The 116,262-nt window shown below is 44.0% G+C and overlaps 3 protein-coding genes across 7 annotated transcripts; 1 reads left to right on the top strand and 2 right to left on the bottom strand.

Annotated features, from left to right (window-relative positions):
• Nucleotides 1–5,911: 5,911 nt before the first annotated feature.
• EVA1B (eva-1 homolog B) lies at nucleotides 5,912–7,537 on the top strand. 2 transcript variants are annotated; one of them, XM_079923637.1, is made up of 3 exons: nucleotides 5,912–6,081; nucleotides 6,498–6,587; nucleotides 6,870–7,537. In XM_079923637.1, the coding sequence occupies exons 2-3, from the start codon at nucleotides 6,521–6,523 to the stop codon at nucleotides 7,280–7,282; spliced, it is 480 nt and encodes a 159-aa protein (XP_079779763.1). In that variant the 5' UTR covers nucleotides 5,912–6,081; nucleotides 6,498–6,520; the 3' UTR covers nucleotides 7,283–7,537. The 2 variants fall into 2 exon arrangements, with proteins under 2 accessions (XP_079779763.1, XP_079779762.1); XM_079923636.1 differs by having other exon boundaries at nucleotides 6,490–6,587.
• A 680-nt stretch (nucleotides 7,538–8,217) lies between these two features.
• On the bottom strand, nucleotides 8,218–27,052 carry SH3D21 (SH3 domain containing 21). The gene is given in 16 exon segments (XM_079922642.1): nucleotides 8,218–8,517; nucleotides 8,602–8,665; nucleotides 8,747–9,610; nucleotides 9,613–9,877; nucleotides 9,996–10,048; nucleotides 10,143–10,236; nucleotides 24,453–24,495; nucleotides 24,660–24,746; nucleotides 24,865–24,965; nucleotides 25,115–25,160; nucleotides 25,262–25,317; nucleotides 25,494–25,584; nucleotides 25,834–25,953; nucleotides 26,042–26,269; nucleotides 26,365–26,522; nucleotides 26,700–27,052. Coding segments are annotated over 16 exon segments (2,346 nt in total). The 5' UTR covers nucleotides 26,704–27,052; the 3' UTR covers nucleotides 8,218–8,445.
• A 924-nt stretch (nucleotides 27,053–27,976) lies between these two features.
• THRAP3 (thyroid hormone receptor associated protein 3) lies at nucleotides 27,977–105,054 on the bottom strand. Of its 4 annotated transcripts, none has more exons than XM_079899114.1 (12): nucleotides 104,963–105,054; nucleotides 74,329–74,388; nucleotides 48,017–48,184; nucleotides 42,802–43,707; nucleotides 40,553–41,266; nucleotides 39,439–39,611; nucleotides 38,594–38,705; nucleotides 36,906–36,990; nucleotides 34,583–34,770; nucleotides 31,963–32,158; nucleotides 31,349–31,492; nucleotides 27,977–29,560 (listed from the first exon to the last, which is right to left on the bottom strand). In XM_079899114.1, the coding sequence occupies exons 3-12, from the start codon at nucleotides 48,151–48,153 to the stop codon at nucleotides 29,339–29,341; spliced, it is 2,877 nt and encodes a 958-aa protein (XP_079755240.1). In that variant the 5' UTR covers nucleotides 48,154–48,184; nucleotides 74,329–74,388; nucleotides 104,963–105,054; the 3' UTR covers nucleotides 27,977–29,338. The 4 variants fall into 4 exon arrangements, with proteins under 4 accessions (XP_079755240.1, XP_079755238.1, XP_079755239.1 ...); XM_079899112.1 differs by having other exon boundaries at nucleotides 74,280–74,388; nucleotides 104,963–105,053; XM_079899113.1 differs by lacking the exon at nucleotides 104,963–105,054 and adding an exon at nucleotides 104,343–104,910 and having other exon boundaries at nucleotides 74,280–74,388.
• Between the last annotated feature and the right edge of the window lie 11,208 nt (nucleotides 105,055–116,262).

The raw sequence follows: 116,262 nt of genomic DNA, 5'->3' as shown, positions 1-116,262 counted from the left end.
CAAATTCTTCAGGGCGGGCCCCGGGGCCACCATCCCTCCCTGTTCCCACAGCTACCCCAGCAGCCAGGTGGCCCCTATCTTCCTGGCCACTCCCGAGCCTGTACAAATGTTGCCTGTTACCTTATCTGTGGCACTGCCCCACTCCCAGCCCACCCGGGCCACACTCTGCTCCACCAGCCACGCCCCCTGGGCCTCATCTCCATCTCGGCCTCCCTCTTGTGCCCCCGACCCGATCAGCCTCTGTTCTGCACACAGGTATCACCTGGGCACCTACGTGTCGGGCTTAACTTGAGCAACACCCAAGACAGCAAGTCGCATGCGGCCAGGGACTTTGTTTTGCTCATTGTGTCCTCAGCACCTAGAACTGGCTGGATGCGCAGCTGTCGCGCCAGAACTGTTGCTTCATTGATCTAAACTTCTCAGATTGCCCTTTATCAGTTTTTCTTGTGAGCCCTGGAAGCAAAGCAAGGGGAAAGTACCAGAAAGGCGGGTGTGATCAACAGCCTCCTTTGGTCCTGAGGAGTCAAACAAGAACCGAGATGTTTCCACCAGTGTTAGCCACCGCCTTGTCCCCAGTGTCCTCAGGCAGAACAGCTTCAGAGAGAAGCCAGCCTGGAGCTGTGGCGCTGTCTCACGTGGGAAAGGAAATGAGGAGACAGAGGCTCGGAGGCTGAGCTGTGCAACCTCCAAAGCCAGGTTAGCCTTGACTTCTTGCCTCTTTCCCTCTCGTACCCCATGTCCAACCCTCTGTTGAGCCTGCTGGCCAGCCAGGCAAAACCTGACCACTCCTCACAGCTCCTGCGACCACCCTGTCTGAGCCCCCTCTTCTCCCTGCTCCCACTCTTCCCCTGCAGCAGCCCAGGGGCCACAGGTCAGCCAGAGCGAGCCTTTTAAAAGTCCAATGTTGTCCCTCTCCTGCTTAACACCCCCCGCCGCATGGCTTCTGTACACACAGTGTAACAGCCAGAGGCCTGTGTGTGGCTTAGAAGGCACTCTCCACCAGGCCCCGTCTGACTTCCCAGCCCTCCCCTCCCTCACTGTCCCCAGCCACGCAGCCTCCTTGCTGACCCCAAAGGAGCCAAGCAGCTTCTACCTCAAAGCCTTTGCATTAGCTTTTCCTTCTGGGAGGCTCTTCCCCCAGATATGTGCATGGCTCACTTCCCTCGGCTCAAAATCTCACCTCCTCGGAGAGGCTGTCCCTGGCCACGTCCACTGGGTCTTCCCTAGCCCCTTCCCCTGCTTTATTTCCCTTCATCGTGCTGATCACAGCCTGACACTACAAGGCATGTGTGATTATCGATTATATCCGTCTCCCCTACTCGCATGTTGAGCTCCACGAGGGCAGGAGGATTTTCTGTGTGTCCATGGTGGGGTGGGGTGGGGGGGAATTGGGGGCTGGTCGTCACAATGACAGAGGTCGGGGGGTGCTGCTGGCATTTGGGGGCGCGGGCCAAGGCTCCAGACAACCCCAGAAGGAGGACAGATTCTACATCCTGCTCGACATGAGTGAAAAATGTGTTTATAATTACCAGAGCCAAGACTCTAACTCCATCTTATACATAAACACAGAGGACTTGTGTATACACTTGTGTATACACATAACGTACACTGAATTTTCTGGGAAGGCAACTACTGTGTAAAGCGAAGGAAATTTGTACTTTGTTTTGTTCAGAACTTTACCAAGAGTTCAGTTTCAGACGCTGACATAATATATCCCAGCATCGGTCTGCACTTGTAGCTGTCACCTTCCTGACAATTAATGACTTCACAAACACACAGCATTGCCCTGTATTTCTTTTATATTACAGGACAGAAAGATATGTACATTTTTAAATTATATTATCTATATTCAATTATATAATTGTTCGATTTAATTATATATTAATTTTAATTAGAGGTGGGTCTATTGGCCATAAATTTCATTTCAGGAGCATACAAGAAGCAATTAGAAAATATCATGAAGGGAATTCCCTGGCAGTCCAGTGGTTAGGACTCCGTGCTTCCACTTCCGGGGGGCACAGGTTCAATCCCTGGTCAGGGAACTAAGATACCGCATGCCTCACGGCGCAGCCACAAATAAAAAAGGAAAGAAAGAAAATATCGTGAAAAGGCAGCTTTGGGTCTGACAGGATGGAGAACCATGGCCTAGAGCTGCCCAGTGGAAGACTGTTAGGGAACGTGGCTCTGAAGTTCAAATCCAGGCCCTCCCATTTACATCCATGTGACTGCACACAGGCTACTTGACCTCTCTGAGCCTCACTTTCCTCCTCTGTAAAATGGGAGTCATGCCACAAACTACACAGGGTTCGTGGGAGGATCTGAAGTGTTGAGACGAGCACGGCGTTTAGCCAAGTGCCAGGTACCTAGAGGATACTCTGTATCCGTAACCGTCATTTACTCGTTCCGCAGACTTTCACAGCGCCTCTTCCCAGCAGCTGTCCCAGGTGCTGAGGGGGCATTCAGAGGACTTCGCAGGTCTTAGGAGGCCTTGAGTGAGTCCCCTTCCTCCTCCACCCAAGACCTAGGCAGCCCCTGACCTCCAGGTGGGGTGAGGCCCCAGTGTCAGGAGCAGAGCAGGCAGGGCCAGCCCCAACCTGGGCCACTGGGGAAGGGGGCAGAGTGAGGCTTGAATGTGCCAGGCCTCCCGAGGGCCCTCCCAGAGACTCTGGATCTCTCAGCCTTCTGACCACCCATTAATACCTGTCTTTCCTGTATGTCATCTTAGGAACACTCTGCACCTCCCAAGGTGACAAATCTTTAGTCACACAGGCAGACAGGAAGAGAGAAAGGCAACCAACAAATGGGCAGGTGGGCAGGCAGCAGGTCAGCCACAGGCCGACAGACAAGGAGGAAATCAGCAGGTGGACAGGTGGGACGCAAGCCAGGCAGGCAGGTGACATATATGCAGAGAGATCCCAGCCAGCATGACCAGAAAGCAGGTGGCTGGGCAGACCTACAGACAGGCTGGTGGGCAGGCAGAGGCAGACAGAAAAGCAGATAGGCTGGTGGCCAGGAGGGCATGGGGATGGGGGTTGATGAGGGGGGATGGCCCACATGGACCAAAGGCTTCAGGCCCTCTCCCAGGGCCTCGAGGAGCAGCCCCCAGCTTCTTTGAACCCTCCAGGGCAAGGCTGCCACTTCTCCCACCTGGCCTGGCCTGGCTTGGCCACGTGCATCCCCCTGGAGAAGGCAGCCCTCTGGGTAGCTCTCTCTGAGGGACCAGCAACCATCTCAAGCCCCACCCTGCTCCAACACAGCCATCTGCTTCACCAGGGCTGAGTCACATCTGACCCACTCCAAACACACGAGTCACATGCCAACCCAAACACAGGCACACCCTTGTCCATAAGTAGCGATACCCAGAGATCTGCATAGCACAGATGCGCGGAAACAGCTTAACACAAACACATCCAATATCTTAGAGCCCCTACTCAGAGAGGCATGCACGTGGACCCGCACGGAGACACAGGTATCTGCCATACAAACCGACGCACAGCATCCTCACACTCAGGGTCAGTTATCCACGCGCGGCCGCCGCACACACTATATCCATGTGGACGGGCAGGCATCCAACATGTCAGTGCAACCCATGGAAACCCACAGCCAGTGGTCAGATTCCAGCCTCAGCTTCCCCTTGCAGTCCTGGCCAGGTCTTCCTCTCACCTCCCCGGTCTCTCCCGGCTGACGCCTCCTGCAGGAGACCTGCAGTACAGCATCCAGAACTCTCTTCTCTCCTGTCCCCTGGGTGACCTCAGCCACTCCCCGGTGTTCAGTCCACCTTGTGTTGAGGACTCGCAAACACACTCCCAAGGCCAGACTCCTCCGGACTGCGCCTGCGTGTCTGACGGCTCCACCCAGATACTTATGGACCTCTCAAATCTAACCACCTGAAGTGAAACTTGGATCCCTAAATCCTGCGCCCCACCTGACTTTTCCTCAGGTGCTCAGGCCCAATACCAAGCAGCTGTCCTACATTCCTGCTTCCCTCACATCCTCATGCAATCAAGGGAGTCCTGCTGCCACTCCCTTCAGAATCTCAGCCTGGCTCACCTCCTCCACTGGCCATCCTGGTCTAAGCCCTCGGCCACTGCTGGCCTGGATGGCTGCCAGCCTGCTCACTGTTCTCCCCGCTTCCATTCTTCCCCTGAGGCCCCATCCTACCCTGAGCCCCCAGGGGGACTTCTCCGAAGTGCATCACAGAACCATGACGCTGTCCTGATGGAAACTCTCCAGGGGCCCCAAGCACACTTGCGATAACATCCAAGCTCCTCCGCAGGCGCACCGGCCCCTTCACAGTCACCCCATCACCCGTCCCCGTGCCTCGCTGCCCCTGGGAGAGGTGCCCCCAGACGCTCCTACCTCAGGGCCCTCGGCCTCTTTCCTGCCCTGACGCTCTCCTCCGGATCCTGGCACAGCTGCCCGCTCTTCTGGATTCAAGCCTCTGCCCCGTGTCACCTGTGAGAGCTGCCCCAGGTGTTCCTCATCACCCTTCCCCACTCCATCGCCCTCTGAGCACTTAGGAGCACCCAAGACCATCTTCTTCCCGTACTGTCTCTCCGCCTTAGCGTCAGTTCCAAGAGGGCAAACATTTGTGTCTGTTCTGTTTACTGCTGAACCCCATTACCAGGAAGTGCTAAGCAGACCAGTTAGCATTTGTTGACTAGTGGCCGAATGGATTTATACACAGACATACCCACCCCACAAAAATGCTCAAGCAGATACAACACGAAGATAGACACACAAATATACGAATATGGGTAGAAACACCTCCACACATGCTCACAAAACAGACTAAACAGTCACAGAGACATCAAGAGTCCCTTCCGCTCCCCGTGGGAGTCATCCTAGTTGCTTCCCTAACCAGATCTGCCCTCTGCTTGAACCCAGTCTCAGGACTGGGAGTGGGGGGTCTCCAGCCTGGACAGAGAAGGGGGTCACTGGCCCACAGGCCTCAGGCTGTGCCTTCAGCTATGTCTGCAATTTCCTCTCCCCCTTCCTTCCCTCCTCCTCTCTAAGGCTCCTGCCAAGAAGGCCTCCCCCTCACCCCATCCCAGCGCAGGAAGGGGGGCCCAAAAGCGGGGGCCTGGGAGTCTGGGCAGGAAGAAGACCCGGCTGCATGCTGATCACACACACACTGCAGGCACAAGCCCTGAGCCTGCGTGGAGATGCGTGCACGTGCACCAGCAGGTTTAGCCCAGAACCAAACACACCTCTGCCCCGGTGCAGAAGAGCACAGGGGCCAGCGGAGGCCCCAGGCTCGGTTCTGCAAGGCTGGCCTGGGCCTGGCTTGAAGCCAGAGTCCAACATTCATTAACCCTGCGTGACCAGAGCTGGGCCAGCTGGCCACACTCACTGCCTGGGCCCTGGGAGGAGGGGATGAGAGCCCCGGCCCTAGATTGTGGCTGAGGGTCTGGGGGAGGGTTGGAATCTGAGCTAGGGAAAGGGGCAGTCTTCCCTGGGTGAGGGGGCCTCCTGGGAGGAAGAGCAAGGTTTAGGGAAGGGGTTAAGAGCCCATGGTCAGAGAACAGTGGATTCAAATCCTGACCGTCTGGGTTAAGTTATTCAATCCCTCTGTGACTCAGTTGACTCATCTGTCAAGTGGGGATAATGGTCCCCACGTTATAGGGTTGTTAGGATTAAATGAAAAAATATTGTAAAGGATCTAACACTGCCTGGCACCTAGGGAGAACTCCATCCTCATTATTATTGTTGTTATTAGCAGCCTGGGGGCGGGTTCCTGCAACCGGCCTCCCCAGCGGTTTCCTGTCGGGGAGCAGACGGCCCCTCAGGCCTCGGCCCCACCCCACCCCTCCTCCCTGCAGCCCTCCTCTCCCCTTCCTCTCCCGGCCCTTTTCCTCCCCGCCTCCCCCGCCCCGCCCCGCCCAGTCCCTCCTCTTTCCTCGGAGGAAACTTTCCGCCGGCTGGTCCATCGGCCCTTGTCCGGCCCGCGCTGCCGCGGCCTGGGATCCGAGCCGGGCGGGCAGGTGACCGGGACCGGACGGGGCGGGAGCGGCCGGGCCCCGGGTGTCTGCGGCCGCCGGACGCGCCGGGGCCGGGCAGCGGGGAAGCGGGGCGCTGACGGTGAGTGAGCCCGGGCCTCCGGGCCCGGGGGTCCCCGCCGGGCGGGCGGGATGGGAGCGGGAGGCGGCTTCCCTTCCCGGAGCCCGCCCAGGGAGTAAGGAAGGCGCCCGCGTCTCTCTCCTCCATCCCGATTCCCGGACGGCGAAAGCGGGCCTCGTTTGGGGAACCCACCAGGGGACGGAGCCTCCTGCGGCTCACTCCCCCGACCCTCAGGTGTTGGGGCGTCTGCGCCCAGAGGAAGGGTCCCCCAGCCAGGGCCCAGGTCGGCAACGAAGTTAGGAAGCCGCTCTCTCCAGGGTGGAGCCTGGCTGGGGCTGCCCTTCCAGGGAGCAGAGCTGCCCCGAGGAGAAAGCGGGGTCAGGGTCGGCTCCAGAGGGGGAGAAGGGTCTGACCTTGCTGACCTCGCAGGCTGACAGGGGAGCTGCTCCCCCAGAGAAGCATGGATGCCCCCCGAAGGGACATGGAGTTGCTCAGCAACAGCCTGGCGGCCTACGCACACATCCGCGGTGAGGGCAGACCCCGGGACCTGGACCCCTCCCTGCCTCCTCAGGCCCCACTCCACCCCTTCCCTCCCCTCCTCCACGCCCCTGCCACTGTAACCACCCTCAACCAGTCACTTACTCCCAAACCGCCCCCCACTCCCCCGACTTCCCGATGGCGGCTACCTAAGGTCCCTCAAATAGAGGGTACTGTCCTTGCCCCCCAAACTTAGAACCTGGAGTCTTTTAGAGATGGGATGACTCCCACGCGCCAGGCCCCCTCCGTGACTTCTGCCCTCTGACCCCCAGCTAACCCCGAGAGCTTCGGCCTCTACTTCGTGCTGGGTGTCTGCTTTGGCCTGCTGCTCACCCTGTGCCTACTAGTCATCAGCATCTCCTGTGCACCCCGCCCGCGGCCCCGAGGGCCCACTCCGCGCCGGGACCCCCGCAGCAGCACCCTGGAGGCCGAGGACGACGACGACGACGACGATGAGGATACGGTGACTCGGCCGGGCCCCGAGGTGTCCACGGAGCCCGACGGGCCCCTGAGCGTCAACGTCTTCACTTCGGCGGAGGAGCTGGAGCGGGCGCAGCGGCTAGAGGAGCGGGAACGGATCCTGCGGGAGATCTGGCGCACTGGACAGCCAGACCTGCTGGGCACCGGCACGCTGGGGCCCAGCCCCACGGGCACGGGCACCCTGGGCCGCATGCACTATTACTGACCGGCCCCCAGAGCGTACTGGATATGCACAGGGGCTTCGAGCTGCCCCAGGACCTTTGGACTGCCCCTGCCCACGGTGCTATGGAGGCCCCGCCCCCACGGCTCCCCTGGTGCTGTTGGGCCTGGATTCCCGTCCCCTGGGAGACACCCTTCTCCCGTCCAGCCAGAAGGCCCTGGGGGTAGGGCAGGACGCAGGGTCCCCATCCCCTCTCTGGGGGACGGTTAAGAGGTGACGTGACCAATGAAAGCTGCATTCTCAGTGACTCAGTCTCCCTCTGTTATCCTTCCCCCAATGACTCCCAAGCTCTTGCCATGCAGGGGGCCCCAGGGCTGAGACCCCTTTACCAGGCTGACCACCTCCTTCCACCCACCCGACGCCTCAGCACACATGCTTGCGTTCAGTTCACACATGGCAAAAACACACTCCTGCACCCACACTCCACCGCCTCACCACAGGCGCACACACAAAAATCAACCGCATTCCTTACAACTGCATTCCTTACCGTCAAACGCCCGGGTACACGTTGCCCCTGTCCCTACAAATGCCCTCGTTTTCTGCATCATTGCAATCACACACACACACGCGCGCGCGCACGCACACAAGGCCTCGGAACCCTAACCTTGACGCTCAGGCGCTATTAGGCCCAATGTAACCTGGGGTGCCTGAGCTGGCCTGTGGAGTTCGTGTGTCACTGCGTTCCAGAGCGGACAGTGAAGGCAACTGGGAGGGTTCCGGGCTGGAGAGCCCTCCCCTGGCGCACAGCTGGATTCTGGAATCCGGCCCCCGGGCAGAGGCCCGACCCCTCCTGGGCCCCTCCTGCCGGCCATTTCTCCAGCGCGGGGACTAGCGTCCGAAGGAGACACCCTCCCCCCTCGCCATCCGGTGGATAAAAATAGCCATGCGCAGGCCTTGGGAACGGTAATGGAAGCCACATGTTGGCCAGATGTGCCCAGGAGCGGCTGCCAGGAAAGCGGAGGGACGGGAGCGCAGAACGCCAGCCCCGCCCCGCCGCGCAGACCCCGCCCCGCAGGGACCAGGGAGGCGTGGCGCGCGTACACGGCAGAGTTTACTTTCTTGCGTTTCCCAAAATCGTGTGCAAGGACGTGGGTGGCCGGAGCCCGACTTCGCTCCAGGTCCCGCCGTAGTCCCTCCCGGGCCCACCCTCAGTGCGTCTGCGTCTGCGCGTGGATGGAGCCCAGGTTCCGGGACTCCTGGGTCCTCCGTGTCATCTGAACCTAGTGGAGAGAGGGCGTCTGGGGAGTGCCAGCCACCCACCCCCACCCCACCCCCGCCCCGCAGGGGACCCGCACCCCGCCCACCTCCAGCAACACGCGCTTCTCTCTCTCGCTCTTCAGCTCCTCCCAGATGTCAGTCAGCTTCTTTCTGCGGACGCGAGACCGAGGGGAAGGGGTGGGCCGGGCAGGCCTAGAGCCCGCACCCCTCTCCTCACCCCTCCCCACTTACTCCAGCTGCACCCCCATCAGCTCCAGCGACCTCCTTAAAGCCTCCACCTCGTCCTTTATCCTCATCATGTCGTCTCTGTCACTTTTGCTATCTGTGAGATTTTGCGGGGCCGAGGGGTGGAGGGTGGGAGTCATTTGGGGCTCTGGAGTCAGCACGATAGGATGTGGATTCTTCTGAGCAGGGGATACCTCTTCGGGGGACACCTCCTCTTTGGGGGTAGCCTCATCCTTCGCTGGTGCCTCCTCCAGGAGAGTGGTAGCCTCTTCCTGGAGGTGGGCCTTCTCAAGGGCAGGCGTAGACCCTGACTTGGACTCGGACTCGGACTGGAGAGGGGAGCTGTCCCTCTTATCCAGGGGACGTTTCACCGTGCAGAGGGGATGCTCCTCTGGCATGTGAACCTCCTCTTGGGATTGAGCCCCACTGGCCCCAAGAGACCTGGCGTTTAGCAGGGCTTCCTCCGGAGAGAAGTGATGGAACTGAGTGTTGTCTCGGGTGGAGGCCTCTTCAGAGAGCACCTGTTTGGTGGTCAAGACCTTTCCTAGGGTGTGGGCCTCGTCCCCAGGAGGGGCCATCTTTGGACCAGGTGGGACTTCTGGGACCGGGACCTCATGCACAGAAAAGACCCTGTCTGGTCTGGGGGCTTTGTCCTCCAGCGTTGAGGTCTCCTCTAGGATAGGGACCTTATCTGAAGTTAGGCATTCCTCTGGAGTGGGGGCCTTATCTGGAGACAAGGTCTTCTCCGGGCTGCGGGCATTGTCCAGAGATGAGGTCTTCTCTGGGCTGCCGGCCTTATCCGGAGATGGGGTCTTCTCTAGGCTGGGGGTCTTGTCCAGAGTTGGGGTTTTATTCACACGAGGGGCCTTTGTAAGGCTGCTCTGCTCTTCGCCCTGTGGGGATGGGGGTGAGGTCGCAGCCGAGGGCTGGGTACCTGGACAGTTTGAGTCTGGTTCCCCTTGGCCTGGGATCCTTCACACCACACCCCTGAGAACCAGACTCTGCCCAAGATCCCCACTCTCCCATGTCTTAGGCCTCTCACCTGACCGGCTGCAGAGTGCTGCTGTGAAGCCTGGGTTTGGGCTCGCTTTCTGCCACTCTGGCCTGGACACCCACTGAGGAAACTGCTGCTGGAGCCTGTGAGAGCAGACCCTCAGGGGCCCGGGCCTACTTGGACCCCAAGCCTCTCCCCATCTCTGTCCCTCAGCACAACACCCCAGGCCTCACCCCACTGCAGGGAGGCATCGACACTTACTGCAGTTTCGGGAAGGGCGCTTCTGACTGTCTCCACTGGGTGTCCAAGATGGCCTGAAACATTTCTCCATCAGAACCGGGGATGGGGGCAGGGAGCAGCATTTCTTCTGTACCCTCCTCTTTCCCCCTCCGCCACCCTGCTCCTTACTTGGCTTCGCTTGGCCCAGTCGGGGCTGTCACCAGCTTCTGGACCGTAGGGAGGGCTGTTCTGGGCATCATCTTCTTGGGTTCCTTAATAGGAGCTGGGAGGGGAGAGGGGAGTGGGGCATTTGTTCACTCATCCATTCACCTAAGAGTCACTGTGCTGTGCACAGGGGACTAGTGACAGGAGATGAATTATATTGGACCCTGCCTCCTGGGAGCTCTGGGGACATTGACCATGGGAGCACCCCAAAGAGTCCTCAGGGAAGGCTTCGTGGGGAGATGGCTCCGAATCCTGCCGGTTTTTAATCCGTGCTTTTCAAAGACCTGTACTCGGCTCAGTGCCCATGGCTGGTTCAGACGCTTCTCCTTCCTGGACCAAGGCAACATCCTTCCCCCTTCCAGTCCACACTCCCTTCTGTCTTCTCTATCACATCTACTCCCTAAGAGATCTCACCCAGTCTTACGGGTTTTATTATCATCAATAAGCCAACAACTCCTAAATGTTCATCTCTAGCCCCTTCCTCTTCTCTGAACTCCAGACTCATACCCGACAGCCCTCTCAATATTTCCACTTAACTTAGCATCACACACTTACCATAGCCAGAACTAAACTCTTGCTTCCCAACCTCCTTGCCCTCAGAATCTGCCCCTCTCCCACTGCTCCCCATCTCGCCCACTCACTCAGACGACAAAGTGAGGAGTCCTCCCTGACGCCTTTATTTCCGTATGCTGCACATGCAAACCATCAGTAAGTCCTGTCTGCTCTAAACACATCCTGAATCCAGCCACTCATCCCCACCTCCACCACTAAGCACTCCAGATTGAGTCACACCGTCTTCACTAGGACTGTCGCAGCAGCCTCCCACCTGGGCTTGGGCTGCACCCACCCTGCTTACGGTGTGCTCTCCCCACAGCAGCCAGAATGAGCTCATGTTCTACTGGGGAAGCAGACGTAAACAAAAGGAGTAAACTGTGTAGTGTGTTCGGGATTTATTAGTAGTACAGAGGACGAATAAGCAGGGGAATGTATGATTTTAAATGAGACGGTCCTGAGAAGGCGACATCAGAGTGAGCATCTGAAGGCAGTCACGCAAGTGCCATTCCTATCCACGGACACAGGAACAGCTACTCTGGCACACGCACACATGCTGAAATTGACTTGCACACACACTATCACACACAGATACAAACAAAATCCCCTGACTGTGGGTCGCAGTGGGCGAGAGCATGGATCCTATAGCCAGACAGCAGACTTGGAATTCCTGCTCTATTACTCACCGGTTGTGTGAGAACTTGGTTGGTAATTTAACCTTTCTGTGCCCTCATGTCCTCATCCATTAAACATGGATAACAAGAATACACACAGGGCTGTTGTGAGGTTTGAGTGACTTAATCCACGTGAGGTGCTTAGCGTCTGCCATATAGTCAAAGCTCAGCAAATGTTAACTTTGACTCCTGCTTCTTGTAGTGTGGCTGGTCAGGTGCTCTGTGGGGGCCTCCCGCTAGAGAGCAATTATATCCTGCTTAGAATACAATTTTAAGGCACTGTTGGACATAAAAGAGGTAGGAGAAGCCTACAAAAAAGGGAGGAACTGGGGCCAGAAAGGAAGTGAGAGGGCAGCACGACTTTGCGGCTACAGAGCCTGGGGCCAGTGATGAGGAGCAGGTGCCCCATGTTCTGCTCCTTTGGCTCATCACAGGCCCAGAGCTCGGTAGCCAGACAGCAGCGAGAGCCTTGCACCACCTTCTTCCAGACGGCGGAAGTGGTCTCCGGTGGTTGGTGCCCTCTGGCTACTAGCAGAAGTAAAAGCAAGTCCTCGCCGGAAGAAGTTTTCCCCTACAGAGGTGTACAGAACTCCCCCACACTGAGATCATACACAAAGATCCTAAAACACACGAGAGGGCAGGCCACTGAGAGCAGGAGTCAGCAGACGCAACACACAGCAGATACTGGAAGTGTCAGGAAAAGAACACAGCATAGCTACATAGAGTATATTTGAAGAAATAAAGGATGAGCATGCAACAAAAGGACCGTTAGGAATAAACAGGAAGATTTTGCAGGGAAAAAAAAAAAGAATTCTGTACTACTAGAGATGATAAATAGCATATATGAAATAAAATGCAATGTGTAGGTTAAACGGCAGATTAAACCTAGATAAAAATCTAGAGAGAGAATTAGTAAACTAGAAGTAGAATGAGACAAGGAGTGAAAATTTGAAAGCAATGTTCAAAGGAAGAGGTAATAGAAGCAGGGTTTGACTATGGCCGAGTGAGGTAGGTGGTGGTTAAATACTCTGTCCACACAGCAACTATAAAGCTGGATAAAAATGGCAGAACAACCATTTCAGTGCTTGGATACTGACCAAAGACATAAAATAATTGGAGAAGCACTTGTGCTTGACAGTGTTCTTGCTTGCTCCCATCCCTCCCCCACCCCCTACTGCCTTGGTCCATGTGGATGTTCTCCAGGGTGGGATAGGTGGAGGATGAACAGCTTTACTGCCATGGTTGAAGAGAACTCAATCAATATGGGGTGCAGGGCTTCCCTGGTGGCGCAGTGGTTGAGAGTCTGCCTGCCAGTGTAGGGGACACGGGTTCAGGCCCTGGTCTGGGAGGATCCCACATGCCGCGGAGCAACTGGGCCCGTGAGCCATGGCCGCTGAGCCTGCGCGTCTGGAGCTTGTGTTCTGCAACACGAGAGGCCGCGACAAGGAGAGGCGAACGCACCGCGATGAAGAGTGGCCCCCACTCGCCACAACTAGAGAAAGCCCCCACACAGAAATGAAGACCCAGCACAGCCTAAATAAATAAATAAATTTATAAAAAAGAAAGGCTTCCTCGTCAGTCCTTTACACGTGTGTATGAATAAGCATCAAATCAACAGTTTAATCTCTCAGGACCATTTGCATTAAAAATATATATATATGGGGTGCAACCTTGGATTTGGCATTGGTTTCATTGATATGACACCAAAAGCACAAGCAACCAAAGAAAAAATAGGGCAGTGGGACTTCATCAAAATTTTAAACTTTTGTGCACAAAGGACAGCATCAAGAAAGTGAAAAGACAACCCAAAGAATGGGGGAAAATATTAGCAAATCATACATATGATAAGGGCCTTTTATCTAGAAAATATAAAGAACTCCAACAACTCAACAGTAAAAAGTCAACCCAATTAAAAAATGGGCAAAGGACTCAGATAGATTTTTTCAACATCATTAGCTATCAAAGAAATGCAAAGCAAAACCACAATGAGGTAGCATTTCATACCCACTAGGATGGTTACAATCAAAAGACAGATAATAACAAGTACTGGTGTGAATGTGGAGAAACTGGAGCCCTCATACACTGTTGGTGGGAATATAAAATGGTGCAACCACTTTGGAAAACAGTCTGCCAGTTCTTCCCAAAGTTAAACCAGAGTTATCATATCACCTAGCAATTCCTTTCATAGGTATATACCCAAGAGAAATGGAAACACGTCCACATAAAATCTTGTACACTAATAAAGTTCATAGCCAAAAAGTAGAAACAATCCAAATATCCATCAACAAATGAATGGAAAAAGTGATACAATAGAATATTACTGGGCAATAAAAAGGAATGAAGTACAACACATACTACAAAATGGTTAAACCCTGAAAACATTATTTGACGTGAAGGAAGCCCATTAAGAAGACCATATATTGTATTATATCATGTATATGAAATGTAGGCAGATCTATCAAGACAAAGTAGATTAGTGGTTGTCTTGGGATGAGGAGGGGAGAATGGGGAGACTGGTGGGGTAATGGCTAAAGAGTACAGTGGGTGATGAAAACATTCTAAAATTGATTGTGGTGGTGTTGCACAACTATGACTCTACTAAACACCACCGGATTGTACATTTAAATGAGTGAATTGTATGGTATGTCAATATATCTCAATAAAGCTGTTCACCCCCATTCCCCAAAAAAGATGGCAGGCCAGATTTGGCCCACAGACCATAATTTGCTAACTCTTAACCTAAACACCCCAATAAAAGGCAGACATTGTCAAATTGAATTTAAAAAGCAAGATCCAGCTATATACTGTGGACAACGGATTCAAAGACACAAATAGGTTGACAGTAAAAGACTGGAGAAAGATATATCACATAAATAGTAACTATAATAATAACCATCTATTAATATCAGACAAAACAAACTTCAAGATGAGAAAAATTACTGAAGACAAAGAGGGAGAGGTTATAATGATAAACAGGTAAGTACATCAGGAAGGGATAACAATGACAAATATACATGCGCCTAACAACAAAGCCTCAAAATATATAAAGCAAACACTGACAGGATTGAAAGGAGAAATAATTCAAAAATAATAGTTGGAGATTTTGTTCAGGAGAAAGGTTAAGACTTTGAATTTAGACTTGTTAAGTTAAATATACATGGCAAATTTCAAGAGCAACCACTAAAATAATAACAATAAAGTGTACTAATTCTAAATTAATGAAAAAAGTGAAATAAGAAAAAAAGGAGAAAATAAACATTTAAAAATAGTAAAATAATTATGATTAATATAGTCTAAACTCATCAATTTATCACCAAAGAAAAAGACTGACAAACTAGAGTAAAAAAACAAAGGTGAGAGGGCAGACAGCAGAAGCAAGAAGAACTACAATCCTGCAGCCTGTGGAACAAAAACCACATTCACAGAAAGATAGACAAGATGAAAAGGCAGAGGGCTATGTACCAGATGAAGGAACAAGATAAAACCCCAGAAAAACAACTAAATGAAGTGGAGATAGGCAACCTTCCAGAAAAAGAATTCAGAATAGTGATAGTGAAGATGATCCAGGACCTCAGAAAAAGAATGGAGGCAAAGATCGAGAAGATGCAAGAAACGTTTAACAAAGACCTAGAAGAATAAAAGAACAAACAAACAGAGATGAACAATACAATAACTGAAATGAAAACCACACTAGAAGGAATCAATAGCAGAATAACTGAGGCAGAAGAATGGATAAGTGACCTGGAAGAAAGAATGGTGGAATTCACTGCTGTGGAACAGAATAAAGAAAAAAGAATGAAAAGAAATGAAGACAGCCTAAGAGACCTCTAGGACAACATTAAATGCAACAACATTCACATTATAGGGGTCCCAGAAGAAGAGACAGAGAAAGGACCCAAGAAAATATTTGAAGAGATTACAGTTGAAAACTTCCTTAACGTGGGAAAGGAAATAGCCACCCAAGTCCAGGAAGCACAGCGAGTCCCATACAGGAGAAACCCAAGGAGAAACATGCCAAGACACATAGTAATCAAATTGGCAAAAATTAAAGACAAAGAAAAATTATTGAAAGCAGCAAGGGAAAAATGACAAATAACATACAAGGGAACTCCCATAAGGTTAACAGCTGATTTCTCAGCAGAAACTCTACAAGCCAGAAGGGAGTGGCATGATATACTTAAAGTGATGAAAGGAAAGAACCTACAACCAAGATTACTCTACCCGGCAAGGATTTCATTCAGATTCGATGGAGAAATCAAAAGCTTTACAGACAAGCAAAAGCTAAGAGAATTCAGCACCACCAAACCAGCTCTACAACAAATGCTAAAGGAACTTCTCTAAGTGGGAAACACGAGAGAAGAAAAGGACCTACAAAAACAAACCCAAAACAATTAAGAAAATGGTCATAGGAACATACATATCGATAATTACCTTAAACGTGAATGGATTAAATGCTCCAACCAAAAGACAAAGGCTCACTGAATGGATACAAAAACAAGACCCATATATATGCTGTCTACAAGAGACCCACTTCAGACCTAGGGACACATACAGAATGAAAGTGAGGGGATGTAAAAAGATATTCCATGCAAATGGAAAACAAAAGAAAGCTGGAGTAGCAATACTCATATCAGATAAAATAGACTTTAAAATAAAGAATGTTACAAGAGACAAGGAAGGACACTACATAATGATCAAGGGATCAATCCAAGAAGAAGACATAACAATTATAAATATATATGCACCCAACATAGGAGCACCTCAATACATAAGGCAACTGCTAACAGCTATAAAAGAGGAAATCGACAGTACACAATAATAGTGGGGGACTTTAACACCTCACTTACACCAATGGACAGATCATCCAAAATGAAAATAAATAAGGAAACAGAAGCTTTAAATGACACAATAGACCAGATAGATTTAAGTGATATTTATAGGACATTCCATCCAAAAACAGCAGATTACACTTTCTTCTCAAGTGCACATGGAACATTCTCCAGGATAGATCACATCTTGGGTCACAAAGCAAGCCTCTGTAAATTTAAGAAAATTGAAATCATGTCAAGCATCTTTCCTGACCACAACGCTATGAGATTAGAAATGGATTACAGGAAAAAAAACATAGGGCTTCCCTGGTGGCTCAGTGGTTGAGAATCCACCCGCCAATGCAGGGGACACGGGTTCGAGCCCCGCTCAGGGAAGATCCCACATGCCGCAGAGCAACTAAGCCCAAGCACCACAACTACTCAGCCCGCACACCACAACTAGTGAAGACTGTGCACCTAGAGCCTGTGCTCCACAACAAGAGAAGCCACCACAATGGGAAACCCGTTCGCCGCAACTAGAGAAAGCCTGTGTGCAGCAATAAAGACCCGACGCAGCCATAAATAAAATAAATAAATTTTAAAAAAACACACAAAAGACACAAACACATGGAGGCTAAACAATACATGACTAAATAACCAAGAGATCACTGAAGAAATCAAAGAGGAAATAAAAAAATACCTAGAGACAAATGACAATGAAAACATGACAATCCAAAACCTATGGGATGCAGCAAAAGCAGTTCTAAGAGGGAAGTTTATAGCTATACAAGCCTACCTCAAGAAACAAGAAAAATCTCAAATAAACAATCTAACCTTACACCTAAAGTAACTAGAGGAAGAAGAACAAACAAAATCCAAAGTTAGCAGAGGGAAAGAAATCATAAAGATCAAGCAGAAATAAATGAAATAGAAACAAAGAAAACAATAGCAAAGATGAATAAAACTAAAAGCTGGTTCTCTGAGAAGGTAAACAAAATTGATAAACCATTAGTCAGACTCATCAAGAAAAAGAGGGAGACGACTCAAATCAATAAAATTAGAAATGAAAAAGGAGAAGTTACAACAGACACCGCAGAAATACAAAGCCTCCTAAGAGACTACTACAAGCAACTCTAGGCCAATAAAATGGACAACCTGGAAGAAATGGACAAATACTTAGAAATGTATAACCTTCCAAGACTGAACCAGGAAGAAATAGAAAATATGAACAGACCAATCACAAGTAATGAAATTGAAACTGTGAATAAAAATCTTCCAACAAACAAAAGTCCAGGACTAGATGGCTTCACAGGCGAATTCTATCTAATATTTAGAGAAGAGCTAACACCCAGCCTTCTCAAACTCTTCCAAAAAATTGCAGAGGAAGGAACACTCCCAAACTCATTCTACGAGGCCACCACCACCCTGATACCAAAACCAGACAAAGATACTACAAAAAAAGAAAATTACAGGGCTTCCCTGGTGGCGCAGTGGTTGAGAGTCCGCCTGCCGATGCAGGGGACACGGGTTCGTGTCCCGGTCCGGGAAGAACCCACATGCCGCGGAGCTGCTGGGCCCGTGAGCCATGGCCGCTAAGCCTGCGCGTCCAGAGCCTGTGCTCCGCAATGGGAGAGGCCACAGCAGTGAGAGCCCCGCGTACCACAAAAAAAAAAAAAAAAAGGAAAAGAAAATTACAGACCAATATCACTGATGAATATAGATTCAAAAATCCTCAACAAAATACTAGCAAACAGAATCCAACAACACATTAAAAGGATCATACACCATGATCAAGTGGGATTTATCCCAGGGATGCAAGAATTCTTCAACGTACACAAATCAATGTGATACACCATATTAACAAATTGAAGAATAAAAACCATATGATCATCTGAATAGATGCAGAAAAAGCTTTTGACAAAATTCAACACCCATTTATGATAAAAACTCTCCAGAAAGTGGGCATAGAGGGAACCTACCTCAACATAATAAAGGCCATATATGACAAACCCACAGCAAACATTTCTCAATGGTGAAAAACTGAAAGCATTTCCTCTAAGACCAGGAAGAAGACAAGGATGTCCATTCTCACCACTATTATTCAACACAGTTTTGGAAGTCCTAGCCACGGCAATCAGAGAAGAAAAAGAAATAAAAGGAATACAAATTGGAAAAGAAGAAAACTGTCACTGTTTGCAGATGACATGATACTATACATAGAGAATTCTAAAAATGCCACCAGAAAACTACTAGAGCTAATCAATGAATTTGGTAAAGTTGCAGGATACAAAATTAATGCACAGAAATCTCTGGCATTCCTATACACTAATGATGAAAAATCTGAACGAGAAATTAAGGAAACACTCCCATTTACCATTGCAACAAAAAGAATAAAATACCTAGGAATAAACCTACCTAGGGAGACAAAAGACCTGTATGCAGAAAACTATAAGACACTGATGAAAGAAATTAAAGATGATACCAACAGATGAAGAAATATACCATGTTCTTGGATTGGAAGAATCAATATTGTGAAAATGCCTATACTACCCAAAGCAATCCACAGATTCAATGCAATCCCTATCAAATTACCAATGGCATTTTTTATGGAACTAGAACAAAAAGTCTTAAAATTTGTATGGAGACACAAAAGACCCCGAATAGCCAAAGCAGTCTTGAGGGGGAAAAATGGAGCTGGAGGAATCAGACTCCCTGACTTCAGACTGTACTACAGAGCTACAGTAATCAAGACAATATGGTACTGGCACAAAAACAGAAATATAGATCAGTGGAACAGGATAGAAAGCCCAGAGATAAACCCACGAACCTATGGTCAAGTAATCTACGACAAAGGAGGCAAGGATATACAATGGAGAAAAGACAGTCTCTTCAATAAGTGGTGCTGGGAAAACTGGACAGCTACATGTAAAAGAAGGAAATTAGAACACTCCCTAACACCGTACACAAAAATAAACTCAAAATGGATTAGAGACCTAAATGTAAGACCGGACACTATAAAACTCTTAGAGGAAAACATAGGAACAACATTCTTTGACAGAAATCGCAGCAAGATCTTTTTTGATCCACTTCCTAGAGTAATGGAAATAAAAACAAAAATAAACAAATGGGGCCTAATGAAACTTCAAAGCTTTGCACAGGAAAGGAAATGAAAAACAAGACGAAAAGACAACCCTCAGAATGGGAGAAAATATTTGCAAATGGATCAACGGACAAAGGATTATCTCCAAAATATATAAACAGCTCATGCAGCTCAATATTAAAGAAACAAACAACCCAATCCAAAAATGGGCAGAAGACCTAAATAGACATTTCTCCAAAGAAGACATACAGATGGCCGAGAAGCACATGAAAAGCTGCTTAACATCACTAATTATTAGAGAAATGCAAATCAAAACTACAATGAGGTAACACCTCACACCAGTTACAAGGGGAATCATCAGAAAATCCACAAACAACAAATGCTAGAGAGGGTGTGGAGTAAAGGGAACCCTCTTGCACTGTTGGTGGGAATGTAAGTTGATACAGCCACTATGGGGAACAGTATGGAGGTTCCTTAAAAAAACTAAAAATAGAATTACCATATGATCCAGCAATCCCACTACTGGGCATATACCCAGAGAAAACCATAATTCAAAAAGACACATGCACCCCAATGTTCACTGCAGCACTATTTACAATAGCCAGGTCATGGAAGCAACTTAAATGCCCATCAACAGATGAATGGATAAAGATGTGACACATATATACAATGGCTTATTACTCAGCCATAAAAAGGAGCGAAATTGGGTCATTTGTAGAGACATGGATGCATCTAGAGACTGTCATACAGAGTGAAGTAAGTCAGAAAGAGAAATACAAATGTATATTAACGCATATTTGTGGAATCTAGAAAAATGGTACAGATGAACCGGTTTGCAAAGCAGAGAAAGAGACACAGATGTAGAAAACAAACGTATGGACACCAAGGGGGGAAAGGAGGGGGTGGGATGAATTGGGAGAATGGGATTAACATATATACACTAATATGTATAAAATAGAGAACTAATGAGAACCTGCTGTATAGCACAGGGAACTCTAGTTCACTTTGCTGTACAGTAGAAACTAACACAACATTGTAAAACAACTATACCCCAATTAAAAATATATATATATATATATTAAAAACACTATGCACTTTAAAAAAAAAAGAGAGAAAGAGAGAGAGAGAAAGAGAGAGGAAAAGAGAGAGGGAGAGAGGGAGGGAAGGGAGGGAGGGAGGGAGGGAGGAAGAATTTTAGCCAGAAGCCAGACTTGCTTATAACTATAAAGAAATTGAAGTAGTTTAAAATCTTCCCATAATGGAAGAAAAGAGGACCAGATGAATGTACAAGTAAGTTTTACCAGCTTTCAAGGAAAGATGATCCCCATCTTATGTAAGATCTAAAAGATATTTTAAAAACAAAAAAACATATTCCTTAACTCATTCATGGGGCCAGTATAATACTGATAATCAGATGAGGACAGTAAAAACAAATGCAAAAATCTGAAGGAAAAGAAAAAAAACTGGGAAGGTATCCCAACAGTATATGAAAAAATAATAAACCATGACCAATTTGAATTTATCCCAGGAATACAAGGGTGGCTTAATATTAGAAAATTCTACAAATATCTTTATTACATTGACAGATTAAAGAAGAAAACCTATATAATAATTTCAAAAGATTCATATAAACAATTTGAGAAAATTCGACACCCATTCTTTTTTTTTGCGGTACGCGGCCCTCTCACTGTTGTGGCCTCTCCCATTGCAGAACACAGGCTCTGGACGCGCAGGCTCAGTGGCCATGGCTCATGGCCCAGCCGCTCCGCAGCATGTGGGATTTTCCCGGACCGGGGCATGAACCTGTGTCCCCTGCATTGACAGGCGGACTCTCAACCACTGCGCCACCAGGGAAGCCCTTGACACCCATTCTTGATAAAATTTCTAAGCAAAAGAAACAGAAAGACCTTCCTTAACCAGACAAAAATATACCTACAAAAGATCTAAGCAAACATCATTGTTAAAGGGAAAAAGTTTGAAGCATTCCATTTAAAATCAGGAGCATGGTAATGATGTTCAGCATCACTATTTCTATTCAATATTGTATTGCGATCCTAGCCACTAGAGTAAAACAAGAAAATGAAATTAAAAGATATAAGATGTGGAAAGGAGAGAGCCAAACTGTCATTACTCACAGATTAAATGACTGTCTTCATAGAAAACCTATTAAGGATTTACAGATAAATTACTGAAATTATCAGCACCATGGGTGGCTATAAAATCAATATACAAAAATCAGTGCATTTCTATAGTCCTGTAAAAATAATAAAAAGGATATCTAATTTTTAAAATGACACAATAAAACTACATGCAGAAATAATAAATGGTGCTAGAACAAGTGACTGTCCATATGGAAAAAAGTATAATTAGATCACTCATTAAAATCAATGCTGCATAGATAAAAGCATTTAAAAATGAAAAGCAACACTTTAAAAGTTTTAAAGAAAATATAAATCGACTGTTTTTCTGAATTTGGGGCAGGAAGGATTACTTAAACAAGAAAAAACCTGCTAACTATTAAAGATAAGATTGATATGTTTGCATTAAAATTAACTCCTAGATAAATATTGTATGTTATCACTTATATGTGCTTATCACTTATATGTAGGATCTAAAAAACAAAACAAACAAATGAATATAACAAAATAGAAACAGACTCATAGACATAGAGAACAAACTAGTGGTTACCTGTGGGGAGAGGGAAGCGGGTGGGGCAAGATAGGGGTAGGGGATTAAAAGGTGCAAACTACTCTGTGTAAAATAATTAATGGGAATTCCCTGGCAGTCCAGTGGTTAGGACTTGGTGCTTTCACTGCCATGGTCCTGGGTTCAATCCCTGGTCAGGGATCCCACATAAAAATAAATTTTAAAAAATAAACAAACAAATAAATAAGCTACATGGTGGGAATATAAGTTGGTACAACCACTATGGAGGACAGTATGGAGGTTCCTTAAAAAACTAAAAATAGAACTACCATATATTCCACCAATCCCACTCCTGGGCATATATCTGGATAAAACCATAATTCAAAAAGACACCTGCACCCCAATGTTCACTGCAGCACTATTTACAATAGCCAGGACATGGAGACAACCTAAATGTCCATCGACAGAGGAACAGATAGAGAAGATGTGGTACATATATACAATGGAATATTACTCAGCCATAAAAAAGAATGAAATAATGCCATTTGCAGCAACATGGGTGGACCTAGAGATTATCACACTAAATGAAGTCAAACAGAGAAAGACAAATATCATATGGTATCACTCATATGTGGAATCTAATTTTTTAAAATGATATATAAATAAATAAATAAGCTACAAGGATTTATTGTACAGCACAGAGAATATAGCCAATATTCTGCAATAACTTTAAATGGAGTATAAGCTGTAAAAATTTTGAATCACTATGTTGTACACCTGAAACTAATATAATATTGTAAATCAACTATACTTCAAAAATTTTTTTTTAATTTAGAACTCCTATTCATCAAAAACCTCATTAAAAAAAAGAAGAAAAGCCACAAACTGAAAGTATCTATAACATGTATAACACGTAATTCAGAATATATAAAGAACTTCAACAATTATTACTAACCAGGGAAATACAAATGAAGTCCACAATGAGATGCTATTTTGTGCTAGATTCACGAAAATAATGAAATCTGGTAATACCAAGTGTTGAAGAGGATTTGGATCAGTTTGATCTCTTATATACCAATGGTGTAGTGGTAAAAGTGTACAATCCCTTTGGAAACCAATGTGACTTGACCTCATAAAAGCTGAACATTTACATACCCTACACTCTAGCAGTGCCACTCCTGGGACTACATCCTAGAGGAACATTATAACTGCACACTGGAAGACAGGCACGTGATAGTGTCTATGGCAGCACTATTTGTAATAGTAAATACTAGAGCCCTGCTGCTTCTGGTTCCAGCCTTGCAACCTCATCACAGCCCTCCTAGCCCCTCTTGTCTTTACTACTCAGCTCCTGCAACAGGAGTCCTGCTGCCAGAGGCTGGGCAAGTCCCTGAAAACACACACCATATCCAGAGAGCAGCTCCCAGGGGACTGAAGGCTTGAGGCAGACCTGGGGCCAGCAGTGGCTACTGGTTTATATTGGAAAGATAAAGGAGATTTTCTGTTTCCTGTTTTATAAATGTACATTTTTCACTTGGTATCTTCTCAAATGTTTGTGTTTAAAACATATTAAACATCTAGTATTGCCGTTTTCTACTTGGCTTTAGCAAACAACAATAAATGAATTAAAAAATAAAATAAAAATAAAAACTAGAAACAACGAAAATGTCCAATATCAGGAATAGACCAGATACATAATTTGCGTTCAGTCTCACAAGGAATAGTATACAGCAGAGAAAAAGAAATGAACTGCATCTACACACAACATGGATGAATCTTAGAAACATAATGTTGATTGGAAACAGCAAGTCCCAGAAGACCATAAACATATGATGCCATTTTTATAGACCTCGAAAACAAACAAAAATAAATTAGGCACATACCAAATTGAGTACCTTTAAAAACTCAAGGGAATTATTCAAAATTCAGGGTAGTGGTTAGGGTTACCTTTGATGTGGGGGAAGTAGCAGAAGGGAAAGAGAGGAGCACACAAACCACTAGCAATTTCTAGTTCTTGGGTTTGGGTGACAGACCATGGGCACTCATTATTAAGTTTGAAAACACATATATTATGTATAGTTTTTGATTACATGAAATATTACATTAAAACATAAATTAAAGACACATCCCACGAATACAGTGATGCATAAACAGAACTATTCACTGACACACTTAATAGATACATGAACACACAGTCTCAAAGACCCAGATACACTGATCCATACATTTCCTTACAAAATGAAACAAACCTAAACACATTCATTCATGAGAATGACAACCACATTCTCTGGAGAGAAGAACAGGAACATACTAACACACACAAAGTGACACATTCCTAACACTGACCACATACACTCCTACCAGTCCCATGGGGAGGTACCTCCTAAGAGGGTGTACTGGACCACTGGGAAACTATGGGTGTTTATGAGCAACTGGACTGGTGGATCGTCTCCCAGAGATCACCCCCCCAATCCCAGGCTTCCCGGGCACCCACCTGATTCCCGGGATACCACTTTCCGTGGGACCAGCTTCTTGATCTATGCAGAAAAGAAGTGTCAGAATCTGAAGAGGAGCCCTCACATTTCTAGGTCCACCCTCATTTGTGGGTGGCCCTCCAGCTGTGTCCCGTGAGAGCCACAACCCCCAACTTTGTCCAGCGTAGCCTGCCCCTTGCCACCTGAGTGCCTGGCTTCATACTCACCGGGGGTGGTGGGAGCACAAAGTTATCTGGGAAAAGTCCTCTTCTGCCTTGAGACTCTCCTTCCCACCAGCCCTTATCCTCTGTGGTCTGGGAGAGCAAGATGCCGTGGGGAGGTGAGCCAGATCCCCACGCTCCTTCCTTCCCCAAGCCCACCCTTCTCAACACCCCCGTCCCTGTGCCCTCCCCTGCCCTGTGCCTTTCACACCTTCCTCAGTACTTTCACCTCGTCCCCCCTCCGCAGCGCCAACTCATCTGGAGCCTCGGGATGGTAGTCAAACAGGACCCTGTAGGTCTCAGGGTGGGAGACTGAAGGGAGGTCAGTTCACTGAAGCCAAACCCCCTCCCCAAACCATTCATCGGCTCCCTCCTCCATCAGTCTAGCTGGGTTCCCCCTCCCCCCAAGTCAGAGTGGCTTGGGGAGGAGGATTTGAAGGACCCTTTGGCTGGGTGCTCACCTGTCCGCAGGTAGTCTGGAGGGCTGTCATAGGTCAGGCTGCTCAGCTAGTGGGGGAAGGGCGAGGAACAAGCTGAGCCCCCCAACACCCCCGCCCCTCCCAGCCAAGAGGAACTCACCACCTCTTTGCCCACTCCACCCAATTTACCTTGGGAGCCCGCTGGGGACCAAGGCTGATTGAAGGCATGTCTGGGTTACCAAGGCCTGGTGGGGGATAGTGAGGTTAGGGGCGGGTGCTAATTCAGTTTAGGTCATGAGAGAGGTCAAAAGGGTGATGGGGCAAGATGTGTGGATCACACGTTCAGGCCACTGGGGAGGGTCACTGAAGATTGTAGAGTCTGGTCACAGGGGTTCACGGGGTCACAGGGTCCAGGTCTCACTTGGGGGCCCACTGTCCAGCAACTCCACAAAGTTGGATGGGAGGGCTCCCAGCTGCCCATTCTTCTTCCCCAGCCACCAGCCGTCCTCAATCTGGGGAGAGGGGAGGACGAAGGGTTATCTGGGTCTGCCCCAAGGGGCTCCCTAGGCATCTTAAACCCTGGTTCACCCCCCTCTCCCGATTCTGCCCGATGACCCCTCTCCTCCCTTGCTCCCCCACTTTCCCATTTCTGTGCCCCTCATCAGTCCCATCATCCACACCCTCACTGCACCCATGTTCCCTCATCCGGAGACATACTCCATCATCTCCCCCCAAACCCTCTCATCATCTCATCCCCTCACCTCCTTTATCACTTCCACAATCTCTCCAGCTTGCAGCTTCAGCTCGTCAGCCTGCTCCGGGCTGTAGCTGAAGTTCACTTTGCACCATCTTTGGCGGCCCGGAGATTCGACCTGGGTGACCTGGGGTCGGACGAGAGGGAGGTCGCTGGAGCCTCGAGCCCCAGTCCTCTGAGGGGGGCAGGGGCGGGCCGCGAGCGCCCCTTTGTACCTCCAGGCCCCGCCCCAGGGCGGAGCATTGTACTCGAGAACCAATCACGGGACGCACAGAGGCCACGCAGTCCCGCCCAGAGCCGCGCCCGTCTCGGCGAGCTGGAAAGACCTGGTGTGGGGGTGGGGGGGCTGCGCGCACTCGCCCACCGCCCTGGCTCTCACCTCGGCGGCGCGCACAACGCGGTTTCGGCGCCTCCCCCGAGCCGCGGAGAGTCTCAGGGATCTCCTACGAATGAGCGCACGGGCAGGGGGGCTCTCAGCTCCCGGGGGCGCGCGCTGAGAGCCACCCCACCCCCCGCCCGACCTCCGGCCCGGCCTCACCTGCACCAGGCACTCGGGGAAGAGGCCACAACGGCCCCCCAGCTCTCCACGCAGCCAGCCCCGTGCGGGCCCATTGCACACCTGCCGGACCACGTCCCCGTGCGCCAGGCTCAGCTCGTCCTTTTTCTGCGCGCTGTATCCGGCCAGGACCAGCACCTCTGCGGGCGGAGGATGGCGCTGGCACGCGGCTCAGAAGACCCCATTCAGGGCCGACTGGCCATGGCGCGAGTCCCAGGCCCCGTGTGGACAGCGGGAGAGCGGGGTGGTGGTGTAGGCTTTTATCGCTATTTCCACGCAGTTGCATAGAAGAGCTACCCCAAACCCTCTGCACATACCCATGGCTTCCGGGGCGCCTTCCGGAGCCGAGCAAGAAGGATGGTGCAGTCGCGTTCGCAGCCAATACTGGGTCCAGGTAGGGTGGGACAAGCAGCGAGATTGTGAAGCCAAGGAGGCGGAGACGCGAGCCGATAGGTCGGGCTCCAGGTGCAACGAGTGCGTATGGGAGAGGGGGCGGCCCAGTTCGGCAGGTTCGGTCCCCAGACCAGGAGTGAGGACTCCGGGATCTCTGGCCAGTGCTGGGGTCACAGCTCCCCGACATGATCTTGTCTGCCTAGCCACCTAAGTTTCAGTCTAGCCACCTTCCCTCCTTCTCCCAGCCTTGGCCCTGAGGCTCCCACCCACCATTACTGGCCTACCCTCTACGGGCTGACAAGCTTTTGGCTGCAGGGGAGGTGGGAAGAGGCACATACCAGCAGGCAGCAAACGCTCTCGGGCGGGTCCTGGGTGGACGGGGTGGTTGCTCTGTGCGCACAAACCTATTGCTGCTTTCCCTGGGAGGCATATTCCTCCCTGGACCCCCCTCAAGGGAAGAGGAAGCGCACAGAAACCCTTTCTTCAGGCCAAGGGGGCCTCATTTGGTTTCAGAAAACATGCCCGGATTTTCCCAGGGAGAAGACAGGAGGAAGGGAACTTCAGGAGCTTGCAAGGCTCCTGCTCTCCTGCAACCAAGGCCAACGCTGGCAAAGGCTGAAGGTTACTGCCAGTCCCACGTGGGCTAGGTTAACTTTCAGGTCATCTTCCTGCTTAGTGGCGAACGTAGAAAGCCGAACCTGAGCCCTGCAACCACTTCATCTGTTGCTACCCCGGGTTAATGGAGACTCTTCACTGCAACATGGAGCCCACTTTTGTGCTGCATTGAACAGCAGCTGGAGTGACTTAAGTAGCTTTATGAAAAGATATTTTTCAAAAAATCTGTGAGCCTCAAGAAAAAAAGAAAGCCAAGCCTGTTATCCACACCCCTTGACCCCTGCCCCACCACTTTGGAAGCCAAAGTCCTTGCTTACGACACCAGAGTGAAAAAATCTCGTTCTCCTAGGGTGTCCAAGGTACAGGATATGAAGCAAAATCACTGGAAAGGGAAAGAGGAGCTATTACCCAACGCAGGATTGGCTGAGGTCCTCCTAGAACAACCAAATGTGGGGCTGGAGAGGATGGAGCTGAGCAACAGTCTGGGCCCAGCCCCCCCAGACACCTGGTTTTTCAGGTTCCCTGAAGCTGCTATGGGAGACACCCCCCCAACACACACACTCAGGGTGACAATGACCAGAGCCCATTTACATCTGCCACTTCATTTATTTTTTTATTTGCAGGAGGAGTTGAAACAAATTTTAAGGGTATTTTCATTTTTTTTTTCCCTAAACATGAATCATTCAAGTAAAACCAACTTAACTATAGAAATGTAGCAAAGTAAGGGGAAAGTAGCATAACAACCCAAGAGGCAAAGGTTGGAGGGGGGGAAGAGGTGGGTGCAGTCCGCATATAACATATGCATAAATGCCATATGATTCACCTGCTCAGGACCGCCTCCCCAGAAGGCAAGCACAAGGACCCATTTTAAGAGGATGTTTTCCCCCCAAATATCTGAGAATGTTTCAACTTAAAGCTTAAGGTTAAAAAAAGAAAAAGGAAAAGAAAAAAACAAAACAAAAAACCCCCACAAACCACCCAGCCATAACCACCTTCCTTAATCGATCATAGGAGTTTCTTTTCATTTTATAAAAAGATTAATAAAAAATATTGAAAAAATTATTTTCTCATCTTATATTTGTAAAGATAATAGAAGTCAGAAGTTTCTTAGAAAACAGACCAGAAACTGCCACATCCAGTTTCCACCCCTGTTGCTGAGAGGATCAGCACGACTAGAAAGTTTGGGATACTGGAGCTGCTGGTGGAGAAGGGGAAGCCCAGCCCAGAAGAAATCAGAAAATATTGGGGGGGAGGGGAGGTGCGCACATGGGGTGTGGTTAGGAACAACACCATGTGATACATGGCTGCGCAGAAAAGGGGAACACAAGGTGGTCAGAAAGGCCTTGAACTCCTCCTCGACATACAAAACCAACTTTTACAAAGATCCAAGCAGTTTGGTCCCAAACTGAGGTGAACACTTCAATGTTTATTCACATGCTTTGTTTTCTCTTTTAAGAATCAAAGTTGCCCAAATTAAATCTTTCCGCTAATGTTACTATATATGCCTAAAAAAAGGGGGGGGGCTTTTAAAATCAGGATAAGGGAGAAGAGATTGAAAATCATCAAATTAGTCCTCTTAGCTCCAAATGAAATGAAATGAAGAATAAAACTGTTGGTTTCTAATAGGGAACAAACCAAAATCCAAGTATCGCTCTGCCCTCCCTACCCCAGCCCCACCCCACACAGCAACAAATGAGAACCACACAGCTAAAGCCCAACAAGGTGTGTTCTGCTCAAGAGCTGGGCCTGACCCCAGGCCCCACAGCCGGCTGCCTCTGGCGGGACACAGCGCCAGGGATGCTTTCGGCTGTAGTAGGAGTTCTGCATGGCTGGTGGGGGGTAGGGGTGGGATTTTCAGAATCTTCTCGAGGCTCCTCTGTTTAGCTCCTCACCAGCCGTCTTCCCAGCGCCTCTCTCCCTTGGGCAGGGGCTCCCATCAACGTGGCCTCTATTCAGCTGTAGGCTGTAAATTGTCCTTCTCTTCTCGGTTCTCTGTCCCACTCTCATCGTCTTCGATCTCCCCTTCCTCCCCACTGAACTTGTCGTGGGCCCATTTGGGGCTGGTGCTGGATTTCCGGAACATGAACCGGCCCCGACCCCGAGGAAAGGCTCCTCGGCCCCGGCCCCGGCTCACCCACTTCTCACTGCCTTCACCTTCACGGTCATCATGCTGAAAGGAAAGAAGACTGCCATCAATGCCAGAGTGAACAAGAGTAGCCAGAACCCTCTCCTCTGAACCCACCCAAATATGACTTTCTCAAATGAACCTATGCCCTGTTCCCCACTCTAAAAATGCTACTGATTCAGATCTAAGAGAATATTCAGTTGGGTTCCTTGAATTCTAAGGCAGTAGTTTAGGCATTATAATAATGATGATGGTGATAAAATCTTCACTCAAAGACCTTTTCCTGCATTATCTCATTTAATCCTCACATCTACCCTACCCTATCATTATCACCCTCCACTACACAGATGAGAAAACACGCAGAGGAACTTTAAGTAACTCCATATTATTTAGAACACTGTCTCTCAAAGAGTGGGTTTGAGAAAGCAAATCACCCCTAAACGTGAAACTATGATCTGAGTTGTCAGGATGGTAAGAGATGCAGAAACACAGCACACACACATAGTTGGGACTCTAGCTCTCCCCAACCTCCCCCTCAGCCAAGAACAGGCCGTGAGACCGATGGAAAATGATCTGCTCATGGTCTCAGACCAGTTATTGGCAAAGGCAGGACCAGAACCCAGCCTCCCGTCTTGTATCCCTCCCCTCTTTAGTTTTATGCAAGGAGGCAGTGTGGCAGAGTAGAAAAAACAAAACCTACAACTCAAACAATCCCTGGTCTGATGATCACATGAGAAGAGAAGAAGGGATCCAATGAAAAAGAATGAAATGACAAAGCATTTTGAAAAGTCACTGTTACCTATCAGCCCCATGGCTTCAAAGAGTCTAAATCCTCCACCCACACAAGTAGTGCCTTAGGCCCCTGAGGGGTTAGCTCAGCTAAAGGGCCAGCTGCTTATTCACTAGCCTAAATGAATCAGGCTGGCAATGCTCCTTCAGGGGACAGATGGGGCAGGGAAAGGGGCTTTGTGTGGCCTTTGATCCTTCCCTTAAGCAGCCCCACTCCAGTACCTATCCTGGGCCCAGGCAACATTTCCCTAGATATAGGTTCAAGGGTCCTCTAGGAGTCCCAAAGTAGCTACCAGCAGCCCTAGAAAAGTGAAGTTGGCTATACACAGTGATTTACACAGCAACCTGTTTCCTAGCTTCCTGTTTCCATGCCAGTCCTCAGGGGTGATGAAGAGACTCAGCTGCAAGCTGACCTTGGTTACAACACTCCAGAGTCACGGCTGCTTGGATCTGAGCCTGCTGTTGAGCAAAGCCAAAAGAGCTCTCTCACTGGCCAGGTGATTCAGCTTAGAAGAGCCCTAATCTGAGAGGCAGAGAGGCTCAGATGGTGCCTGGTACCTGATAAAGACCAACAGCTTAGAAGAGAGAAGCCCCAGTGGCGTTTCATTTTGGAGGCAGGTCCCCTTCCTCAAAAAGAGATCCTGAGCTGTCTTTCCTGTCAATCTTGTACTGGGGAGCCACAGCGTGGAACTGCAGCCTCAGGGGAAGGTTATGGTTCTATCCCTTGCATAAAGGCTGGAGGGAGGCTTAGGTTAGGGTGGGTGAGCAGTAGAACAATTTCACAGACTAAAAAGGCAAGAGGAACCTTTCCCCGCTTACCCTGGGATCCATAAACGTCTTAGATAGCGCTCTCAAGGTCAGGACTACCTCTCTAGAGAACTCATCTTGCCAGCACTATGCCATCCCACAAGTACGCATGTACCCAGTGCAGCGCCTGCACACATATGTAATCACAGTTCTGGAAAGACCAATTAAGGCCTCTGTATCAGCTACTGTGTGTGCCAAAGGCCCCCTGGCCCTTCCTGGTTGTCCCCAGACACATACCAAGTAATACTTCTTGCTTTTGGGTGTGTACTCGGGGTCCCATTCCTCCTCACGGTTTCTCTTTTGAAAATCGTTGTTGCTGCTGCTGCTGTTGTTACCAGAGTAGTTGCCTCTGCCCCAGCCTCTTCCTCTGGCTCGAAATTGCTGTGGCAATAAGCAGGGGAAAGGAACAGAGGGACCATGTAAGGAATGGAGAAAAACAATTCCTTGCCTTCTATTCAAACACTTTTCTGGCACAAAACAGACAACGGTCCTCCAGTCAATATGCTGGTCAACTGGTTTCTAGTCATTCCCTTTCCATTCATCTCAAGTCTACAGCCTAGACAGAGGACAAAATGGCATAAGGGCCTCCCTACACACAACGGGAGTCAAGACAAGTGAGGAAGTTCGGAAGAGAAGCCCTAAGAGACTTTCTGACTAAGTGATTATGAACAGGAAAAAAACAAACAAAAACACTAAAAATGGAAAGCCTGGGGATTGGGAAACCACAGATTCTAGGGTCTTCAGACTGAATTACTTGTATCAAGGGCAACAAAATTAGTATTCTGATAAGAACATAATTAGAATTGGTGGGAGTAAGGGCTTAGAGAAAGGGAGAGCGGGCAGGGTCTTACAAAGGTCCCTCGAGCTCTGCCTCCTCTGTCACTTGGACCCACAAAGTCTTTGGTCCCCAGTCTTGATTTGTCAAAGCCCGTGGTACTCTCCTCTCTCTCCTCTGTCTCTTCAGTGTACTCTTCCGCTTTGTAGGAGTGGGATGACTGGGAGGAAGAGGATGATGACCTGGACCGGTCTCGTGCTCTCCGGTGCTTCCTTTGAAAATAGAAGAGGCAGGGAGATCAGTAAGCCTCTAGGGTACAGCCTTTGGCTGGGGGCTCATGGATAAGCAGCACAGGGCAATCAGGAGTGTGTCTGTGATGAAAACACTGAAGGCTAGTAACCTGAAAAACGAACTCACCCCCAACATACACACCCAGGGAACGTGGGGAGCTTCCTCCCAATTCTGTCAGTCATGCTGAGTGACATATCTATGTCCGAGCCTGTGATGAACATGGGACATACACAGAAGGAGCAACAAAACATAGTCTGTGGCCTCTGGCAGCTCAGTCTAATACATGTGCACGAATCAGAAAGGCAGAAGGAAACTAACACTGTGTTGAAAGTCACGGAGTATCTGGTACCAGGACAGGCTTTATATACTACCATCTGTCTCGGCTTTCCACTAGGTCTATTTCTCATAAGAAGAACACTACCTGTCTAGGGACAGTGCTCTAAAGACTGAAAAAAACAATGTGCTTAATTAAAAACTCTACACTGACACAGCAGGCATATAGTAAATGGCAATTATGATCATTCAGTATCATTTCCCTCATTTTATAGACAGGAAGTTCAGGTGACAGAGCTGAGTAGGCCTGGATTCAAACCTGGCTCCGACTAATTATACCACTACTCCACAAACCACCTCCCCACTTTCCAGTGAGCTCAAACAGCTTTTGTCATTAAGCACAGGATTTGTCGAAACTCTTCTCAGAGTTATTTCCCATCCTTCCCTTCATCTGGGGGAAATTACAGACTAGGGTAAATCAGACTCATATGACGAGTCACGGTCTGTGTACTAGAGGTCGGGGCCAGTCCGCCATGTGGTGCTGGAGAAGGGCACCAACCACGTCTAAGGTGGCAGAAAGGCTGGCTCCCAGGAGTAGAGGAGGACTTACAGGGAGAAGCCAGCCTGTGTCAGTAATTGATCACTGCCCTCCTCCACTACGGAGGAAAGTACCTTGCAACCCCCCAGCCCACCCCCAAACATTCGAGAAGATCAAAGACTTACATGTTTGAATCCTACTGGTGCCTTCTAGCATTTACTCTTAAAAAGGAGGAAATCTAAGTTATTGTCACAGGATTCTTATAACTCAAATGTTTGACTCCTAGAAATCAGTGTCATTTCAAGAGGTTTTCAAACCTAAGACTCCAGAAAGCCCCATATTTGAGTCCCAACACTGCCTTTTATTAGCTGTGTGATCTTGGGTGAGCCACTCTTCAGTCATATGAGAAAAAGTTCTTCTAAACTGAAGTGTGATATACAACGAAAAGTGACATAATTATCATTTTTCTTCTTGCCCCAGTCACAAAATACTACGGTTGCAAGAGACTTGGTCAAGGTTACACAACAAGTCAGAGGTAGAGGCATGTGTCCCAGGAAAAGAAATGAGGATCAATCATCCAAGTCCAACCCTGAAATGCTTGAGGGGTTCTGCTCCCTTTCCACCAGTGACAGTGTTGAAGGCTACTATACCCCCACCTCCATTCCCTGGTGAGGATTATCAGATTTTTATCTGTGGGCAGCCCTGAAAGCTGCTAAGGCTCATAATGTGTAAGTAACTGAGTGGAAGAGCAGACAAAGTGGAACAGAAGATCTGAGTTTTGATGTCAGTTGTTACTGTGTTATCTTAGACAAATCGTTCTGAGCTTACTTCTTTATCTTTCAAATGCGCAAAACAGGTAGCTACTAACTATCCAACTTATCTCAAAGGACTGTTATCAGAAAATGGATATGAAAGTGCTTGCTAGATAAAGTTCAGAAACACAGAAGTGGTGTAGCTTCTTACAGGAAGGTGTGGGGTTTCAATTGTGCTACCTTTAATGAGACATGATTGAAAAGTCATGGAACATTCAAAAATGTAAATAGAGATAAGACCTTGGCATAAATACTGCCTTATGAAATTCAACAATGCTACCTTTGTTTAAAGAATATTTGTAACACCTCTCCTGGAAGTGTCTGTGAAACCAGTTTAAAAGGCGATCAACAATCTTGTCCTATCTAGTTCCACCCTGTTTCTCTGACCAAACAGTATTATTACCTGACAACAACTTTGAGCCATTTCTAAAACATAACCTTCCCAAGAAGATTTGTGATGAGAAAGGACATGTCAAAGAACATGGCCAAAACAAATGCAAAAGGAATTCCCCTATGATTTTCCACACTGTCCCTAGAGCCAAATTAACTGCCCATCTCCCAGGAGGCCTCCTTTAGACAAGGATCATGCCTACTTTCATGCTAAAGTTCTATTTTCAATCTAGGGACCTTAACTGACAGTTAAAAAAAAGACACTGTACAAGTGGCCATCTTTCCTAACCCCAAGTTCTCTGGCTTGGAGGGTCTGCCATATGCCTAATGGTGGGCAGTCAAAGAAATCCACTCAGGAGTCTGAATGAGGTGACAGACAGGGGCTTACGTACTTCTGCTTCTTTGATCCTTTATGAGTTTTCTCTGTTTTCTCAGCTGATCTTTCCCTCGAGTGGCTTGAGTCTCGGGAATCCACTGATTCTCTTGATTTACCTCGTTTAAGATCTCTCTCTTTATGTTTTTTACGACGTTCGATATCAAGGCGGAGATCAACAGGATCATCTTTGTATTTTCCCTCAGCCTGCCAAAAGAGAAATCAAAATTTAGGTTTTGGGGATTCAGGGCTACCAACTCAACCACCCCACGAACTGTGGCTTCTACTCCACTGGAGTGGTGCAGAGGAAGCACTGGGAATGTGAGGCACCTCGCCCAAGCTCAGGAGGGATACAGGATGGTCCACAGAAGTCGCTTCATGAGGATCCTACAGAGCCCAAACCAGTTCTCTAAAATAATGATGAAGACCTTCTGCATATGCTACACACACGTACACGCACCTCACTTTGCCGTTTCTCTCTGTGGCCCCGTAAAGACGGGCTAGCCGACAAGTTGAGAAGGCCAAAATCAACTCTGGAAGGTGTTGGTTAGGCTGGCTCAGGCTTAGCCACCACGAAGAATGGAAATGCTGTTATCTTCCCCTACCTACACTGTGGCAGCTGCCCTGGGCCTATCCTCTACTTGGAATTCTCTCTCAGTATTGAGTCCAATGACAGACAATGGGAGATTCAATCAGCCTTCCAAAATGTTTAATTGTATTAAATTTCTCTAGAAAAGGCATATCAAAAAGCATAACGAATTCATCATGTGGCAATACCAAGTCAAAGTTTATTTAAAAAAAAAAAGGAAGGGAGGGAGGGAGGAAGGAAGGAAGAAAAGAGAAAAAGAAAACCTTTCTTTGCTAACTTCCTAGGAAGTGTAACCTATCAGGGTACGTATGTTGCAGATACAGCATGAGCCCAGCAACAACAGCGGCCTTCTACCCCAAACTAGCATGCCAAGGGCTTTCGACAGCTCTTTAGAATCTCAGTGAGCAGAGGTGCAATGTGGTTTCAGGCACATTATACACTAAGATTTGCCTCATGGAAGTAAAACCTCCTTAGGGACTTCCCTGGAGGTCCAGTGGTTAAGACTCCATGCTTTCACTGCTGAGGGCCCAGGTTCAATCCGTGGGTCCAGGAACTAAGATTCCCCCAAGCTGCACAGTGCAGCCAAAAACAAAAAAACACAACAAAAAACTCCCTAAAAAGAGGAAGCGATGAGTAGTTCACTTAGCATTAACGTTTTACTTATACAAACAACTAAGCTTTTTGTTGAAATAATTTAATTAACAGGAGTGGTAGGTAGTAAGTTGGTTTATTTTATCACATGGTTTTTCTTTTGACAGAGGGAATGGGGCCTCTGTTCCCTCCAAAGACAAAAAAAGAGAGAAGAAAAACGCAGCTGCAGCTCCCTTAGGCAGTGCCCACAGCACCTCTAATGAGTAGGCTATGTGGGGCAGAGAGGACGGAATCTCTTCTGATGTTTCAAAACCTTGCATTTCACATGGTTAGTGCCAAGCCGGTGGGTACTTGGAGAAAAAGAAAAGGGGGATGGGAGAGAAGAGAGATTGTACAAGAGTGCCTCTCATTACATTCAACCAATAAGACAAATCTACTTGGAAAACTTAAAAATTACTATTTTTAGAAAAGGTTTCAGCAGCATCGGAAGAGCCATCTCTAATTTTAAATTACAACCCTATATGGGAATGGTGGTCAAGAAATACTAAGATTTTTCAGAACCCAAATCTAGTACCTCAGAGTAAAAGACTGCACACAAGCTTTAACCTCTTAAAAACAGTGTTTACGTGCACATCATTACAAATGTAGCTGGGCTATCAAAGCAATGTTTAGCTTTAAAGTAACAGTAATCGACAGATGATAGATATGGTACAATGTTAGAAAAAAATCTGGACTAGCTGCTTAAAACAGTCTACTAAGTTAAGATATGAATATTTCACTCTTCTCTGACATGCATGTCTTTTTGAAATCATGGTTGGAAATAGTGCATGTATATAGTTGATTTGATAATACTTACAAGCAGAAAAATATCACAAAAAGTTTCTTCTCTCATCATGGGCACTTGTTCCAAAACTCCTCTCTTTTTTTTCTCAAGCTCACCTCAATAGACTTTGGGGTCATTTACCATATTCTAACCACTTCACAAAGGTTGTTGATACATTTAATAAAAATTAACCCTTTGTAGTTCATTTTTAGAATTATGCCCATCCTTAAAAGAAAAACACAAACTTAAGTAGAGAGTAATTTAAACAAACACATTTCTGTCAAGTTCATGCCCAACGCACTCATTTTGTTGGAATTACTGATCAAAGCAACAGTTCACCTTGTAGCCAGGTTCCCGGGGACTTTTCATTTCGTCATGAGCCAAACCATGTTTTCTGAATGTACTGGGGGAAATGTCTATCCTCCTAAAATTGAAAACACAAAAATTGTTTAACATTCCATAGTGTGAATATAGCACCTCAGTTCATAAGTAGAGTGATGCAAATCACAGGCATTCCTTTTTATTACACTTATGTTGTTTGCTTATATACTTACAGTCTCCCATAGATGTCCATGCGCGTGTATGCATGCACAACACATATACACACACTCTCTCTCTCTCCCCCAACTTTCCAAACTCAAACAGAAAAAACATCTTATTCCACCCAGTACCATTACAGCCAGGAAAACAGACTCACCTACAGCCGTGCCTATAATTTCAAATTCACATCAAGATTATCTATGCCCTGCTAACTTCAAAAAGCAGTTTTCATCTTGGAAATTAAAATATAATGGTCCTTGGGATTTCCCTGGTGGTGCAGTGGATAAGAATCAACCTGCCAATGCAGGGGACACGGGTTCAATCCCTGGTCTGGGAAGATCCCACATGCCATGAAGCAACTAAGCCCATGCACCACAACTACTGAGCCTGCACTCTAGAGGCCATGAACCACAACGACTGAAGCCCGCGTGCTTAGAGCCCATGAGCTACAACTACTGAAGCCCGCGTGCTTAGAGCCCGTGTTCCGCAACAAGAGAAACCACTGCTCAAGGAGAAGCCTGTGCACTGAAGAGTAGCCCCTGCTCGCCACAAGTAGAGAAAGCCCGCCACATAGCAATGAAGACCCAACGCAGCCAAAAAAATAAAATTTAATATTTTTAAAAATACAATAAAAATAAAATAAAATATAATGGCCCATTATTCACCAATAAGATGAGGTCGAAGTGAGAAACAACTGCCTGGCATGACATAAATCCCCAAAGACCCTAATTCCAAGACTGTTGTGCAAACATGGTCCTCCTACCTCCTGCAAAGGTTCAAGAGCTGACTATTATATAATTAAAGACCAACTTTGTTTCTAGACAAAGTCCCTATTTGCTGAATGAATAGTCTCCAACAACCGAATGTTTAAACCTCTGGGCTTTTAAACCCTTTGACATAATCCTATAAGCACTCCCACCTCCAGCCCCCACCTGCTGCAAATTCTTCCAAAGGAAGGACTAATATATGAAATACATGGGTTGCTTAAAGAAACAACATCTAGGGCTTCCCTGGTGGCGCAGTGGTTGAGAGTCTGCCTGCCAATGCAGGGGACACACGTTCGTGCCCCAGTCTGGGAGGATCCCACACGCCGCGGAGTAGCTGGGCCCATGAGCCATGGCCACTGAGCCTGTGCTCCGCAACAGGAGAGGCCACAGCAGTGAGAGGCCTGCGTACCGCAAAAAAAAAAGAAACATCTACTCTATATAAAGAAAGCTCACAGTGATCTTGGGTTACTGTCTGCCAGCTCCCAAGAATACAAGGGTTCACTTATACCAAAAGGGCTGTTTTCCTCCAGCCCAAAGTGAGAAAGTTATAGTCATCAAAGCATACCCTTTCCACTACAAACAACCACTATCCTAGAGCCTGGAGGGCACTACCTTAAATTCTGCTGATAATGTAACTAACAAATTGCAAAAACAAGACGAGTTTATTATCTGATGAGCAGACTTTTATGACCACCTCTACTGTAAGGCTGAGGTCCTCACCTGTGAATCTCTGGGCTTTTCTTGTTTTTAGCTGCCTCCTGCTCGGTTCCTCTCTTTAGGTATTTAGTAAAGCGTTCATGTAATGTCATTCCCGAGGACCCGAAGTGATGCTCTGTGGGGAGTCAAAGAAAAACATATCAGGCTATCAAAGGCACACCCAACATTCAACTCGTGTGCATGGACCTACAACCACAGAGATGTGACTAAAGTAGTCAAGTCCATATAAAAAACATTAGGAAGAAGAAGGAAAAATGGCTGGTTCAGACAAAATCCAATGTCTGATTTCCACTGTAGGACATGGATACAAAGAGAGAAACGAGAGCTTACTATCCTTTGATTCAGAGCACCAGCTCCTGCTTGAGTTCCAATTTCAGATGGAACCTATAACTGGCCCAAACCCAGATTCTACATGACACTCCCCAGCCTGTCCACCTCCATTTGCCCAGGAGATGGCAAAATAATGTGGGGAAGATTATCCATACCCCAAGATCTTCAAGGAGCCTCTAGAGGATTCTAGCTACTAGACAGGAAAAGACAGAGGGGCTGAGAAAGCCACCTTCATACCTCCTTTTCAAGCAATTTAAACCTTCACATGAAGGATTTTACTTATTCTCATGATCACAGGTTACCACTAGCATTTCATAATGTTCATCTCTGTAATTAAAAAATGGAAACTTCTCCCTGGAAGAAATTTCCTTCAAGCTAGCCCGTAGCTTCAAAGGCCCCTATCAATGAGATAAAGATCCCTGATAGACTCCCTCATTCCCCCACTCATCCTTCTGCTTGTTAGAGAGGAAGCTAAGCACGTGGAAAGGGACCCTGAGCAGGCTGGGGTCTGGACTCACCTTTAACATGGTGAACGATAGTCACTATATGCTGGGCAAACAGTTCTGAAGGGCTCCGCTGAGACTGAGCTGACTGTATGTGCTGGAAAATGGATCGAAATTCCTGTTCCTTTTTGTTGCTATGAACTAGATCCCGACAAAGCTTTCGTTCCTGAGCCAATAAGCCACTGGGTCTGAAAAAGAAACACAGGGAGGCCCAATGTAACAAGATACACAGAAAGTCAGAACGTTTAAATCCTAAAAATGAAGAGCGTGCTTTAAAAGAGTTAAATTCATCTGTAAAGTTCCTTTTTTAATTCCTACCAAAGTAAAAAGTAACTTCAATGCACCATAACTATGGGAAAAGGCATCTAAGACCTCTCTCTCCCCTTTTCCCCGTTGGAATTTAATAGGAACAAATGGGTAGGATGAAGCATTAAACCTCAGTGATTCTGTTCTGGGGGTCTCTGCTGGTTTTAACAGATGACAAACAGGAAGGTGTTTTAAAAGACCAACTAGTTTGGCCATCCAGGGCCACTCAGTGAAGTGACACAATGCAGCAAGAGTGGGATGTGGCTACAATGCTGTTCAGGAGACTTCCAACTGGCTTTGCAGTTTTTACACCAGGTAAAAAGCAGCCTGGGCTTCATCACTCTTTCCTTAAGTTCTCCTGCCCCCAGCCCCAACTTTAAAACTGTTACATTATTTCATGAAGACCTGTAAAAATAGATATTGTGACTTAGCTAAGAATGGAAAAATGGACCCTGCATGGCTCCACAGGCAAAAGACATCTCAAGCACATTTAGGAAGGCAACAGGACGGGGGTGGAATGGGGCCGGCAGGGGAGCTTACAATGTGATGAATAGAGTGCAAGAGAGCAGCAGAGGGGACCCAGCATCAAAAAAGCCAGTCACTATAGTGTAAAAAGACGCTTCACCACTGCTATGATACTGCCCCCAACATATAACTGCTCAGTGATGCACACTTCTCCACTGAAAACAGAGACACGAGGGTATACACACTGAAAATGAGACAGCGGGGAAATACATGAGGGGCCTGTCCTCGTTCCAGAATGACCTCAGGGAGAGAGGTTAGGCTACTAAAACCCTGAGGGTCAAGATGGACTACAGCTCACCTGGCAAGGTCCTCATCAAAAGAGTCCATCCGGACATTGACCTGGGCCTCTCGAGTAATGGAAAAGGAAGACTTCCCCGTGGAAAAGTCTCCTTTGGCTCCTAGCTTCTCTCGGCTCTCAGAGGTCTTTCTCGGGGGAGGTGATGAGCTTTTCTCCTGGACTGCTTTGTAAGCAGTCACTCGGAAATTTTTTTCAGGCACAAATCCCCTGTGCCCACTTTCGGTTCTCTTGGGTCCTCCCCGATCCTCCTTTTTGGATCTCTCTGAGAAAGACTCTTCCTCCAACTCCTCCGTTTTTCTTTGCTTTTCCTTCCCTGGCGGTGCGTACATCAGGCCCTCCCATTTGCCTGACTTTTCCTCCTCCTGGTTTTTGTTTGCACCTGCTACAACTTTCGACATGAATTTGGGTTCATCATCAAACTCAGATTCCTTCCTTCCTTTACCCTTGTCTTTATCTTGATCATCCATCTCCTCCTTGTGGAAGTCAGCCATCTTCTTCTCAAAGTCATCTCGGAGCTTATACCTTTTAGGAGACTGGCTACCCCGGAAAGGCTTCTCAGTATCAGTTTTGGGAGCAAATGGATCAGATTTCATTTTTGTATCACCCAAGCCCGCATCAGAGAAGCTCCCTTTCTCTTTCATTTTCTCTTTATCAGTATTTGTTTGTTTCTGTTCCTTATCCTTTCCATTCTCTGTCTTCTGCTCATCTAGATACCTAGTTATGAAAACACAAGGGAGACACACACAAGAAGCTTCTTAAGCAACTTGATCTAAAATAAACTAGCACCATGTGCGTACGGTCTTAGGATTCTGCTTCTCTAATAAGCATGTCTTGTGGATTCCAGTGTTACGAAAGGAGTCTTGGTTACCTTCTATTAATTTCTAAAAAACTGCTCTTCACAGATCTATGAACTTGGCATTTAAGAGAAAACTATATGGTCTATGGAGTTGTGTATTAGAAAAACAAACAAAAAGAAAATAGCAAAGGCAATTTTTAGGATACTGAAAAACAAAAACCTACTTACCTGTAAGTGGTCTAGGAAAAAAAAAACTTAAGGTCTTATCCAACCTTCACTCAGTCACTTAAAATCTGCTTTCAGCAAAGTTAACATAGAATGTTCAACCTTGGACTGTTTTGCTTTTATACAACTCACATTTGGAAATACAAGTCTCAAAAGAGACTTCAAATTTGCTTCAAGTCACCTAGAAGATCTAAGTATGAAATATACTGCAAACACAAATAAAAACAGAATACATGTTAATTGGGGGAGGGGGCAAAAATCATCCTACTCATTCTTATGGAAAAGCAGAGCTCATGCCCAAGTGTTCTAATGAGATTCATAGTCCTGGCAAGGAACAAAACTTGTATTTCAAAGCAGACTTACTGAAAGCTGCAAAGTACAGATTCTGAACGTCTCATTTGTACCATGAATGGAAAAAGTCTGATCATGTTATAGTTGCATTAATATGACAAAAAAGAACCAAAGGACAGCAGGGCAGCAAAGAATATGCTAATAAAAGGAAAAGGTGGGGGCAGGAGGGGAACCACCTGCTCTGTAAAGCCCTCTTAACAACCTGGTCCCAGTACAAATTCCCTGTTATGTCTCTGCCACCCCAATCCATCCAACCACATAAAAAAGATTCAAGTTCCAACTCAGTGTGTCCCCCAGGGTAGAAAGACAGAGACACTGTTATGTCCTCTCCTAACACACAGCCTGGTTGGCTTCTACTGGGACATACACCCACTTTGTGATTTTAAAACAAGGTCTTCCTGGACTAAGCCTTGGACTTTCCCATTCTGCCCAGTCTCCTCAACTGGAGGGTGTGAGGGTGCAGCTCTTCACCATGATGGACTGATGCAGATCGATCACAGGAGATGGTACGTCCTAGAGGGTCTAACAGCTCCAACAGCCATTCATTTTGGTAAAGACCACATTTTTTGATGGCTGACCCACAAATCTCTACTGTTCTCTGGCTTATACTGGTAGAATCCAAGGTAAACTTTAAATGTGAAAACATCATTGCAGAGTAGTCTAAAGAAACTTTATGCTGCAATACAAATTCAGGAAGGTAGGAAAACTAGAGTTAAGCTAAAGGTTTCCTGGGGTGATGCTTTAAAGTTTGCTAAATGAAAAGTTGAGGAAACGGGATTACCTTATTACCATTAATCAGAGCTCTACAGATCACATTACAACTAAACTGCCGGCTGGTGAGATAAAAACAACCAGACAGGGGAAACAAGATACTTGCCTCTTTGTATAGGCTGCTCCGCCTGGAGCAGCAGCCTCCTCTTTCTGAGATGAGCCATATGTGGAGCCAGTGGCTGGTGGACTCTTACCCATGGGGCTCTTTTTGGATGGACTCAAGGACCCCGAGCCATGGTCAAACTGACCTTGGTGTGCCCCAGCCTGGTACCCAGCACCACTCTGCAGAGCTGAGCCCATCTGGGATGTGCTGGAAAGCGGAGGGCTAGGTTTGGGCACAGGGCTAGGACGAGGTGACCGCCTCCTCACCACCACAGACTGGAGGGGGCTTTTGAGAGCCGGGCTTCGCTCCCGAGGACTCAGCTCAGACACGGCTGAGGCCCGTGATGCAGAACCAGCACTGTATGTGGTGGCATCTGGCCATGGCTTTGAGCTCTCAGACGCTTTTGTGTCTTGGGAGGTGCCTCCAGAGAAGGGCTGCTCCTTGGCCTCATCTCCCTGGTTATCCCCGGCAGCCTGAGACGGCCGGCTATCCTTGGAAGAAGACTTTTTCTCCTTTGCAGACTTGCGCTTAGAAGATTCAACTCGGCTGTGGTTGGAGGAAGAACGAGAGGATGAGGAACGCCTTGACCTGTCAGAGGAAGACTTATCGGAGTTTCTAGAATGGCTCCTGGACCTTGGTGAAGGGGACCTTCTCTTTGGGGACCGGGATCGGGAACGGCCCCGACGAGGACTGTATGCCTGCCGGTAATTCTGCCAGTTTGAGCGGTAGTTTCCATAGCCTCCTCGGTTATACTGGCCCCATGGATAAAAGCCTCTGTTGCGCCCACGGAAATAATAGGGCCTTCTATAGCCTCTGTTGTGACCTCGGAAATCCCGATTCTGATATACTCTTGGGTGATTTCTCTCTCTGTTATGAGCTGGAGAATATGATCTGGAACGAGACCTAGAACTGAAAGAGGGGCAGGGGAGGGAAGAAATGTTTGAATTTTTGACACAAGCATTTTTACTCAAGAAAAACCTGCCAACAAAGAGGTAAATCCCTCTTCTTATGCATCATTTAACTTCAGTGTTTTCAAACGAAAGGTACAAACTTAAATAATTAATTCTACTCTTATGGCCACATTAAGTACAAAAATAAAGAAGCACTTTAACAAATGAGACACTGAGATGCTTCATTAATACTGTAGCACATTCTAAATGGAGATGTATTTCTATAGTGACTGAGAGAATATAAAAATGTTTCTAATGTGGTAAACTAAACAAACACCATTTTAATATAGTATACTACTTGCTAAGAGTTTCACAGGCACAGAGGATTGTACAGGTAGGTCCCTGGGTCATTGGAAGTGATCCCTGCATGCTGTGGTACCCAGACAGGTACTATTCAGATCCTCTGGCCCCACACTGCTTACTCCCCATCCTATCCACCTCTCTCTGTCTGTGCAGGGCTAATTTCTTAGCTTCCACTAAGACTTGGGGTTGTATAAAAAAAAGTTACAACAGTTCTAAACCAAAGAATGCTTAAATAGGGACTTAGAGAACTCATCTGTTCAAAGCTTAAAAGAATTTTAACTGAAATCAGATCAGCAGCAAAGCATACAAATACTGTTGTTGTTTTTTAAACTGGGAATCTGGAAATGGTCTCATTATCTAGAAGGTCAAGTTTCTGTGGCTGAACTACAAGGTCTTACCCAGGTGCCACAAGAGGGCACCATCTGACCATAAGACATCAAAACACACAAGAGGGTAGCAAAGAGGAACTACAAAAACAGCCCCACACTTGCACATCTTTAAGGTCAACCTAAAGCCTAGTGGTGTTCTTCTTCATTTAACAATACAGAACTCTAATTTAGCAAAGGTACATTTCCAGACCGGTGGGGATTCAACAGTAACCTAACTCTGTAAAAATTACATGTTCACAAATGCCAGGCTTGTCAATGACAGGGAGCTGTTTCCATCAAAAAGCCAAAAACTGTATTTGTTGGTGTGGAAAATCCAGTGGCGTTCTTTGATACCACTTGTCATGTCAACTATGATATAGAGCGTTAATTAGTCACTACTCCTAAGTAGTTAACTAGAAATATGTAAAATTACTAGAAAACTCCAAAAATATTTTCTTTACATATAGAATAAAAACCCTTCAGTTCATAAGCAGGACTTCTCATATCAGACCTAACTGGAAACAGATGCAAATGTGACAGGTTTTAACAACTAAACAGAATGTTATTTTTAGAAAGAAACTTACACTTAGAAGATAACGTGGGATTGGCTTCCCACTACTTACTACCCAGGTTCTTTATCTACTCCAAGAACAAAAGGAACTAGTGAAGATGAAGCATAGTGATGGTTGTTAATGGTTGCTATTTAAGTACAATTTAAAAAAACAAACTTACCTTTCACACTTTTCATTCGAAAATAGAACAATGTAAGAAAGAAGGGAGAGGCAGATGCAGCTATGAAACTGAATATGACCCAATTTAATGGCTGTACTTGAGGGAGGTGATGCACCACCAGCACTAAGGAGGGTTTTATTCATGTTCCCATCCTCAGAGGCTACTGCTGCTTCTGTCACCAATTACTAGTGAGGGCCCTGCGGCATACTGCATCCAAACCCCGCAGTCACTGCACGGATGCAGGAATATGAGTCTTTGCAGATTGCAAATTTATTTATGAGAAGTCATTTAAAAGGATACAACAGTCTGTGAAATACAAGGAAACAACCAATTTTCTCCAATTCTGTAGAACTCAGCAGTTAAGTTAATTTAAAGGTATGGTTTCTCAAACTCTCTGGACAGTATACTTTCCTTGTAGGAGAGGGAAAACAAAAGAAAAAATCATGAAACAGGTAAGCCAGAATTAAAAATTGAACATCCAGTGGCAAATTTATCTGTTTCTAAAAAGCAGAGAAGTCAGACTAGAATCAAATATAAAAACTTGTTTTCTAGTGGAGATATTCCTCCAAAATAATCTTACAGGTATTAGGACAGCACATGGAGTGGCTCTAGACCTACCCCGGCACATACTGCCTGCATAAGGTATCTTTCCCTCATTTGCCAAGTTGATGACCATGCCAAATGATCTGTAGAATAAGGAGAAGCAATCTGTCCAGAGAGATCCGCCCAGAACTCTAGCTATCACAATACTTCAGAGCTGGTAAACATTTTTCAATTTGGGTTATGTCAGTTCAATTTTCTCTCTCAGTTTTGGTTGTACAGCCTCTTCTTTTTGAACCAATTATTTAGTTTCCATTTACTAGATTAAGTTTTAAAGAACCAAATGAGCTGAAACTGAGATTTAAGCAAACCAGATCAAAAGACTCTGGGCGCAAGGTAGGAGTTTACTAAGAGTCTCTGCTCGGTCCTATGGCCTTGATAGCAAATTCCTGGGGTAGATCTATTTAGTGGGCTTTCCCTCATTTTTGGGGGGTGGGGGTGGGGATGGGGGTGGGGTTTGAGAAGATAAAAGAGAATTTTACTTACATACAGACTCTGACACAATTGGGCAACAGAGAGACTCTATCTAGCACAGGCCTCAAACAAAGCTTGGTATAAAAATGTGTGCCCAAGAAACATGGGAGAGAAAAATAAGGTTAGGATTGGTTACCCTCGAGGTGTAATGTTATCTTAAAAAAAAAAAAAAGGGTTTTTGAGTGAGAGACTCAAAGTTTATAACTTCCTGTTCTACACTATATGGAAGTCATTAACATTTATGCACACCTATTTTTTGTTCAATCTCTGCTCTGAAATTAATTTTCAGACAGGCTTCTCACAGATTCCATTTAAGAATTAACTTATTCTTGGGCTTCCCTGGTGGTGCAGTGGTTAAGAATCCACCTGCCAATGCAGGCGACACGGGTTCCAGCCCTGGTCCAGGAAGATCCCACATGTCGTGGAGCAACGAAGCCTGTGCGCCACAACTACTGAGCCTGTGCTCTAGAGCCCGCGAACCACAACTACTGAACCCCGCATGCCTAGAGCCTGGGGTCCGCAACAGGAGAAGCCACCACAATGAGAAGCCCACACACCGAAACGAAGAGTAGCCCCTGCTCCCTGCAACTAGAGAAAGCCCGCACACAGCAACGAAGACCCAACACAGCCAAAAATAATAAATAAATAGAAATAAATAAATGTATTTAAAAAAAAGAATTAACTTATTCTTGTTGGGAGGGTGGGGGGAGGGGAGCCTACCAACTATTTGTTTATAGACTCTTTTAGGAGTAGGACTATGGAAACCATCAATAAAGATTAATAACAACTATTCCTGAGTTTATTTTAAACTGCATAATTCATTTAAGAGAAGGGCTCTAGATACTCATCTAAAATAATGAGCAGGGGCGCCAAGTGGTAAAACTGAGAAATTGTCTCCTTGCCTACTGCAGCTCTGACAAGAAGAATGAAATTGTACAAAGATCCCCTTTTGGTATTTAAACATTTAGATACATCAATATTTCTCTAACACACATATAGAAACTTATATTTACTAACAGGTTCTTATCTACTCACAAAAGAAAGTTTTAAAGAATGAAAAACCGAACTCATAACACAACAAAAGACGAAAGATGCTGGAAGTTTGGCATTATATTCCAAGACAGCTGAAATAGGAAATAATCCAACTAAAGGTGTAGAAACTGACTAAATTAAAGAATACTGGCAATAAATTCAAAAGAATTATTTGCATATTTACTAAGGCAAAGTGATGTCTACAATAGTGATTTTTTTAGGCAGTTGCAAGATGTGTTTTACTAAATAGCTGCAGCTTGTTAGTAGTTGGCGTATCAGGTATATATATACAAAGGACTCCTGATTAAGTTCTTTAAGGTTTAATTATTTTAGTGAGTTAAGGTTTCCTTTCCTTGCAATGTTGATCATACTATTAATCCTCTTAGCTATCCTGTCTTTGCTGATGATGCAAATAAACCTTGGTCCAAGCCTCCAAAAATACTTCAGTGAAAAATAATCAGGTGTAGAGATTTGAAGCAAGTAGCTTAAATAAAAATAAAATGCTCTTTCTTCCACAGTGGATGAAAAACAGTATGTGCTGACAGGAAAGAAAAGGAATTAGGCCAACAGCATGGCAATCAAAGATGATTTGGATTTGTAACATTTGAAGAGACCTGGAATATCTTACCGCCCAACACGCCACCTCAAGCCAACCCCGCACCTCCATTTGACACTCACAGAAAGGGTCTAACAAAAGATCTTCAGAGACCTATACTGACTGATCAATGATCATCTCATTATACAATCACACCCCCTTACCTCAGCCTGCGTTTCCTTGAACGAGAGACAGACCGACTTCTGGACCGAGACTTCGAAAACGAACGAGAACGAGATCTTGATGCAGATCTTGATCGAGAAGAGCGAGATCCAGACTTAGATTTGTTTGTTTTTGACATCTCTAAAGAGAGGGTCGCTTTTCAATTACACCTAATGTAAAAAAACAGAATCAAACAAATGAGTGAGCCCCTTTGCAAATGAGTGAGTCCCTTGAACTTCTATGGACACTTAGAAACAAACAAAAAAGATGAAATGACTGCTAAAACCAAACCAAACCAAACATTCTTTGCCCTTTTACCAAGGGGGATTTCTAAGCAGTACAATTCCCAACGTACCAACCCACAGCAGCAAATGGAAAACCTGACCTGTAACTCTAACTGGGGGACACCATGAAACACAGACAAAAATGAGGAGAGCTATTGATAACCTGGGGCACACAGTCTTTTCTCAATAAGCAGACAAGTTTTGCAAACTAAGTTAACTGTTAATAAAAGTACTAAGATGACCTGAGACAGGCTTCCCAGTCCTCACAGAAGAAACTCTATGCAATGACATCTTGGTTATAGAGTTTGTGGCACATCTTACCATTTCCCTACTTCCTGGACCCTGAATCCATGAGGCATACCCTTAATATTTACTTCAAAGGAAAAGGTTTAAAGTGTGAGAGATTCTGTAATCTCCTTTACACCTAAAATTATGTATTACACCTATAATTATAACCATACATCTGCTCATTACATCTATAGTTATATCTTTCCATTTTGTATTTTTCTAACTTTTATCTTCTTTTTTATCAGTATTACCAAGTACCTATGTATATTATTTATCTTATCAAAGAATTAAAATCTGTTTATTTGTGCTCAAAAAAAAAAGTGTGACAGAATATTCTCAAATATTGTAATACCACAACAGGATGTACTACATCCTGTAAAATATAGGATTTTTTTTTTGGCTGCGTTGGGTCTTCGTTGCTGCGCACTGGCTTTCTCTAGTTGTGGCGAGCAGGGGCTACTCTTTGTTGCAGTGCGCGGGCTTCTCATTGCGGTGGCTTCTCTTGTTGCGGAGCACGGGCTCTAGGCGTGCGTGCTTCAGTACTTGTGGCTCGCGGGCTCTAGAGCGCAGGCTCAGTAGTTGTGGCGCACAGGCTTAGCAGCTCTGCGGCACGTGGTATCTTCCTGGACCAGGGCTCGAACCCACGTCCCCTTATTGGCAGGCAGATTGTTAACCACTGAGCCACCAGAGAAGTCCCAAAATACAGGATATTAATCCATAAACATAGGACTAAAGTAATGTATAAGGAGAAGAACCTCTACTTCCTTCTAGCCCATCACTAGCTTCAAGAGTCAACCTTCTTTCAGGGTCATTTTCCCATGAAAAAAACAAAATTGTTTTTTCCTTTTTTTTTCAAAGATCAGAAAGCTAGTTAATACCTAAACCAGACCAGAACTCCAGGACTTATCCTATCACACCTCGCTGCCTCACTGCTTAACAAAAGATTCTTTTATGTAATGTTGTGCCTGGCTTGTGAAGGGAAAACAATAATCAATGAACATTTCACCCTCCCCTACCTCTCAGATTTTCTTGTTATTCAGATCCCAACTCAAAAGCCATCTCCCCAGAGGTTTACCCTGGCCACCCAATCAAAAGCAGCCACGCAGTCATTCTCTAAGGTCTAGTCCAGTACCTTGTTTTCTTCTTCCCAGCACTAAATCCAGTACTTGAAACTTGTTTACTTTGTACTTGTTTACTTTGTTTTTCCTCCTCTACCCAAGTAGGATGTAAGCTCCCACCAGCAGAAATCTCATCTTTCTTATTTACTGTTGTATCCTCAATGCCCAGAACAGCAAACACTTAAACAGTATTTTTATTAACTTATCCTCAAGGAGGGTATTATTACATCCCTTTTTACAGATGCGGATACTGAGACATAAAGAAGGTAAACAACTTGCCCAAGGGCACGCTGCTTTAAGTGGCAGGGCTGGGATTTGAACCCAGGTGACCTGGCTCTAAACCAGTGCTCTTAACTACCATTATACAGCCTCACCAGAGCAGTGTCTGGCACACAGAAGGCATGCAGAGACTTGTGGGATGAATAAATGAATTCAAGTCTCCACTCCTATTGAGTTTAGGATCTGGTAAAGAGGGCAAGACAGAGACAAACTGAAAGGTGGTATCTGTTTATAATTACTATATTCAAGTTTTAGACTTGAATTTTAAGAACTTTTGGAAAGGCAAAGAAATCCAAGAAGCTGCTATAGCTCCAGCTCGTAAGGAAATAACCATAATCTCAGAGACATAAATTTAGAAGAAGACTGAGAAACTGCTAGGAAGCCAGAGACAAACAGTGATGAGTAAGAGATTGCTAAATGAGGATACCAAAGACCTACAGTCTAGATCCTGCCAAAAGGATCAAACTGTTACATGCTTTAGCAAGGTCAAAGATGTTTCAGTTTGGAACCGATTTTTGGAAGTAGTGTCATTATACAAAGCCAGGGTAGAGGAATAAGTTATTTGGAGATATGAGGTGGAGGTGTAAATAAGCAATTTACAGAAACTGAATATTGAAAATACATTGTTTTTCTGGTTGGCCTTCAGCATATTTGGGGATTCTCTAGGTTCATTCTTGCTAAATGGCTTTTTTCTATTACAAGTCTAGGGGTATCTTTGCCTAGCAACTTCTCTGTCCAGTCTTCAATTTAGCTTAGGCTAGAAATAAATACCCTTTTAGATCAGTTACACAATGGGTGGACAATATCAGACTTTAAAAGAAAAGGGGAGGGAATTCCCTGGCGGTCCCGTGGTTAGGAGTCCTCACTTTCACTCCTGGGGGCACAAGTTCAATCTCTGGTCGGGAAACTAAGATCCTGCAAGCCTGCGCTGCCCGGCAGGAAAAAGGGAAAAAAAAAAAAAGGAGAAGGGGGAACAAGTCAGTAGAAAAGGAAATACTCATTTCAACTCCAAGTCACTGGAAAATTAAGAACCTAATTTTCACGAAAAGGAAGAAAAGGTCGTCATCTAAATACAGATAGACTTCCCTGGTGGTCCAGTGGCTAAGACTCCGCACTCCCAATGCAGGAGGCCCGGGTTCAATCCCTGGTCAGGGAACTAGATCCCACATGCATGCCGCAACTAAGAGTTCGCATGCCACAACTAAGGAGTCTGCAAGCCACAACTAAGGAGCACATGTGCCACAACTAAGGAGCCCACTGGTAGCAACTAAGACCCGACACAACCAAATGAACAAATAGAAAGAAGGCAAAGTATTTTTTAAAAATACAGATAGTGGGCTTCCCTGGTGGTGCAGTGGTTGAGAGTCCGCCTGCCAATGCAGGGGACACGGGTTCGTGCCCTGGTCCGGGAAGATCCCACATGCCGCGAAGCGGCTAGGCCCGTGAGCCATGGCCGCTGAGCCTGAGCGTCCGGAGCCTGTGCTCCACAACGGGAGAGGCCCGCATACCGAAAAAAAAAAAAAAATACAGCCAAATGTAACACTTCTACCTATATTACATTTACTAGAATTGACAAATGTACTCAAGAGTCACAATACTGTGACACACCCTCACTCCTAGAATTTCTTTAATGTGAACTGAAACTAATTTTAAAACATCACTATTCCCTGAGAGTTAAGAGGAATAACTTTGGATGATACAAAACCAGAGCTGGAAATAAATCAATGAATATCTTAACTCATTCAAGAGAACTCTAGAGAGTGGACAAACAATGGTAAATTAAAGTAGACTTGGTCTTTGCCTCCATGGAGCTTACAATCTAGAATTACAGATAGATCATAACCAAGCAAGCAAGCAAAAATGTAATTTCAAATTCTGGTAAGTACGAGGAAGAAGGCAAATAGCGCATAATGTTGGCAAATTTATGAAGTGTGGTAGTGAGTTATTTAGATAGGATGGTCCAGAGGTGGCATTTAAGCTGTCACCTGAAGACTATGAAACAGCAAGTCACACAAGAAAGGAAAAGGTCCAAAAGACCAAGAAGTGTCTTCTCCTGATATACATAAATAGATTTCATGTATATAAACATTTTATACAAACATTTTAGTGTAAGGTAGGGACAACCATAACTAAAGCTATCTGATTAAATTACCAAAATTCATTCAAAACAATTCACAGTTCTACTTTGAAGACCTTTAAAACTTCATTGTGTTTACACATAGCTTTTCCCATTTCTAACATTTCTTCCATGTCCATGCTCTAAAAATAGTATGGAAAGTACGACAAATATCACCTTGAAAATCAACTTAGCACGTTTTACATGTTACAAGTATTGGGTTGGCCAAAAAGTTCGTTCTGGTTTTTCTTTAAGAAGTTTGGTTTCTGTTCAGATTAAAATTTCCCCCAAGGGAAGTTTTGTTTCTTCAGCAGTACTTCAGCCTACTCTTCCTGGACATGCTGTTTCATTCAGAATAAAACAGCGATGTTCCTACACCAGCAATATAAAAGAATCCACCTATTGAACAAGTAGTACTCAGCATGTTAGCAGGCAGAAATATAGGATCCAGTTCCTAAACTTCTAGTTAAGGGCTGGTATGATCCAAATACCCTCAACTTTCCAACATCCTTCAGATGACATGGTTTCATATCCACATTATCACCCTGTTTGCCACTGAATCAATTCCAGTTTGTCCTCCTTCACTGGGATACTCAGAACTAAATGTAATTCACCAAATTTGGCCTATTATAAAACTATTTAGACACTACTAATGCATCCTAAGATTTCTCTTTCTGGCAGCCACACCACATGTTGATTCAGAGTGAGATGAGTTACTAAGCCCTCAAATCCTTTCTCATAAACCCTTCTTCAGCTGCAAGATATCCTCCTCCTCCATCTTGTATTTATACTACTGTTGTTCTACCCTCCCCCCTTTTTATTTAAAACCCAAGTGTAGAATTTCAAACAGCCTTCTGAAATGGTTTCAGATATAATTCTGTCACTTGGAGGAAGGGTTCATTTTTAAACTCTTCTGCAGAGCCACGTGAGAGGGTAATTTCCAGACCCACCACCCTTTTTAAAGCCCAAGCCTTCTCCACCAAGCCACTCGTCCTTGCAAGAGCAGATACATTTTAACGTAAAACAAAACAAAGGCCTTAAGGTATATAATTACATGGCTTTTATGTCATTAAAAATACAGATCTTATTTTTCAACTCCAAGCAACAAGAATAATATTGGCAGCGAGGGCCAAAGCAAGCTTCTCTAAATCAAAGACTCTCAAAGATAAGAAAGAATTCAATTACTCCTCTCCCCTTCTCACTCCAGATTGTTAAGTTTCTTCTTAGTGTCCCTAGTGACTATGCCAGCATTGTGCTTGGCACATGGTAGGTGTCTTGCTGAATTCACCAGAAGAAACACTTCGGTAGTTAAATTTAATACTGTTTGCCCCATGTTTGGAACGCTGTGGATAGGTTACATTTGGCAGGAGACTGAGCTCCTAAAACTAAGTAGTGCCAAATACAGCTTCTCAATGGGCTGCCCTGGGGCTCCAACCTTGGCAGCCCTAAATGGTCAAGCTACTGGGTTGGCCAAAAAGTTCGTTCGGATCTTCCGTTAAGATGTGACTGTTGGGTCATATGGTAGTTTTATTTGTAGTTTTTTAAGGAACCTCCATACTGTTCTCCATAGTGGCTGAACCAATTCACATTCCCACCAGCAGTGCAAGAGTGTTCCCTTTTCTCCAGAGTGAAGTAAGTCAGAAAGAAAAAGACAAATACCGTACGCTAACACATATATATGGAATTTAAGAAGAAAAAAAAATGTCATGAAGAACCGAGGGGTAAGACAGGAATAAAGACACAGACCTACTGGAGAATGGACTTGAGGATATGGGGAGGGGGAAGGGTGAGCTGTGACAGGGCGAGAGAGAGTCATGGACATATACACACTAACAAACGTAAGGTAGATAGCTAGTGGGAAGCAGCCGCATGGCACAGGGATATCGGCTCTGTGCTCTGTGACCGCCTGGAGGGGTGGGATGGGGAGGGTGGGAGGGAGGGAGACGCAAGAGGGAAGAGATATGGGAACATATGTATTTGTATAACTGATTCACTTTGTTATAAAGCAGAAACTAACACACCATTGTAAAGCAATTATACCCCAATAAAGATGTTAAAAAAAAAAGTTAATAAAGAGAGAAATAAAAAAAAGATGTTACTGTTTATTTTCTTTCATAGAAAGAGGACTTACTACTAATCAAGCAAATAAAACTTTTAAGGCAAACATACTATAACCTGAAAACAAAACAACATAAAACACACCCACAAAACACACACACACACACACACACACACACACACACAAAACACATCCACAGCCTTCCTAATACATAAAACCAATTCAAAACTAAGTCCTTTAAAGCTCTCTGAACCCATGAAAGGACACAGGAATTGAGTTGGGCCAGGGAACTATTGCATATGGTGAACAGTCTGATCTCTGGATATCTACACCTAACTGTTTTGAATGACTCCACTGCTGTAACTTAGTATCTGTACAGGGTTTTGCTGAGTAAACCATTTTTTTTTTTCCTTTTCTCATTTCCATTAATATCAAACTTACTATCTCACAGGATATTCAAATTTCTCAAGAATCTTATGCACCTTAAAGAGCATAATCACAGCATTTCTCATGGTTTTAACTCTCACTTCAATATCCACATCATAACCAATTTAAAAACCAAACAAAGTACTAGGCATTCTTTTAAGCACCAACCTCTTTCTCTAGCACCACCTGTTTCCCTGCAGCAATGAAGCATACAGAGTTGCCTTTTTTTTAAAAAAAAAAAAGATCTTTATTGGAGTATAATTCCTTCACGATACTGTGTTAGTTTCTGTTGTACACCAAAATGAATCAGCCACATGCATACATATATCCCCATATCCCCTCTCCCCTGAGCCTCCCTCTGACCCTCCCTATCCCACCCCACTAGGTCATCACAAAGCACTGAGCTGATCTCCCTGTGCTATGCTGCTGCTTCCCACTAGCTAACTATTTTACATTCAGTAGTGTATATAAGAGTTGCCTCTATCTTATTTTCTTACATTATTAGAATATATTAACATCATGAAACTTTCATCACTAATTCTTACTCCAAGGACTCATGACTAATTCAAGGAAGAAGGAGTGTTACAAAGGACCAACAGTTATTTTAATCTGTTTAATTTGGGTTACAGGACCCAAATAAGATCTAAGCCTAGAGAATTTCAGGACAGGATCACTAAACACCACCCTCTAAAGGTTAACTAAATGGTGACCTAAATGGGAAGGAAATCTAAAAAAGAGTGTATATATGTATACGTATAACTGATTCAGTATGCTGCACAGCAGAAACTAACACAACAGTGTAAAGCACCTATACGCCAATAAAATTTAATTTAAAAAAATGAAAAATAAAAAAAAAAAACACTAATAGTCAAAACAATGGATAAGAACAATCAACTATGGAAATCTTCCCAAGAAATAGCCTTCCAAAAAAAAATGCAAAAATCTCACCATAAGACTTAGAATCCTTTTAGGCAAGTCCCTAATTTAAGATGTAAAATTCCATAAGATACACTGACATACTGAAATGTATAACATCTATGACATGATTTTATAAACACACAAATTTTAGTAATGAATGAAAACTGACGGGGAAAATGAAGCATGGGAATTTGCGTCTTCTTGTAGTTCAGAGGAAAAAAAGGCTATGATTTAATGACTATAACATACATACATACATATATTTATTTATTTAGGCCATACCTCGCAGCTCGTGGGACCTTAGTTCCCTGACCAGGGACTGAATCCGGGCCCTCGGCAGTGAAAGCATGGAGTCCTAACCACTGGACCACCAAAGAATTCCCTGAAACAATTACTTAAAGAAAAAATATCCACCTAGAAGTAGGGGGACCACAGAGTTCAAATCTAAAAGTTAACATAGGGCTTCCCTGGTGGCGCAGTGGTTGAGAGTCCGCCTGCCGATGCAGGGGACACGGGTTCGTGCCCCGGTCTGGGAGGATCCCACATGCCGCGGAGTGGCCGGGCCCGTGAGCCATGGCTGCTGAGCCTGCACGTCTGGAGCCTGTGCTCCGCAACGGGAGAGGCCACAACAGTGAGAGGCCCGCATAACGCAAAAAAAAATAATAATAATGAAAATAAAATAAAATAAAAGTTAACATACAGTGTATATAGTCCAGTAAAAGACTACTGCCCTGCTCTGGCTGAGACAGGCTAGGGGTGGGGGTGTGACATTTGTATCTAGCAATTTAAGGTTTCCAGGATATTTGGCTTGACAATGGGGAACAAGACTTTATCAATAAATTGGGACTATCCTGAAAAACCAGGACTCATCATTTCTTCAAGGAGGACAACTCAGCTACCCTGATTTGATGGACTTACTATTTAAGAATGTCTAGCCCGGGCTTCCCTGGTGGTGCAGTGGTTGAGAGTCCACCTGCAGGGGACACGGGTTTGTGCCCCGGTCCGGGAAGATCCCACATGCCACGGAGCGGCTAGGCCCGTGAGCCATGGCCGCTGAGCCTGCGCGTCCGGAGCCTGTGCTCCGCAACAGAGAGGCCACAACAGTGAGAGGCCCGCGTACCCCCCCCCAAAAAAAAGAAAAAAAAGAATGTCTAGCTTCTCTTGCTCTGTATTTTAGAATACGTTCATCAAAGATCCTTCTATTGGGTTAGCCAAAAAGTTCGTTCGTTTTTTTCCGAAAGATGGCTCTAGTAGCACGTAGTTGTCTTTTTTTTTTTTTTTTTTTGCGTTACGCGGGCCTCTCACTATTGCGGCCTCTCCTGTTGCGGAGCACAGGCTCCGGACGCGCAGGCCCAGTGGCCATGGCCCACGGGCCCAGCCGCTCCGCGGCATGTGGGATCCTTCCAGACCGGGGCACGAACCCGTGTCCCCTGCATCGGCAGGCAGACTCTCAACCACCGCGCCACCAGGAAAGCCCCACGTAGTTGTCTTTAACTTCATTCAGGACAATCCTGTTAGACTGCATGTGACAGCTGTCATATCAGTGTGCATTAAAAAAAAAAATTATCAAAATTGGTGAACTTTTGTGTAGCCATTTTAATATTGAAGATGGAAGAAAAAAAGCAATATTTTCAGCATCTTATGCTTTATTATTTCAAGAAAGGTAAAAACATAACTGAAACGCAAAAAAGATTTGCACAGTGTATGGAAAGGGTGCTGTGACTAATCGAACATGTCAAAAGTGGTTTGCGAAGTTTTGTGCTGGAGATTTCCTGCTGGACGATGCTCCAGTTGGGTAGACCAGTTGAAGTGGAAAGCAATCAAATCGAGACATTAACTGAGAACAATCAACGTTATACCACGAGGGAGATAGCCGACATACTCAAAATATCCAAATCAAGTGCTGAAAATCATCTGCACCGGCTTGGTTACGTTAATCGCTTTGATGTTTGGGTTCCACGTAAGTTAAGCGAAAAAAACCTTCTTAACCATATTTCCTCATGCAATTCTCTACTTAAACATAACGAAAAGATTCCATTTTTAAAACAAATTATGACGGGCGATGAAAAGTGGATACTGTACAATAATGTGGAATGGAAGAGACTGTGGGGCAAGCGAAATGAACTACCACCAACCACACCAAAGGCCAGTCTTCATCCAAAGAAGGTGATGTTGTGTATATGGTGGGATTGGAAGGGAATCCTCTATTATGAGCTCCTTCTGGAACACCAAACGATTTTTGTTTTAAACACTTTTTTGAGGACTTCCCTGGTGGTTCAGTGGTAAAGAATCTGCCTTCCAATGCAGGGTATATGGGTTCGATCCCTGGTCAGTGATCTAAGATCCCACATGCCGTGGGGCAAGTGAGCCCACATGCCACAACTACTTGAGCCCGCACCAGAACCAGAGAGAAGCCCGTGCACCACAACAAAAGACCCGATGCAGCCAAAAATTTAAAAATAAAATAAATACTTTTTTTGGCTGCACCTCATGGCACGTGGGATCTTAGTTCCCCGACCAGGAACTGAACCCGTGCCCCTTGCATTGGAAGGGTGGAGTCTTAACCACTGGACCGCCAGGGAAGTCCCAGAAAACTAAATGATTAATTCCAACAAGTACTGCTCCCAATTAGACCAACTGAAAGCAGCACTCAACAAAAAACATCCAGAATTAGTCAAAAGAAAACGCGTAATCTTCCACCAGGACAACGCAAGGCTGAATGTTTCTTTGAAAACTGTTACAGCTTGGCTGGGAAGTTCTTTTGTTTTCTTTTAAATAATAACAGTAGATCACCTTCTTCTTTTTAAAATAATATTTATTTACTTTATTTATTCTTATTTCTCTTGGGTACATACCTACGAGTGGTATTGCTCAGTCACATGGTAATTCTATGCTTAACTTTGTAGGGTACTGCCAGACTATATTCCAAAGCAGCTACACCATTTTACTTTCCCACCAGCAGTGTAAGAGGGTTCCAATTTCTCTACATCTCCAACACTTTATTATTGTCTTTTTTATTATAGCCATCCTAGTGTGTGTGAAGTGGTATCTCATTATGGTGTTTTTTTTGTTTTTTTGTGGTACGCGGGCCTCTCACTGTTGTGGCCTCTCCGGTTGCGGAGCACAGGCTCCTGACGCGCAGGCTCAGCGGCCATGGCTCACGGGCCCAGCCGCTCCGCGGCATGTGGGATCTTCCCGGACCGGGACAGGAACGTGTCCCCTGCATCGGCAGGCGGACTCTCCACCACTGCGCCACCAGGGAAGCCCTATGGTTTTTTGTTTAATATTTATTTGGCTGCGCCAGGTCTTAGTTGCGGCACAAGGGCTGTTAGTTGCAGCATGCAGGATCTAGCTCCCTGACCAGGGATGGAACCTGGGCCCCCTGCACTGGGAGCGCAGGGTCTTAACCACTGGACCACCAAGGAAGTCCCTCATTATGGTTTTGATTTGTAATTCCCTAATGACTAACCGTGTTGACAATCTTTTCATATGTTTATTGGCTATTTGTGTATCTTAGAGAAATATCAATTCAGATCCTTTGTCCATTTTTAAGTTGAATTATTTGTCTTTTTGAGTCGTAAGGCTTTCTAAATTATGGATATAGATCCCTTATTAGACATATACTTTGCAAGAAGTTTCTCCCAATTTGTAGGTTGTTCTTCCATTTTCTTGACTCTGACCTTTAAAGAAAAGGGATTTTGTTAGTTTTTTTTATAAAGTCTGATTTATCTTATTCTTTTGTTCCTTGTGCTTTTGCTGTCATATCTAAGAAGGGTTTGCCCACGGTCACGAAGATTTATTCCTAGGTTTTCTTCTAAGAATTTTATAGTTTTAGTTCTTGCATTTAGGTCCATGATCCATTTTGATTTAAATTTTATGTTATAGTGCGAGGTAAGGGTCCAACTCCATTCTTTTGCATGTGGATATCCAGATGTCCTAGTACCATCTGTTGAAAAGACTAGTCTTATCCTACTGAAATGTCTTGGCATCTTGGTCAAAAAAAAAAAAAATCAACTGACCATAAACGTGAGGGTTTATTTCTGTATTCTCAATTTTATTCCATTGATCTGTATGTCTATGCTTATGCCAAAACCACAGTTTGATTACTGTAGCCTTGTAGTACATTCTGAAATCAGAAAGTGTAGGTTTTTCAACTTCCTCCTGCTCAAAGACAATTTTGGCTATTCTGAGTCCCCTACATTTTCATATGAATTTTATTTTTTTTAATTAATTATTTATTTATGGTTGCACTGGGTCTTCGTTGCTGCACGCGGGCCTTCTCTAGTGGCGGTGAGCAGGGGCTACTCTTTGTTGCGGTGCGCGGGCTTCTCATTGTGGTGGCTTCTCTTGTTGCGCAGCACGGGCTCTAGGCGCACGGGCTTCAGTAGCTGTGGCACAAGGGCTCAGTAGCTGTGGCTTGCAGGCTCTAGAGCGCAGGCTCAGTAGTTGTGGCACACAGGCTTAGTTGCTCCGCGGCATGTGGGATCCTCCTGAACCAGGGCTCGAACCCATGTCCCCTGCATTGGCAGGAGGACTCGTATTAACCACTGCGCCACCAGGGAAGTCCCTCATATGAATTTTAGATTCAGCACATCAATTTCTGCAAAAAAGCCAGCTGGGATTTTGACAAAAATTGTGTTGAATCTGTAGATCAATTTGGAGAAAACTGCCATCTTAACATTAAGTCTTCCAACCCATGAACATGGGACGTCTTTCCACAGTGTTTTGTAGTTTTCAGAGTACAAATTTTGTGCTCATTTTGTTAAATTCATTCCTAAGTATTTTGCTCTTTTTGATGCTACTGGAAATGAACTGTTTTTCTATGTCATTTTGATTGCTCACTGCTGGTGTATAGAAATACAGTTCATTCTTTCTTTAAAATAATTTTATTTATTTTTGGCTGCGTCGGGTCTCTGTTGCTGCACGCAGGCTTTCTCTAGTTGCGGCAAGCAGGAGCTTCTCTTGTTGCAGAGCATGGGCCCTAGGCGCACAGGCTTCAGTAGGTGTAGCACTCGGGTTCAGTAGTTGTGGCACACAGGCTCCAGGGCACACAAGCTTCAGTAGTTGTGGCACATGGGCTCAGTAGTTGTGGTGCACGGGCTTAGTTGCTCCACAGCATGTGGGAATCTTCCCGGACCAGGGAGTGAGCCCGTGTCCCCTGCATTGGCACGCGATTCTTAACCACTGCACCACGAGGAAGTCCCAGAGAAATACAATTCATTCTTGTATATTCATCTTGTATCCTGTAACATTACTGAATTCATTTAATAGTTCTAATAGTTTTCAGTGGATTCCTTAAGATTTTCTACATAAGATCATATCACCTGCCAAAAAGATAGTTTTACTTCTTCCTTGCCAAGTTAGATGGCTTTTATTTCATTTTCTTGCCTAACTGCCCTGACTAGAACATCTGGTACAATGCTGAATAGAAATGACAGAAGTGGACATTCTTCTCTTGTCCCTGAACTTAGGGTGAAAACATTCAGTCTTCCTTCCACCTTTAAGTACAATGATACCTGTAGGTTTTTCACAGATGTTTAATATCAGACTGAAGAAGTTCCCTTCTATTCCTAGTTGGTTTAATATTTTTATTATGAAAATATGTTGGATTTTTTTTTACTGTATTTATTGAGATGATCAAGTAGCTTTGGTCCTTTATTCTACTGTATTACATTATTTGATTTTCAACAGCTACCATTTAACACCTGTTTTTAAAATAGGTCTTAAAATTGGTCTTTTCCCTGTTTATGGATCCCTAACATAACCTTAATAGAAGAGGAAGAGTCTCTGAGGACTGACCCCATGTAGGCCTGCACTCCCTGTCCCTTGCCCAGGCCCCAGGACTGTTGTCTCTGCTCTGCCAAGAGGACAGCATACTTTTCCAGATCAGATGGCACTATATTTGGTAACTGTTGGGTAACACAAGAGTGCTAACCAAATAAATTTAACAATTCAGGATACCAAACCCAGGAAGCGACAAAATTGCCTGGTAAGAGATCACGTCTGATTTTTCTCCATTTTATGCACAGTGCTTAGCCACAGAATGGACACTTGGTATGTGCTAATGAACAGGCTCTTTCACACTTTCTCTTCATCACACAAGCAGAAATAATAAAAGATTAGTTCACCAGATATTAACAATACAATCCAAGAATAAAATTAAGTACGTATCACAGTCCTAATCACTACAGCTAAACTAAAAGTTGAGCTCATTCGTATTCCTTGTACATTTTCCTCAAAGGCAGAGAAGGCCAAACTCATCTCAATGTTAGGGAGACACACTTCATTTAGCAGTGCCAGGTTAGAGTGAAACTCCACCGCCAGCAAGCCCAGTCAAGACAGCCCTGCTCTCAAGAGTCACTGAAGGCAAGAAGCAGAAAATTCTTGGTGAACAAAATGACTGAAATAAAGAAGAGACAGGGCTTCCCTGGTGGCGCAGTGGTTGAGAGTCCGCCTGCCGATGCAGGGGACATGGGTTCGTGCCCCGGTCCGGGAAGATCCCATATGCCGCAGAGCGGCTGGGCCTGTGAGCCATGGCCGCTGGGCCTGCATGTCCGGAGCCTGTGCTCCACAATGGGAGAGGCCACAGCAGTGACAGGCCCGTGTACCGCAAAAAAAAAAAAAAAAAAAAAAAAAGAAGAAGAGACAGATCCAAAAATCAGCCAAGAAAGAAATTCACCATTCATAAAGGGCTGCAGGCAAAGGAGGGGCCTGACTGTGTGCTCTGTGTGCCTCTAGATAGTTAGGGGCAGGAAAGCAGAACTCAGGTGAAATATTAAACACGTTTACTATTTTATGCTTTCCTCTGGAGATTATCCTCTCCTGAGCGAAAGAGGGAGGAAAAGGGAAACAGAATCAAGAGCAGCTGTAGGTATCTCTAGGGAAACACTTTTCGAAGACTTCACCCCCGCCCCTCAACATCCCTGAAGAAATCAAATCAGAGACCCCTTCCTGACAGTTACTCTATTAAGCAGCTCTCTTAAACTATTAAGTAAATCCATAAATATAACACTAATTGCTGAGGTCTTAAAATTCACAGAGGCAAATACCCACATGTGCGCTGAGCACCCTCCTTAAAGGAGAGGAAGGTCCTTTGGGGAGAATGGCAATTTTATTGCTTAAACAACTTAAGGATATAATAAAAGTTTTGCCCTTGCCTATGTTATAAAACCACAGCTATTCTGGAGTTTAGCACTAAAATTCTTAAACTTTGAACACTGTATTCTATGTAATTTGGTAGAACGTGTTTTTAAAATGAGTAATATGTAGGTACAGATGTACATATAAAACATATCTGGGCTTCCCTGGTGGCACAATGGTTGAGAGTCCGCCTGCCGTTGCAGGGGACACGGGTTCGTGCCCCAGTCCGGGAAGATCCCACATGCCATGGAGTGGCTGGGCCCGTGAGCCATGGCCGCTGAGCCTGCGCGTCCGGAGCTTGTGCTCCACAACGGGAGAGGCCACATCAGTGAGAGGTCCACATACCGCAAAAAAAAAAAAAAAAAAAAGACATATCTACATAAGCACATGCAGCAAACTATTAATAGTGGTTACCTCTGTGGAGCAGAAAGGAAGACATGAAGAGGAAGGGGGAAGGAGAAGGGAAAGACATGAAATGGGGCAGACAGGATAAGAGCATGTGCTTCTTACTTTACATATAAATATTTTCAGCTAGTGAGTTTACAGGTGACTTCCCCCTAACAGTCTTTTACAAAGTTGTTGACATTCATAGCATTAATGGTGTTAATTCTTTTAATGGGGAATCAAACATCTACCTACTTTCTTCTAAGATATTTTAAAAATCTAGCCTAGTAATTTCCACAAGACCCTAAATAAATAAAACTGTACTTTATTCAAAGTCCATTTCAGGAAAACTTTATTACAACGGAATTTTTCCCCTCTTTCATGACTTTAAAGAAGGTTAAGAAAGGCCAGCCTTATAGCCAGCTGGGCTCTATTTTTTTTTTTAGTGTTTTTATTATGGAGGCATTGATTCAAACATAGACAAAAGTAGAAAAGAACAGTGTAAGGAACCCAAGTACATCCGTCTTCCAGCTTAAAAAATTATCAGCTCTTTGCAGGTGGGCTCAATTCATGGTCAAAATCCTAATAAGTCTGGGTGGATATAGCCAGTCTCTGCAGCAATTTCCCCATACCTTTTCCATAAAAAAAAATTAGAGAATCCTTCCATTAAAAAATCCAGACGTGCAGGAGTTCCCTGGTGGTCTAGCAGTGAGGATTTGGCACTTTCACTGCGGAGGACTGGGTTCAATCCCTGGTCAGGGAACTGAGATGCCGCAAGCTGAGCGGTGGGAAAAAAAAAAAAAAAAAATCCAGACATGCAATGAGGGGACCCAAAAGGCTCACCTCTACATGCTTCTCCATGTGTGCTCTGCAAATAAGTCTAAAAGGAGAATCATTTATCAGCAAATAACAATGACTGATTTCAGTTCAAACACATTTAAAGTAAATTCCAAAGTGCAATCTTAAACTACCTCCTAATTACAGGACATGAGTAGTCCAAAATACCATTCCCACTGTGTGTTGTTTCAGCAACTTGTTTTTAGAAGTGTGACTACTTCATAACAACTGAGAAATTATTAAGAGAGGGAAGAAAATACACATTCATAAACTATATTCTGGGGTTAGCAAGCAAAAAAAGCTAAAGCTTCTACCTCTGTGGAGTCCGGAAGCCACTGTGAAAATTCAGAGCTCACTTCAACCGTTTACTTGGCATTTGGGGGATTATCTGACACTGGAATTTGTTTACCAGTGTGCTTTTATCCTAGCCTTACTATCAACTTCCCTGAAAATAACCTTTTTATTAATGACAGCATATATTTTAGTTAACTTACGCTAATAATGGACATGTTTACAAAACAAATTCTCAATTGTTCTTCCTATTGGTTGTTGTCAGGCTGGAAAGAATTCAGAGGAACCAGCTCCAAAAACTTCACAGAAACAATTCAGCACAGGGACCCCTGTGTTCAAAAACTGGAGAGTGAAGGGAAGCCAATAAAGCCCACACCCTCAGAGAAACAGTATTTGGCCTCGGTTCTTGTGTCAAGTAACTACAGCAACAAAAGGCCCAACTCTTGTGTACTGTTTTCACTACGTAAAAAAAACTAACTCATGTTAGTTATCCATTGACACAGATAATTTTTCTAAGTGTTTTCTAAGTGAGTATTAAGAAGCTTCCCTGAGGGTAACCTCTGAAGCATTTATTGGGTTGGCCAAAAAATTCGTTCAGTTAATGAATAAACTTCGATAAAGTTGGTGGTGAAAATGAAGAGTGTACTTAAAACCGAACGAACTTTTTGGCCAACCCAATAGTTTAAAAGTACATCAATTAAGGAATGGCAAGCCTCACATAAAAATACACATGGATAATTTATAATAATAAAAGAGCTTTTTCCCCCTAAGTCAAGAATACTGCCAGTGTGGGAAGTACTGGCCAGATGGATAAGCCAGCTCTTATCCACAAAGGTTCAATTCCAAGTCCTCCAAAAGTCAATCTCTGTCCTTCCTTTGCCAGCCCTGATTTCTCTGGACAGCAAACAGGAGCACTGTGTTATTTGTCTCTTAGAAAATTCGTAATAAACTGCACAGCAAAAACAGGAAAAAATGAGGACTCTTTGCCATCACTTCAAACTTGAGGAAAATAAGTAATTCCTTTCTAACAGTATTGCTACTTATGTTGGATGCTTTGGGCTCCCAAATGCGAAACAGACCTGTTCTGACAGAGTTCTTTTCCAAAAGCCACCAGATACCTGTATTCTGTGGGTGGGCGTGGGGACTGTGGGCTCCTGTCTAACCAGCAGGGTGCCCATCCTACCTCAGAGAGAGTCTTCTTGACTTCCCTCCTTTAGAGCCCAAGCACCAGTCATCAACTAATAAATAACAGATGTCATTCTAGCCTCCTGTTTGGCTGTTGCAAACTGCTTTCTTCCCTCTCCTATCAGGACCTCTGATCAGGGCAGAAGTGACCTTCATTGCCACTGGTGAGCAATGAAAAGCTAAAAATAAGTAAATAAATAATGGGCACCTTAAATGAGAGAAATTTACCAAAACTAAACTTATGCTCCTAATAAACGCAAAACCCCTTATTTGAAGGTGTTTTTAACCTCTCTGTGCCTATTTTTCGTCAATAAAATGAGGATTTGGAACAGCTCTACCAATGGCAAAAAAAACTTAAAGCGTTTACACAAACAGAAGGAGATTCCTCATCCTTACTTCAGCCATGTCCTAAAAATGGAATTAAGTGGTGAGGGTTAAACTTTTTTTTTTTTTTTTTTGCGGTACGTGGGCCTCTCCCATTACAGAGCACAGGCTCCGGACGCGCAGACTCAGCAGCCATGGCTCACGGGCCTAGCCGCTCCGCGGCATGTGGGATCTTCCCAGACCGGGGCACGAACCCATGTCCCCTGCATCGGCAGGCGGACTCTCAACCACTGCGCCACCAGGGAAGCCCGAGGGTTAAACTTTTTGCTTTTAGGGCTTCCCTGGTGGCGCAGTGGTTAACAATCTGCCTGCCAATGCAGGGGACACGGGTTCAAGCCCTGGTCTGGGGAAGATCCCACATGCCGGAGCAACTAAGTGCACCACAACTACTAAGCCTGCGCTCTAGAGCCCGCAAACCACAACTACTGAGCCTGCGTGCCACAACTGCCGGAGCCTGCGTGCCTAGAGCCCGTGCTCCACAACAAGAGAAGCCACAGCAATGAGAAGCCTGCGCACAATGAAGAGTAGCCTCTGCTCGCCACAACTAAAGAAAGCCCGTGCACAGCAATGAAGACCTGACACAGCCAAAAATAAATTTATTTTTAAAAAAAATTTTTTTGCTTTTAAAAAAGAATCATCCCTCCACTTCCATCCTATCAATTCTGAAATTTACTGTAGAAGAAATCATTTAAGATTCATAACATATTCTACCGCTTTATAAAAACCAGTGCATCTGCCTGAAAATAGCTGACCAGGGACTTGATTACTTACCTGCTGACTGTACTTAAACTATCACTTGCATGGGGGCAGTTCACCTACACCAAATTCAGGCAGCACCAACCTCACTTGGGAAAAAAGAGTTTCCAGAGCAAGTCAGGGCTCTGCAACAGACTCCGTCAGGCTGAGGGACACTGCCGCTAGCTTCTTTCCATCACACAGCCAGCAAGAGGTCACATTTCCTTCCGGCTCTTCAGAGACTGAATAGTTTCTCTGTCCCAAAGACATGGCAAACTCCACCCCTTCCATCTTTCATTTTTTAAAGGAACAGGACCACTACTTCTCAGTAACTTGGAAAGGCAGGAAAAATTCAGTGAGATAGCTATTTTCCATATGGCACAGAATACAGCATGCCACTAATTATTTCAGGCCTAATTTCCACAAAGGAACAAGAGTTTCATAAATGTTTCTCTTTGTGTTTTGTTTTTTGTAAAAAACACCAGAGAAAAGATTGAATAATTTAAGATCAAAATGACAAACCTTTGCTGGGAAACCCCTTTATTCATTCTTTCCATCAAACTGCTGTTTCTCCCCCAATCAGAAATAAAAACATATGAAAATCTTAAGATAGCTGGGATATTATGTAATAGTCACAGAAAGCAACATAATTTAATCAATCAATGCTGGAAAATTCTGAAAAATACACACAAGTAATAAACTTAGGTCTCAAGCCACCAGTCTGAAAAAAGCTAGTAAAAGAAAATATATGCAAGCAAATTTACACACCTATCTCTTCTATTATAAGTATACCTCCTAGAAGGTGGTAAACTCAACTTCATCTGCCTGCACCGTGTTTTAAATATATGGTTTATCTAATAGCAAAAGGAAGTGACTTGGAATAAGAAAGGCATTCTGGGGGACTTTAAGGAAGTAACAGTCTTTGTAGATTTCAGTTTATTCATTTGTTAAAGGTGGTTAATACCGAACATACAACTTAACTTCTAAAGTTTCAGGGGACTTCCCTGGTTGTCCAGTGGCTAAGACTCCACACTCCCAACGCAGGGGGCCTGGGTTCAATCCCTAGTTAGGGAACTAGATCCCACATGCCGCAACTAAAAGTTCACATGCCACAACTAAAAAAAGAAAGATCCCGTGTGCCGCAACGAAGACCTGGCACAGCCAAACAAACAAACAAACAAAGTTTCAGCTTAGTAGACTGGGCTTCATAAACATAAATAGGACTTCGCACCAAGCGCTGGTTACTGGAAAGGTAAATACACAATCATTTCACAATTTTTTAAATAGTTTTGCTTTCTCATTAAAGCAGGTTTCACAATCTCTGTACTTTACTTTGGTAAGATTATTGTTGAGTATACTCTCACAAAAAATATCATGGCCCAACAAGTACCGAGAGCATGTTTCTGTTCATTCTATCAGATTTTAATGAATACTTACTCCATGCTAAGTACTCTGCTGGATGCAGAAAACAAGAAAATCCTGTTGTAATTATAGGTAGAAAATATCTTTTCAGGCTCATAATGTGACTTGGGAAGTTTTCTTTTGCTTGTACTAAAGTCAGAAAGGAGGTCACTAATTTTGAAATCTTTTCCAAGTCATATTCCCCCCCTGAATTGAAGTTTTATGTGTTAAAAATAGGGCTTACAAAAAAAAAAAATAGGGCTTACACTTTAGTTAATAATAGTGTATCAATACTGGTTCATTAATTGTGACAAATGTACCATTCTAATGTAAGATGTTAATAATAGAAGAAATTGGGCATAGGGAATATAGGGACTGTTACAGGTTAAACTGTGTCTCCCTAACCCTAAAATGTATATACTGAAGTCCTAACACCAAGCACCTCAGAAAGTGACCTCATTTGGAGACAGGGTCTTTACAGATATGACTGGTATCCTTATAAAAGGGGAAATCTGGACACAGAGATATGTGGCGAGAAGACGATATGAAGAGAAATAGAAGACAGCCATCTAATACAAGCCGACGAGCGAGACCTTGGAAGAGACCCTTCCCTCACAGGTCTCAGAAGGAACCAATCCTGCCAACCTCTTTTTTTTTTATATATATAAATTTTTTGTTTTTGGTTGCATTGGGTCTTCGTTGCTGTGCGCGCGCTTCCTCTAGTTGTGGCGAGCGGGGGCTACTCTTAGTTGCAATGCACGGGTTTCTCACTGCAGTGGCTTCTCTTGTTGCAGAGCACGGGCTCTAGGCGCACGGGCTTCAGTAGTTGTGGCACATGGGCTCAGTAGTTGTGGCTCGCAAGCTCTACAGCACAGGCTTGGCAGTTGTGGCGCACGGACTTAGTTGCTCCGCGACAGGTGGGATCTTCCCAGACCAGGGCTCGAACCCGTGTCCCCTGCATTGGCAGGCAGATTCTTAACCACTGTGCCACCAGGGAAGCCCCTGCCAACCTCTTGATTTTTGTACTTCTAGCCTTCAGATCTGTGGGGTGATAAACTGCTGTTGCTTAAGCCGCCCAGTTTGTCATACTTTGTTATGGCAGCCCTAGCAAACTAATACAGGAATTCTGTACAATCCTTGCAATTTTCTGTAAATCTTATTCTCAAACAAAAAGTTTATTAAACAAAAAAAAAAAGACAAGGTAATGGTGCCCACATCTCACAATTATGAGAAGACCAAAGTAGATAGATAATTGGGAAATCCCTGCTCAGCGGAAAGAGAATCCATAATCCCAATACACAGTAAGCAAACAGCTAGGACTAGAATCCAGGTTTCATTTAGTGTTTTCCATAATATAATGTTATTTCAAGATGGGCATATAAAAGTGGGTGTGTAAGTGAGGGAATATGCTGAAGCAAATTATCATTCTGAAATGCCCTGTCCCAAAGGAAGAGAACCTTAGAGAGTCACTTTATAATACTGGGCTAGGTTCTGCAGTGAGTAGTGGCTTGGCACCAAAAAAATAACTGGGTTCAAATCTTGGCTCCTCCACCCATTAGCTGGACAAGATACTTACTCTCTCAATCTTCCAAACATGACCTACACCTCATAAGACCGCCACAGGAATTAAAAAGTGTACGTAAACTGCCTGCCATTCAACATGTGACTTCACACCTTAAGCTATGTTTAGCTACAACCCTAGAGTGGTGAGAGGGAGATATTTAGGAACTTCTCTGAGAGCAAACAGATTTCACCACTGATTCTATTTTCCTGCTATTAGTAAGCAATCAGATAGCTTCCTACACAGAACAATAATGTGTTTTATAACTTTATTAGCTAAACTGGCATGTGTTGCACTGAAGAGGTGCAGAAAAGCAAAAAAAGGTCAAATTCTAGGGTCCTGACCTTTGTAGAATAAATCCCTTTGCTGCTGGATGGTAGCAGGGAAAAATCAACAGCAAACTGAGGGGCCTTTCATTTAGAACTTACTCATCTAATATTCCCAATGTAGGCAACTTGTGGCATCTTCTCCTGAGAATTTGCTCAATGGGTGTCTATTAGGCTCAGGATCATCTATGCAATTAACCTTTCATCATTAGAGAAATAGAATGAACAGCACAGACAGCAACTTAAATAATCTTCGATTCACCCCAGAGGCTCCTCTCCTATATCCCTAGGGTAGGCTGACAGCAATTTTAGTTACTGTTTTAAATGTGTTACCATTGGGGAATATATCCTTCCCATTTTTTAGAGGAACTCTCAGCTTTCCTGACTTAATAAAGATACTACAGGCTATGTTAACTAATCACCTATGGCTTCCTTCCAGCTCTCATTATGATAAACCTTTTTAAAAACTAAGTTTAACAGCCAATCATCACACAACTATTTTAATTAAGTTATTATTACTAAGACCTTGGGCTGAACCAGTGGTATATATTGCAATCACCTACAGAGCTTTTTAAAAAGTCCATCTATCAAGATTCTTATTCAGGAAACCAGAACAGGAATTCCGATCCACTGGTTTACGGACATTCTTTACAGATTCCAAGGACTAGGACTGTGTTCTCTCTTCATCCCACCATCGATACACAGAAAGCCACTGCTTACACGGAGTTGTACATAAAGCTTGTTCTACATAAAGTCTGTTTACAACTCTCTTAGGAGATAAGTTGTTTGACATCTTTTATAGACGTTAGCCTTTTGGGGATAAAATGAGCTTCCCCAAACAAGTCTATCACACAGAGGTTTAGAAGAGGGAAAAATATATGTTTTTAAATTTATTTCCTTATTTGTTAAACTATCACTGCTTTGAATGATGTTCACAACATGGCAGGGTTTTCAATAACTTTCAATAACTAGATCATATCTATTTATCCATTCCTTCAGAAGTATGAACCCTAAGAGCTGCAGTGTCCCATACACATGTAGCTACCATGCACCTGAAATGTGGCTGGCCTGAACTGGGATGAGCTGTAGGTATAAAATACAGGATTTCAAAGACTTAGTACAAAACTCAGAATGTAAAATACTTCATTAAGGACTTTTAATATTAATTACATGTTGAAATAAGAATGTGTTGGATATATTAAATTACATTAAAATAAATTTCATCTGCTTCTTTTTATTTCTTAATGTGGATGCTAGGAAATTTGAAATTACATGTGACTCACACTGGACTTCTCTTGGATAGCACTGTCCTAAAGGACAACAATGATTATGTCTTTTCAAATGCTCAAGTTCTGAACCTTATCCAATATTAGTCACTTTTAAATTCATCATTTATTTTTGCAGTTTCTAGTCTTCATCCACTAAGACTTTCCTGTTGAGAAAACCACCTGATGTCTTTCCATTTATATCTACACTTTACCAGATAAGGGGAAAAAAAAGAGATGTCTTAAATATGCACACAACTCTACATAAGAAACCAAAAATAATTTCAGGATCTGCTATCATTCTGGACCTTACCAGTCACCTGAGTCTACAAAAGAAATCAAGAACCCAACCTTTTGCTTCTAAATCTAAAACGAATTCATTAAGGCACTATTCAAAGCTATCTAAATTTAGAGACCACTCAACTACCCCAAGCGCAGATAGATCCAGACACTGAACCAGAACTCAGTTCAGATACATATGATCAGTGCAACTCCCCTCTCTGGCTCATAAGGAACAGCAATATTAACTACATAGACAAATAGGTCTGATTCTTTTCTGTAACATCTTGTATTTGTTTGTTTGTTTGTTTTTAAAGGAACAAAACTGAATTCATCAGATTTATATATGAAAGCTCCAGCTTGCCATAACTTCAACATTCTAAATGATCTGAATCCTGCCTACTCTTCCAACATCATCTCAAACCACTCTCTCCCGAATCAATCACTCTACCGGAGTCACAAAGGCCTTCTTTCTGTTCCTTGAACACTTACAAGCATTTATAGTCTCAGCACCTTTATACCTGCAGTTCTCACTACATGAACAAACACCCTTCTGCAGTCTAAAGCATGGTTGGCTCCTTTCTCATCCTTCAGATCTCAGCTTGTCACCTAACTCGAAAAGGTATTATTCCTTGGCATTCTACCTAATGACACCTCACTGTTATCTTGTAGTCAAACTTCTTTCCTACACTTAGGAAATATGAAACTATCGTATTTGCCTTCCCAAACTAGAATGTAAGCTCCTCAAGAATGGGGGTCCTGGGGCTTCCCTGGTGGCGCAGTCGTTCAGAGTCCGCCTGCCGATGCAGGGGACACGGGTTCGTGCCCCGGTCCGGGAGGATCCCACATGCCGCGGAGCGGCTGGGCCTGTGAGCCATGGCCGCTGGGCCTGTGCGTCCAGAGCCTGTGCTCCGCAACGGGAGAGGCCACAACAGCGTACAGCAAAAAAAAAAAAAAAAAAAAAAAGAATGGGGGTCCTGTTTGTCTTGCTCATTGCCGGTTATCCCTAGCAACAGAGAACAGGCACAGTAACAAGCACTCAAGCGTCTACTGACTGAATTAATCAAAAAAATCAAAAGCAGCTTTAAAAGACAAAGGATCTTAGAGGGGAAAATCCAGTATACTTATTTTTTAAATTATGCAACTGGCTTCCTATGTACATGTCCTTCTAGTCTTTGTTTTCTAGTTTCCAATACTTAAGTCTCTTGAAGAACTGTCATAGTTCCACATGGTGAAAAATAAGAAGTATGGAAATATCAATTATATTTTGCTTGCTGAGTCTGGAGAGAGAAGAAACGCTTGTTATCACTAAGTATTTAAAGATGAAATAAGGCAACAATAATAAAAACACTATTAGTGAATAGTTGGGACAACTGATTAATGACTTAATACAAAATGTTAGATTCCTTCTTCTTACCATTAACAAAACCAAAAAAATGTAGGAAAAATCTTCAGGATGATGATGCTGTGATAACAACATCCCAGCTGCCTAGAGCACATGTTCAGAATGAAGCAGATTAGAAAATATCTCTAAGGGGACTTCCCTGGTGGTGCAGTGGTTAGGACCCTGCGCTCCCAATGCAAGGGGCCTGGGTTCAATCCCTAGTCGGGGAACTAGATCCCACATGCATGCCGCTACTAAGTGTTCGCATGCCACAACTAAGGAGCTGGTGAGCCACAACTAAAAGGAGCCCTCAAGCCGCAACTATGGAGCCCGCCTGCCACAAGACGAGGTGCAAATAAATAAATAAATATTTAAAAATATATATATATCTCTAAGATAAAATTTATAATATAACCAAAATGCTTAAAGTATTGAGGAAGAATTTACACTTCTGGGTAGAGTTTAGAAAGAAATTACTGATAAGAACATAGAAACTAAACAAAACAGACCAGAAAAAGATAATTATTAACAACAGAGAAAACAAAAAGTTGTACAGAAAAAAAAAAATTAACCATACCATACGACATTTGTCTGTGAACAAGCTATACATAACCTTAATACTGTTAACAGTGAATACTGCTCTAACCAAAATTCAATTACAACCAGAGTGACAATAAATATGGACATGTGAGGTGGTCAGAGAATTCTACCACTATCCAAAGTAGAAAGTTAATAGATAATACCCAAAACTGAAAAATCTATAAGTAGCAAAATAAGCTTATTATTTTAGAGGTAATACCAAAAGAAACAGTAAAGAGTTGGAAATGATTGCTTCTAGGGACTGAAAAAGGGGCGGGAGGGACTGTTTTTCATAAAAAGCCCTGTGGAGCTGATGGTCTGACATGACTACGTATAGGGTTTTTGTACATGTATTAATAAAAAGTAAAACAAAAAAGGTTTAAATAAATATATAGAATGTTTTTTAAAATTTGAGAAGAAACTGTACTATGGGGGGAAATCAACTGTATGCATAAATTTATTCATGTCCATCACACAGTTACCTAACACATGGAAAAATGAGAGAAAAGCCTAAATGTTTACCAAAAAGGAACTAGTTAGATAAATTATATGGTACATCCAATGATGAAATGCCATGAGTCATTTAAAAATGCAAACAGAGAAAACTTTTCTTGTTAACAAGAACCAAGTGACAAAAAACACAACTCCAATTTTGATTATATACACACATATCAGAGTAACATATGCATGACAAGGGACTGTTCACTGAACTATTAACAGTGACTGTATATGTGTCAAGTTTATGGCTGATCTTTTTCAGTATGTCCAAGTGAATAAACATGTGTTATTTAAAAACTCAAAAGTTAGTTAAAATAAGAAAGTAACTGCTGATTCTACAACTTGGGATGGAATCAGAGAGGAGAGCGGCTACTTTATCAGCCTATTTCAGTTTTTTAAACTGAAAGATAAATATTGCTTAATAAGAACCCAGAACTTCTATTAAGGAATTTTCTGGATAAACAACATAAGACTGGCTCTGTAAGCCAATGAAGTTATTATTAGTTCCTTTTACCACCATGCATTTACCTTATTTGAACAATGATTCGACTTGCACCAGACCCCAAACAGACACTACCTCAAAGAATACTGGCAGTGCCGCGCTGGCTTCTCCAATTTACAAAGTCAGGATACAACTCTGGAATGAGAAGAAATAAGCAGTGATAAAATAGCTACCCAAACCTTGCAGACTGCATCTTGAAATACAGATGCTTGGAATCTATAAGCAGAAACTCTCCTCTAGCCCTCAAATTAACTCCAAGTGGACACAGGATTCTCTCCCAAAGTATACTGGCCTGAGGGTCTCTCATACTCATTTTCATCCACCCAACCTCCTATAGTAAGGTTGGAAAGTATGGAAAGCTAAAACCTTCCTCTTGTAACCTGATACTTTCACTGGCAATATTTCAGGTGCTATGGTTTGCATTATACAAGTTTAGTTTGCAAACTCCATAATTCAACCTGGAGAATAACTTCAGAAGAATTAGATGCTTGAAACAAAAAACTTTCAAGTATGCTGAACTAAATTTAACAAATACATTTCAAGTTAAAGTAACTCCCCACACTCATCCCTCAAAGCACAAAAAAACCCTTCAGATCCAGTTGTTTAAATATTCCCAGATCCAAATACTACTAACATGGCCATATAGCAAAGCAATGTAGTATTATCCCAAACAAACAGGAAAACAAAGTTCCAAGATCAGCAAGCTCAGTATGTAATTAACGTCCTCACTCCTAGATTAAAGTTTTTTCGTTCATTCATAATACTATAAAGTAGGAAGGCACCTAAAAATTACATAATCTGAAGACGCGGTCTTGACATTAATCTTCTCTTTTTTCACTTATTCATTGACTCAGTCAAGGATACCCACCTTAGCTTTCTCTGAACCTGTGGTTTGCACATAGCTGAATCCTTGCCTATTTAGCCAGGAGAGAAGAGAATGCATTTCCTTAAGCTATAGTCTCTCAGTAGTGGGGAGCCCTCAACTCCCCTCTCAGCAAACTCCTACTCATTCTTACGAGGGTCTCCTTCCCCAGCAAGCTGTCCCTGGCTCACCCAGGCTGGGTTAGGTATTGCTTCTCTGTTACCCTAGACATGGTTCTCCTGACACGCATATCATTATGTCTGTTAATATGTCAACTTACCTCACAAGGCTGCAAACTCTATATACACTGATATGTGTCCACTGAATAAACTGAATACACAAGCAATAAACTCTTGACCTATACCAAAGGTTATCAGGTAATTAACATTACAAAGAGGCAACAAAAACCTACTGTTAAAACTAAGACTTATCCAGATGAAATTACTATTCAGTCAGACCATTTGGCAAATTAATGACAATGTTGGTATGTATTCGCTTAGTTGATAAATAGCAAAAATACAGCACTTACAAAAACTCATTCTTTCACAATACTTTTGCATATATTCTTGCAAGTCATTCTGGGAATTCATCAACCAAAACTTTCCCTGTTTCTAACTGCAGAGGCACAGGGGCTCATGACATCGGTCAGCTTGAGGGAACCCCCGATGACTGCTACAAAACTGGGAACCGCTTACTCTACAATGCACTGATTAAAGAACTATTCCAATACATCCACCTTTAAAATTCTAGCCAGTTAACACACACACACACACACACACAATCTTCCTTTTTCTACCCCATCATGTTTCTTCCCTATTAATTAACCTCTTCGACACTGGCAAGAATTTTCTCATCACAACAAATCTTCAATTTTCCATTGTTGCAATGGGTGGAGAAGCAAATCTGAGGCTCTGGCCCTTAGTTATTCTATGACAGCAAGGAGACACCTGAAGCCCTAAGTCGCCTGCCACCAATTTTTATGCACCCCCAAACTTGTCCTGCTTGAGTCATCGGGACAGTGATAGGCGTGCTTTTCAGCCTCATTCTCCCGACCTGCCTTTCGTCAGAGTATATTAGCAAGGACACCACAGCACTGCCGACAATATATCTTTTTCCCTTCTACACAATTTCCATTTTAACTGTCCACTTACTTCAACAAAAAATTTATTAAGTACCTACTACATTGCCAGGCACTATTTTAGGCAACAGAGATTCAGCAATTAAAAATCTCCTCAGGGACTTCCCTGGTGGCCCAGTGGTTAAGAATCTGCCTGCCAATGCAGGAGATATGGGTTTCATCCCTGGTCCGGGAAGATCCCACATGCCTTGGAACAACTAAGCCCGCAAGCCACACCTACTGAGCGTGCGTGCCACAACTACTGAAGCCCACACGCCCAGAGACTGTGCTCTACAACGAGAGAAGAGAAGCCACCTCAATGAGAAGCCAGCGCACCACAACGAAGAGCAGCCCCCGCTCACCGCAACTAGAGAAAGCTGGCGCACAGCAACGAAGACCCAACACAGGCAAAAATAAATAAATTTTTAAAATATCTCTTCATTCCTGGAGCTTACATTCTAAGGGGCAGATGGGAGCACATGAGGAATAAGAGTTACTCTTTTATGTACTGTGGTCAGAGAAGGCAAAGATTAACAGAAACAGTATGCTGTACTTTATCTGAAGGCAAAAGGGACCAAATAGAGGAAAGAGCAAGTGCAAAGGCCCTGCAGAGGGAACATGCCTGGTGTATCTAAGGAAGACAGAAAAACAGAGTGGCTGCAATGCCAACAGTTTCCAGGGAACAGCTGGAAGATCAGGTCAGAGACATGGGTGAATGGAAAGGGCCTTGCAAGCCATCGTAAGGGCTTTGGCTTTCCTACAGGTTATGTAGGCAGCCACAGCACTGTTTTGAGCAGAGGAGTAAGGACCAGAATCACGTTCTAAAAGGATCTTGGCTGCTGAGTGTAGAACAGACCTTAACAGGGCAAGAGCAGAAGAAATTGTTAGATATTGCCTACAACTATCCAGGAAAAGGACGGCAGTGGCTTAGACTAGAGTGCAGCTCAGAATGCCCCCACGTTCCATACACTATACCTTACGTAACAACATAGTTCCTAAATCCAAAGAGTGAGCACTAACATTCTAAGTTTTTACTTCCTACAGTTAAAGCATTTTTACTTTCTACAGTTAAAGATTTGAAATGTTTTTTATCTCACCTCAAGCACCCCTGATAATCTTGTATTGAGAAATACATAAGATAAGGAAGCACAAAGATGACCTTGTCTGCTCCTATGAACCTGAGGTTAAAGCTAATCCTTTAAACCACCATGCAGGGACTTCCCTGGAGGTCCAGCTGTTAAGAATCCGCCTTTCAATGCAGGGGACGCAGGTTCAATCCCTGGTCGGGGAACTAAGATCCCGCATGCCGCACTGCACAGCCAAAAAAAGAAAAAGACCACAAGGCACATGATGCTTCTACAATACTTAAGGACTAATGTGTCTACTTTCAAAATCAAGTTGAATAAAAGTGAACAAAAGGGCTTCCCTGGTGGCACAGTGGTTAGGAATCCGCCTTCCAATGCAGGGTACATGGGTTCGAGCCCTGGTCTGGAAGATCCCACATGCTGCGGAGCAACAAAGCCCACACGCCCCAACTACTGAGCCTGTGCTCTAGAGCCCGTGAGCCACAACTACTGAAGCCCGCATGCCTAGAGCCCGTGCTCCGCAACAAGAGAAGCCACCGCAATGAGAAGTCCTCGCACTGCAACAAGCCCCACAACTAGAGAAAAGCCCGCAGGCAGCAACAAAGACCCAACGCAGCCAAAAATGAATGAATAAATAAATAGGAACAAAAGAGGACTGTGTCTTCTATTCAAGTTAACCCAAAGTAGCCAATGACAAAATTTAATCTTATCCACTCCCCATTGAAAAAAATACTAGGAATTGATAAGATTATTACAGCTAGGCAAATAAACCTTTAGTGTTTTACCACAGAAAACTGTGCAATGTCTTGCTCCAAGCAGCTTCCCTAGTATGAACCAGGGACCAATACTGAATCTAAGACTGGTGAAATTACTATGAATGGTTTTGGAGAGAAAGACAGATACTTCCAAACGTGTCCAGTATACAGGGCCTTCTTCGCTTGGGGGGGTGAGCAAATGATGTCACACAGCCCAACCTGTTTTTGTACCACCTATGAGTTAAGAATAGTTTCTACTGTTCCTATCTTTTTTTTTTTTTTTTTGGCTGCCCGCTCAGTTTGCAGGATCTCAGTTCCCCGACCAGGGATCAAACCCAGGCGCCCCTGCAGTGGAAGTGCGGAGTCCTAACCACCGGACCATCAGGGAATTCCCAAATTTCTACATTTTTTTTTTAATGGTAGAAAAATATCAAAAGTATTTCATGGGCTTCCCTGGTGGCGCAGTGGTTGAGAGTCCGCCTGCCGATGCAGGGGACACGGGTTCGTGCCCCGGTCCGGGAGGATTCCACATGCCACCGAACGGCTGGGCCGGTGAGCCATGGCCACTGAGCCTGCGCGTCCGGAGCCTGTGCTCCGCAACAGGAGAGGCCACAGTAGTGAGAGGCCCACGTACCGCAAAAAAATAAAAAAAAAAAAAAGTATTTCATGACGTGTGAAAATTCTATGAAATTCCAATTTCAGTATCCATGAAGTTTTACTGGAACACAGCCAGGTTCATTTGTTTATAGATAACTGCTTTCACACTACAACAGCAGAGTAGTTGCAAAAGTGACTAAAAGCAGTGGTCTCACCACTTTGCGCTGCTACAAATTGTGGTGAAGCAATTGTAACTAAAAAGCATTTCAGGGACTTCCCTGGTGGCACAGTGGTTAAGAATCCGCCTGCCAATGCGGGGGAAACGGGTTTGAGCCCTGGTCCACGAAGATCTCACATGCCGCAGAGCAACTAAGCCTGTGTGCCACAACTACTGAGCCTGCGCTCTAGAGCCCGCGAGCCACAACTACTGAGCCCGTGAGCCACAACTACTGAAGCCCGTGCTCCACAACGAGAAGCCACTGCAATGAGAAGCCCACGCGCCGCAACAGAGTAGCCCCCGCCTGCTGCAACTAGAGAAAGCCCACGTGCAGCAACTAAGACCCAAAACAGCCACAAATAAATAAATAAATAAATTTAAAAAATAAATAAATAAATATAAATAAAAAGCATTTCAAGTACCATGTATTCTGTCATATCACACATGGAGCGTGGGTGCTTTTTTTTAATCCAATTAGATGGCAACACATTGTGTTTACTATGAAATGACACCATAGCTGTGCCAAGAACACAGTATGTGTCGACATTACCAAACTAAGCACTCACACAACATTCCCAACTCACAGGAAACCAACTGCTGGAAATTTTTTAAAAATTTAAAACAGAGTATCTTATCACAACAGAAAACCTTCATAAAAACAAAATAAACAAAAATAAGGCTACAACCAAAGTAAGTTTCTGAGTGTTGTATCTGTTAGCATAAGGAGAAAAGTCGTTTATCTATAGTGAGTTAATTAAATTATGTTTGACTGCAAGAGCCTAAAAAATGTGTCTCGAGAAAATGAACTTGTTTAAGACTATTAGCCTTTTGATTTGAAGGGTTGAGGACAATGGGAGCAATATAAGTAGTCAATTAAAAAATAGGGCAGGTGGAGAGGAAGGGTGCTAACCTAAGTTAACTATGGAAATAAGTGAAATGAGAAGATAAAAAGCAAAAGGAACTGCATATAACCACTGTGTTCTACTTGTTAAAGTTTTCTAGTTGTAAAGTTGTTAAAGGGTACAGGTTAACAATCCTGAAACCACTACACTACACGTATACTGGAACTAATGAGTAAATGGATGGCAAATGGTGAGAGCCAAGTTTCTCACTGTTGGGAGAGGGAGATTATAGATAAAAAAGGAAGAGACTAGAATGATCAATGAGGTACTGGATTAGAGTTGGAGATATCAGTAATTCATGTCCAGCTTAATACAGATACAAATGAAGATATGTAGAAATAAGAAATACTTAGATATTTCTGTAAGTATATGGAATATATGTTAGTATACAGATGTATTTCCTTGCTTTGTCAGCTGAGAAGATGTGGAAGGAATAACCCTCCAGTAGCAATGTGCACACCTAGCACCCAGATCTTGATTTCTAATACCATTCTCCAATAAAAGAAACCAGGGCCCCTTGGAGAAATGGCTGAATCTAGGGCTGGGGGAGGGGATTCACAGTATGAGCTTGGGAGTATCTTACAGTGCCAGAAAGCAAGGAAGTGCTAAACAACGACAAAAAACACCACCACACACAATAAAGGGGGTATGTCAGAAGGACACTCCCGTCCAACTGAAAGAGCTCTCAATAGTAAAAATCAAAAACTTAGAACCGGGCTTCCCTGGTGGCGCAGTGGTTGAGAGTCCGCCTGCCGATGCCGGGGACGCGGGTTCGTGCCCCGGTCCGGGAATATCCCACATGCCGCGGAGCGGCTGGGCCCGTGAGCCATGGCCGCTGAGCCTGCGCGTCCGGAGCCTGTGCTCCGCAACGGCAGAGGCCACAACAGTGAGAGGCCCGCGTACCGCAAAAAAAAAAAAAAAAAAAAATTAGAACAAAATAAAGTACTGGATTATAACAAAAATACCCATGAGTCCATATTGATATAAATAAGTGACTGAATAAATAAATAAATGGATGAGAAAAGACCAAACTCCCAGGCAGAAGAATTACAAATAATTTATGTATATACACCACCCTCAAGGAGGTGGACTATAACTCTCCACTCCTTAAGTGGACGTGGGTATGCCTAGCGATTTTCTTCCAAAGAGTACACACTGTGGCAGGGAGGGGAGGGAGTAATTTTTTGGAGAAACCTAGCCAGATAATCACAGCTAAACAAGAAGTCACACTGATAGCATGTATTCCTTGATACGACATGGCACTTTACCTCTGTGTTCTTTCTCCCCCAAATCCATAACACTAGTATAAATCATTAGAAAAATATTAGACAAATCCCAATTGAGGGACATTCTACATACAGCTAACAAGTACTCCTCAAAACTGTCAAGGTCCCCAAAAATAAGTGTGAGAAATTGTCACAGACAAGAGAAGCCTAAGGAGACACAACAACTTAATGTATATCCCAGATGAGATCCTGGAACAGAAAAAGGACATTAGGTAAAAACTAAGGAAATCTGGGGACTTCCCCTGGTGGTCCAGTGGTTAAGACTCTGTGCTTCCACTGCAGGGAGCATGGGTTCGATCCCCAGTCAGGGAACTAAAGATCCCACATGCCTCGCTGTACAGCCAAAAAATTTTTAAAAATTAAAAATTAAAAAAAAAAAAAAGGGGCTTCCCTGGTGGCACAGTGATTGAGAGTCCACCTGCCGATGCAGGGGACACCGGTTCATGCCCCGGTCCGGGGAATCCCACATGCAGCGGAGCGGCTGGGCCCATGAGCCATGGCCGCTGAGCCTGCGCGTCTGGAGCCTGTGCTCCGCAACGGGAGAGGCCACGACAGTGAGAGGCCTGCGTACCTCAAAAAAAAAAAAAAAAAACCCTAAGGAAATCTGAATAAAGTATGAATTTTAGTTAGTAAGAATATACCAAATAAAAGGAATCCAAATCGGAAAAGAAGAAGTAAAGCTGTCACTGTTTGCAGATGACATGATAGTATACATAGAGAATCCTAAAGATGCTACCAGAAAACTACTAGAGCTAATCAATGAATTTGGTAAAGTAGCAGGATACAAAATTAATGCACAGAAATCTCTGGCATTCCTATACACTAACGATAAAAAATCTGAAAGTGAAATCAAGAAAACACTCCCATTTACCACTGCAACAAAAAGAATAAAATATCTAGGAATAAACCTACCTAAGGAGACAAAAGACCTGTATGCAGAAAATTATAAGACACTGATGAAAGAAATTAAGGATGATACAAATAGATGGAGAGATATACCATGTTCTTGGACTGGAAGAATCAACATTGTGAAAATGACTCTACTACCCAAAGCAATCTACAGATTCAATGCAATCCCTATCAAACTACCACTGGCATTTTTCACAGAACTAGAACAAAAAATTTCACAATTTGTATGGAAACACAAAAGACCCCGAATAGCCAAAGCAATCTTGAGAACGAAAAACGGAGCTGGAGGAATCAGGCTCCCTGACTTCAGACTATACTACAAAGCTACAGTAATCAAGACAGTATGGTACTGGCACAAAAACAGAAAGATAGATCAATGGAACAGGATAGAAAGCCCAGAGATAAACCCACGCACATATGGTCACCTTATCTTTGATAAAGGAGGCAGGAATGTACAGTGGAGAAAGGACAGCCTCTTCAATAAGTGGTGCTGGGAAAACTGGACAGGTACATGTAAAAGTATGAGATTAGATCACTCCCTAACACCATACACAAAAATAAGCTCAAAATGGATTAAAGACCTAAATGTAAGGCCAGAAACTATCAAACTCTTAGAGGAAAACATAGGCAGAACACTCTATGACATAAATCACAGCAAGATCCTTTTTGACCCACCTCCTAGAGAAATGGAAATAAAAACAAAAATAAACAAATGGGACCTAATGAAACTTCAAAGCTTTTGCACAGCAAAGGAAACCATAAACAAGACCAAAAGACAACCCTCAGAATGGGAGAAAATATTTGCAAATGAAGCAACTGACAAAGGATTAATTTCCAAAATTTACAAGCAGCTCATGCAGCTCAATAACAAAAAAACAAACAACCCAATCCAAAAATGGGCAGAAGACCTAAATAGACATTTCTCCAAAGAAGATATACACACTGCCAACAAACACATGAAAGAATGCTCAACATCATTAATCATTAGAGAAATGCAAATCAAAACTACAATGAGATATCATCTCACACCAGTCAGAATGGCCATCATCAAAAAATCTAGAAACAATAAATGCTGGAGAGGGTGTGGAGAAAAGGGAACCCTCTTGCACTGCTGGTGGGAATGTGAATTGGTTCAGCCACTATGGAGAACAGTATGGAGGTTCCTTAAAAAACTACAAATAGAACTACCATATGACCCAGCAATCCCACTACTGGGCATATACCCTGAGAAAACCAAAATTCAACAAGAGTCATGTACCAAAATGTTCATTGCAGCTCTATTTACAATAGCCCGGAGATGGAAACAACCTAAGAGCCCATCATCGGATGAATGGATAAAGAAGATGTGGCACATATATACAATGGAATATTACTCAGCCATAAAAAGAAATGAAATTGAGCTATTTGTAATGAGGTGGATAGACCTAGAGTCTGTCATACAGAGTGAAGTAAGTCAGAAAGAGAAAGACAAATACCGTATGCTAACACATATATATGGAATTTAAGAAAAAAAAATGTCATGAAGAACCGAGGGGTAAGACAGGAATAAAGACACAGACCTACTGGAGAACGGACTTGAGGATATGGGGAGGGGGAAGGGTGAGCTGTGACAAAGCGAGAGAGAGAGAGAGAGAGGCGTGGGCATATATACACTAACAAACGTAAGGTAGATAGCCAGTGGGAAGCAGCCGCATAGCACAGGGATATCAGCTCGATGTTTTGTGACCGCCTGGAGGGGTGGGATAGAGAGGGTGGGAGGGAGGGAGACGCAAGAGGGAAGAGATATGGGAACATATGTATATGTATATGTATAACTGATTCACTTTGGTATAAAGCAGAAACTAACACACCACTGTAAAGCAATTATACCCCAATAAAGATGTTAAATAAATAAATATATATATATATATATATACACACACACCAAAAAAAAAAGAATATACCAATGTACCAATATTGGTACATTAGTTGTGACCAATGTACTATACTAAGGCAAGGTGTTAACAGGTGAAATGGATATGGGGGTATATATAGGAACACCCTGTACTATTTTCTGAGACTGTCTGTAAATCAAACTGTTCAAAATAAATTTATTTTGAAAAAAAGGCAAATGATTGTGAGTGGTGTTCCATGGCTCTAGATGATTCAACAGATATTACTGAAACTGCTCAGTTGTTTAGTGACGTCAACGCTGAGTCTGAAGTGACTGAACACTATGAACAAAACAGTCTGTGTGGAACAACCACTGGCAAGAATCTTTTCACAAAGGTTGAGAGAACATTAATTCAATACAATCTGAACCTGAATCTGCTAAGATGTGCACAAATAATGGTGGTAAAAACGTGTGGAGAAAAAAGGGCTTAGATGGGCAAATTTACAAAGCCTGTGAAAATGTAAAGTATTTCAAGCAAATGGTTTATTCACTGTACTGTTCATCAGCAAGTATTCTGCAAAAAAAATGTATCACATGCTTATTGATCCAGTATTGTCAAGAGTGACCTTCATTTGCTCTCAATCCACTGCTGTAATGGATTCATCAGTTCTATGAATTTCTGTCAGAAACAGAAGGTGAATCCTGACTTGCCTACTAAACAGCAGTTAAATGGCTTAGCAGCCATAAAATTTTATTGTGTTTTTTTTTTTTTTTTAAGCTCAAGGCTGAATTTGAGGGACTTCCCTGGTGGTCCAGTGGTTAAGACTCCATTTTCCCAATGCAGGGGATCCGGGTTCAATCCCTGGTCGGGGAACTAGATCCCACATGCATGCTGCAACTAAGAGTATGCATGCCACAACTAAGAGTCCACATGCCACAACTAAAGATCCCACATGCCACAACAAAGACCCGGCGCAGCCTAAATAAATAAATACTCTAAAAAAAACCCAAAAGACTGAATTTGAAATTTTTCTGAAGACGAATCACCCTTAAACACTATTACTGAATACTTTATGGCTTTGGAAATTAGCTTTTGCTGCACACTTAATAACGTCTCTTAATAAATCCATTTGAAAATTAACAAGACAAAACAGCACTTCTATGGGAAACATACTACAGCAAATTAAAATGAACATACATTGTTTGAATCACAAGTAATGTTGGTTACTTTTTTCATTTCCTGTACTGTCGAACGTTAAAACAAGCAATGAGATCTCCAGTCCCACACAAATTTGAAGCAGACGTATTTTCTTAGCTCAAAGTACAGTTTTACTATATTTCCTCAATGCAAGTGCAAAGGAAATCTCCATATTTCAAAATCCATCTAAACACAACTAAGGAACTTCCATCTAATCATCAATTGGAAATGATTAATGTGCGGTGTAAGGGCAGGCTAAAAAGCAAATATCGAGAAAAGAATCTAACAGAATTCTATAAAGCCTTCCAAGTGATAAATATGCTCAATTAAAATCATATGCTCCGAAAAAAAATCATATGCTCATGGATTAAGATTAGTATTTGGCAGGACCTGTGTGAAAAAACGTTTTCAAAGATGACATATGGGGACTTCCCTGGTGGCACAGTGGTTAAGAATCCGCCTGCCAATGCCAGGGACAAGGGTTTGAGCCCCGGTCCGGAATAGATCCCACATGCCTCAGAGCAACTAAGCCCATCTGCCACAACTACTGAGCTCACACACCTCAACTACTGAAGCCCGCAAGCCTAGAGCCCATGTTCTGCAACAAGAGAAGCCACTGCAATGAGAAGAAGCCCGCGCACCGCAACGAAGAGTAGCCCCCACTTGCCACAACTAGAGGAAGTCTGCGCACAGCAACGAAGACCCAGCGCAGACAAAAATAAATTAATATTTTTAAAAAGATGACATTTGTAAAATCTCACTACAAATTTCATCATTAACAGATGACATTTGCCATCAATTGCTATGGACCCCAATTAAAAGAAGTGTTATCCCCCCCAAAAGAATCCCATTCTTCTCACTAATACACCTGTATTATAAAAACTGTATTCAATTTACATAACTTGCCTAACAAAGTCATGTAGTGCAAATGGCCAAACAAGAGTAAACCCTTAATGAACAGTAATTCTCAAAACTGTAGGGTCTCAAATAGTAGAAAATGTCATTTTTAAATACTTATGCCCAGCAATTTACAGTAAAGCAAATAAAATTAGTAATCCATCATCCCAAAGCAATCTGCAAAGCACTAACCAATAAATAATAAAAAAGAACACATGCTCTAAAACTAGACTGCCTAGATTTGATTGATTCCCACTCCACCAACTGACTTAGACCTGTGATAAATTTCTTAATTAAATCTCACTATCTCTGTTCCTTTACCTGTAAAACTGGTTCTTACTACAAAGGGTTATGAAAATTGAATAAATTAATATGCATAAAGTTACTGAAAGTGCTTAGCACACCATTAGTACTCAATAATAATAATTATGAATCAGGCCAATGTCAAAATGACAGAGTTAAAAGACAACAAGACTTCAACTAGCTGGTGTGGATAGTCACAAGTTCATTAAACAATTATGTTCTCTCTCTTGATAATTCAGAGTCTGGATTTATGGCAGACTTAGAATATAAGACACTACATCTTCCAAATCTCTTAAAGAAGCAGAACACTCTGGCAACAAACCCAAACCTATACTTCATTCCAGGCTGAATGAGCTTGACCCCTAAATGACACCATTATTCTGTGCCCCAGGTTCTCAATTTACAAGAGAGAGAGACGGATCAACATGCCATCTGTGTACCTGACAGTTCCTACCTAGACAGGTGATTTTTTAAATCCTGCTCTCAGGCTATGCAGAGGGGCCTCAGGGCAAAATTATAACCTTCTCATCTGAATCCTCTGGCCTATTCAGTATGTAAGACTGTCAGGAAATCCTAACAGCTACTTTTCCAGAATTTATTTTATCACATTACAACTTTTTATAAGCTATCACCATTTCCTTACAACTTAAGCATCTATTCCTTGAAAAATACTAATCATGCAATATTACTAGACTATTTTGCTCCTTGAGGGCAAGTACCAGATCAAACTCCTTTTTTTGGATTCCCCGGTGTTGAATAACAAAATGAGTAAATACTAGCTAAATAATATATATATATTTTACTATGGTAAAATATACATAACACAAGATATACCATTTTAACCATTTTTAGGCGTACAGTGCAGATCAGTGGCATTCAGCCCACTCCCACTGGTATGCAACCATCACCACCATCCATCTCCAGAACTCTTCCATCTCCCCAAGACAAACCACGCACCTGTTAAACAGTAACACCCCCACCACTGCAACCACCACTCTACTTTGTCTCCATGAAGTTGACTAATCTAGGTATCTCACGCAAGTGGAATCATACAGTGTTGTCCTTTTACGTCTAACTTACGTCACCTAGCATGTCTTCAAGGTTCAGCCATATTGTGGCACATGTACACAGTTTTTAAAATGGTAAAAACATGTACAGAATCATAGAACTTGAGATATTAACTTAAACTGTTTCATTTGCCTTAGCAAACTTAAAATGTTTAATTCTTTTTACCTAGTTTTTTCATTTTAGTAATACAAGCACAGTAAAAATTTCAAACTGTATAAGACTACATAATGAAAAGAGGTCTCCTTCCTAATTTCTACCCTCCCTATCCTCAACTTCCAGTCCCCCTCTCAGGTTTAATTTTTTACCTTGGAACACAACTGCCAACCACATGTTGCCTTGCCTTAAGGATGTCCTATTAGTAAGATATTTAGTTGGGGGACTTCCCTGGTGGTCCAGTGGTTAAGAATCCATCTTGCAATGCAGGGGATCCCTGGTCAGGGAACTGAGATCCCACATGCTGCAGGACAACTAAGCCCGCCCACTGCAACTACTGAGCCCGCAAGCCACAACTAGAGAGAAGCCCGCACGCCACAACAAAAGATCCGCATGCTGCAACTAAGACCCAACGCAGCCCTAAATAAATAAATAAATACTTTAAAAAAAAAAAAGACCCAAAACAATGAACATAAAACATTTCACAAGTATTTCACTGAGTTAACATTCATTGAGTGCACCCAATGGATAATGTCTTTGCTAGGCAGCATACTGAGACAATAAAGAGAACAGACGCTGGCGTCACATAAAAACTAGTTTAGGGCTTCCCTGGTAGCGCAGTGGCTGAGAGTCCACCTGACGATGCAGGGGACACGGGTTCGTGCCCCAGTCCAGGAAGATCCCACGTGCCGCGGAGCGGCTGGGCCCATGAGCCATGGCCGCTGAGCCTGCGTTGCTCCGCAACGGGAGAGGCCACAACAGTGAGAGGCCCACGTACCGCAAAAAAAAAAAAAAACTACTTTAAAGCATTTTGACTCCTTTAAGTCTCAGTTTCCTGACCTATAAAATAAGGGCAACACTATCTCATAAGCTACTGAAACGATTAAATGAGGAAAACACCTAAATCATAGTACAGTGCACAGTAATATAGCAAGGACTCAAGTAATAATATAAATGTTAATTTCCTTCACTGGGCACTATGGAAAGCACAAAGATGAATCAGAAAATCTGTGCCCTTTTAAGGTGCTTATAATACAACAGAGCAGTTTATCTCTGCTCAGTATTATCATTATCTGCCAAGACCCTGGTATTAATACAACTTCCAACCTACGTTTATAACTTTTATGCCTCTGTTTCTAAACCTCACTGAAATAGTTATTTGTAAATAGTTATTTGTTATTTCTCCTAGCACTAGGAGAATAAACAGAAAGTTCATTATCATCAGACCATGTACAGGGTGTGCAGCCCTGAGTCAGTCTACAGCTAGCTTTAATCAAAGAGCAGAGAGTCGTGTGATTAAGAGACCATGATCCACTCCAATCTGACCCAGAAGCATATAAGAGTTATGGACAAATCTCACTAGAATTAGAATCACAAAGCATTAAGAACTGGAAGCACTCTTAGAGATCATTATCTAAACTACAACTACTTTTCACAGAAGGAAACCTGAACCCAGATAAAGGAAGAGATTTGCCCAAGAAGATGAGGCAAAACTAGAGCTAAAGGCCCTTAGCTCTCAGTGTGTCCCGGTTCTTTCCACATCATCATGCTACCTTTCACCTGTTAAAGAACCTTAAACCACAAACTTCATCCACTCTGCTCTAATTTCTCACTTTTCTTCCCAATTAATTATCTAACAGGAAAAAAATTTTTAAATGTGCTTTATGAAATGTCTTCCCTAAATTATCTATTATTTGCCTTAAATTTACACTACTGGAAGCTACAGGGAGATGCTAACTAAAAGTAAATCTAAATAAATAAATAAATAAATCTAATTCACTAAAGGCCTATTTGAAACTAAATTTCAATCCACAAAAAAACTCTTAATTTTATTTATTTTTCGGCTGTGCTGTGTATTTTACGGATCTTAGTTCCCTGACCAGGGATTGAACCTAGGCCACAGCAGTGAAAGCACCAAGTCCTAACTACTGGACCACCAGGGAATTCCCAAAAAACTTAATTTCAGAGTTGGAAAAGTGGATGGTACATTCAGAGTATTATCTTCCACAACTGCTTACTTTCACTAAAAAAATTTATCCAAAATAGTAATTTGATTAACCCATTTAACCCAGAGCATCAGACCAGGATAACCAACTTCTAAATGAGTCACATTTCATCTCATCTGTAAACAAGCAACAGGAAAGAGACTAAATTTGATGCCGGAATAATCTGTTACAAATATTTGTGACATTATTCCAGCAACCAATTTGGATATGATCATGTCATGCTGGAGAACCTACTAAAGTACATTCACCTTCAGAGATTTTTTTTCTTTCGTATTTTTCCTTTTTAAATTACAAATTGGAAGAAGCTACTAGGTTTGACACAAAGATCAAAACTACTTCCCAGAGTACTGCCAAATAACTTATTTTCAAACAAATTAAGAAATAGTCTTATCAGCAATTTTGGAACTCTACCCAAAATGTCCACATATATTCTGGTTCTGCTAATTCTAGAAATAAATTTGCAACTGCTTTGTAAATTTGCTGATGTTAACCCAACATCAATTTACAAACACCTTTAGGGATGCAAACCTCTTCTTCCCACAAAATGCCAAAATCCCAAGGCCACCTAGCCACTCCTAAATACAGGGTTTCTCACAAAATGCATCTTATTTCCAAAACATTTATAAGCAATGTAACTGCTCACCAATGACCCCTACCTCACATCACACAAAATAAACTCCAAGTGGACTTAAAAAAAAAAAAAAAAAGCATATAAACAAACATTAAATGTGAAAAGCTTTAAAACATTTAGAAGGAAATATAGGAGAATATTTGTACAAATTCCGGGTAGAGGATTTGAAATAAGTTATAAGTATAAACCATAGACATAAAGATTGATAAATATGTCTATATGCTTTAGAAAATCAAAACAAAACCACATACTAGGAGAGTATATTTGCAATACACATAAACAAAGGATTAAAATCCAGACTCTATATAAAGAACTTCTACAAATCAATAAAAAAGGCAAAAAACTCAATTATTCAGATAAAAAAAGATTAACTTATTAAATACTTATTGAACACTTACGTATGCCAGGCACTGTCCTTGGCACTAGAGGTACAACACTGACAAAAGGAGAAAGTCTCTCATCTTGTGGTTGGTGGAGCAAGACATACACTCAAGTAACTATATACTGTATGCCAAGTGATGATAAACACTAAAAATAAAGTGGGCTAAGGGGATGATCAATTAAAAAAAGAAAAAACCTATATGGCTAATACACACATGCAAAGATTCATTTTCACTACTAATCAGAGAAATACAACTTAAAACTATAATAAAATATTTCATACTCACAAGAATGGCAAAAAATTTTAAAGTCTAACGACATCATGTGCCATGAAGATGTACAGCAACAGAAATGCATATATTGGGAGCATAAACTGGTATAATTCCTCTGGAGAATAATGTGACAGTTAAAGATGTGCACATCCCGTGAACCAGAAATTCCAGTTTTAGGTATAAACCCTAGAGAAATTATCTCAAGTCAGTAGAAAATATATACAAGAATATTCTTGGCAGCGCTCTCTGAGTACAAACAGGATACAGTACAAAATGGATAAATAAAAACTGGCACTTTCATACAATGAATACTATAAAACAGTGAAAATGAAGAACACACATACCATGAATGAATCCCACAAACAGAAGCCTGAGCAGAAAAAGAAGTTACAAAAAACAACTTCTTGGTTTCAAGAATCAAGAGCTAGGGACTTCCCTAGTAGTCCGGTGGTTAAGAATCTGCCTTCCAATGCAGGGGACAAGGGTTCAATCCCTGGTCAGGGAACTAGGATCCCACATGCTGTGGGAAACTAAGCCCCCGTGCCGCAGCTACAGAGCCCACACACTCAGGAGCCTGCACACCACAACTAAAGGGAAGCCCACAAGCCGCAATGAAAATCCGACGCAGCCAAAAATAAATAAATAAACATTAAAAAAAAAAAAAGCTACAAAAAAGCAACAACAAAAAAAGGAGAAAAACGCTAAAAAAAAAAAAAATAAACAAGAACTTCTTGGTATCAGCTGGTATAGAACAATTTACATGAAGTTTTAAAAACACAAAAATAGTGTATTTTGTTTACAAAAGCATACATTTTTAATAGAAGTCTAGAAAAATGCATAAACACTAAGTTAGAAGAGAGGTTGGGGGAGAAGGGAAGAACAATTCTAGAAGACTTAGCTGTGGTGGTAAAGCTTTATTTCTTAAATTTATTAAACCGATCTCTTAAATAGTCAATATATGGGCACCAGTTATACAGTATTATTCTTTGTACTTTCTACATGTCTTCAGATTGCATACTTTAAAACCATGAAAAAAATGCTGTACAATGCTGAACCTGTTGTTGTGCTCACTTTAGACTTCATTTCTCAGTCCCTCTCTAGAGGAAAAAAGGATTAATACAATTCTCTATAATAGTGACAGAAAAGTACAAGCATTCCCACGTACCTCATAAGCTTCTTGGCCACACACATTTAAACTTTTGCAAACAACTTCCAAAGATTGAAATAGAACTCATAAAGCAATGCTCTTAAGGTTAAATCAAAGAAACAACTCCACATTGAAGGACAAGCATATGAAAGTGTATGTGGAGGGGAATTCCCTGGCAGTCCGCTGGTTAGGACTCTGCGCTTCCACTGCAGGGGGCACGGGTTCCATCCCTGGCTGGGGAACTAAGATTCCGCAAGTTGTGCAGCACAGCCAAAAATAAAATAATTCTTTCTTAAAAAAAAAGAAAGAAAAAAAAAGTGTATGTTGAATACAGGCAGAGTGATTAAGAGCAAGAATTTTGCAAATGTGACCGACATGGATTAGAATCCTGACTCCACTACTGTGCAGGCTTGAACAAGGTGTATAATCTTACTACTACGTTTCTCATATCAAAAAACAGATACAGGGCTTCCCTGGTGGCGCAGTGGTTGAGAGTCCGCCTGCCAATGCAGGGGACACGGGTTCGTGCCCCGGTCCGGGAAGATCCCACATGCCGCGGAGTGGCTGGGCCCGTGAGCCATGGTCGCTGAGCGTGCGCGTCCGGAGCCTGTGCTCCGCAACGGGAGAGGCCAAAACAGTGAGAGGCCCGCGTACCACACACACACACAAAAAAAACAGATACAGGGCTTCCCTGGTGGCGCAGGGGTTGAGAGTCCGCCTGCCGATGCAGGGGATACGGGTTCGTACCCCGGTCTGGGAAGATCCCACATGCCGCGGAGCGGCTGGGCCCGTGAGCCATGGCCGCTGAGCCTGCACGGCAGGAGCCTGTGCTCCGCAACCGGAGAGGCCACAACAGTGAGAGGCCCGCGTACAGCAAAAAAAAAAAACAGATACACTGATCTTATAAAATTACCATAGGATTAAACGAATTAATGTATGTAAAGCACATAGCACACTGTATTCTAAAAGGGCAGTTTGAAAAATACGAAGTTGGAAGGGAAAGGATAACAGTGGATAGGCTCAACAAGGAGAATTTTAGTTTCCCAAATTGTTTCAGTAGTGAATCAAGATTTTATACTTATATTAAGGCTTTTTTCCCCACTAACATGCTTACATAACCACCAAACAACAAATTAAATCCTTAAAGATACTTCCATTTCCAGAATCACCTTTTAAAAAACTGAGCTGATACTAAAATATCTGTCCAATGCAAAGCAGAGATCCGGCTAAATCCCTAGCATTTTGTTTAATTCCACATTGGGTCCAATTCAGGTGCTGCTACTCAGGGAGAAAAAAAAAATTACACCAAATGCTATATAACTTGTATCAAGAAATACAGTCAAGGGACTTCCCTGGCGGTCCAGTGCTTAAGACTACGCGCTCTCAATGCCAAGGGCACGGGTTTGATCCCTGATCAAGGAACTAAGATCCCACAGGCCGCAAAAAACATAGTCAAGAAAAAGTTGTGAATATTTTCTACAGAAAACTAGATTATTCATGAGTTACTATATGAAAGGCTGAGTTTTGTACACATAATGCATCCAAAAAGTGTATCCAGGACTTAAAATTTTGATTTGAACAATGTTTTCCTACACAGTAAAAGGAGTAAAGGCAGGAGGATGAACAACACAGAAGACAAAGCCTGTATCCCTACAGCTCTGCAATATTTAATACAGAACAAGGAAACCAAAGATCCTCTCCTCAGAAAGCACCTCCTATTTCTTGTTCACAGCTCTAGGATAAGTTACCAGAATAAGATCAGGTGAGAAGGGAAAGGTTAAGATTCCAGATGGAATAACACATTGTTATAATATTATATATACATATTATATCTGGAACTTAAGTTACAGCTTATGTATACTTTTGACCAGCACATAAAATCTTTTTTTTTTTTTGCGGTACGCGGGCCTCTCATTGCTGTGGGCTCGCCTGCTGTGGAGCACAGGCTCCAGACGCGCAGGCTCAGCGGCCATGGCTCACGGGCCCAGCCGCTCCGCGCCATGTGGGTTCTTCCCGGACCGGGGCACTAACCCATGTCCCCTGCATCGGCAGGCGGACTCTCGACCACTACGCCACCAGGGAAGCCCTCAGCACATAAAATCCTAGTTTCCTAAAAATCCCAGCAATGCTAGGTGACAATTTCAAAATTAAACAGTTAACCTTTGATTTACATTCATGGCTCATGTATGAAAATAGCTCAACACGTTAATGGTCAGGGCAGGTATCAGATTTTATCAGGAAGCTGCTCTTTGGGCTAACCATGTTAAAATTTTTTTCATTAAGCTGCCTTCTCTCAAAGAGAAGATGTTTCAAAAATATTAAAAAATGATAATAAATGATATGAGAAAGCATTTGCAATAGTTAAATGACACTCTACGTATCATTCTTTCAATGAATTTTGGATCCACTGCTTCTAAACCAAGAGTCCAACAATTTGTTGAAGAGATGGTTCACTGTAGTGGGTAAACTCAAATGACATTCAAAACAATTACATTTGAGAATTTCTAGTGCTCAACTAACACTGTTCATTCAACTGTCAAAACAGCACAAGGGGGCTTCCCTGGTGGCGCAGTGGTTGAGAGTCCGCCTGCCGATGCAGGGGACACGGGTTCGTGCCCCGGTCCGGGAAGATCCCACATGCCGCGGAGCGGCTGGGCCCGTGAGCCATGGCCGCTGAGCCTGCGCGTCTGGAGCCTGTGCTCCGCAATGGGAGAGGCCACAACAGTGAGAGGCCCGCGTACCGCAAAAAAAAAAAAAAAAAAAAAAAAAAGCTAGGCAGTGGAATTCCCTGGGGGTCCAGTGGTTAGGACTCTGCACTCTCACTGCTGAGGGCCCAGGTTCAATCCTTGGTCAGGGAACTAAAATCCCACAAGCCGTGCTGAGCGGCCAAAAAAAAAAAAGAAAAGCTAGGCAAATATTATTGATTCTGAAATACATCTTCCTGTCATTCTACTTGCAGCAAGGCGAATCAAAAAGCCTCTGCAGTCGGCTGGTAGATTCAAGTCCATTTATTCTTGAAGCGAAATTTAAATAATTTAACTCTGGATCTAATAAGCATGACAATAACAAAATGGGATGTTCTGTTATGTGAGGATTCTCTTCATTTACTGGTCAATCCACTCCCTGGACCCTTACTCTGAGCAATATAGCAGTTGCTAAGAGTGGAAGTTTAGAGTCAGACCTAGGTTCAAATCTTATCTCTTCCTAAACTGATCTCTTATGCCTCAACTTTATCATTTGTAAAACAAGAAACTCTTCACTTACCCTGTAATATACAGGATTAAATGAGATAATGCATGTAAAGTGCTTAAATAAGCATTTACTTTGAAAAGAATCTCAATCTATAAAAGTTCCTTAATATTTAGTTCTTTAGTTCTTATTTAATATTTATTTAATATTTAACCTTATATCCAAGTTTGCTCAAGATAGTCAGTTTACACTTGCTGTCCCAGTGTATTAATAGCATCCCCTCTCTCAATAGTGTCCTGGTTCAAAAAGATAAATTATATGGTCACAATATTAATTTGATAAAAGTAAATCTAACTTGAGACAAATATCATTAAATCAGAGGAAAGGGAACTATTCCAGCTAAGAACTGGCACTCAAAATCTTTCTATCCAAGCACATATAAATTAAAGAAATGATGGTAACATTTAAGTGTGTAAATTTTACCTCCCTGTCCTCCCCCAAAAAGGGACTCATAGGGCTTCCCTGGTGGCGCAGTGGTTGAGAGTCCGCCTGCTGATGCAGGAGACACGGGTTCGTGTCCCGGTCCGGGAGGATCCCACATGCCGCGGAGCGGCGGCGCCCGTGAGCCATGCCCGTGAGCCATGGCCGCTGACCCTGCGCGTGCGGAGCCTGTGCTCCGCAACGGGAGAGGCCACAACAGTGAGAGGCCCGCGTAACCAAAAAAAAAAAAGGGACTCATAAGAGTTCAATCATAAATATTGAACTCTAGCTAATGATATGCATGTTGAAGCATTTAAATATAAAATGTACTGATTTCTGCAACTTACTTTAAAATGCTTCAAAAAAAATAAGGAAATGGGCAAAGGACTTGAACAAATATTTCTCAAAAGAAGATATACAAATGGTCCACAGCATATGAAAAGAGGACATCACTAATCAATAGGGAAATGCTAACCAAAGCTACCCCACACCCATCAGAATGGTTACTATTTAAAAAAAAAAAAAAAAGAGGAAGGAAGGAGGGAGGGAGGAAGGAGGGAAGGAGGGAGGGAGGGAGGGAGGGAGGAAATGCTGGTGAGGACGTGGAAGAATTGGCGCTGTAGTTGGGAATGTAAACGGTGTAACCACTGTGGAAAACAGCAGAGAATGGCAGTTCCTCAAAAAACTAAACATAGAATTACCATATGATCCAGCAATTCAACTTCTGGGTATATACTCAAAAGGACTGAAAGTGAGGTCTTGAAGAGATATTTGTACACCTAGGTTCACAGCAGCATTATTCACAATAGCTAAAACATGGAAACAACCCAAGTGTCTGACTGATGGATAAATGGATAAGCAAAATGTGGTATATACCTACATACAATGGAATATTATGAAGGGAAATTCTGACATATTACAACATGGATAAACCTTGAGGACATTATGCTAACTGAAGTGAGCTAGTCACAAAAAGACAAATACTCTTTGAGTCCCCTTATATGAGGTACTTAGAGCAGTCTAAACCTTAGAGACAAAGTAGAATGATGGTTGTCAGAGGCTGGGGATGGAAGGGAGAATGGGGACTGACTATTTAATGGGGTATAGAGTACCGATTTTGCAAGATGAAACATTCTGCAGATGAACAGTGATGATGGCTGCACAACAGTGAATGTACTTAATACCACTGAACTGCACACTTAAAAATTATCATGGTAAATTTTATGTTCTGTATATTAAGCCACAACAAAAAAACCTGGAAAAAAAATACGGTGGAGTGATGAATATAAAGATATGTGATTAAAAAAAAAAGATATGTGATAAAGTAAACATAGCAAAATGCTAACAAATGTAGAATCTCAGTGGCGGGCGTATGGGTACTCACTGTACAATTCTTTCAACTTTTCTGCATGCTTGAAATCTTTCATAATAAAACACTGGACGAAAAAAAAAAAATCAAAGAAATTTTCATCCCTACGAAAAACACTTGATGCAGAGCAACTAACCTACCCAGTATAAGAGAAACATGAGCCTAAAGGGATGAGAGAATGTAAAAGCCAACTTACACTAAATCTTCTAAAAGTTCATTTCAGCCACATTCAATGGGATCATCACAACTGTAATAACACTAACACAGTGGGAATATATTTGCCTACCCTAGCCCCAAAGTAACAAATTAAGATTTAGCTCATCCAACATAAATAACCAATATTCTGAAGGCAATATTTGAAGCCCCCATTTAAGCAATAAATCCATCCACTTCTAAAAAATAACTAACCTGGACAGAAATTAAATCCTAAAAGAATATCAGATCAGTAAAGATCTGTATACCACGTTATTTTCATTTTAGTAAATGCCTAGCACTTAGCAGACATTTAGTAAGTATTTAATGCCCTCTTTCCCCCAAAAAAGAAAAGCCATACAACATCAAAAACAATCCATGCATGAATCTCAATTCCAGTTCCTGCTCAGTTGTTTTTAAAGTGAAGAACAGAAACTCTAATAGGTTAAAAAAAATTCTAATCCAGAACTAGGAGGTTTAGCAAAATTGTCCCCATGTTTTCCCCTTTGGCCACAGAGGTAGCATTCTCTCTGCACTCTGAACAAACCCATTGTGGGCTAAGAGCTAAACAGAGTTTAAATACTATGAAAATGGTGATGCATAAATGATAGCCAAAGCAAAGTCCAAAATTCTTTTGTAAACTCTAAGGGGAGAAAACTGCAACTACTCTGAGGCCCCACCTATCATATGCAGAAGCAATGCTGACAAAAACATGAAAAGACAATCTAGATCCACGCTAACAGAACTTTCTGAGATGAGGAAAATGTTCCATATCTATGCTCCTCAAAATGGCAGCCACCATTCACATGTTGCTGCTATTGACCACCTGAAATATGGCTAGTGTGAAAACTATACTAAGTATACTAAATAAGTATACTAAGTATTTAATTTTAATTAACTCAAAGTAAGCTAGCCACATTTGGCTAGTGGCTACCAAAATGAACTGTGCAGATCTAGACCACAGACCATATATTTAAGGTAATTTTTCTCCAACAGAATCTAAAGCTCAGTACACGCTTAATAAACACTGACTAAGGAGGAAATGGAGAGTCAGAAAGGTTTTTGAACAGAACAAAAGTATCAGTTCTGGGCATTTTTCTACACATTGTATTATGTCAACAAATATGGTGCTTCCATCTACTTCTGTTTTCTACCTAGCATTCCACTGTACACACATGCTATAACATAAGCAGTTCCCTAGTGTTGTACATTTAGGTTGTCTTTAATTTTTCACTTAATGTAACACTGTAATGATTATCCTTATCTTTAAGGACCTGTGCAATTATTTCCTTATGGTATATTCCTAAAAGCACAGGTACATTGTGTTGTTCTCTGGAACAGCTACAGCACCTTATATTGCTACCAGGAGTACTTGAGAATGTCCATTTCCCCACACCCTCACCAACAATAACCGTTATATTGTTTTTTTTTTATCATGATGGAGATCTGAGGGAAAAAATGGTATTTCATTTTTGACTTAATCTGTATCTCTCGTTTTCACGTGATTTATTTTGTCAAGTTAACGTAATTTTCAAAAAGGTTAGTCAACTGTTCCAGAGCTGTTTATTGAATAATTAAGTCATCCTTCCCTCACAATCTTGAACACCAACTTAATCATGTACTCAGCACTTTCCATATGCTATCAGTTGAGGGCTCTGGGTGTTTCTCACTGTCCTTTCAGATTTAATGCCATATAACTACTTCCCTTTCCCAAGTAGCTAACAAGCAATCCATCTTCCATATATAATAAAATTAATTTGTTGAATCCCTACTATTAACCCTGGCACTGGGCTAACCATCTAGCCATCACAATAACCCTTGTTGGAGGTAGATAAGAGATTTCCAGCTCCATCTGAAATTGAACAGATACACTGAAGGGTTAAGCAACTTGCCCCAAGGTCCCAGTTTAATTAAAAACAACAACAAAAAACTTCTGATAAGAAACGACTTCCATTTCTCATCTCATTCCAAGGTCTCTAGGTACCACAGATCATATAACTCCATGACCATGCCCTATTAAATGAACACTACAGCTGAAAATATTCTGCTAAAAGTGGAACAGAAAATATCCCCTACCAAACCCCAAAGTATAAAATATCAATGCAGCACCTCAGACTGAAATGGGGATGGGCTATTCAGAGCCTGGCCAGCTTAGCCTCCTTCCCTCATAACGCCTGAGGCACCTCCTCACTCCAGAGTATTTTAAAACCTCCTGTCCCACCTACACTTGGCTAAACTTACCAAAAATTCAAGGAAAACAATCATTACCACAGCCTACCTACAGAGTTACCTCAGTTTTTTTGTTTTTGTTTTTTTTTTTTGGTAGGAGGGCCTCTCACTGTTGTAGCCTCTCCCGTTGTGGAGAACAGGCTCCGGACGTGCAGGCTCAGCGGCCATGGCTCACGGGCCCAGCCGCTCCGCGGCATGTGGGATCTTCCCGGACCGGGGCACGAACCCATGTCCCCTGCATCGGCAGGCGGACTCTCAACCACTGCGCCACCAGGGAAGCCCGCATTACCTCAGTTTTACAGAACAGCCTTTAGAGAATGAGTTCTGAATACAAATTTTTATAAATTATTATAACTCATATATAATAGATATATACATTTTAAAGATACAGTTCAGTGAGTTTTGACAAAATATACTATGTAAACACCACCCAACCCAACAATAGAATACTTTTATCGCTCCAGCAAGTACCCTCTTGCCCCTTGCCCCTTGGCAATCTCCTCACCAACCGCCATACAAATTATTTTCAACAGAATCTGAGTAAGCTAGAACTCGATAGTGGGAGCACTTCCAGAGACTGTCACCCAGTCAGCCATCTATTTATTCCCATATTAATTCATCCTTTCTCTCAATATTTACTAAGCCTCTTCTTTTTAACAGAGAATGTCCTAGGTGTGGGGATTCAGCAGTGAATCAAACAAATCCCTGCTTCACTCTCTAAAAAGGTGAAGACACAACAGATGAAAAATAAATAATGTAATATCCCATAGTAATAACACGGGGTTGGGGAGGGGTATTGGTTAATGATCAGAGTACCATTATAGATAAGGTCATCAAGAAAAGCCTCTCTCAGAACACTTTCCAATGTGATACATGCAAAGGGACATCAAAACTGTCAGAGTGAGACTTCCCTGGAGGTCCAGTGCTTAGGACTCCGTGCTTCCACTGCAGGGGGTGCGGGGTTTGATCCCTGGTCTCCCTGGTCGGGAAACTAAGATCCCACATCCCGCATGCTGTGCGGCCAAAAAAAAGGCTTTGTAAAGGATAACTTTATAACACCTGAAACAAGAATTTTTTTACATTAAAAAATTTACCCAATTCTTTTTCTTTATTGGGCAACCCCACTCTGGCGCCTGACCAACTTCCTCAATCTCCTTCATTTTTAAAGTTTTTTCTGATAGCCCATAATCTGGTAGCCAAAGGTTTTAGTCAAGACTCTAGGACACATAGGACACATCCTTTAGATACAATGGGATCATTTTCCGGGAAGCCCTGATACAATGGAGAGTCCTGGAGTGAAGAAATCTCTACAGTAACTTCAGAAAGCAGTCTCACCTCTATGACTCCTCTATCAATCCTTTCTGTAGGGACTTCCCCGGTGGTCCAGTGGCTAAGACTCAGACTCCATGCTCCCAATGCAGGGGGTCCGGGTTCAATCCCTAGTCAGGGAACTAGATCCCACATACCTCTACTAAGAGTTCGCATGCCGCAATGAAGATCCTGCACGCCGCAACTAAGACCCAGCACAGCCAAATACTTTTTTTTTAAATCCTTTATGTATCCTGACCTTTTAATTAAAATAGACAAAAATAAAATTGAGTTATGAACCTCTCCAAAACACACACAGGATTTCTGAAAGCAAAGCGATGGACTTCACAAATGCATACATTAAACACACACAACACACACACTTTTGCCTCAGGACAGGCGCCAAAAGTCTTCTAATTAGACATTCAGCAACTTCTCTTTGCTTGGCCTTCTATCTTCTGAAACAAGCCAAGCTGTGCAGTTACTGCATTCCAGATGCTGAAAAGCAAATCAGGCAGAACAAAAATGAGGACACTGCACACGTGCCAGCTAAAAAGGCATGGTCAGGGGTCAGATCAATGCCTTTTGCTTTCTAAAAGCCCTTGGGTTTCTTCAGTTTGGAAAGAAAATAATTCAATGTTTTGGGGCCCCCTCCCCACTGCACTGCTCCATCTCCCTCTTCTGAAGTTATCTAAAATTTCCTTTTTTTTTTAAAGAAGAAACAAAGGAAACAAATAAAGCACCAAAGCAGAAAAAATATTTTTTAGTGGCGATATAAGGACATGCCCAACTATAAAAGACTGCTGCTGCAAGCAGAAACACAGGTCCATGGCTGCCAGATCTGATTTTTCAAAGCAGCCTGAATCCACATTTTTACATGAAATCTCCCTGTTTTTCAATGTTGACAACTAATTCAAATTTACAACACTGTGTGAGCCAAACAAAACACATCTGTCGACTGGATTTAGTCCATGAGCCTTCAGTCTTCAACATCTGCCATAAAAAGAAAAATACATGGTTCTTTCAGTGGTAGAGCTCTAACTGTGTGGAAAAAAGCACACCCTATGCTTCCAGTAACACACTATCATCTGAAAAACACACTACAAAATATATAAACATACATATGAAACTCCTGTTAGAAGGAAAGCAAGAAGAAAACAATCTCACTCTTCACACACTAAGGCGCTCCATTTCTACCACTAAAATAGAAACTATAAACAAAACCCAATGGAAGAAAACAGTAGGAATGAATATGGATTTTCGTGAAACTGAGCTCACTAATGTTCAGCTTCCTCAGTATGTGCATCGGCCCATAACTCCTAGAGAAAAAGAAACTAAAAGGTGACTTTTCTATGGCACAGCATTTAACTCTGATTTAAAACAAACAAAAAACGAGTTCCCTAAAGAAAGGCAACCTTGGGCTTCCTTGGTGGCGCAGCGGTTGAGAATCCGCCTGCCAATGCAGGGGACACGGGTTCGAGCCCTGGTCTGGGAAGATCCCACATGCAGTGGAGCAACTAAGCCTGTGTGCCACAACTAATGAGCCTGTGCTCTAGAGCCCATGAGCCACAACTACCAAGCCCGCTTGCCACAACTACTGAAGCCTTCGCGCCTAGAGCCCACGCTCCACAACAGAAGGCACTGCAATGAGAAACCCACACGCTGCAACACAAAGTAGCCCCCACTCGCCACAACTAGAGAAAGCCTGCACACAGCAATGAAGACCCAATGCAGCCAAAACTAAATAAATACAATAAATTTTATTTTTTAAAAAAAAGGCAATCTTTTAGAAAGGGTACCCATGACTCTTAACTCTCCTGGTAAGCCATGGGCAATTACTTTTTTATGGGTTATAAACCTGCCCAAAGAGCCCACGTGCAGCAACTAAGACCTGGTGCAGCCAAAAAAAAAAAAAACAAAACAAAACCTGAATTACAAACTCTATAGAGCACTGGTTCTTAAATTTTGAGACTCTAATGAATGATGGAAGGTAATGACTCCTTGAGAAAATGCACTTCCCTCACAAAACGTTTAGAGTTCATGAGCTCCCTGTAGTCCATGGACCGTACTAAGAACGTCTTGCTCTAGAGAATATTGAAACTACCTAATCTCAAAACCCTCTGCTTCTTCCCACCAACGCATCTCCACTCCATCTCTCTACTTCAGGCAACTATCATCTCCAGGCTATAACAGTACAACAGCCTCTTAACTGGTAGCCCCACAATCCATTTTCTACACCCCTGGCAAAAACGATTTTAAAATGTATATCTGGGGACTTCCCCGGTGGCGTAGTCGCAGTGGTTAAGAACCCACCTGCCAACGCAGGGGACACGGGTTCGAGCCCTGGTCTGGGAAGATCCCACATGCCACAGATCAACTAAGCCCATGCGCCACAACTACTGAGGCTGCGCTCTAGAGCCCGCAAGCCACATCTACTGAGCCGGTGTGCCACAACTACTGAAGCCCGCATGCCTAGAGCCAGTGCTCCACAACAAGAGAAGCCACTGCAATGAGAAGCCCGCGCACCACAACGAAGAGTAGCCCCCGCTTGCCGCAACTAGAGAAAGCCTGCACGCAGCAATAAAGACCCAAAGCAGCTAAAAATAAAAAATAAATTAATAAAAAAAAAACCTGTACTAATTATGCTATTAAACTAATATGCTAAAGAACTACTACTACTACTGCTGCTATGACTACTATTAACACCACCACCGCTACAATTGGACTGTACCTAATCTGCAGGCTAAAAACACCAGTCTCCAAAACCGGACATCTTTCACTAGTGCTAAGAGATGTAAAAAGCAGAGATGGAATTGTATTGAACGTAAAGGCTTTTAGTTAGACAGTTCCTAACAGAAACTTCAATCAACTCTTCTACAAAATACAATCAAGCTTAAATAGCTGCAGAAAAAAACTGCTTTTGATATTGCTAAAGCATGTATACTAATTCACAAAACTAATTTCCCAGTAGGGAACAAACTAAGCCCAGTTTGTTCCACAAGTTCTTCATGGCAGCAGCCAGCTTTGGCTGTTTAACAGGCTGGATACACACATCGGTCTGTCTAGATAACAGAAAAAACTACAACAAACCGTATTGCCACAAACAAGAAAAGGGAGGGCCATCCGAAAGGGAAAGAAAAAGATGGTGTGATACGTGCCTTTCCAGTCTGGGCCTACAACCTATAAATTCTAAAAGTGACGATGATGATACTAGTGCTTAATACCTGGCAGGTAATGAGCTAAGTGGTTTTCAATTTACCTCATTTAACCTTCATAGTTACGCTATAAAATAACCAGTGTTGCCGCTATTTTGCAGATAAGGAAACTGAAGGACCTGGAAGTGAAGCTCCTCGACCTGAAACCAAAAGCTAGCAGAGCCAAAACTTGAACCCAGGCAGCTGGCTCCAGGATCCTTTCGTTACGCTGCCACCAGAAGCTTCATCGGCTCTCTCCCGCCAGGCCCTACCACGCTCTCAGAGGCTTTTCCTTCAATCCAATGAACAACCTCCTCGTAAATACTCAACTACCACTGATGGCTCCAACTGCTGGGCAGCAGCGCTACTCGCCAGTTTCTGCCGCCATACTCCATCCCTATGACTTAGAAAGGCAAAGAGGATAACTGATAAAAGTTGCTTGGGTGCTAAGGGAGATGAAGGAAATTACCTTATTCAGGCAGAACACACGCCAATTACCACTGGAACACAAGTCGGCCTCACCTCCAGCGCAAGAGAAATGAAAGTGGGCGCACCAATGTTCCCGTGGGTGATAAATTTGGACTATGCCTCCTCTGGCCACAAGGCAGAAAAGAACGGAAGAGGCACCAACATTTACTGAGTGTCAGCCACATGCGCCCTAGAAGAAGACAGATCCAGGCCAATGGAGATTAGGCTGGGGGGAAGGGCACTCAAGAGTTCCGGGAAAAAGAGAAATCCAAATAATAGGATTCAGGATTCACCCGACTAAGGGGGGGAGATAGAGGAGGTGGAGGCCCCTCCCTGGCAGCTTGCAAGCAAGAAAAAGAAGCATAGGGGGTGCTCCGGAGGAAACGCGGCCCTGAGAGTCGGGAGCTAGGCCGGAGCGAGGGGAAGCCCTGAAGGGCGGGGAGGGGGAGGAGCCGGAGCGAGCAGGGCCCGCTCAGAAGAAGCCGAGGAGCAGGCGAGGGGGAGCAGCTCCGCGCCAGGCCTGCCGGGCACCGTGAGCCAGCGGCCGCGGAGAAAAGATAAAAGACGAAACGACTGGAGCAGACTGAGCTGCCCTAATTCCCATCAAGGGCCCTCACTCACCTGGGCCCACCTCAGCGACGGCAGCAGCAACCTCGCAACGGCACAACCGGCCCGAACCTACCCCCCGCCCGACAGCGCGCCCCGCGTCCCAGCTCTCCGACGACGTCTGCTGCGGCGTCGCCCCGCGGCCTCCTGGGAAATGTAGTCCTAGGTCCCGCCTTCCTGGCAAGCTTGACGGTCTATAGAACTACGTTTCCCACAAGGCAAGGCGAGTGCCGGGCCCGCCGCTTTGCGTCACGCGCCAGGTTGTCGGCAGTCACGTGGGCTGCTCCGTTCCATCCCCTCCCCCCGCCTGGGTGGCCTGGGGAAGAAGGAGGGAGGTGGACGGAAGGGGCGGGGGCGTTGCTGACGCCAAGGCCCCCACCATTTTGGAAGCAGCCTGGAGCAAGGGCCTGAGCCCCACCCACTCGCGGCCTCCCTTCGTAGTCGGAAACTCTCTGAGCTGGGAATCTGCTAGCCTGGCTTTCGGGTTCTGCCCTGCCACTTCTCGCTTCGTGACCTTGAGCAAATCTCCCCTCTCTGAGCCGCAGCTTCCTCCCCTATGAAATGAGACTCTTAATTTCTACCCCACAGAGTTGTTGCGGGACTCCGACAAAGAATGGCATACAAAAGCAGCTACTACCCTGAAAGCGCGACTCAAAATGAATTTGTTTTTATTGTGACAGTGTGCTCCTATGGAGACCCAGAAGCCCGGGTGTGCAAAGCTCTCCACTCTCATCTCCCGCCACCGCTGCCCCCCACTTCCAACGACAATGGGAGCACATAAAGAGGTTTTAAAGAGTGTGGTCCTGTAAAGCTTATTAAAGTGGATGCCCTCACCTATAGAATGAGAAATTTCCCGGAAGGTATAGCCTTGGAATCTGCATTATAAACAGACTTCTCCAGCGATTCTTAACGCACATAGAAGTTTGACAACCACGGCATTTATCAAGTTTTTTGCACAGGCTGGTTTGCGCTAGAATTCCTACCCTACTGAACGCCAACCTTTAAGACTGAGCTCCACTGTCACCTCTTCTGTGAAGCCTTCCAAGTTTACGAGCTCCTCCTCATCTCTGTCCTCCCACAGTACCTTTCCATCTTATAATTATCAAGAACTGTGTTTGTCTTCTCCACCAGACTGTGAGCTCTTTAGAACAAAGATCAGTTTTGATGGATTTCTGCATCTCCAGGGCAATGTAAACAAAGTAAAAGTGAAAAAAATATTGAATATTCTTCCTGCGAGAAAAACTCACTAGGCTCAACTCAAATGTCACATGGTGCCACATCAGCTCTCACCCTTACTGGCCTCAGCAGCATTCCTTCCACACTGTTTTCTTTCTTTGAGCATTTCCTGTAGGCTGCATGCTGTGTAGTGCTTCTGGAAAGGTTCTGTTTCAATTTCATTTTCAATTCACAGATTTTCTGAGTGTCTACTATAGGCTATGCCTAGTGCAAGGTACTAGGGACACGGTGGTAAACTAGGTAGATACAAAAATACATAGTCATTACTCTTTATTTCCAAAACACCTCTGTGTTCGATCTCTTACCTTTCTCCTACCTCTGCCCCTTCCCTAGCCCATAAACTTACCCCATAGTTCCAGCCTCCTCTCTCTCTTCTCATTCAACCTCTCTCCCTGAGTGACCTCTCTCCTTAAGTGATTGGCACACTCAGGTAGCTTTTACAGCTCTTCTGTGAATTTTACTCCCTTATCTATGTCTTAGCATCAACTCAGTTCCAGATGTTTGTCACCATACCCTGATTTCCCACTGGTATCTCAAACCGAACCTGCGGAAAACTGAACTCTTTTCTCCAATAAGTATTACCTAGTTAATTGTTCATACGTCTGTATTCTCCACTAAGCTTGGAGTGCCTCTCAAGGAAAAGAACACCTTATCACTCCATTCATTTATTGAGCACCTACTATGGTCCAGGCCCTGTGTTAGAAGCTCAGGAGGAAAATAGTAAACAAAATAAATGTGGTCCCTGTCTTCCACAGAGCTTAATTCTAACTGGAGAGACAACATTAAGGAGTCTATCACATGCATAATTAATTACTACTGTGATAAGGGCAACACAGGAGATTATATGAGACATATATATATAAAACAACACAGAATAAGGGTTGGCAAACTGTGGTCTACGGGCCAATTCTAGCCCGCCTCCAGTTTTTTTATGGCCAGAAGCTAAGAATTGTTTTTTCTTTTTTCTATTTTTTTTTCTTTTTTTTGCTGTACGCAGGCCTCTCACTGCTGTGGCCTCTCCCGTTGCAGAGCACAGGCCCCGGACGTGCAGGCTCAGCGGCCATGGCTCACGGGCCCAGCCACTCTGTGGCATGTGGGATCTTCCCGGACCGGGGCACAAACCCGTGTCCCCTGCATCAGCAGGCGGACTTTCAACCACTGCGCCACCAGGAAAGCCCTGTTTTTTCATTTTTAAATGGTTGACAAAAATCAAAAGAATACTAATATTTCATGACACATGAGAAGTATATATGAAATTCAAAATTCAGCATCCATAAATTTGTTTATGTATTTTCGATGGCTGCTATGACCCTGAGTTGAATAGTTGCGATGCTCTATGACCTGCAAAACCTGAAGTATTTATTATGTGCCCCTTATAGAAAACGTTTGCTGATTCTTGACAGAGAATCCTGAGGTCCTGACCTAGACTTCAAGGTCAGAGGAGGCTTCCCTGAGGAACTGACTGATAAACTTACAGTTAACTAGGTTGAGAATTGGGGAAGAGCATTCATTCCAGACAGAAGAAACAACACACGGGTAAGCCCTGTGGCCTGAAGGAATTTGGCACATCCTAAATATTGTTAGGCCTACTATTGACTCTGGAGTGTAACAGGAACTAAAGCACGGTGAGCTTAGTGAGGTCAGATCCTGCTGGGTTGGGTAGCCCAGGTTGAGGATATTGGATTTTACTCTCAGAGCAATGGGAAGCCATTGAAAGGTGTATAAGCAGGGGAGGGATTCAGATTTCCTTTTTTAAAGGATTAAATAGGGGAACTTCCCTGGCGATCCAGTGGTTAAGACTCCGTGCTTCCACTGCAGGGGGCACGGGTTCAATCCCTGGTCAGGGAACTACAATACTGCATGCTGCACAGCATGGCCAAAAAAAAAAAAAAAAAAAAAAAGGATTAAATAAATTCCCTAAATAATTAAATGAAATTCCTATTTTAAAGGATTATTCAGTGTGAGAATGGATTAGGGCAAACTAGAATGAAAGTGGGAGACCAATTTAGGAGGTATATCACAATAGTTCAAATGAGAAGACACAGTGGTTTGATCTAGTGTGTTTTCAGTGGGGATGAAAAAAAGTAAGCAGTTTCAAAAGATACTTAGGGGGACTTCCCTGGTGGTGCAGTGGTTAAGAATCCACCTGCCAATGCAGGGGACATGGATTCGAGCCCTGGTCCGGGAGGATCCCACACGCCGCAGAGCAACTATGCCCATGCACCACAACTACTGAGCCTGTGCTCTAGAGGCCGCGAGCCACAACTACTGCAGCCCCTGCACCACAACAAGAGAAGCCACCGCAATGAGAAGCCCACACACCGCAACAAAGAGTAGCCCCCACTTGCCCCAACTAGAGAAAGCCCGCACGCAGCAACAAAGACCCAAAAAACACAGCCAAAAAAAAATATTTTTTTAAAAAAGAAAGAAAGATACTTAGGAGATCAAATCTACTGGTCTTGGTGATTGGATGAAAGAGGGAGAGAAGGAGTCAGGGTTGACCCCTAGGTTTCTGGCATGAGCAGCTGTGTGGATGGATGTGCTGTTACTGTCTCCCTACCCCACTCTTCTTGTACAAGTCTCCCCACACTCATCACGATGTATTGAAATCATCCGTTACATGCCTGTGTCTCCCACAGACAGCCATCTCCTGGAAGGCAACAATGAGCTTGTTCTTTGTCTTCCTAGGGCCTGGCAGTGAGCTAGGCATAGAGTTGGCAGCAGTAAATGTGTATGAACTTTTCTTCAGTTCTTACTTCTGTTTCTTACAAGAGCTCTCTATCCTTCTGACTGCTCAGGTTCAAAATCTCAGAGGAATCCTGGCTTCCTCTTTCTACCTCATCTACCATATGGCATCAGTCACAAGGTCCCATGTATTCTGTCCCCAGAACATCTGGTGAATCTCCTAGTACCCTGTTTCAGGCCTTCACATGTCTTAACACGGGCAAAGTGATTAGAACAGGGCCTGGGCCAGAGTCAAGGGTATGTAAGTGTTGGCAATGATTAAGGACTCTTCCTCAGTCTCCCTGCCTCCTGCTTCTTTCCATTCAGGCCATCCTTCAGAAGGTAGTCCGAGTGCTATCTCTCAAGTACAACTCTGATCTGAAGCCCTGGCTCCAGTGCTCTCAAGACCAAATCCTAAATCCTAAGTGTGGCCGACAAGGTCCCATGTGGCCTAACCTCTGATTATCTTCCCAGCTTCACCTTCACCTTCAAAGGCATTCCATTGCCACTGGGATGAAGGGCAAGCTCAAGGCCTTCCAGCATCTAGACTCAATGTCCTCACCAGCCTCAGCTCTTTCATACACAACGCTCCAGTTGTGTGTACTTGTCTTGACCATACTCTGGGTTTCCTGCCTCCTCATGCCAGCTCATGCCCTTCCTCCTCAATGGCCCCATCCATCAACGGCTTATCTTGTCAGTTCAGGGTCCCCCTCCATCAGGAGTACCCCAACATCTACTCTGTATTTGTCAGATCCTACCTTATATTGTGGTTTCTGCACATCTCATGCCTCCACCACCTGGGAGCAGATGGATCGGCCATCTGTTGCTGTGCCTTCTCAGCATCTTTCCAATCCTCCTCCTCTGGTAACAACACTGATAATCCTTTGAGATGACTTCATTCCCCCACTCTGGCTGATGAGCACATTTCATTCCTTTGGCCACAGTCATTGGTACGTGGCTCAAACCAGGCTACAAGAGAGAGTGAACATCAGCCTGAGACCTATGCTGGAACACTGAGAAAAGAGCCCTCTCTTTCTTCTAGGCTTGCTAAACTAGAAGACTAGCAACCTGGACTTTTTTTTTTTTTTTTGGCTGTGTTGGGTCTTCATTGCTGCACGCAGGCTTTCTCTAGTTGCAGAGAACGGGGGCTAGTCTTCGTTGCGGTGCGCAGACTTCTCGTTGCTGTGGCTTCTCTTGTTGTTGAGCACGGGCTCTAGGCGCACGGGCTTCAGTAGTTGTGGCACGTGGGCTCAGTAGTTGTGGCTCGCGGGCTCTAGAGCGCGGGCTTAGTAGTTGTGGCACATGGGCTTAGTTGCTCCACGGCATGTGGGATCTTCCTGGACCAGGGATCGAACCTGTGTCCCCTGCACTGGCAGGCGGATTCTTAACCACTGCACCACCAGGGAAGTCCCCAACCTGGACTTGTTAATGGTCATCTTTGCCATTATTTGGAGAGAGCCTTCTTGAGAACAAAGCCAACAGAGTTGGAAAGCAGAGCCATGAGTTGAGAAAGACAAATTCTCAGCTATACCAATTTGAGTCCTTGGATTCGTCCATGCCTGAAATTAGTAGCACCTTGACTTTTCCATGCATGAGCCAATAAATGTGTTCATTTGAAATGAGTATCTGTCACTTCTGTGCTGGAGTCATGAGTAGCAGACTGGAGCTGCTGGGGCTATCTGTTGTGTACAAGAGACTTTCAGAGAAGGAAGTTGGGAGGGGAAATCAGAAGAGACTGGGACTAGCACCAGTGTGTGACCCTCTAAGCTTGAAGGTCCACCTGTGGAAAAGAGGAGCAGTTACCTTTGCTGTTGCTCAGACCAACCAAAGTGCCTTCACCTCCATCTCTGCTTTGCAGGAGAACCAAACCGAACATTCTGGTCAAGGTAACAGTGGCTTGTTTTGCTGATGATCATTGGGAAGAGGAGGCTTTTAATGGCTGAACTTAAGCAGGAGGTGGTTACTCCTTAGCCAGTTGCCTAGCATCTACCATCAGAGAATACTCTAGTCCAGTGGTTCCTAAACTTGTCTGCACATTGGAGTCATCTTGGGATATTTTAAAAATTCTGACACCCAGACCACATCCCAGACCAAGTAAATCACAATCTCTGGGGGTGGGACACAGACAGGGCTATTTTTTTTTTTTTTTTTTGCCATGCAGGTTCTTAGTTCCCCGACCGGGGATCGAACCCATGCCGCCTGCAGTCCTGCAGTGGAAGCGCGGAGTCCTAACCACTGAAACGCCAGCGAATTCCTGCTATTTTTGAAGTTTCCAACATCAGACACGTTTGGGAACCACTGTCAAAGGTCCCATCTTCCTGTTCCCAAGGCTTACACTTCTATAAAGCAGAGATTCTCCACCAAGTTGACATTAGATCACCTGGGGACTTTTTTTTTAATATTTATTTATTTATTTATTTATTATTTTTGGCTGCACCGGGTCTTAGTTGTGGCATGCAGAATCTTTAGTTGCGGCATGCAGACTTCTTAGTTGTGGCATGCAAACTCTTAGCTGTGGCATGCGTGTGGGATCTAGTTCCCTGACCAGGGATTGAACCTGGGCCCCTTGTATTGGGAGCACAGAGTCTTACCTACTGGACCACCAGGGAAGTCCCCGGGATTTTTTTTTTTTTTTTTTTTTGTGGTACGCTGGCCTCTCACTGTTGTGGCCTCTCTCGTTGCGGAGCACAGGCTCCGGATGCGCAGGCTAAGCGGCCATGGCTCACGGGCCTAGTCGCTCTGCGGCATGTGGGATCTTCCCGGACCGGGGCACGAACCCGTGTCCCCTGCATCAGCAGGCGGACTCTCAACCACTGCGCCACCAGGGAAGTCCCTGGGATTTTTTTTTTTAATATCCATGTCTGGGCCTCACCTTCAGAAATTCTGATTCAGTTGGTTTGGGATGAGACCCCAATACTGGCTGCTATAGACTGAATGTTTGTGCCCATCCCAAATTCATGTTGAAACCTAACCCCCAAAGTGCTGGTATCTAGCAGTGGAATCTCTGGGAGTGATTAAGTCATAAAGGTGGAGCCCTCATGAATGGGATTAGTGCCCTTATAAAAGAGACCCCAGGGGAATTCCCTGGTGGTCCAGTGGTTAGGAGTCCACACTTCCATGGCAGGGGACATGGGTTCGATCCCTGGTTGGGGAACTGAGATCCCTCAAGCTGTGCAGTGCAGCCAAAAAATAAAAAAATAAAGAACCACTGTAGTTATAAAGAAAAGAGAGAGAGAGAGAGAGAGAGAGAGACCCCAGAGGATTCTTCCCCCACCCGCACTCCCATACCCTTTCTCATTCGCTTGCTCTTCCCCTAAGGCAAAAGAATGTTTTGTGGGAAGGATGAGGCTGAGAGAAGCTTCAACAAGCAAATAAATAGGGAGGGTGGGAGGGAGGGAGATGCAAGAGGGAAGAGATATGGGAACATATGTATATGTATAGCTGATTCACTTTGTTATAAAGTAGAAGCTAACACACCATTGTAAAGCAATTATACTCCAATAAAGATGTTAAAAAAAAAACAAGCAAATAAGACTCTGGCTCCCCTCCCTTTTCAGATCCTCCTCCTCCTGCCTTCCACGTGGTGAACACATGGCCAGGGCACCATCAGATTTCTAGAGGCAAGTCTGGAGATCTACCTCTCTGATCCCACTCTCAGGGTTGGCCAAGGATGGGGTAGGTTTGTCTGTCCTGCCCAGACTGTCCCTTAGGTGGGTCTTGCCAAGGCCTAGACATGGGAGGGGAAAGTTTTTGAGTTTAGGTCCAAATATAAGCAATTAGCAATAAAACTGATTTGGCTCTCCACCCTACGGCCTTGACTGGCTGGTCTGAACTCAGGGTTTGGGGCGGGGTGGTGTATGTAAGTATCACTCTCACACCCCAGCACTAGCAATTGTACCAGCTTCCATTCATTGGTTTTCTCACTGAACTGGACTGCACTGTGTCCTGTGTCCTCTGTATATTCCCCAAGCACAGAGACTGCCACAGAAGTTCTCAATATATATAAATTGACTCAGGTCTTGGGAATTCCCTGGCAGTCCAGCGGTTAAGACTCCACGTTTCCACTGCAGGGGGGCACGGGTTCCATCCCTGGTCAGGGAACTAAGATCCCGAAGGGTGCACGGCAGGGCCAAAAAGTAAAAAAAAAAAAAAAATTGAGTCAGGTCTTCTCTGAATTCCTACCCCATTTAGGAGCTAGGAAGGGATACAAAATATACAAATGGGACATAGTATGATCCCTGCTCTAGGGGTCTCCAGTGACCAACAGCCTCAGAGGGGCAGGGAAGACTTCCCAAAGAGGAGGCATTCAGCTGATTCCTGAAAGATGGAGGGGTGTCACAGGAAAAGTGGGAAGGTGCGGAGGTATGAAAGGTTCATCTAAGGGAATATTGTGCTCCCTCAAGGGCACTTGGAAGGGCTGTTCTCCATGATAGCCCCATCCCCATCCCCCCATCCCCACGAACAGCTTCACTACGGTTCTCCTCAATCCACTCATGTGGGCTGATCAAGAGACTGAGACAGACACTTAGAGAAGAAACCAGTACCAGACACAGAAGGAAAAGAGACTCCTAGAATAGGGCCTGTGGGCCAGCAGCATGTGGCACCAGCCACCAGTCGCTGCTTTCTTTTATTTACTGTATAATATATTTTTTATTATACATAATTTCTAGTTCAACAATCATTCTATCAAACATCTAAAATGCATCCTTTGGTTTATGCATTTTACAATCCACTTAGAGAAAAAAAAAAGGAAACATCTTTTTCAGTTGACTCATCTGTAAAATTAGAGAGGCGTTGCTGCCCTTTTCCCACCTTGGCTCTGAGCAACTTCCTTTTGCAGTTGGGGCATCCCCTTTGGGGATGGCAGTAAATATAACATCACTGACCCCTCCTGGATTCTGATTTGATAGAGCCGGGTACTGGTAAAGCCAGTTATTCCCAGGGAAGTCGGCGTCAGGCCTCAGAGGATCACCACAGGCCCGGCTCCTGACTGGGATTCAGGCCTTAGAAGCTTCCTCCCCAGCCCCCTCTTGCATCAGAAGCAGAAGCCTAAACCTCAGTGATCTATCTCCCCCAAGCTACTTCAGAAGAGGGGACTTATTCCTCCCTGGTACATTTTATTTATAAGACCTGCTTTCTTGAAACAGCTGCTGTTTTATCTTTTGTCTAACTCAGTGGTTCTCAGCTGGCGTGGATTTTGTCCCCACGGTGAACATTTGGCAATGACTGGACACAATTTTGGTTGTCACAACCTGGGGGCGGGGCTGGGGGTGGGGCATGGTTCTACTGACATATGGTGAGTAGAGACCAGGGACGCTGCTAACATCCTACAATGCACAGGACAGCCCCTGACAACAAAGAATTATCCTGCCCAAAATATCAATAGTGCTGAGGCTGAGAAACTCTTCATCTTGCTAGGGAGAAAAAAGTTTAGTAACGCTAGCTTTAAAATATCCCCGTGGTCTGGTCAGCAATAACTAACACAAGACTGTCGTCTTGCAATTCATCCATAGATTCGTGCTTGCTCTCCTTTCCCTGGGTCCTGTATGGGGAGGGGTGGAGGTTGTGGTATGGGGGATGCTGCAGAAGTAGATGAGGGTCAGGTGGGGATGAGAGATGGGGGTCACACAGGGCAAAGAACACAGGCTTTAGAGTCAGATCTCAGTTCATATTCCAGCCTTGACTACTACTTTTTTTTTTTTTTTTAGTATTTACTTATTTGGCTGTGCCGGGTCTTAGTTGCAGCATGTGGGATCTTCATTGCCGCGTGCGGGATCTTTAGTTGCAGCATGTGGGAACTTTAGTTGCGGCACGTGGGATCTAGTTCCCTGACCAGCAATCAAACCCCAGGCCCCCCGCATTGGGAGCACGGAGCCTTAGCTGCTGGACCACCAGGGAAGTCGCTTGACTACTTCTTTTTTTTTTTTTTTTTAATTTTTTTTTTTGACTACTTCTTTAGCTGTGTGCCTTTAGGCAAGTGACTTTCCCTCTCTGGGCCTCGGGTTTTCTCCTCTGTAAAACAGTACAACTCCTACCTTACAAGGTCCAGGCACTCAGCTATTGTTATGACTTCATCCTGAGGTAGTCACAAGCCATCAGAGGAAGCCTGTGAGCCAGGGGGAGGCATATCAGCTCTGAGTGGTCGCTGGGGCAGCCTGGAGGTGAAATTACTTACCCTCACAGTGTCTGCATTTAGTTCCCTCCAGGCAGGTCCAGAAGTCTCAAGTCTAGCTGTAATCTCTCCTCGCATGGCCTATACTCTCCCTTTTGTTTAGTTCAGTGCCTCAGCGGGTTGTTGCCACCACAGTAGTCTGACTATGCAGCAGAGAAATACATTGAGGTTGTAATTTGCATTTTGGTCTCCTTGCTGTGGGTGAGTTTCCTCCTTTTTGCCTGGGGGTGGGGACTGAGGCTGTCAAAGGTTGCCAGGCATCAAAAGACATCCCCCAGGCAGGGCTTTTGTTTACTAAGGCCCCCGCTCTAGGAGACTGGAAGCTGGGTTATTCCAGACTACAGGGCTCCCAGCCTCCAGGCTGGGGAGGGGAGGAAGTGACCCCATCCAAAAAGGTTTGAAGGTTTTCCCAAGCCTGAGAAAGTGAACAGGGGTCTGCGTGTCTTGGCTGTGGCTGTTGTCTTTCCTTGAGTAATAGGGACTTTGCACCACTCCCACTCTGATCTCCCAGGACCTCTGATGGGCCTGCAGAGCTTCTGTGTGCTGGGGAGGGGATGGGTGTGTGAGTACGTGTGAGTACTAAGAATGCTGGCTTGGGAGTCACAGCAAAAGACCACTGTGGCTAAGCCAAGCAGGTCCACGAGGATAAATCAAAGTTGATTGAAGATTAAACAGTCCCGCCCTGAATATTCTAGATCGGATAAACACAGGAATTAAACACAGTGCTTTAGAGGGGTGGGGGCATTATAAAAAATTAAATTATGTAAACTTACAATTAAATAAAGTATATTCAAAGGTAATAACATTCAAAGTGTGTCAGTTCCTAATTATTTTCCTGCACTTTGCTATTACACATGCTCTTGAGGTTATTCATGTCTACATGGTGGAAGCGCTACATAACGGTGCACTGCTGCTGGCGTCTTCCCAGCAGCACCTTCAGTGACATCAGGTTGGCAGCTTGAAGTTGGCGGTGGTGGGAGTATTTACACCACGGAAATTGGCAAATGCTACAGATCTTTCCCTAACACACCCCTCCCCCTTTCCCTCAAGCCGTTTGTAAACATTTTACCAGCACAACACTGGGTAGAGGATTCCCCAAACATGACAGTGATTGAATTTCCTGCCAGCTTGGCTGGCAGGGGGTTTGGAGCAGATAATATGATTTAGAGAAATAAATAAATAT

The sequence above is a fragment of the Stenella coeruleoalba genome (assembly GCF_951394435.1).
Source record: "Stenella coeruleoalba genome assembly, chromosome: 1".
NCBI lineage: Eukaryota > Metazoa > Chordata > Mammalia > Artiodactyla > Delphinidae > Stenella > Stenella coeruleoalba.
This window is presented reverse-complemented; position numbering and strand designations above follow the sequence as displayed.

Excerpts from the sequence above, each read along its gene's own strand:
- EVA1B (XM_079923637.1), top strand. The coding sequence starts at position 6,521 with ATGGATGCCCCCCGAAGGGACATGGAGTTGCTCAGCAACAGCCTGGCG. Across the intron at positions 6,588-6,869 it reads GGCCTACGCACACATCCGCG|CTAACCCCGAGAGCTTCGGC; the intron begins GTGAGGGCAGAC and ends TCTGACCCCCAG.
- THRAP3 (XM_079899114.1), bottom strand. The coding sequence starts at position 48,153 with ATGTCAAAAACAAACAAATCTAAGTCTGGATCTCGCTCTTCTCGATCA. Across the intron at positions 41,267-42,801 it reads GGAGCAGCCTATACAAAGAG|GTATCTAGATGAGCAGAAGA; the intron begins GCAAGTATCTTG and ends TTTCATAACTAG. Across the intron at positions 32,159-34,582 it reads AAAGGATCAAAGAAGCAGAA|GAAGCACCGGAGAGCACGAG; the intron begins GTACGTAAGCCC and ends CTATTTTCAAAG.